The following is a 144,179-nucleotide window of genomic DNA, read 5'->3' on the forward strand; positions in this document are numbered from 1 at the left end:
AGGGTATTTTGCACAGTCTGCAAGTCTATTCAATATTCACTGTATCACTGCCACCATTTCACAACTTTGCTGAAATAAAGTCTTCAATCCCCTTTGAAACAAATTCCGTTGACTTCAAGCTTGCCTGCCAAGCCTGCGCCGGGGAAGAGGGGAAGCAGTAGCGCGCGGGGAGGGGGAAACGACCGGAAAAGGAGGAAAAAGTGAAGCATAAAACAGACGCCACTTTTGTGGCTTCCACGAGGGAAACCACGTGGTGCGACGTCATTCCCCGCGCTTTCGCGTGGTTTCTACGTAGAAACCCCAAAATTACCGTTCTTCGGGTGTCTGTAAAGACACGATAAAAGATCCATTTCTAAGATCTTTAAAGGTGGGATCCCCGATCTTTAAAGGTGGGAAGGCCGATGTAGTGGCCAACTATAGACCGGTGTCTCTGTTGCCATCCTTTTCTAAAATATTTGAAAAGGTTATATATAAGCATTTGTTAGGCCATTTTAAGTTTTGTCTGTATGACTCGCAACATGGTTTCATGCCTAAACGATCAGTCGAGACCAACTTGGTTTCTTTTCTTGATTATGCAGCCCCGTATTTACATAGACAGGGTCAAGTCGATAGCGTCTATTTTGACTGTACCAAAGCATTTGATTTAGTGAATCATTCTCTCCTTACTCGTAAACTACACCGCTACGGTGTTTCTGTGCTGTATTGTCAGTGGTTCAGTAGCTACTTAGAAGGCAGACTGAATACAGTAAAGGTTGGTGGAGCATTTTCGAATAATTATCCTGCCTGTTCAGAAGTGCCTCAAGGATCTACATTGGGACCGCTACTTTTTAATATTTTTATAAACGAAATCGATGATGTCGTGGAAACCGCTGCAATACTTAAGATCGCCGACGACTTGAAACTGTTTATTGCTGTTTCTGATATTACTGATTGTGTGTCTCTTCAACGTGATGTTAACGCCATTTCACGCTGGTGTTCGGATAACGGGCTTGTACTAAATGCTAGCAAAACAAAAATGATGACACTAACCAACAAGGTGAACCCTATTGTTTTTACCTACACTTTGTTAGGGGACGAATTGTGCAGAGTGCCTGTTGTTAAAGACCTTGGTGTCTGGATTGATTGCCGTCTGTCCTTTAATGAACACGTCGGAAATATTGTTAAAAAAGCCTATCGTATTCTTGGCCTGATCTGTAGAACAACTTCAGATTTAAGTGACCCTGTTTGTCTACAAGTGCTTTTTAGTAGTCTTTTACTGCCTGTCATTGACTTCGGATCTGTTGCTTGGAATTGTATTGGTCGTTCTAATGTGTCTCGTCTAGACTCGGTCTTGAGGAGGTATTTGATTATCGCCTACCGGAAGTTCCCCTCTTATGTCACAACGTTTCCCTCTGGGTCTTTTTTGAGCGATCGCCGATCGAGCCGTGATATTATTTTTTTATATAAATGTATTCACAACCTTTTGGATGCTCATTCTATACTTGATCTTGTGTGTTTTCATGTACCCGCGCGCACTGTCCGACACATGCACTTGTTTTATGTAGACAACATACGTGCGAGCCAGTCGCCCACCCGCCGCATTCAGTTATACTTGAACTCGATTACTTCTGAAATTGACTTATTTTATCCTTCTTTTAAACATTTCAGACGGGAGGTTCTCAGTAACCTCAACTTGTAATTAGGGTGCACTGCAGTTCTAGGCTTTTGCTGTTTGCAGACACCACAATAAAGTATGTATATATGTAAGAGTGTACTTGTTTATTCGGAGCAGGGCGCGAGCGATGATCTTCGTCGTCGTTGTTCCTACATGTGACAATGTGGATTCCAACATGGCCGCAGCAAACATGGAGTGCATAGAGGTTGCAAGAAAGAAATATTCAGGATTCATTACACATTAGCGCTTTAGTTACGCCCAAACTAACTGGAGTTCGCGATACGCCGAACTAAAACGTGGGCATCAAGCTCGACGTCATAACACTTCGTGAAAGGCACGCATTGGATTACACCTGCAATACCCACGCATGTATGTGAAGTTCCCGGGTTCGAACTCCAGTGTCGGCTGTGCTGTCTGGGGTTTTTCTCGTGTTCTCCTGAATCGCTTCCAGACATATGTAAGTGCAGTTCCCTTACAAGTCTGCCCAGGACGCACATTGCCCACGGTCGCAAGCTGTGACGTGTCCCACCTCTGTGAGGCCGACAACGGTGAGCCATTTCAGAATCACCACCACCAGCTGATCGCTTCTGTCGTACGTATACGCACGCATGTATCTGCACGGGATGAAGCTCCGCAGTGTGAACGAAGCAGTATAGCGTACGCTACATGGGCAACATATCCTACCACAGAATTCACAAACCTGTACGCTGGGTTACCGGAAGTTAAGACCACACGGACGAACAAGAATCGCCCGACTGGTGGTGCACGCTGACACTCATGTGTTCAGCTTCATTGCCTTAGGAATATCTCTCTTCTAAGGTAAACAACATCGTCAGCGTTCTTCGTCGCCTCTCTGGAATGTCGTGGGGCCCTACGTGTGCTGACCTTAGGTTTGTCCACTGCTCACTTGTACTTGGAACGCTGCGCTACAGCCTCCCCATCTTACATGGACTAAGCAGAGCTAGTGAACGGGAGCTCCTCAACCTCCAGGCCCGCATCCTTCGCGTCTGCCTGGGCGTCCCTAAGACGACAGAGACCGTCTCCGTTCTCGCAGAGGCGAGGGAATCACTGATGCCCACCTTGCGTGACAATGAGACCCTCCGCATCTACACAAGGTATCTGACACGTCACCCACACCACTACTTGGCAGATATCGCCATGGAGTGCCCATGGTCCGCTTTCGGGTCCTGCGTTCTGCGACTGAGGACGTCTATTCCCTCGCCCTCCAACATGCCGTCCCGTCCCCCTCCCATGAGGACCCTCGCTACTCCTCCCGTCTACTCCACCATCCCTGGCGCCCTCAAAAAAGGCGACCACCCTCCAGTCGCTTTGCTCCAACTCGTGCTGGAACACCTTAATAACGTACACTCCCATGAATAGCGGTCTACACGGACGCGTCGGTCTCCGCGGGCGCCTCAACTTTAGCCGTTGTTGTGCGTTCAGAAAATTACGAACTAGCGCTCAAGCTTCCTCGCGAGGCATCATCCACCGAAGCAGAGCTCGCCGCCATCAATGAAGCCCTGAAACTTATATCAACGAGGCCCACAAACAACTGGACTGTGCTTACGGACAGCAAGGCGCGCTGCAAATATTATCTTTTCCTTGCTCCTAGATCGTCACAGACATCTGCTCCCTAGCCCTCACGACATACAGCCGTCTCACCGCATCCGGCCACAGCGTGTGGCTTCAATGGGTCCCCAGCCACATCGGCCTGCCGGGAAATACCCGCGCTGACGCTGCGGCGAGAGGCGCGCACGGGGCCGCCACCACCACAATGAGCACCACCATTCCTCTCACTCCATCAGCCTGCCTGATACAGATCCGTCGGCAGACGTCTCGCAGCACACTCGCGTTTAGCTCAAACGCTGTAGCGGCAAACACATTCCTCCATGGAACTCACCCTCTTCCAGCGGCTGTCGCGACAGGAGGAGTCGATCCTCTGTCGCCTACGCCTCGATGTTGCCCTGACCCCGCTGCTCCTCTCTAAGATGGATAGACGGACGTCCCCGATGTGTCCCTGCTGTGAGGCAGTCGCCGACATACGCCGTCTAGTGTTGCGGTCCAAGCGGTACGCCGGCCCCCGAGCTGTCCTCGCCACAAGTCTCACTTCCCTAGCCCACAGGGAACTTTCCCTGGCGACGCTGCTGGGACCTGTCCGGCACTCCAGACAGTGGGCAGTCACCCGAGCCCTCCTGTGCTACCTGAAGGACACTGGGCTGCTCAGCAGCCTTTGAGTCTTGAGCCACCCCATCAGCCACCCCACCTTGAGAGCCTTTGAGCCACCCCATCGTCCCCTGCCACTTTCTCTTTTCCTTTTCTGCTTCTTTTTTCTCTTTATTTCTTTCTTCTTTTTCTCTTTTGGGAATAGCAAGTCGGCCTTGGCCTGTCTGACCTTTCCCCCTTTCTTTATCTTTAATAAACATATCCCCCCTTATGAAGCAAATTTTAGTTCCTCCTACTCCTAAAGGTTAAAATCAAACCAAGAAGTACAGTACAAGCCAACTAACTGCAGCAAGTTTGATCTGATAGTTAACATATGAATACAGATGGACAAAACCAGTTAATCAGTTTTAAAAAAATACATAATCAAAAGGATTATGGGAGGGAGCTTTACTTAATAAAATAATAAGAGGCAATATAATAAGAATCAACAAATAATAAAAAGCCACAGGACACTGGACAGGTATATTCCTCACGCTAACAGCAAACAGGATATTGAATGATAAACCAGTGGGACCAATAACATTCCATCCACTTTTCAGCATGTGCACCTGTTCACTGGCAGGTTGCCGCTTCAACCAATGAAAAATGTCACATCGGGTGTTCCATCAATTTGTGTTTGTTTTTGTACCATACAACAAAAACAAACTGATTGTGTGAGCAAAGAGCCTTGCATTTGGTCATCAGGTCTCTGAGGCGTCCTACTCTATATAGGCACGGCTGTACCAACAACTTCTCGCTGTGTATTACTTGTGTCTGTGTGATGAAAAGGTAGACACCCTCGAAACAGGAAGATCCACATTCAGCTCACCTCAGTTTCTAACATGAGAGCTGGGTACTCAGAAAGTATCTCGGCCACTGAGAGGCACTGCGATGCATTGTTGCCTCCATCCTTTTGCTCAAACAGGCTTCTTCTCGTGGTATGAGTCCTTGCTATGGCATCCGAGATACGGCTCATGTTCCTCTCCCCAGGGCTTTTCCGCATCTCCTTGATCATGAATAGCTGATGAGCATTTATTGTTTCAGCATCCTGAGATTGGCAGTGTAAAGTCACCTGCAAAACCAGAAATCAATTTCACCATTTGACACCAATGATACCTTGGGCAATGCTGTCCGCTGTGCAAAGCTCAATAAACAGTTGGCATCTGCACTACGCTGCAAAGCATACAATTCTATGTCTCATTAGATAATGTATATCGGAACAGGTGGACAATTGAAGGCTACAGTCTTTCGGAGACAGCTTCTGGGAGCTGAGCAGCCCTGCGTCTCTTCTTGTCGCTTTCTCTTCCCAAACTTTTCACGCTGGGCCTGCACCATTTGGACTTCATTTAAAAACTTCCGCTGGTTCTTTGTTCTACTTTTGAGCTGCCACCACCATGAGTTCTGAAAATGAACAAGTACATATAAGTAGTCCTACAGTAAACTGGCACCAAGCCAAACTAGCACTGACGCTTAAAAGTAAGGAACCCCAGAATAAAAGCTACCGATGCTTTGAACAGGAAACTGATTTCCGAAGTGTAAGAACAGCCTCCCATTCAAAATATTGCCAGCTTCCATCTTGACGCCCATAGTATTTTGACCAGTTGACACATTGAGATTCGACGTAGCTTAGTTCATGCTACGCCTACTCGGGCAGCAAGTATAGAATATAATACTTACAAAGCCAGGTCCATTGATATCTCGAAGAACAGGGTAGAAAAACATCAGCAGTCGTGCCGCTTCATAATACAGATTCCTCTCTCCAGGGTACCTGAGAGCAACAAGTGGGCGCACTGTTATATTAGTGCCATACTAGCATGTATGCACTAGTGTTGGAGACATGAGGCCTGAGGTCAGTTATAAATTCTTGCAAAACATAGCAAAATAAATTGGAACTCTGATTGGTGGGCAATTACTTACTGACCAATATGGACTCAATCAAGTTATGAGAGGAGCATTTAGGTAAAATTGGGACAATAGACTTGTTCCCTTCCTTGAAAAGATGAGCTGATTTAAACCAGGTTGTTTCACGAGAGTCATATGACTGGTAATCCGCGCACACAGACAGGGAACGGGACGGACGCACGTGAAAGGGACGGATGTACCTGAGCTACCTAAACTAACTAACTAAGTCTGGGGTGCACTCATTGCATAACTGTTTTCGGCATGTCATTGCATTCGCGCGGTTTTCAAGAAAAAGGCACTTACAAGGTGTACCGGCATACATCCATGTGGAGACACCTGACGACTTTCGTTCGAAGTTCATCCGGGATGGCACCAGCCTTAACACTTTTCAATCGCTCCTGCAGGTCCAGTGGTGGTGTGGGAAAAGTATACTCCCCCGTGGCACCAGGACACGCTGCGTCGGCACTGTAGAAAAGAAGGAAAAGTAGCTAAGGTTTATAACATGCATGTAGCCAAAGCGCAATTGAGTGGTACAGAACAAACTACGTACCACCCGCACCGCGCGGGCGGAACACATTTTCAAGATAGGGCACGCTCATATCTAACCCTGCGAACGAGGCTTAGACGGAAGTGCAGCTGGTGCAGCAACGGTTGTTTCGCCTGCCGCATGGCTTCTGCCATTGCGCACCGACCTAATCAACGTCTTCGCCGTTTGTTAGTCTAACTAACCTAACCTCAAGTAGAAATTTACAAACAACAGCGTAATTCATTACTGGCGCACGCGCGAGTTCCGGTTGGCCTCGTTCCCAGGGCCAAGATGGCGGGTTGCCCTATCTTGAATGGTTTTGCACACACTTGTATACCTGCATACCTGTATACACACTGCATGCACACGTGTATACCTCTGCTATCCGAAAATGTAGCGTGCCCATTGAGAGTGGCCGGCGAGTGGATTCTCGAAGATTTGACGCGTGCTCTGACACGGGTAAATTCAGTCACGTTTTCTAGTCGGAAATATTTAATACGGCTTCTTCATAAGCACGAACTCCTATAAAAGTGGAAAGTCGGCAGTGGACCAGATAACAGAAAAATAAATATCAAACTGTTATATTACAAAGCAAAACGTCGCTAAATATATAGGACAAAATCGCTAAAGTGTTGCTTGGGCCGTTGCGGGCTGCCGATTTGATAAAACTGACAATTTAAAAAAAAAGCACATGACGACGTGACATTATAGAAAACGTACAGCGACTTGCAGACGAGGGAGGGAGGTCTGACGCACAAACGGTTGACGTAAATAGAACGGAAAAAACGAGTGCGCGAAACAAATTATCGTCCTAACCATAATAGACACGGTGAATTGCTGTGTTACGACTTACGCAACGACATTGACGGTCACCCCAACTCCTTCCGCAACAGGACCATCGCGTGATGGCGAGGCTGCTTTCTTGGAAATCAGCTTCATCTTATCGTTGTCTGTCACTGTGCTGTCATCTCCAAAGTCGAGATATTCTTCAAATCCCTTATCGTAGACCTGGTTTAATACAGATAGCTTTGGTCACAGACATGTGAAATCAAAACAAACCGACTTACTTGGATCTGCAAGTTGTCATCCACCAGATAGCTCAGATCCGTTTCCAAAAGGGCTACTAAGATGTCGATCCTTCGCCGTTTGTCCCCAACAAATATTACTCGTTTCTTTTCGCCGAAAACTGCGAGACGTGACGCCGCCATCCCCTCGGATCCACGAAACGTGTGGAAGTGACTCCAGTGCGGTGCGATGCTTGGTTTATGTAGGTCAGAACTTGAGGACAGTAGGAGAAGTACCAACCAACCACTGGCACTGACATATGTGTCCTTTGTAGAGTCTCGTGTCAAAGAAAGGTAGTATGACTCATGGGGGTTATGGGAATCGGGGAAGACGGTCAGGCAAAATGGGGGCACAAAAGGCGGGAGGCCTCAGAAAAATGGCCAGTCAGCAATTGATCCGGCCTCCTCATTTCTTGCAGTCTATGTAAACGACTTTATTGGGGTTAGGGGAAACATGGAGGATGTTAGCGTCGTTATTCTGCTCGTTATTTTCTGCACTAATTGTGTTTTTTTTCTTTTTTAGGTGAACAATACGAGTAGTGAGACTATGCAAAAGTATATTTTAAGCTGAAAATTTACGTGTTGGGTGGAATGGATAGTTGGAACCAAACATCAAAATATGCTTCCTTTTTTTTCTTTCTCTTTTCTTTCTTTTTTTTCAGTGTGCGCAAGTGAAATTCCTTGTATGTATTTGGGGTCCAGGAAAAAAATATACCCAGAAACAAATGTCCCCGAAAGAAATGTCCCCAGTGGCGAGCGGCTTCGATGTCCCCCGTTTTTAGTCTCTTGGAATGAATGGTTGTTTTTCTCAATATCGGGGCATACTCCGAACCGCTAAAAAATATATTCGCGTATCTAAAGATGATTTTGCAAACCATAAGATTTAATTATGTCTTCAGTCTTCAAACAAGCAGTTAGATAAACAAAATTAAATTAGTTAAAAAAGAAGGCTTCACGTGCATTTGTGCAACATTTTCTGACTTATTTTGTCCTATTCTGGTACACACAAGACATCTCACGCGTTGTCAGTGTAAGCCATCAACAACATCTTGCTCAAAAAGAGGAAGAAAAACAAAGTTGCGGGGGTTTTCAGCAAACGCGTTTTCGTTGAAACTCATTTAAAAAAGAAATAAATGAATAAACGTTTCATCAAATGTGCGTGTCGTCCGCGTCCGGCAAAGGAACTGACAAAAGCTAGCCAGACTAACCTAAGCCCTTGAATGACCTAACCTAACTTAACTCGGTGGTGGTGGTGGTGGTGGTGATAGGGCTTGCCATTGACGGCCTCACGTATGAAGTTCTCGGTGAAATGGGTCTATTGAGAAAAAAGCGGCTCCATCACCGCCCTCCAGCCCTCATCCGAACATACAGGGTGGTTCAAGATAAACTTCCCCAATTCAACACGTACGGAGAAAATAAAGGTTGCATGCCGGACAACAAAATTTTCGGCGATGATGCACAGGTACCTCAAAAATTGTTCAAACCACTTTCATGTTCGAGATACGGAAGACTATTAAACACCGGGAACCGCATTAAAATTTGTCTTTTAGCGATATTGTATTGAGTAACAAGTTCGGTTCTTTGCCTTCTCTGACCTTGAATTTCTCTCTCCCTACTGCTTTTATTTTTGCCGTTTCAAGTAATACTCAGCAGTCAACACCTCGCGTCATTTCCATTACATCCATTTCGGAACGCCAGTCTGTCTACATTGGTAAGCGAGAATGTCGGAATGTCCATCCAAATCGAATCCACAGCCAACACATTCAGCCATGACTTCATTTTCTACAGATTCTTTTCCCCCTCTCCGTATGGTCAAGCGTGTGCAGTCAGGGGACTTTATAGCTCACTGGATTTGAGACTTTGCAGCCATGTTGTGACTGCGGTCACGGTTGCGAGAAGTGGCGCAGTTGCTTGTTACCCTGTGTGATTGATTTGCCGGCGAACTCTCGAAAGTTGAACAAAGGCCGACAGATTTTGAAGATGTACACTTGCTCAAGTTGTGCGTACTTCTCCCCTGTCTATCGCTCTGTTATGTACCACATCGCACTGGTGCATTCGAACGAAAAGGGCTTTAGCGTGACATGCGGACTCAACGGTTGCAGGAATACGTTCACGAAGTACGACACGTACCGCAAACACGTGCAGAGAAAGCACAGGGGTGTGGTGCCGCAAATGAGAAGAAGTGCAGCGTCCACTGTCGAAAACAGCGCTGACGTCGACGGAGGCGTACCCGACGAAGGTGAAATGGATGCGGGACCGCCACCGCCGAGTGCGGGGGACCACGAATCTCACGATTCTAGGTCTTACATGAGTGACGTGCTCAACAAAATGAAGAGGCATCAAGCGCTGTTCAGCTTGAAATTGACGGAGGGCCACACGCTTCCTCATAGTGTTTGTTACGGAATTTTCAAGGACGTCAAGGTGCTCTTTGAACTTCTCCTAGAAGCCTGCAGGACTTACTTGGACTTGCTTGTCTCCAGTGAAGGCGTCGCTGTGACTTCTGAACATGACCTGTGGTCAATTTTTTCGAATGACATGGTGGACATGTCGTGGGATGTGATTGAGTCAGAGCACGCGCGACTGAATTATGTGAAGCAGCACTTCCCTTTTGTAGAGCCATGAGAAGTCACCTTGGATGCAAGCTACCAAGCACGATCACGTAGACCAGTATTTTACTATGAGCCTATTGAAGACATGCTGAGAAACCTTGTCTCAGCTGACCTGGGAAGCCGTCTCATCACAAGGCAACAGCAGAGTGCTACATGTGTTCCCCCAAATCAAGTGTTTACAGACGTGTGCGACGGAAGCTTCGTTAAATCTCGTGTACTGATCGATGAAAGTGCTGCTGCCACAATACTGCTCTTGTTGTACACTGATGAGCTGGAGGTAGTCAATCCCCTTGGTGGTGCCAGTGGAGTACATAAAGTTATCGTTGTATATGCCAGCTTGCTGAACTTACACCCCAAATATAGGTCAAGGCTAAGCTCAATCTACCTTGTCCTTGTGACGAAGTACCCACTTGTAAAGCAGTATGGCCTCCATAAAATCCTGGAACCGCTGATCACAGATCTGAATTCCCTGCAGTCCAATGGAATTCAAGTCACACTAAATGGGTCAAGTGTTCGTTTCAGAGCTCTTGTTGTTGGGTTCAGCGGTGACAACCTCTCCATGAACAGGCTGGGGGGATTCTCTTGTGGTTTTGTTTCTGGCCGAATATGTCCGTATTGTCTGGCAAGCATAAGAAGCTGTCGTCACTTAGAGAAGAAAGCCAGCGCACACTGAGAACTGCTGAAGTGCATAACAGTCATGTTGCAGCTGTCGAGTTGAGCCCAGACAATTTCAGGCTCTATGGTGTGAAAGAACGCTCGTGCCTCCTTGCATTGGACGAGTTTGATGTAACAAGTCAACTTCTTCCAGACTTGATGCATGATGTTCTGGAAGGCGTTATTAATGTCGTCCTTAAAGCTGTGTTAAACTCACTGTTGTCTTCAAAAGTGCTCTCCAGAGCTGACTTGAATGTGGTGGAACAGTTTCACTATGAACGCCATGACAAGGAGAACAAGCCCCTTGCTATACCCCTCATGAACACCAACAAATTTCGGAACACCAAGGGTACAGCCAGCCAAAAACTTTGCCTCTTCCGTCTAATTCCTCAGTTTTTTGCAGACAAAGTCCCAGAGGGAAACTCAGACTGGGAAGTGTGTCTCCAGTATCGCGAGATTGTGAATATTTTGTTGTCCGACAAAATACCTGGGGACTGTGTGAACTATCTTGAAGTGCAGATAGCATCATTCCTTAGGGCATTTGTTCATACATACACGGAAGAGGAAATCACACCAAAATTACACTACCTCGTCCACTATCCCCGTTATATATCGCTGTTTGGACCCCCACGAAACTTCTGGTCTATGAGGTTTGAAGCCAAGCATGCTAAACTCAAGACAATCGCAGTGCGGGCAAGAAGCTTCCTCAATGTTGGAAAGACAATAGCCACGAGAGTGCAACTGGGACAGTGTTATGATGCCCTCTGCACTGAGATCAGTAACCCCTTAAGTGTTCCTATCGTTAAGGATGTGCAATGGGAGAGTCTGCCCACTTTGATCAAAGACAGTTTTCCTGTGACACCACTGCCTGAAGAGAGAATTCAAAAAAACAAGAAGTGCCACCATTGATTCGTGCATGTACAATGAGGGGGACATTCTTTGCACCAAATTAAAAAAATGGAGCTCCTGTTTTTGGACAGATAATATGGGTCATAATTTTCAGATGGTCACTCCTTATGTTTCTTAGAGTCATGCACACGTCTGGTTTCTTACGCCATATGCAGTCGTACCAGGTGGAGTTTACAGACTGTAGTGTACAACTCTCCCCTGGAGAAGAATACAGCTACCACCCGTTAGACCTGTACACGCGTGGGCGGGGGTATGAGATCATACCGCAGTTTGAGTTGTTTGAACCATTATAGGAATATAGTCTCGTGTATGTTCGCTGTTCAGTCACTGTTCCAACTTTTTGCGTACACTTAGTTTATTGTGTATGTTTCTGATTTTGTTAAGTCTCATTTTGTCGGTGCTGTTCAGAGAACATTGATCATTGTTTCAGTTGATATTTCACTTGCTTCATTTTTTCAAACTGTGCGTGCATGTCGTATTTTGGTTTCTTCGTTTTCCGGTTCAGTCCTATATTTTCTTTCGAAACACACTTTCCATACAAGCTATAGTAATGGTAATGACTAGAGCCCGGATTCCTAGGCAAACGCTTATTTTTTTCTTGTGGTTGTAATAGTGCCTTTTCAATACAGGAGCATGAATTGGGTGCTGGAGGTCCTCCTGTATAGTTCTTATAGTGCATATAAATACGCCATATACATATATACATACGCCAAAGTAGGCACTAACGCCTAAATGCCTATTTAGGCGTTAGTGCCTACTTTGGCGTATGTGCCTAAAACACCGATTAAACATCGAAAAATGCCTATAATGGCCCTTACGAAGTGACGATAGTCCGTTGTGCAAGTGAAATTGACATCGGTCACCTCGCACGACATTTTGAAACCATCGATATCTTAAAGGTACTGGAATGTAAGCTGGGAATTGAAAATCGGTTACTCAGTACAGTCACTTAGTCGCACAGCCTTTCTCTCCTTTCCAGAATTGTGTTGTTATTGCGTGGGTCGCTATAATAAAATATAGGCACGTTTCGTAATGGTTCTGTCAAAATCTAGAACTCAGTGCTATTGCGTGCTTACATCTAAAAGAGCTTTTTAATTTCCTTATCTCTTCTTTTTACTGTAAGTTTTTTTTGTGTGTGCAACGAATTTGACACACGGTAAAATGCTGGAGAGGGGATGTGACGTACGAAGGTAGGTAAAATCCATACGGTTTGACAACCTTGGGATGCTACCCTCTTTTCGTGCAATCGGTTCCAACAAGTCACACGAGCGAAGAATGATGCCCCGTCCAGTGTGAGGAGACATGATCCCCCCTGTTGCGAGCCTTGTGGTCATGCTGAAAACGAATTCTAGAAAGTGGGTCTTAAAAAATTCGAGGACTAAGAAAATTGCGACTATAGCTTTCGATGCTCGAAGCTCAGTTTTGGATTTCGTGCAGCAGAAAGATTAGCGAAACAGTCACAACTCCTATTTACGGTATTGTTCTTGCGGATGGAACTGATTTATTCACTTTGTTTTTAATCCACTTGGTATTTACTGATTTATTCACTTTGTTTTTAATCCACTTGTTATTTACTGATTTATTCACTTTCAGTGCTACAGATAAAAAAAGGCGACAATTTATAGTGCCTATAATGCCATTATCGGTGCATAAATCTGAATTTTTAGGGCCTTTTATAGGAGCTAAAACAAAGCTTGTTCTTGCCTAAAAATCCGGGCTCTAGTAATGACGTATCTGGGATGTGACTTATTCCAGGTTTCACCTATTCCCAAATGCACATTGAATAATGAGTAGTGTTAAGTTCTGTGTTTGTTAATATTATTGTCTTCACAATATGTATATGATTTTGTGCTTTTCTAAGTGGCCCCAGCCTGCAGCATTATGGCGCGTATGGTATGCTTTTATTTTTTGTTTATCACAAGGGTCTCGGCCTTGCTCTTTGATAACAAAACCGCACCTGTGACGACACGCTAATGGGTTGTGTCGCAGTTGGGACTTAGACTAAGGGAATCGCAAGGACGTCTCGCTCACGCGAAGGTTGACTTCCTTTGTATATTAGGAAGAGTGTCTGGGGACAGGCTAATCCGCTGTTTCCTTGTGGTTTAGGGATTGCCACTAATGTACTTGCTTTTAGTTATGACAATTGTGTTTACGGCTAAGTGTCTTTTAAGCAAGCTCTTCCGGAGTACATTTTATTGGCTGCATGGATTTTTGATGTGCCCAATCAGGGTATTGGGAAAGTGCAGTCATCAATTGTGATTCGTTGGAAACGTTTGGGCTGTACACTGATGGTTGTAAATAAAAGGGCCCGGACAAACAATGGAAGGAAGACTGGACAGCGGAAGGCTACACCTGAGTTTGGGGAAGAGACAATCAGTCTCGACCTGAGGTAACGTGTACTATGTATATACTGTAATTAAACAGTTATTGTTGCTAGTATACCCTGGAATGGTTTCTGCTCGCTCCGTGACGGACTCGCGTCATCCCACCACCACCACCCCTTCACGACAACTTCTACCAGGGCGCCTTCGTTTCTTCAACGGTGAAAGCCCGGGCAGAAAGTTGACTAGTAGCATACCTGGTTTCTCGTAACATTACTATACCCAAATTAAAATCCTGAAAATGAAGAACCATGCAGACATACTATCTGGTGGTGTTCAGAGGACATTTCTTTGTTGCGTAACAGTATGAGCACTTGAGCTGAATGCATCAAAACATGAAAGCTTACCATAAGCATTGTATAGATTTTCATTGGCTGTACGCAATCTTTTGGCCAATTGGTTTTGTACATGTTTGGGTAATATTGCCTGCAGTAAATGCGAAAAAAAGAAGACACTTGCATAATGGAATAATGTGTCGGACTAAGCATCCGTCGTGTGATTAGTGTTGGTAACAAATGATGCAACACAAACATCTGAAACTACTTTGGTTTGTCAATCTCTCTGTCACTTTCTCTATGTCACCTCTCTACAGGTAGAGCGAACGGTTTTGGCAAACACATGAATTCAGTCATGTCTTGGTTATCCGGACACCTCCGTGCCAGTCCCCTGTCATCCGAATGAGTTTCGAGATAACCGAATCGAGTGAAACTGTGGCACGCTATGGAACACTCGCAGCCAAGTGCTGAACCTTGCTTATGTAAAGCAGTTTCGTTAATGATGCCAAACTGAAGGCAAAGCCACTTGCAGTGGAATGTTGTAGATCACAGTTTGGATAGCCGACCAAATATTAGCCACTATTATGGCTTTCTGGAGAGCACTCCTACGGCCTTTCTATTTGGGTCTAAAAGGAATGACCTTTGAGAAAAAGAGGCTAAAAAGTAGAACAGGAGGCTTCCAGGAGGGATGACTAGAGTCACTCAAAATAACAAGCCTCTGGAATTGCCACCAAATGCTGCGGACAGAGGCTGTTGACAAGTTTCCAGGATAAGTGAATCAGAATAACACTGGTTTTGGACGATTGGTTCTGAACAAAAAGCAATGGTAGCAAGTTCATTCCCATTAACAAGTCCGAACAACTAGTATTCTGGATAACAGACATGGCTATGGCTGCCGTCGAAAAAAAACTGACAGCTATAGGACTTGAATCTGCACCTCTTGATTACCGGACCTGACTACCAGCTATTTTCTTTCGTTGTGGCAAATTGTAAACCAGCCAGAAATACAGTCAATGTGCTAGGCTGTTCACTGTGAATTGGCTAAACAAGGTTAATAACATGTGACAAAACTTTAAGAACGCTCAAGCTTCGCCAGGCTCTGGTTGCGCAACCCGAGTTGCAGGAGTTGCAGAGCCGATCGCTTCGCGATTTCTCCTGCACCTCTAGCAGCTGCAACATGTCAATCACACGGCTCCGCCTTGCAAGCACGACCGATCAGGAAGACTTCGATGCGTCAGTTATTGCAGCGGCGGTACGCTAGACGGAAGTCATCACTGACCAGTGGAAATTATGCAAAATTATCAAACCCGCAAGGGATTGAAGCCGTAACGAGCGGAAATCGCTGTGTGATTGGACGAAAATGATGACAATGATGTTTTTTCGCGCCATCTGGCGAGCTCGGTAACAACTACGTCATTCTGTTCCGTTGTCTAGGATGTCTTGTCTCATCGCAATCGGACTGCGGGGTTTCGTAACCAATCCGACCTCATTCAATCACACGCGGTACTGACGCTATACACGACGACGATGTTACACGAGTCCATAATTTTTACATGAAGTGCACTCCATTGCTTGAAACAGGCATTTCGCCCCCAACCGTTCAACGAAAATGGAAAAGAAGGGGGAGTAAAATCGCCACTGAGGGTGTTACTTTGCAAATCCAGGGAGTAGAAGGTTAAGGATGGAGTAACCAACTGGGAGGTGGAGTCACGAGGGAGTAAAAGTCGCCGGTTACTCCCTCGTTACTCCTTTTTTTTTTGGAGTGTAGTATAAGGCTACGTTCACGATACCGCATGCTATGTGAGGATTCAAGAACTGGGCTCACAGCGCAAGTTTCACGCGTATTTGTTTTATTGTGGAAGAATATTTGTAGAAAGTATTTCTAAATTAATAAACATTCTGAGGAAGGTACTGTGGCGCACAGCGTTTTTTTTTTCTTTTTGCAGACGTTTATTCTTAGCTACAGTAACAGACAACGTTGCTTAAGTGACAGTTGCTTAAGCCTGTAGCGAGCCCGTAATGAAAATGACATTCGCTTCTTTGGAGTGCATTTCATAAGAATGACGCTAAATTAACCGGTGCGACGGGGATATTGGTACGTGTGACGGGATTTAATTTGGAGTTGCTCCACTTCTTTAAACTAAATCCATGCGGGATACTTTCTAATCAGTCCGGTATAGGTTACCAAAGCATTGAAGCTTTACCGCATTGTGTCAGCAAAGAGAACTATGGAATGCTGCCAAGAGATATCGCGGTAAGAAAATAGGTTGGGTTGCAGTATAAGTACGGGTCAGACACTGCATGAGCAAATACCTGTTTCCTATCGTGGTCGCAGATAGCAATGAAATGTATGAGGGGGCAGAGGACAGTATATGTTAACCTCGAGACCGAGCTCTGGCGTTCAGTGTGGGGAGGTACCGTCTACGTTTACACTACAGTGAGTTCATAGATGTTCTATTTTTCACGCTGTTCCTTCTTCACTGAATACTGTTCTTACACTCTCTAAACCTTGCGTTGGACGGTGATTCGAATGAAAAGAGTAAACGGGTTTGTACTAATTGCTATCTGCATGTGGGTTAAAGTGCGTGTGGGGTGCAGCTCTTTGTCGGGATTCGGAACTACAGGATTTTGGAATTAGTGAAAGCGTTTGAAAGACAAGTATTTCGTGCAAGTGAAAGCACTTCATCTATTGGATCTAAAAATATAAGAATTTTAAAATTGTGTGGAGTTGTGTGGTCTAGAACCATTTTTGATATGCATTTGAACAACATAATCTGAACCTCTTCTAGCTGATTGCGCCTAGCTGTGTGTCGGGTTCCACAGGGGGGGGGGGGGGGGACACCACCACTGCCATGTATTTTTATGCTCTTTGAACGAACCTTGCGTAATCTCGCAAAATTTTACGTGTGTCTCCCGGAGTTTGGGGTATTTGGGGTTTGGGGTGATCAAGAAAGGATATTGCCTATCACATGTGACCAGAACAAGACGGTGATTTTGTTGGGTTCCGACAGGTTGCGTTTTACTGGATGGATAAAGCACACAAAAGACGCCATGAGGAGAGACAGCTGTGTATTTTCGCGTGAACAGACAAGCTTTAGCTGTTACTTTTTTGACCCCTATCGTGGGAGTATCCCCACTCGTGGTTGACGTGAGAGGCATAGACGATTGTGTCGAAGGTGAAGAGAGAGAAAAAAACCGCATTAGGGTAGCTACGAATATCGCGGGTGGCGCCACCTTGCCTATGCCTCGTGGTCGTTAGCACACCGGGATGCGGGTTTCTATGTTTCCTCTGCAGTCTACGGGCAGTCTGCAATGATGATTCTGTTTCAAAGTGTATAGATTTGTGTAGCTTCCCTTTCTTTTCTGAGTAGCCCGTCCTGGAGTATAGCCAGTCCCGAGTGGCTTGAGACTACCATCTCCATTTTTTCTATTTTTTATATATAATTGGGCGTTTACGTCGCGAGACATCTGAGATCATGAGCGACGCCACAGCGGTCGGTCTGTGGATTGCTTTTGCCCACCTGAGAGTTCTTTAACGTGCGATGAAAGCTCATCACACAGCACCCCGTATTTAACGTCCCTCGCGGAAGACGGCATGTCTAAGCAACTTGTACCCTGCCACCAAGTTGCTGGCGTCCTCGGCCGGGTTCGAACCCATTTTTTTTTACAAATCAATCAATCATTGAAATTAACTGCCATTGAACATGCGCGCGAGCAACTCCGCAGAGAACATTAGATCCCATGTTCGCTGACAGCTTGGCACGATTGGTGGTGCAACCCAATGTTCGATCCAGAGCCGTTTATTAGGAAAGTTTGGCCATTGGGATGTTTCTGTTTCAATGAACGTCATTTTACGTCACAAGTCGGGTGGCGTCATTTTGGAGCGGACGTACAGCCTTGAAATATACACGTCCCGCCGTGGTTCGTCTTTACCCAAGCAGCACAATGTAGTGAAAGTCGAATGCAATAGGGGTGGACGGTATGTGTCTTGTCAATGTTCCTTAGTTTCAAGAGTCTGTTCAAGGTCACCGTCCACCCCTATTGCACTCGACTCTCAGTACATTGTGCTGCTTGGGTAATTCCGGCGAAGTGGCAGGAGTTCAAACTCAAATTCCAAAAACAAATGTGTTGCTCTGTGACAGTTTGAACAGGCCGACAAACATTACGTGTAACATGCATCACGGCGCAATTATTTTTGATAACGTACGTCGGGTTCTGATACGGAGATTCGCTTCAAAACGCTTGCTGACACATTGCAAAAGCATTACACACTTCGTACGAGCAGGCTACTTGATAACTGAGAGGCTGGTTGTAGCTTGCCATCAGCAACCAAACGATTACGGACACACGCACACAGTTCTCCGAATCTGATATCCAGTGGACTTTTCCCTGTCTCTGATAGCCGTTAGCCGTGGTTATTTTACTGGATTGCAACGCACGCGGCGTTTGATTGCGACACGTATTCCTTTCAATTTGGGATCCTTTCAATTGGGTTTTGGGTACCTTTTAGGGTATAAACGTCTTATCCAAGGGCGCATACCTGTTGAGGTAGAAACACTATACCTCCTTCGATGTACCGTAACTTTATACCTACCTTAATGTATATGGTATGCACCCCAAGGTATGAACATATATCCCCTAGAAGGTATATTTTTAAACCGTGGGTAATCTTGGAAAATGAGAATACTCGATTAATTTCAGCGCTATATCAGAGTGGCACATTCCTAATCCATCTCGTAGCAAAATCAGAATAATGTAATATTGAGTGACATGTGCATTAATAACAACTTCCTCGAGAAGAACAGAGAGGAAGAAAGTACCTGGACGCGCTCGCGCGACAAAGTCATATTCAGAAAGTGCAGGTGTATACCGGAAAGGAGAGTTCGTGCAGATTACTCGCCATTCAAAAAGCAACGTGCGAGGATTTGATACTTGGTGGAAAACAGATACTGAAATAGTACGCCGTGTGTGTGTGGCGGGGGGGGGGGGGGTGATGCAGGGGGAAGGTGCGTCAAGCCTCCTCTGAAGAGGCGGCTCGATGCACCAAGAGGAGAGAAAAGAGGGGAGGTTGAAAGAGGGAGAGGAGAGATGACGGTGATACAGGAGAGAGAGAGGCGTGCTAACCCTCTTGCTCTAGGACGTGGGTAGTCCCAGACGAGCACCACCACAGAAAATATGCGAGCGTCCCTTGGTATTCCTCAACGGGATACTCCCTGTACCACGGTAACCGCCAATATTATTGGCGAAGCTACCTCATGAATACGCCGTGACTTCGCAAAATGTGGGGCAGCCTTCACCCGATGAGCAAATATATGAGTGAGAACGCGTAGATTTGGTCAGTTCAAGAACAAATAGCATGCTGCTATAAATCGCTCCTCCTATTAATTAAGATGCAACTGCATTACTGACTGTGTTTCTTCATTCAATTACCGCTTAATTGAGATTATACTGTATCCACCACAAATTAGTCTGTTAGCACATGATCTTAGCTAAAGATATACAAAATGCGGAAGATGTAAACGTAGGAGACAAGTACCTTATTGTGCCCTCAACTGCCGTGGAAGGTATAGGCTCGGGGGACTTATACCTTCACGTACGTGTTGACCATATGGTGTAGTATACCTCTTCTATCCAGGAGTCGAAACCGGAACTGAACCGTAGCCGAAAACCGCAAAAAACGTAATTTTTTGCTGAACCAAATCTGAACCGAATCGTAAAAATTTTTTCTCTCCCCTTGAACGAACCGGAACTGAACCCAAAAAAATTGATACGGTAACTGGTTCAGCAGACTGTAGAAACGCCTATACATTCCCACTCGACTGTCGCCCACCAGGTCCTTGCATCGCTCGGAATCTTGCCGAATTCACAGAGCGGATATAACAAATTGAAAAACCAAGAACCATGAACCTCCTACAGCCTCCCCTCCAAAAGGTTCACGACATCCCTGTACATTTTTGTGACTCGAGGTGTAAGAAAAAAAAAGAAATATATACATATTTGTAAGTCAAACGTCGCCTTGCCAGTACTGGACAGCTGTTTCGGCCTGGCATGGCGACGTTTGACTTACAAACATATGCTATACGTGCAGCCAAAGAGCTCCTGCTAATTTTTCCCCCTTATATATATATATATATATATATATATAGGGTGAGGTAAAATGATTATCAAACGGCCACGAAGTTTTACAGAAGTTCAAAAAAAGACGCGGAAACATATTTTAGGGAAGTTACAAACACTAGTTTATTGCATAGGGAGACGTTAAAAAGGATAAGGGGTCGACGTTTCGACAGTGGCACTGTCTTCGTCAGGACAAAAGATGCGTAGCTGGTTACACATTACTTAAATAGGTTTGGTACATGACGTCATAATTGGTACGGGCACGCCACAGGCGTTTGTCAATGAGTCAGATTCGGGAATATTCCAGAAGGTCAAGTCCGGGTGGTGATGTCATTCGCCGTAGGTCACTGTCCGCTTTGGGGAAAATTCTGGGCATGATGAGCGCTGCTTCAAACTTCGCTGAAAAAAAAAAAACAGAAGGAAAGAAACAAAACAGAAAGGAAACGAAAAGGAAGAAAGTGTAGCTCATCTAGGCGGCCAGATTTCTTACCGTTGAAAGTGCTCCCAGATCTTCGTTAATGGTTGATTGGAATTTGTAAATGAGATAAGATTCGCGTTGTTCCCTGCACCGATCTGAGCTAAAATTTGACTGGAGAGGAAAAAGTGATTTTCCTGGTTGCTTGAAATGGCGAGAGACCGGGAGGTTTGGCTTTTTTGTAACGTCAGATCAGTGGTTGTTGAACCTGATCCGAAATGATGTTTTAGTCTGACCAACGTATTGTCCTTGGCACATGCCGCACTGAATGGCATAAATGACATTAGATGAATTACAGTCGAAGTCACCATTAATTTTGACGGAGAAATTGGAATTAGTACTTTTAAGCACTTGGGTGCTTTGCATTAATTTGCATATTTGACACCTGCGACCATCGCATGGGTGACAGCCGTTCCCTGGATGCGCTGCTTTGCTAACCTTGGAGCTAACTAGATTATCGTGCAGGTTGCGCGAGCGCTTGTAGGTTACCCACGGTGGCTGAGGAAAAATTTGTCCCATGCGCTCCGATTGGAGAAGGATACTATGGTGACGGTTTAGTATATTGTTAACGCTTGGAATATTGCTGCTAAATATTAAGATGAGGTTGACGAAACCATTATCTAACACGCGTTTGTGGTCTTGGAACAGGGCTTTGCGATCTGCTTTGCAGGCATTGTTTAGAGCGTCGTCAACTAGGCTAGGTGCAAATTGACGACCGATGAATGTTTCCCTAAGTTGAGCTAGATTTCTGTCCAAGTCATCGTCACTGGAACAGATGCGCCTGTATCGAAGTGCTTGGCTGTAAGGGATGGCAAGCTTAGTATGACGCGGGTGACAACTCTTAAATGCTAGATACTGTTGAGAGTCCGTAGGTTTACGGAACAGGTTTGTGGACAAGACCCCGTTGGTTAACTTTACTTGGACATCGAGAAAGTTAACAGTTAGAGGGGAATAAGAATGCGTGAACTTGATGGCCGGATGTGCTTTGTTAAAGTCGATGATAAATGTGATTAGGTCATCTTCTGAGTGTGGCCACACCATGAAGATGTCGTCGAGGAACCGCTTGTAAAGCGTGGGCTTCTTTAGGCGCTTACACAGAAATTCCTCCTCTAGAGCTCCCATAAAAATATTTGCATAGTTAGGTGCCATTTTTGTACCCATAGCCGTGCCATGAACTTGCAAGTAGTGCTTACCGTCAAATTCGAAGTTGTTATTTTTCAGAATAAGATTGAGAAATGTGCATAGGACACAAGGATCGTATGCGGTATCAGAATATTTTGAAAATGCCCTTTCGGCTGCAGCAATGCCATCTTCGTGGGGGATGTTAGTATATAGCGAGGAAACGTCTAGCGTGACTAGCAAACTGGAAGAAGGAGGCTGACATTCACTTAAAACTTGAAGAAAGTGATTGGTGTCCTTAATGTAGGATGGTAGTTTAGGAGGTATATCTTTAAGAAGGTGGTCAACAAAGCTTGAAATGTTCTCGGTAGCTGTACCGTTGCATGAAACTATTGGGCGCCCTGGATTTCCAGGTTTATGAATTTTAGGGAGCATATAGAACCTGCCCGCTGCGGGGTCTTTGGGGAGTAGATAATCGTATAGGGTGGAATCTATCTTTTTACTTGCTTTTAGATCTTTTAGACTGCGGATAATATGAGCCGTAATTTCCTCTGCCATTAACCTTAAATGCCTTCCGCCATTAACCTTAAACCCACCTTTCCCCTAAAATCTGCACATCAGAATAAGTGGAACGAGATCCTCAACAATGCTTCGGCCGCGATAATCAAAGTGCTTATATCCCATTGTGAGGACGCCATAGCCCAATCATCCCAGCAGGTGAAAACTATCGATGGTAAATCTGTCTTAACAGACAACCACCAGTTAGAATTAGCACAATACGCAAAAGAAAGGGAAGAGGCAATTCGCAATGCTAAGCGGAGGAAGCTAGTCAGGGACAACGTTAATACTCCAGCTACGCTTGAACCCAGTGTGTCACCTCAGGACTGTGGTCATATAAGTAATGCAGGTACAACTAATACTCCATCGCAAAATCATCATCTGCTTGCTAGAAAAACAGGTCCCATCCCAGCAGCCTCATCTGCAGAGATGCTACCTCAGAAGTCCCATAACGTCGTTAATTTATCGTCCCACGAACTTACCGATTCGGAAATCTCACTACTCAGCCGTGGCCTCTCATTCTGCCCCACTAACAACAAGCTAGATGAATACCAACTTTATCTGGACTTAGATAATTTCGCCCGCCGTCTACGCCTGAAGGAATACTTTCATGACAAACCTAAGTCAGATTCCAACCCATTTAAACCGCTTTCCAACTTTACGCCAGAGGCTAACCGTGAAAAGGCTCTGGACATGTACATCCGTGCAGTTCAAAAAGATATCATTAACGCTTACAATAAATCATACAACAGCAAATCGAAGCCAACTCTAACACCGGCTGAGCAGCGCAGCCTTTCTGAACTTCGGGACCGCAGTGACATAGTCATTAAAAAAGCTGTTAAAGGTGGTGCAATCGTAGTAATGGACAAAGAAAACTACATTAACGAAGGTATCCGGCAATTATCGTGCGCATCGTTCTACAAACTCCTCGAGGCTGACCCTACAGAGGAAATTACGGCTTATATTATCCGCAGTCTAAAAGATCTAAAAGCAAGTAAAAAGACAGATTCCACCCTATTCGATTATCTACTCCCCAAAGACCCCGCAGCGGGCAGGTTTTATATGCTCCCTAAAATCCATAAACCTGGAAATCCAGGGCGCCCAATAGTTTCATGCAACGGTACAGCTACCGAGAACATTTCAAGCTTTGTTGACCACCTTCTTAAAGATATACCTCCTAAACTACCATCCTACATTAAGGACTCCAATCACTTTCTTAAAGTTCTAAGTGAATGTCAGCCTCCTTCTTCCAGTTTGCTAGTCACGCTAGACGTTTCCTCTCTATATACTAACATCCCCCACGAGGATGGCATTGCTGCAGCTGAAAGGGCATTTTCAAAATATTCTGATACCTCATACGATCCTTGTGTCCTATGCACATTTCTCAATCTTATTCTGAAAAATAACAACTTCGAATTTGACGGTAAGCACTACTTGCAAGTTCATGGCACGGCTATGGGTACAAAAATGGCACCTAACTATGCAAATATATTTATGGGAGCTCTAGAGGAAGAATTTCTGTCTAAGCGCCTGAAGAAGCCCACGCTTTACAAGCGGTTCCTCGACGACATCTTCATGGTGTGGCCACACTCAGAAGATGACCTAATCACATTTATCAGTGACTTTAACAAAGCACATCCGGCCATCAAGTTCACCCATTCTTATTCCCCTTTAACTGTTACCTTTCTCGATGTCCAAGTAAAGTTAACCAACGGGGCCTTGTCCACAAACCTGTTCCGTAAACCTACGGACTCTCAACAGTATCTAGCATTTAACAGTTGTCACCCGCGTCATACTAAACTTGCCATCCCTTACAGCCAAGCACTTCGATACAGGCGAATCTGTTCCACTGACGATGACTTGGACAGAAATCTAGCTCAACTTAGGTCAACATTCATCGGTCGTCAATTTCCACCTAGCTTAGTTGACGACGCTCTAAACAAAGCCCGCAAAGCAGATCGCAAATCCCTGTTCGAAAACCACAAACGCGTGTTAGATAATGGTTCCGTAAACCTCATCTTAACATTTAGCAGCAATATTCCAAGCGTTAACAATATATTAAACCGTCATCATAGTATCCTTCTCCAATCAGAGCGCATGGGACAAATTTTCCCTCAGCCACCGCGGGTAACCTACAGGCGTGGGCGCAACCTGCGCGATATATATATATATATATATATATACAAAAGAGCAACAAAAGAGCTAAATGTGGCCATGAGGCTGATAAGGGGCTTGAGAATGACGTGGTCGGTTGGGGGAATTCCCGCCACCTGGCGGTTGTCAATTGGGGAAATTCCAGAGCGCTTTTGTGTCAGGTCCAGGAGTGGGGTCATCGTCCTTGTGGGTCAGTGGGGATTTTGATCTGGCTGAAACGAGAAAAGGCAACAGGGTCTTATCTAGGTTGTTAAACTTCTTATTGTTGACAGCATGCCAGGGTCCTCGTTAATGGGCGATCGGAATACGTAAGTTAGGTAAGATTCCCGTTGTTCCCGGGAGCGGTCGGAGATAAAGTTTGTCTGGAGAATAAAAACTGAGGCTTCGTTGATTGAATGTTCTGGTTGTTTGAAATGGCGAGAGACTGGAAGATTAGGTTTCTTGGTAACATCCGATCGGTGATTGTTGAATCTAATTCGGAAAGAAGTTTTTGTCTGACCCACGTATTGGGCCCGGCATGTGTTGCATTGGATTACATAGATAACGTTGCATGAGTAACAGTCTACGTCTGCGTTGATCTTGACGGTAAAGTTGGAATTCGTACTTCTGACCGTTTGTGCAGTCTGCATTAACTTGCAAATCTGGCATCTCCTGCCATTACATGGATGACAGCCCGCCGGAGGACTAGTGGGTTCGCCTACTTTGGAGCGGAACAAGCTACCTTGTAAGTTACGTGTACGTCTGTAAGCGACACGTGGTGGATTAGGAAATATGTTTTTCGTGCGTTCTGACTGGAGAAGGATACTGTGGTGGCGGCTAAGTATGTTGTTAATGTTTGGGATATTTCCGGCGAATGTTACCCGCTTGGAAAATACTTGGAAAAAGCCGCCTCGGCTGCAGCTATGCCATCGGAAAAAGCCGAGAAAGTTTTTTACAAGTACTCTGATTCTTCTTGTGATCCATCTGTCGTATCTACTCTACTAGAACTGATCCTAAAGAACAACAACTTTGAATTTAACGATGGCCACTACTTACAGGTCAACGGCACCGCTATGGGCACTAAAATGGCACCAAACTATGCACATCTATTCATGGGTTCACTAGAAGAAGCATTCTTGAGCACGAGTGAGGACAAACCCACTTTATACAAGCGCTACCTTGATGACATATTTATGATCTGGCCACATTCGGAAGACAGCCTATTGGAATTTATAAGCGATTTGAATGAGTTCCATACTTCTATTAACTTCACTCACACGTATTCTCCCGTCACTGTTAGCTTTCTTGATGTTCAAATTAAGCTAACCAATGGAGTTTTAACGTCTGATCTGTTTCGTAAACCCACAGACTCTCAGCAGTGCTTGTCATTCCATAGTTGTCATCCTCGCCACACGAAACTGGCCATTCCCTACAGTCAAGCTCTTCGGTATCGGAGAATCTGCTCGAATGACGACGATCTGGACAGAAATTTAGAACAGCTGCAACAAACCTTTGTCTGTCGTCAGTATCCACCCGATCTAGTTCAAGATGCTCTCAACAGAGCTCGCAAGGCAAACCGTCTAAGCTTACTCGAGAAAAGACAAAACAAATCAGAAAGTAATGCTGTGAACTTAACTGTAACATTCGCCGGAAATATCCCAAACATTAACAACATACTTAGCCGCCACCACAGTATCCTTCTCCAGTCAGAACGCACGAAAAACATATTTCCTAATCCACCACGAGTCGCTTACAGACGTACACGTAACTTACAAGATAGCTTGGTCCGCTCCAAAGTAGGCGAACCCACTAGCCCTCCGGCGGGCTGTCATCCATGTAATGGCAGGAGATGCCAGATTTGCAAGTTAATGCAGACCGCACAAACGGTCAGAAGTACGAATTCCAACTTTACCGTCAAGATCAACGCAGACGTAGACTGTTACTCATGCAACGTTATCTATGTAATCCAATGCAACACATGCCGGACCCAATACGTGGGTCAGACAAAAACTTCTTTCCGAATTAGATTCAACAATCACCGATCGGATGTTACCAAGAAACCTAATCTTCCAGTCTCTCGCCATTTCAAACAACCAGAACATTCAATCAACGAAGCCTCAGTTTTTATTCTCCAGTCAAACTTTATCTCCGACCGCTCCCGGGAACAACGGGAATCTTACCTAACTTACAAATTCCGATCGGCCATTAACGAGGACCCTGGCATGCTGTCAACAATAAGAAGTTTAACAACCTAGATTTGACACTGTTGCCTTTTCTCGTTTCAGCCAGATCAAAATCCCCACTGACCCACAAGGACGATGACCCCACTCCTGGACCTGACACAAAAGCGCTCTGGAATTTCCCCAATTGACAACCGCCAGGTGGCGGGAATTTCCCCCAACCGACCACGTCATTCTCAAGCCCCTTATCAGCCTCGTGGCCACATTTAGCTCTTTTGTCCCGAAGAAGGCGGAGCTTCCGCAGGAACGTAGACATCCTCCCTAACTTTTATAATTTTTAAGTTTTCATAAACCCCTTTTTTGTTACTTCCCCTACTTTCGTCTTCTGTCTCCCATTTGATAGATAGGGGGAAAAGACACCAGAGACTGAAGTAGGGGGTGGGGGAAAGTTATTTATTAAGCTGGCATTTAAACTAAGGGCCTGGGGAACTCTACGTTTCGGCGGAAGCTCCGCCTTCTTCGGGACTAAGACGAAAATCTATGTACAAGGTATTTTAAAAGGTGACAAAAGTGTCGTCACAGCCGGTACAATTACACTGCGAGGCAGTCGTCAGTGAGTTATGTTCTGGAAGGTTCCGAAAGGTTCCTCAGTCATCGGCCGGGGAGATTACGTCTCAAAACCTTGGACTTCCAGAAAGGTCTGGGGTCGCGCTCGTTGAAAACCTGTTGTCCGAGGTGTTTTTAGCGTCATTGTGTCCAGCTGTAAAGAAAGGAAGAAAAGAGGCAGCGGCCACTCCGAGGACACACAGAAAAAAAGTTATCCGGATATGCTTCTTACAGTGATAGCACCTTTATCCCCATTTATTAGAGATTAGAATTTGTAGATCAAGTACGATTCGCGTTGCTCTCTGCAGCGATCGGATGTGAAATTTGACTCTAGAATAAAAACTGCGACGTTACTAATGGAATGACCGGGTCGACTAAAATGGCGGGAAACCGGGAGGCTACCTTTTTTCGAAACATCTGATCGAAACAAAAATCGAACTTTTGCCAACTGAATCGGGCCAACGAAGCGCCAACTCAGCGTGAACGGAACGGTATCGAAGCTTGCAACCGCATGGAGCAGAATGTCCACGTTGAGGTTGTCATGGTGAAGCGTCCGCCTAGCGTTTACCACCGCTTGTTGCACGCGATGTAGCAATGCTTATTGTAGTAAACTGCTGTACGCATTGTTTAGTAACATAAATGATATTTTAGCGGTTCTTGAAAAAGTACGGTGCTAATAACATCTAGAAATCAGTGTTTACAAGAAATTTTGAGATACGAAGAGAATGTTGGCTAATGAGTGCTTCTAGCAATGCTCACTAAAGAAATATAAGACTGCATTTTTATTACCGTTATCTGCTCACACATTTCCGATTTGGCATGTGCCACAAATACCATTTTGATGTTTCATTTAGTCACCTTCGCTTTGCACACACCTTGCCACCTCCTGGCAAAGGATATATTTTAAGTTGATGTCCTTATACTGAACAAGTTTAATGTTCCAAAGGGGTGGCCTCCTCGAAACCTGCGATATCCACGTCGAAGTCCGCGCGTGTCCTTCTAGGAGGCAGGGCGTAGAGGGCAACCCCCCCCCCCCAAAAAAAAAAGCGGTCACAGGCATGATTACAGGTGACTTTGTCACGTGCTTGTGGCATTTCCTGTGAAGCGTGTTTACATTGGCGCACACGGTTCCGTCGGGTGGTGTCACTTCCTCTCCTCAGACTAAATATCTACCCTTGGCAGAAACCGGCTCATCGGTCCGTCGTCTATTGTTCGCTTAGTAGGTCACCGTTCCTTTCAAGTTCTGCTGTTATTCAGTTGGCAAAAGTGCTCCATGCGGTTGCCGCCTTACAGTTGATAGCACTCCTTTATCCCCATTTATTAGAGATCAGAATTTGTAGATCAAGTACGATTCGCGTTGCTCTCTGCAGCTATTGGATGTGAAATTTGACTCTAAAATAAAAAGTGCGACGTTACTAATGGAATGACCGGGTCGACTAAAATGGCGGGAAACCGGGAGGCTACCTTTTTTCGAAACATCTGATCGGTGGTTATTGAATCGAATCCTAAATGAATTTTTACTTTGACCTACATATTGTGTGGAGCATGTCGTACATTGAATGATGTAAATAATGTTACTGGAGTTACAGTCAAAGTCGCCATTGATTTTAAGGGAGAAGTCGGAGTTTGTACTCTTGACCGTTGCCGTGCTTTGCATGGATTTGCATATTTGGCATCTTTTACCATTGCATGGATGGCATCCCGCCGTGGGTGTTAATGGTTTCGGAACTTTGGAGTTGACTAGTCTATCTTGAAGGTTGCGGTCACGTCTGTAGGTAACTCGTGGCTCCTCGGCAAATATTTGTCGTGTCCGTTCAGATTGCAGAAGGATGCTATGGTGGCGGTGGAGGATACTGTTAATATTACCCGCGCCTGCACCAAAGGTGAGAACAAGGTTTGCGCGGTCGCCCTTGGGTTCGTCGTTGCGTTTACCGAATAAGTTCCTCCGGTCTGTTTGTCGTGCTTTCGACAGGGCGTATTTTACTAGACTGGGTGGAAAATTACGATTAACGAAGGTCTGCTCTAATTCCGCGAGGTTTTTGTTTAGAACATCGTCGTCCGAGCAGATCCTCCTGTATCGGAGTGCCTGGCTATAAGGAATGGCAAGTTTAGTATGGCGCGGGTGGCAGCTGTTAAAGGAAAGGTACTGCTGAGCATCAGTTGGCTTTCGGTACAGGTCAGTGGAGAAACCCTTCTCGGTTAAGGTTACTTTTACATGTAGGAAATTAACAGTCGTTGCCGAGAAGGAGTGGGTGAACTTGATGGCGGGGTGTACCAGGCTGAAATCGCTAATGAATCCTGTGAGATCTTCCTCGGAATGTGGCCAAACCATGAATCTGTCGTCCAGGAAGCGTTTGTATAGACTAGGTTTTTTGTCGCGCACGGCTAGAAATTTTTCCTCTAGTGCACCCATGAAAATATTTGCGTACGTTGGTGCCATCTTAGTTCCCATAGCTGTGCCGTTTATTTGTAGATAGTGGCGGCCGTCAAATTCGAAGTTATTATTTTTGAGGATCAAGTTGAGTAGCGTTGGTGATACAGATGGGGCAACCGCGCGATCGGAGTACTTCAGATACGCTGCCTCCGCTGCTAGCACGCCGTCCTCATGTGGGATGTTAGTGTAAAGGGAGGTCACGTCAAGCGTTACAAGCAACCTTGCATTGGGTGGTTCACATGTGCTAAGTATTTCGAGGAAATGGTTGGTGTCCTTAATATATGAGGGTAATCTGGGAGGTATATCTTTAAGGAGGTGGTCAACGAAGCTAGAAATTTTCTCCGTGGTGGTGCCGATTGAGGAAACTATAGGTCGCCCTGGGTTTCCTGGTTTATGGATTTTCGGTAGCATGTAGAACCTGCCTGGTTTAGGGTTGGGGGGGGCTAGAAATTCATATAGGCAGGAGTCGATTATTTCACGCGCTTTTAGGGATTTTAGGGTTTGAGTGATTTCGGCAGCTATCTTATTTGTTGGATCACTGTCAAGCGGCTCATAGAACGTGTTACAGCCCAGTTGTCGGAAGCCCTCGTTAGGGTAGTCCTCTTTGTTACCTTAACGAGGGCTTCCGACAACTGGGCTGTAACACGTTCTATGAGCCGTTTGACAGTGATCCAACAAATAAGATAGCTGCCGAAATCACCCAAACCCTAAAATCCCTAAAAGCGCGTGAAATAATCGACTCCTGCCTATATGAATTTCTAGCCCCGCACAACCCTAAACCGGGCAGGTTCTACATGCTACCGAAAATCCATAAACCAGGAAACCCAGGGCGACCTATAGTTTCCTGAATCGGCACCGCCACTTTGTTGACCACCTCCTTAAAGATATACCTCCCCGATTACCCTCATATATTAAGGACACCAACCATTTCCTCGAAATACTTAGCAAATGTGAACCACCCAATGCAAGCTTGCTTGTAACGCTTGACGTGACCTCCCTTTACACTAACATCCCACATGAGGACGGCGTGCTAGCAGCGGAGGCAGCGTATCTGAAGTACTCCGATCGCGCGGTTGCCCCATCTGTATCACCAACGCTACTCAACTTGATCCTCAAAAATAATAACTTCGAATTTGACGGCCGCCACTATCTACAAATAAACGGCACAGCTATGGGAACTAAGATGGCACCAACGTACGCAAATATTTTCATGGGTGCACTAGAGGAAAAATTTCTAGCCGTGCGCGACAAAAAACCTAGTCTATACAAACGCTTCCTGGACGACAGATTCATGGTTTGGCCACATTCCGAGGAAGATCTCACAGGATTCATTAGCGATTTCAGCCTGGTACACCCCGCCATCAAGTTCACCCACTCCTTCTCGGCAACGACTGTTAATTTCCTACATGTAAAAGTAACCTTAACCGAGAAGGGTTTCTCCACTGACCTGTACCGAAAGCCAACTGATGCTCAGCAGTACCTTTCCTTTAACAGCTGCCACCCGCGCCATACTAAACTTGCCATTCCTTATAGCCAGGCACTCCGATACAGGAGGATCTGCTCGGACGACGATGTTCTAAACAAAAACCTCGCGGAATTAGAGCAGACCTTCCTTAATCGTAATTTTCCACCCGGTCTAGTAAAAGACGCCCTGTCCAAAGCACGACAAACAGACCGGAGGAACTTATTCGGTAAACGCCACGACGAACCCAAGGGCGACCGCGCAAACCTTGTTCTCACCTTTGGTGCAGGCGCGGGTAATATTAACAGTATCCTCCACCGCCACCATAGCATCCTTCTGCAATCTGAACGGACACGACAAATATTTGCCGAGGAGCCACGAGTTACCTACAGACGTGCCTGCAACCTTCAAGATAGACTAGTCAACTCCAAAGTTCCCAAACCATTAACACCCACGGCGGGATGCCATCCATGCAATGGTAAACGATGCCAAATATGCAAATCCATGCAAAGCACGGCAACGGTCAAGAGTACAAACTCCGACTTCTCCCTTAAAATCAATGGCGACTTTGACTGTAACTCCAATAACATTATTTACATAATTCAATATACAACATGCTCCGCACAATATGTAGGTCAAAGTAAAAATTCATTTAGGATTCGATTCAATAACCACCGATCAGATGTTTCGAAAAAAGGTAGCCTCCCGGTTTCCCGCCATTTTAGTCGACCCGGTCATTCCATTAGTAACGTCGCACTTTTTATTTTAGAGTCAAATTTCACATCCAATAGCTGCAGAGAGCAACGCGAATCGTACTTGATCTACAAATTCTGATCTCTAATAAATGGGGATAAAGGAGTGCTATCAACTGTAAGGCGGCAACCGCATGGAGCACTTTTGCCAACTGAATAACAGCAGAACTTGAAAGGAACAGTGACCTACTAAGCGAACAATAGACGACGGACCGATGAGCCGGTTTCTGCCAAGGGTAGATATTTAGTCTGAGGAGAGGAAGTGACACCACCCGACGGAACCGTGTGCGCCAATGAAAACACGCTTCACAGGAAATGCCACAAGCACGTGACAAAGTCACCTGTAATCATGCCTGTGACCGCTTTTTTGGGGTGGGTGGGGGGGGGGGGCTTTGCCCTCTACGCCCTGCCTCCTAGAAGGACACGCGCGGACTTCGACGTGGATATCGCAGGTTTCAAAGAGGCCACCCCTTTGGAACATTAAACTTGTTCAGTATAAGGACATCAACTTAAAATATATCCTTTGCCAGGAGGTGGCAAGTTGTGTGCAAAGCGAAGGTGACTAAATGAAACATCAAAATGGTATTTGTGGCACATGCCAAATCGGAAATGTGTGAGCAGATAACGGTAATAAAAATGTAGTCTTATATTTCTTTAGTGAGCATTGCTAGAAGCACTCATTAGCCAACATTATCTTCGTATCTCAAAATTTCTTGTAAACACTGATTTCTAGATGTTATTAGCACCGTACTTTTTCAAGAACCGCTAAAATATCATTTATGTTACTAAACAATGCGTACAGCAGTTTACTACAATAAGCATTGCTACATCGCGTGCAACAAGCGGTGGTAAACGCTAGGCGGACGCTTCACCATGACAACCTCAACGTGGACATTCTGCTCCATGCGGTTGCAAGCTTCGATACCGTTCCGTTCACGCTGAGTTGGCGCTCCGTTGGCCCGATTCAGTTGGCAAAAGTTGCTCCATGCGGTTGCCGCCTAAGAAGCATATCCGGATAACTTTTTTTCTGTGTGTCCTGGGAGTGGCCGCTGCCTCTTTTCTTCTTTTCTTTACAGCTGGACACAATGACGCTAAAAACACCCCGGACAACAGGTTTTCAACCAGTGCGACCCCAGACCTTTCTGGAACTCCAAGGTTTTGACACGTAATCTCCCCGGCCGATGACTCAGGAACCTTTCGGAACCTTCCAGGACATGACTCACTGACGACTGTCTGGCAGTGGAATTGTACCGGCTGTGACGACACTTTTGTAACCTTTTAAAAGACCATGTACACGGATTGTACATAGATAGATAGATTGTAGATAGATAGTTTAAATGCCAGCTTAATAAATAACTTTCCCCCACTCCCTACTTCAGTCTCTGGTGTCTTTTTTCCCCTATCTATATACAACATCCTGGTCGTTCGAACCTCCATTTTGTAGCGTATATATATATATATATATATATATGCTGATGATTCAAGGGGGTACGGATGGGCACGTAAGTATATAAGCCCAGAAAATGTAAAGAAGGGATTCAGAAGCCTTGAGGGAGAGTTAAAAAATGTATTACAACTAATTACGGGAGAGAACTAAGCTTTATTTACATGTTACAGGGGTCGACGTTTCGGCGACAGCGTCGCCTTCCACAGGACTAAGGGGGATTGTAGTGGGTAATCGCTTATAGATGGGCGGGAAGTGTTACGAGAGAGGAGGAATCCGCACGTGGAACAGGTGCTGGTCTTGGGGGCTTTTCCAGGTGCTTTGTCCTTGGTCGTCACTGGGGAGTGGGGATCTGTAAAGGTACAAGGAAGAGGCGGCAGAAAGAACGGAAGTGGGTCGAAGTGCTCAAATCTGATCATGAGCTCAGGCTGCGGACTGTGGACAATATGCCCGGGTCTTCGTTTATTATGCATTGGAATTTATGGATTAAATAAGACTCACGTTGTTGTCTGCTACGGTTGGATGTGAAACTTGACTGTAAAATGAATACAGTTATGTCATTGAAGGAATGGCCGGGTTCGCGAAAGTGGCGGGAGACCAGGAGATTTGGTTTCTTTGTCACATCTGATTTATGATTGTTGAATCGAATTCTGAAACTTGTTTTAGTTTGGCCAATGTGCTGTGCCTTACAAAAATTGCACTGTAATAAATATACGACGTTAGAGGGGTTGCAGTCGTGGTTGCCACTTATCTTTATATGGAAATTACAATTTGTACTGTGTACTGTATCCACGTCTGCATCAGGTTACAAATTTGACATCTACGTCACATGCAAGGGTGGCAGCCTTTGACTGTATGTTCCGGTTTGTTAATCTTAGCCTGTACCAAGTGATCCTGAATGTTCTGCGCACGACGGTATCTAATACGGGGCGGTGTAGGGAATATTTCCTTCAGACGTTCCGACTGGGATAGAAGGGGCTGGTGCCGTTGTAAGATGTTTTTAAGGTCAGGTATATTAGCGTTAAAGGTTAGAGTGAGGTTGACACATTCCCCAGCTTTAGGGTGCTTTGATTTTTTCAGGAGATCCGTGCGGTTCATATGGCGGGCTTTACTGAGTGCATTTTTCACTAGGTCTGGCGGGAATTGTCGATTAACTAAAGTTTCTTCAAGGCTGTCAAGGTTAGCATCTAATTCGTCATCGCGGGATCCGATTCTTCTGTAGCGTATGGCATGACTGTAAGGGGTGGCTAATTTAGTATGTCGTGGATGACAACTGTTGAATGACAGGTACTGCTGGGAGTCTGTTGGTTTACGGTACAAGTTTGTTTCTATGGAGTTGTTACAAATCTTAACACGAACGTCCAGAAAGTTTATGGCCTCTTTAGAATAAGTGTGGGTAAATTTTATAGTCGGGTGGACGTTATTAAAATTATGTATGAACGACAAAAGGCTTTCCTCAGAATGGGGCCACAACATGAATATGTCATCGAGGTAGCGTTTGTAGACAAGGGGTTTGAGCAAACGTATTTCTAGGAAGCGTTCTTCAAGATAGCCCATGAACGTATTAGCATAGTTGGGGGCCATTTTTGTTCCCATAGCTGTACCACTAATTTGGAGATAATGCTTGTTGTCGAATTCAATATTGTTGCACGTAAGTATCAGCGAGATCAGAGTTTCTAGGAGAGCTGAGTGAGGCGGGGGGGGGGGTATATGTTTATTCACACAAAGGAGAAGGCGGGCGGGCGGGAAGGAGTGAGGCGGGTTATCGGACAATTTGTTAAAAACGTCTATTACTGCACGGGTGCCATCATCGTGTGGAAAGTTAGTGAACAGCGAGGTGACGTCCAATGTAACTAACAGAGAAGCCGCGGGGACCTTGGTATCGGAAATTATTTGAAGGAAGTGGTTAGTATCCTTAATGTACGATGGTAATTTGGGAGGGATATCCTTTAGGAGGAAATCGACGAAGGTGGAAATCTTTTCCGTTGCTGTGCCATTGGATGATATTATGGGGTGTCCGGGATTTCCTGGTTTATGAATTTTTTGAAGCATGTAAAACCTACCGGGTTTCGGGTCTCGTGGGGAAAGGTAGTCGAGCAGGGTGTCATCAAGTTTCTTTTCTGATTTAAGTTTCCTTAGTGTTTTAGTAATTTTGCTGTGAATATCAGCGGTGGGGTCGCTATCCATGGCCCTGTAGAATGTTTCGCAGCTAAGTTGTCGAATGCCTTCTGTGAGGTAAAATTCTTTGTCCATAACTACTATTGCTCCTCCTTTGTCGGCTCTTTTGATGACAATGTCGTTACGTTGTTTTCATTCAAAGAGGCTATTTTCTTCGGCTCTACTGAGGTTTGACTTCCTTTTTCGCCCTCTAGCATTTTCATATCCCTGTACGACATCCCTTTTGACGGCTTTGACATACATATTTAAGGCTTTGTCGCGATTAGAATCAGCGGTGAAATCGGATGGGGCTCCAAACGCACTTCTTGTTGTGCTGGGTTTGCCGTGGAAATATTCTTTGTGACGCAGTCGACGGGCAAAGTTATCAAGGTCTAGGTGCAGTTGATATTCGTTATACGGAACGTTATTGGGGCAGACGGATAATCCTCGACTAAGAAGAGAGAGTTCGTCATCAGTGAGACTGACACAGGATAGGTTAACGACGTTCTTTGTGTTAGATTCAGAGGATGTACCATCGCTTCGACCAATGGACGTTGGGGTCACCGAGGTGACAGATGATTCTGGATCAGGGGTCGCTTTGACATTATCCCGCGCCATCTTCTGTTTTGTTACAGCGAGCTCTGTTTGCCTCCTTCGAACAAAATCATCTAACTCTTTTTTGTGGTGGTGGGAAAGCGGAGTTTCAGCACCAGTAGCTTCAAGTTCTTCAGAGAGTGTGGTTAGAGTACCGCGGTAATGTGGAATGAGAATGTCGGTAAGACGGAGACTAGCCTCGCGTAGCACGTTTTCCCAAGTTGTGTGATCATTAGAGCTAAGGGGGAATGTTGGAGTGACTCGAATTTCAAGGCCTTTGGGGAAGGTTTCACTTGCTTTATAGGTTTCTAGGGCGTCGAGGTGAGATTCGTACCTTGCTAATTTATCTGACAATTTTCTAGGTTTGAAGAATGAGAGAGTGCTAGCTTGTGATGTATCAATTGGTGCAGACTCACCGCCGGTCAGTCAATCCCTCCGAATTCCGTTCCCTCGTTGCGCTGTAGGTTTCGTCCGAACTGTCGCTGCTTCTTGTAGTGTTGGCCAGTTGGGATCCGGGACTGTTGGTCCCGGACGACGGTTTGGGAGGCGTCTCAGGGACACTGCGAGACGACACTGAAGACGGCGGGTCATCATCCCCACTTCAGCGAAGCTGGGGTGGAGACCATCGGCAGCCAGGACCAGGGTGGGGGGCTGTCGCTCGAAGGCATGGTCCAAATAGAAGAGGTCATCGCTGCGGCGACAAAGGTCTCTTAGCAGCTTGTTGAACGCGTACGCTCTGCCGTTGCAGAGAAACTCCATCCGTCTGTCAAAAGAATTGCGTCTGGGATTGTGTGATCTCGGGAGAACAAGGCTACAGATCACCTGTTCTATTCCGCCTCTTGATTGGATGTGGTGGACAAGGGCCTCGTAACGAAGGAGGGTCTGCTGTGGGTCAGAATGCGGCATGTCGTTCGTCCCACAATCAAGAACGACAATTTGCACGCTGGCCGGCAACAGGTCGATCTCCGCCACAAAGTCCGAGATCTGGCCACCGCTTAGGGTTACACACATCGGCGCTGTCCTGGACCTACACTCTTAACTCGGTACCCTTTATTGTAACTTTTAGCAATGTGTAACATTTATATAGACGTAGATTTCCAAATATCGTAGAGGTTACACGTTCGATACCTCTATTTAGAGGTTAAACACGACTTGTAACGTGACACTGGAGGAGCAATAGAGGTTACGTGTTCAACGGAAATCCAATCGTCGTAACTTATAAATGTACCCTTTATAGGAACGTTGTAACTTCTAAACGAATTCCGCGTTTGAATTTCCTTCGTTTGTTTTTCTTGTTTCTTTGCAAGGTAACCTGTATAAAAGGTACTGCTCAAAAGTCACTGTGTTCTCGTTCAAGCCGCACATTCAATCATTCAGTTCGAGAGTGTCGGATCAGTGCGTTACGTTATTATGTCTCTGCGTCTGTGCGAACTGCGGATCGTGTTCTGAATTGTGAAGAATGCAAAAGGGTCAAGTGACGGAACTTTATCAGGGTATTTCTACGGTATGTTCACTACAAAGTTTACGTGGTTACGTTTTTGCTGGACAATCTAGGAACACTAATCACAGCACAGTCAGTCTCTCTAACACGGTTCAACGGTTCAACACAGTGTGTACGTGTGTGTCTTACGTCCGTTATTTGCTTAGTCCTTTGTCATCCTTCTGTTTGACTTCTTCGTGTGCTTCTGATAAACCATAGCCGGTCGCTGATGTGTCATTCTGACATATCAGAAAGGAATAGAAATGTTTTCGGCGTACTGGAGAGGAAGTTGCAACAACGTGAGGACTGCAAAGAGTATACCTCTTTGAAACTGAATGTCGTTCACCACAGCTGAAGTGTTGGTATCGTGACGTCCTCGCGCTCTTGCCTCAGCTGTAGTTCCAGGTTTGCCAATTAAATAATACATATGCTCCAGTTGCAATTATTTGTTTCTTTCATTTGTTGTGCATGTGAATCTGTACATGTAGTGATAACTCACTCTTCGTCACTGGAAGCCCTTAGATGAAGCTACTATATATGTTCCGAATGACAGTATGCGTTCTGCACAGATGAGAGGTCATTTTGAGCACCATTTGTTCTGTAGCGTCTGTGAAGAGGCGAGCGTCTTAGAGACAGCCATGCCTGGCGAAACTGTAACTTTTATGTCGGTGTGGCGGTTAGGAGACAGTAACCTCTAATTATAGGTGATCTGTGTAACGTTTATAGAGGGTATTGACCATAGCTTACAAGGTAACTTCTGAAATAGAGGGTAAAATTTTTGACATTTTTACCCTTTACTACAAGGTACCAGGTTTAGAGTGTAGGGTCAAAATGGGAATACAAGTGTTTGGTTTGCGAATCGCCAACTACAGCTATGATTGGAGAAAAAAAAAAGATACTTTCGCACGGGCTTCCTTGGTCCTCTTCGGTCGGTGGCAATCGTTGAGAGATATGCTGATTATTCAGGGGGGTACGGATGGACACATAAGTATATAACCACAGAAAATGTAAAGAAGGGATTCAGAAGCCTTGAGGGAGAGTTAAAAACTTTATTACAACTAATTACGGGAGAGAACTAAGGTCTATTTACAAGTTACAGGGGTTGACGTTTCGGCGACAGCGTCGCCTTCCACAGGACTAAGGGGGATTGTAGTGGGTAATCACTTATAGAAGCGCGGGAAGTGTTACGGGAGAGGTAAGTGCTAGGGAGAGATAAATCAGATGTGACAAAGAAACCAAATCTCCCCGTCTCCCGCCACTTTCGCGAACCCGGCCATTCCTTCAATCACATAACTGTATTCATTTTACAGTCAAGTTTCACATCCAACCGTAGCAGACAACAACGTGAGTCTTATTTAATCCATAAATTCCAATGCATAATAAACGAAGACCCGGGCATATTGTCCACAGTCCGCAGCCTGAGCTCATGATCAGATTTGAGCACATCGACCCACTTCCGTTTTTTCTGCCGCCTCTTCCTTTTACCTCATCCCTACTCCCCAGTGACGACCAAGGACAAAGCTCCTGGAAAAACCCCCAAGACCAGCACCTGTTCCACGTGCGGATTCCTCCTCTCCCGTAACACTTCCCGCCCTTCTATAAGCGATTACGCACTACAAGCCCCATTAGTCCTGTGGAAGGCGACGCTGTGGCCGAAACGTCGACCCCTGTAACATGTAAATAAACCTTAGTTCTCTCCCGTAATTAGTTGTAATAAATTCTTTAACTCTCCCTCAAGGCTTCTGAATCCCTTCTTTACATTTTCTGTGCTTTTATATATATATATATATATATATATATATACATATATTTCTTATCGAAGGCATTGAAGCTTTACCGCAATGTTTCTGCGAAAAGAACTATGGAGTGCTGCCAAGAGATATCGCGGTAAGAAAATAGGTTGGGTTGCAGGATAAGTACGGGTCAGACACTACATGAGCAAATACCTGTTTCCTATCGTGGTCGCAGATAGCAATGAAATGTATGAGGGGGCAGAGGACAGTATATGTTAACCTCGAGACCGAGCTGTGGCGTTCACCTGTGGGGAGATACCATCTACGTTTATACTAAAGTGAGTTCATAGATGTTTTATTTTTCACGCTATTCCTTCTTCACAGAATACTGTTCTTACACTCTCTAAACTTTGCATTGGACGGTGATTCGAATGAAACGGGTTTGTACTAATTGCTATCTGCATGTGGGTTAAAGTACGTGTGGGGTGTAGCTCTTTGTCGGGATTCGGAACCACAGGATTTTAGAATTAGTGAAAGAGTTTGAAAGACAAATATTTCGTGCAAGTGGAAGCACGTCATATATTGGATCTAAAAATATAAGCATTTTAAAATTCCGTGGAGTTGTGTGGTCTAGAACCATTTTTGATATGCATTTGAATAACATAATCTGAAGCTCTTCTAGCTGATTGCGCCTAGCTGTGTGTCGGGTTCCACAGGGGGGGGGGGGGGTGACACCACCACTGCCATGTATTTTTATGCTCTTTGAAGAAACCTTGCGTAATCTCGCAAAATTTTACGGATGTCTCCCGAAGTTTGGGGTATTTGGGGCTTGGGGTGATCGAGAAAGGATATTGCCTATCACATGTGACCAGAACAAGCGGTGATTTTGTTGGGTTCCGACAGGTTGCGTTTTACTGGATGGATAAAGCACACAAAAGACGCCATGAGGAGAGGCAGCTGTGTAGTTTCGCGTGAACAGACAAGCTTCAGCTGTTACTTTTTTAACCCTATCGTGGGAGTATCCCCACTCGTGGCTGACCTGAGAGGCAAAGACTATTGTGTCGAAGCTGAAAAGAGAGAAAAAAACGCAATAGGGTAGCCATGAATATCGCGGGTGGCGCCACCTTGCCTATGCCTCGTGGTTGTGAGCACACCGTGATGCGTGTTTCTATGTTTCCTTTGCAGTCTATGGGCAGTCTGCAATGATGATTCCGTTTCAAAGTGTATAGATTTGTGTAGTTTCCCTTTCTTTTCTGAGTAGCGCGTGCTGGAGTAGCCAGTCCCGAGTGGCTTGAGACTAACATCACCATTTTTTCTTTTACAAATCAATCAATCAATCAATCATTGAAATTAACTGCCATTGAACATGCGCGCGAGCAACTCCTCATTGAACATTAGATTCCATGTTCTCTGACAGCTTGGCACACTTGGTGGTGCAACCCAATGTTCGATCCAGAGCCGTTTATTAGGAAAGTTTGGCCATTGGGATATTTCTGTTTCAAGGAACGTCATTACGTCACAAGTCGGGTGGCGCCATTTTGGAGTGGACGTACAGCCTTGAAATATCCACGTCCCGCCGTGGTTCGCCTTTGCCCAAGCAGCACAATGTAGTGAAAGTCGAATGCAATAGGGGTGGACGATATGTGTCTTGTCAATGTTCCTTAGTTTCAAGAGCCTGTTCAAGGTCTTCCACCTACCCGTCCACCCCTATTGCACTCGACTCTCAGTACATTGTGCTGCTTGGGTAATTCCGGCGTGTATTATATATACAGGGTGTTTCAAAAAACGTGTCATTCGGACTTTATAAAAAAAACGGGGCGACGGAAAAATACGGGGTAAAAGGCACTTGTGTAGCAACTGAATTTGCCATTTTGCAAAAATATTTTCATTTGATTTTAATTAAAATAAATTGAATTTCTTTAGTTGAACTCTAAAATTTCCCAAGTCAACCTAACGTTTTTTTATAGAATTAGAGAGCCCGTAGCGAACTTAGTCAGATCCACCAAGAAATCCTCTCGATATTGCAAATGGAACTGCCCAAAAAAAGTCCCGAAATTGAGGCTTCAAAGTTTCGGGTATCCAACGGCGCACCAAATCAGACTCAAGGATTAGTGGAGAGGAGGACATGCTCCTGCCCCCATGAAAGATAGAAGGTCGAAAAAAAAAACAGCCCCAGCAGCACAATGTACTGAAAGTCGAGTGCAATAGGGGTGGACGGTATGTGTCTTATCGATGTTCCTTAGTTTCACGAGTCTGTTCAAGGCCTTCCACCTACCCGTCCACCCCTATTGCACCCGACTTTCAGTACACTTTGCTGCTTGGGAGGGCGGGAAATAAGAGGCGGAATCCTTTTTGTTTGCCGCTTATCAACGTATGGTGGAATGTCACCCGCCTTGTTATCTGCGCGTCTTGTGCTGCACGCTGGTCCGGTGATAAACTGTTCTAGCTTCATGGGGGCAGGAGCACGTCCTGCCCTCCGCGCATCTTTGCGACTAATTTGGTGCGCTGTTGAATATCCCAAACTCTGAAGCCTCAACTTCTGGACCTTTTTGGGACAGTTCCCTTTGCAATATCGAACGGATTTCTGGGTGGTTCTGACTAAGTTCGCTATGGGCTCTCTAATTCTGTAAAAAAAACGTTAGGTTGACTTGGGAAATTTTTGAGTTCAATTAAAGAAATTCAATTTCTTTTGATTAAAATCAAATGAAAATATTTTTTCAAGGTGGCAAGTTCAGTTGCCACACAAATGCCGTTTACCCCGTATTTTTCCGTCGCGCCGTTTTTTTTATAAAGTCCGAATGACACGTTTTTTGAAACACCCTGTATATATACTACACAACGGCTACACCTTGCATTGTTGCCTCCGCTGCTTCCTTTTATTCAGCGTCGCAGTGTGAAGGCGGCTTAAATTTTACATTACCTACCTTTAACCTACCGTGTAATATCGCTCTTTAAATTTTAATAGTTCACAGTGACATCCACAAGTAACGCGGACAACTAGCGACACGGGAAAGAGGTTGGCATGTGGTCCAGAGCATGGTGCAGAGCGGTAGTGGTACACTGATTAGCATAGCAGACGTAAACCGGTTCGAACCAATTAATATCGTTCCAAACCGTTATTTTGGTTGTGCTGAACCCGAACCCGAGCCGCACCGATAACGTTGAACCGGAACTTGAACCGAACCCCCCAAAATAGCGGTTTCGAGCCCTGCTTCTATCCCTTTTCTCTCGGCTGTCTCGCGACGTAAACCCCCATTTATAATACATAGGAAGGGAGTTGCCTCAGGACAGAAGCCGCTCTTCTGTCCTGAGGCAACTCCCTTCCTACATCTCTACCGGTTCGCTGGATTTCTACCCATCTACAATTATAATACATGCATTTTATTCTAACAGTGTACGCTATAGTCAAGCCTGACTGCCTTTTTGTTCCTCCTCCCTCCGTTAAGCTTTCAAAGGTGTACTTTGTTCGCGAGCTATTCTGAGAAAGGGCGGTCGCGATCCGAGTAGATTAACACGTAAGGTGTGTCAGCCCCTTTGAGTGAGGAGATGCTGCACGTGCCGCAGGCCGGGACTTCGAATAATTTCGTCCACCTGGCGTTCTTTTGATTGGGCCGGAAATATCGGATCGCCTTGACAATGCATTCTTCCTGTTACTTACATATGTTCTACCCATTTCCCTAATTAAAACCATATTTATCCCGACATTGCGAGGATTGTGTTGTGAAAAGAATAGAACCGTTAAAGGAATATTCCATCTTTTTGATGAACGTTAACGCTTATTTTAAAAGCTAACTCAGATATTAACTCTTTTAGTCTCGACCATAGACACATATGCCCGTATTCACCAGTCTCACTTAGCCACTGGTTTAGTGACGTCTGGTTTGAGTTGATCACGTGATCTCTCCTGCTCTGCAGCCCTTTGACCACAACGTATGCGGATTATTCACAGTGTCAGGAGGTGGTTGAGGGGAGGGAGAAATTAGCAGACGACGGAAAAGCCGCAAAGAAGAAGCTCCCGTTTTTTTTTTTTTTTGTTTCTGTGTTGTTATGAGGTTGATAAAGAAAAGTTAAGACGGCGCTACAGGTGGTTGCGGGATGATGTGTTTGTAGCTGGCGGTTAAGCCTGCTTTTGTGTTTGTTAATATGATCGCTAAAACAATGTACAAAGAGCGCGTTTGCCATGTTATTGAAGAGGCAGGGGCACGTATCTCGTGGAGGCGATCGTTGTACTTTTGTCAGTGTTCGGTGGTCGATTGTGGTTGTGAATAATAACTGCACCTCCGTGGACCATCGCTTGGTTATCGTTTGTTGTGCAGCCTGTGTGGTGAATTGCAACGATCAAGATAGCCTTTGGAACGCTGGGCATGTCAGCAGCGTGTTTTCACGCTTTCAAGTCTGGTGTCATGTGCGCAGCGTGTGTGTAGGCGCATCATCACAGTAGGCTGCCTGTAAGTAAACAGCAATAACATTGATGCAAGGGTGGCCATATCCTGCATCGGACTCCCACACGCATAACTTTTATAGTGTTATAGTTTCAAGAAATTGACGTGGTACTCTACAAGGTGTCACAAATCTGCAACGCGGTAAAGCATCGCTTCGCTGGCTGCGTTTGCTCGAGCGCACGACGGAAAACGAACTGTGCAGTCCTGTCTGCATCCGGGTCCTGTGTGTGTGTGTGTGTTAGCGCTGTTTTCGTTATGTTACCCAGGGTGCCCCTGCCTGTGAGTTGTGTGGAAGTTGCCAGTGTCGTGACCTCCTGTCGTTCTATCAGTGCGGTGCTATGGTTAATTGTGACCTCCTTTATCTGCGTATCTCTGCATATAACATTCTTGTACAAATCATCAAGCACTGAACTGATTTATTCTGTTCAGCTAACAAAGACTGGCTGTGCTGTGACTGTCACTTGCTGGAACTTAATATAATGGGAATGTACACACTTGTCCTACGGTCATATATTGAGCGCATTTGACAGCACAGACGTCATATCTGCAAAAATGAAAGGGCACACTTGAGTGTCATTACAATAGATCCGAGCCATTCAGAGTTTGTTGTTTATTGAGACCACATACACAAAATGCAAACAATCTTCTCTTTGCTGTTAGATAGGATCAAATATCTCAAAGTGTTATTTATCTCAATAATGGTGTTTCAATGGTGGAGCAAATGTACAATGGACAAATACAAAATGGAAATACAGACAAATGGAAATACAGGATTTTATATATTTCTTCCACATTTTCTGTTATCTTTTGAGACACTTTGGCAGTTGTAACCTTGCAAAAGCTTACATATTCATTCAGCTGTGTCAGCACAAAGCTACACAACCAGACAGTGTATTCGTGTAGTGAACGCGATGTACTGCATCATCAAGGACAAAGTCTGGGAGCAGAAATGTAGGACATTGCTTAATATGCAGAAAAATAACATATATGTTTTTGCATGGCTGACCACCCAACTTCAATAGCCAGTGATGAACATGCGATGTCTTCAGGTGGTGTATTCTGGAAATTAATAGGTGACGTATGGGGAAGGGGGGATGGTTTGCAAGTTAACAGCACCCAACAGCAACAACAGTTTCAGATTTTGGGCAAACACATCTATGTTGGCACACATGAAGGGCATATAGTTATTTCATTACACTTTATTGAACCTTATGTACCCAAAACGGCGCACTACAAAAAAAAAAAAAAGTGGGAGGGGGCAGGGTTACAAAAAGAAACAGAGGTAGATGTAGTGCAAAACTCCTCTTTAGAAGAAAGGAAAAATTCCGCACACACAACCACAATATTCCTGAAGCAATGGTTTCTTCTCTTACAATGACATGTTTTTCATGCATTTAAGCAGGGTTAGCCACGTTCCAGCCACATATCTGTACGACAATTAGTTTTCTTCACGTATTGCATTGAAGAACTGCTTTCCTGAAACAAACTAAATAAGATGGCGTAACATATGTCACACGCATTTTGGGCCGGTTATGCAGTAAAACTAGTATGCTTGAGGCGCCACATATTCTCCTGGTGATGGTGTGAAGGAAGGAAGTTTCAATCTTTCGAAATGTAAATGAGTGCCGTGGTGTCTTGCATTGTAACAGCATCTAGGCACTCTTTCCTGTGGGCTTTCGAGTGACAGATTCATACGTATTAGAATCATTTGTAATGATGCTGATAACAACACTCTTAATTACATCAGAATTTTGTGATGGTAGTATGCCCATGTTGCGTTCATCCTTCATTCACTGGTGTGCATTTACGGGTGGATTGTGAGTCAAGGCAGAGGTGAGCTAGTACGAAATTGGAGTACCTGTTCCTATCAGGTAATATACAGGACATGTCAAAAAGGAAGAACCGTGGGCACTTAGCACGTACCTGTACTGGTGTAAGGAGAACGAAGTTGCAACATAATTGAAAGTACAGTGAAGTGCAGTGTATATTAGAAGTGGCCATTGGTTTGGTTCATGCAGTATTACTACATTACTACAATTTCTACTATTCTATGCTTATTGCTCGAACTCCGCTATTTAGAACACATTGAAGACAGACACAGCAGAACGAAATTACGGGCATTTGGGCATTCACGATAACTCGAGGCATGGTTGCAATGTTGATGTAAATGCAGATGCATAGAATAAATCTTTGGATCTGATTACACAGGGACGTGTTTTTCTCTTCCTAAGATTTGCCTTACAGCATATGAGACTACACAACAAGTGCACAGATCACACCAGTGTAAAACTGGAGTGTCGTTGACATCATCCGTGTCGCCACCATGTCATGACATCTGTGTCATGACAACTGTCAACAATGCATAGCATGTGAGATTTGCCAGGAAATCTTGCAAAAAATGAGCATGCCTTTGTTCGCAGATGACGTGATCTGTCACACATCTGCAGTCACATTATAATGATACCCATGATTTAGCATAGACGATACAAATGTCAATCTGCCACGTGGTGACTGTCCTCAGCATAGCTGCGTTTCAGACACATCAATGTACTTGTGCGCCGCAGTACAAGGTGGAAAAACAGCATTTTCAATAACAACAGGTCCCTGTGATCTACATATATTTCACGGTACTGGTAATTGTGTTACTGGTACTCTTTGCACCGGCTCAGACACATCCTACATTTCCTTTCATCACAGTTCCCTTTTTCATGATTTCAATTTGTTCGTTAAGAGGGCATACCAGCTCTCCGTCCCAATGTATTTCCTATGGAACGGTTTTTATGCTTTCTCTCGGTAACCGCCGCGCAGATTTTGACGCGGGTGCTTTCATCATAAAGAGGAAGACCAGATGAAACTATTTACGCTACAGGATTTCTCATATATGTCGTATGTATTTTACGGCGACGTCACGAATGCGAAAAAATACACAATTTTTCTCCTCCCTCTTTGAACAGGTTTTATTAAACTTCTGTAGCCATTTCGAAAAAAAAACTTTCCATTTACTTTCTCTGGAATTATTTCAGGAATCGATAGACATCAAATTTATATGTCTACCACTTTCCGTTTTTATAAAAAAGCACGAAAAGTGAGTACGGATAAATACCGTCTCAAAGCCCCGTAAACCGCGTCATTCTGTGTCGCCCTCTAGCCGTAGCACAGGAAAACCGCGCGGAACATTTTGACCGTATCCATCCGCCGACCATGCGGCGCGCACGCGCACTGTAGTGATCCCTCTCTCCTCTTTACTTTCATGAACAGCGGACTTAGAGCATGGCCTTGGAGACCAGAACAAAAGCTTACTTAGCTGCTCGTAAAGGGATTATCGTCAGCCAGCATTGACGGGGGGGGGGGGGGAGTTGGGTAGACGAGCCAGCGTTGTCGCGGCCCGTGTAAGAAACCACTGAGACCAATAAACCTCTTATTTTTTCGGTGCGCTTATAGAGAAGTGAGATGAGTTTATTAGCTTGACATGAAACGTCAATTTGCTCGATTTTGCCGTTTCGGGTTTGTGCTTACTCAGTCAACTGAACTGTCTCATAAGGCTAACGAGAATCTCTCGTATTTACGGTTAGTGGAAGGCCGACTTCACAAACATTCCAGTAACGTTCAACAGGACTGCCCTGTAATGTTCGTAATGTTGAAACAGCCAGCAAGCGGATTACACACAGATAAATGTTTCTTAAGATAACGGTACTTAGAACTGCAGCTTTATTGGTTGTTTCTCTTTCTTTCTTTTATTGATCGATTTATTTTTATTTTTATCTTTATTATTTTCTTTTTTTTCATGAACGCTCCACGTGAACCAATAAGAAAAATCGATCAAGCGGCCGCTGCACAATTATTTCCGCCCACGCAATGAGCAAGTCTTTTCCGGAACCTAAATTCACGTTCGCGTAGCAAGGAAAACCAACGACAGCGACGGGGGAGGGGGATATATTTATTAGGCGAAAAGGAAAAAAAACTGGCTAAAGGTCAGCCAAACGGGACGTCGGCTTGCTATTCCAAAAATACATAAATAAAAAATAAAATTAAGAAATAGGAGATAAATGAAACGGACGCGACGGAACAGCACGTTAGTTAGTTGATTATTAGGTTAGTAAAAGTTCGGTGTTTGCATTTTCATGTTCAGGTTAGTCTAAGTGGGCTTTGGCAGTTTCCGCGCAGAAACAGCCAGATAACATTTATTTACAGTAGTTCATTTTGCAACGGGGACTTCGATCACGTTATTTTGAGATACGGCCAATTTTTCGAAACCGCTTCCCTAGAATTTCCATCTTTCGACAATCCTTGCTAGTTGCACGTTGGATGACCCAAAACCTGTACCCGTCTGTCTTTGCACGGCGCACAAAGGGAGGCCTTCTGAGGAAGATAAGGAAAAGCTCCGTGTCACTGGGGATTCTCCGCTGAACTAGTGTCTACGCTGAACGAAAGGTCTGGTGTAATGGGAAGTACCCTGTGAAAACCAAGGAGTGTCTAAAAATATAGTACTGATGTTTCCGGGTAATAATCAGAGCGTTATGAGACGGAAATCGTGCTCCGAAATTAAAATTTAATTTTAATAATCAACAATTTTTTTCTGGTTTATTTTTAACATAGTTCATCACAATGAATCACTCACGAGATGGCCATGATGCGATAAGACGGCTTATTTCATGCTTGAAGACTATTGTTCCATTGATGCAAACTTGAAGAGCCACGGGAAGGTGCAGAGTATTTATCCAAACGGGAACACAGGAACTGCTACATTCCCTTCTGAACACCGCGCGGGACATGGTAACTTGGTACCTTTTTGAAATACAAGGATAATAACGTCTAGCCATATGCTTCCACCAAAGATGTAAGCGGCACGTCCTCAACAGATGGAATATAAATTGCATAATATCCGTACATTGAAGATACCCTCTTCGAGATAATACACACTACAAAATGACAAAGCAATTCTTCAACTACTCTTCAAAAAAAGAAATAAAAAAATGAATATCTGTACAGCACCGAAAAGAACGTAGGGCGTAAAATATTGAAGAAGAAAATGCCCCAAAAGTTTAGCCACGACAGACCACGAACACATGCAGATTATGCTTCAAAGCTATAATAGGGCACAAAAATACATAAAGCACGTTCCTCTTTATGTAAATCAAATTTCCTGACAACACTACTTTTGATGCCAAGCCGCCCTCTTCCTTTTGTTTATGACGATATGTCGACATCGTGACAGCCATTCGCGGGACTATTTTTCCCGGAATCGGCGTTGCAGTGATCACCTGCCGCTGTACCACTTTGCACCGAAACGTCCGTGCACCGAAACGTCCGTACACCGAAATGTCCGTGCACCGAAACGTCCGTGCACCAAAACGTCCGTGCACCGAAATGTCCGTACACCGAAACGTCCGTGCACCGAAATGTCCGTACACCGAAACGTCCGTGCACCGAAATGTCCGCACCGAAATGTCCGCACCGAAATTTTGCAACGGGAACTTCGATCACGTTATTTTGAGATACGGCCAATTTTTCGAGACCGGTTCCCTAGATTTTCCATCTTTCGACAATCCTTGCTAGTTGCACGTTGGATGACCCAAAACCTGTACCCGTCTGTCTTTGAACGGCACACAAAGGGAGGCCTTCTGAGGAAGATAAGGAAAAGCTCCGGGTCACTGGGGATTCTCCGCTGAACTAGTGTCTACGCTGAATGAAAGGTCTGGTGTAAATGTAATGTGAAGTACCCTGTGAAAACCAAGGAGTGTCTAAAAGTATAGTACTGAAGTTTCCGTGTAATAATCAGCGCAATTATGAGACGGAAATCGTGCTCCGAGACCTCGTCGCGCGTCAAGGTCCTTTGATTTTATCTTGTTCATTTATACATAAAGATGGAGTTCAAGGGGTTTTAGGAGCTTCCTCCTTCTCTTCTTTTTTTTTTTGAATAGCTGTTGCTAAATGCAATGCATTTATTTAGGCTGATTGAGCCTATCAAAAGGCCGAAAATCATGACGCCGAACTATCAGAAGGCCGACAGCCAAAATACCAAAAAATCATAACGCCGAGCTGTCAGAAGGCTGAAAATGGAAAGGCCAAAGAGACACCGGGTGAGCACTTCAGTGAATGACAACTGAATGGGATGGTGTAGATTATGAAAAGGTTTCGTGGCTATTGTACTAGAAATCAAATAACTGGAATGCATAGCATTTGGTGCTCGCAAATAGACTAGCAAGCGAATATGAAAAACAATAATCTACAATATGTTTACTACGAAAAGAAAGTGTGTGGTGGGTAAAGTGAGGATAATTGTGCATTAAAAGCCCCTGGAAAATAGATGCAAGTAAGAACTGAAATCTAGACAGCCGATGAAATACATCACAGCCGACCGAATGTTATCGTTCGCTTTGCGGATTTGTTGAAATTGGGAGACATAGGGTGCTTTTTTCTTTTTTTATGTGTGAATAATGAATAGTTAAATCTACATTCCATTCAACAAGCAACATAAAATGGATATACATAGTCTGCTGCATTAGTTCGCTAGCGATATCGTTCGCTGGATTCTATAGTATTTTTCTACTGTCAGTCCGACACAGGTGTTACAGTTGTCCTTACGTCTTTTTTCTGGGCCGATGTTTATGGGTTATAAAAGCTCTGCACCCACTTATTCAGGTGTTTCATTGCGGTTTGATTGCATTGAAAATACGGTTCATCAACATAGAAAGTATGAGACAACAAGTACAACATCATTGTCTGACCGCCACCAACAACAAAACAGAATTATATATGAAGATACTAGTATTCCGGTTGAGTTGGGAACTACGTCCGACGATGTCCACGTTCAACGAGCGTGAAGTCAGAGCCTAAGGATAGTTGGCATTTGCGTTTCATTTCATTGATACGAATAGAGAAGGTAATGTGTCATTAAGGTGTCACACAAGGCCGAATTATCAAAAGACTGAATCTCAAAAGGCCGAAAAATCAAAACATCGAACAATCATAAGGCCGAAAATCAGAAGGCCGGAAAATCAAAACACCGAAAAATTACAAGGCCTAAAAATCAAAACACCGAATTATCGAAACGCCGACAAGTGAGAAACCCAGGATGCGAGAACTGGTATTCCAACTGCGATAAAAAAATTAGCTCTAGATGAAATGGAATAAACTTGTTGGGAATTAATACAGTAAATAAATATTTTCACCGAACATCGTATTAATAAAGTACTTTCGATAACTTAGGGGAAAACAAAAAGGAAAAGTAGAGATATGAACCACTGTGTCATTGTGTGTTTATTGTACACGGTGGCAATGAGGTTCGGGATACCAAATGTAGAGAAACACCATCTCCTCTACAATTCATTCAGTGGGTGATACAAGTCATTCACTGGCATTCACATACCACACACTTTCTTTTTGTAGTAAACATGTTATAATTATTGCTAGAAGCCTGCGCCTGTGGCCGGCCTTCCATTTGATGCCAATACACGCTAGATTAGGTTGGCAATACCAGGTTATAGTTTATTGTTTGTTTGTTTTTTAATGGAAAGAGCAATTCCCTTTCAGTGGTCATTCACAGGGATGCTTACACTAGGTCTTCTGTTTCTTTGGCCGTTTTATTTCGGTGTTCGGTTCGGTGTTCTGATCTTCGGCCTTTGGTTTTCGGCCTTCTGAAACTTCGGCGTTATGATTTTTCGGCCTTTTGGCTTTCGGCCTTATGATAGTTCGGCGTTCTGATTTTTCGGCCTTTTGATAGGCTTCCCTGTAGTACTCCCCTTTATAAAAGAACGCGGCTAACATATCTGCCAGAAATAAGTAGAAGGTAGCAGGACCTTGGAAAATCACCAGTGATGAATCACCTCGTGTCATAGTCAATATTTATTTGTTGTTGGAGAACGGGCTAAAGGTCAATCAAACGGGACGTCGGCTTGCTATTCCAAAAATACATAAATAAATAAATAAAATTAAGAAATAGGAGATAAATGAAACGGACGCGACGGAACAGCACGTTAGTTAGTTGATCATTAGGTTAGTAAAAGTTCGGTGTTTGCATTTTCATGTTCAGGTTAGTCTTAGTGCGCTTTGGCATTTTTCGCGCAGAAATAGCCAGATAACATTTATTTACAGTACCGTATTTTCCTGTGTATAACGCGCACTCGTGTATTACGCGCACCCCTAAAAATGAGCCGAATTTGAAAAAAACTTCCACGTATAACAAGCACCGGTGCATAACGCGCGCCGCAATGTAGCTACAAGCTTCTGTACTGCCACCAGTATACAGAATAAACCAAAGCGGTGTATAATATATGCATACGCAGAAATGGCCAGATAACATTTATTTACAGTAGTTTATTTTGCAACGGGGACTTCGATCACGATATTTTGAGATACGGCCAATTTTTCGAGACCGGTTCCCTGGATTTTCCATCTTTCGACAATCCTTGCTAGTTGCACGTTGGATGACCCAAAATCTGTACCCGGGATCCGGACGTTTCGGTGCACGGACATTTCGGTGCACGGACATTTCGGTGCACGGACGTTTCGGTGCAGGGACATTTTGGTGCAAAACGTTGCTGAGGGGTCCCGGAAAGATGGTCCCCGGAACGGCTGTCACAATGTCGACATATCATAATAAAACAAAGGGAAGAGGGCGGTTGGCATCGGAAGTGGTGTTGTCAAGAAGTTTGGTTCACATAGAGAAGAACGTGCTTTATGTTTTTTGTGTGCAATATTAGAGATTTAAGACCTGCTCTGCATGTGTTCGTGGTCTGTCGTGGCGTTTAAACTTTTGGGGCATTTTCTTTTTTAATATTTTGCGCCCCATGTTCTGGTCGGTGCTGTACAGATATTCATTTTTTTTTACTAGAGCATTTGACTAGACGTTATTCCCCTTGTATTCCTACATAATCTTTCCTCGGTGATTGCCGCGTATGTTCAAGACCTAAACAACCACATAATATTACCGTGGTGCCCCAATAAAGGCTGTTAGACTCGCTAGCCATAAACTGGTCGTCTTTTCAACAGTAAAAACAGGGCTTTCATGGGTCATGCACTTACGCTTCATAGGTATGTCGAAGAGGCGGTTGTGGAAAGTATTGCTAAAGTAAGATGTGATAGTCATAAATTTAATTTTAATAATCAACAATTTTTTGCTGGTTTATTTTTAACATAGTTCATCACAATGAATCACTCACGGGATGGCCATGATGCGATAAGACGGCTTATTTCATGCTTGAAGACTTTTGTTCCATTGATGCAAACTTGAAGAGCCACGGGAAGGTGCAGAGTATTTATCCAAACGGGAACACAGGAACTGCTATATTCCCTTCTGAACACCGCGCGGGACATGGTAACTTGGTAACTTTTTGAAATACAAGGGGAATAACGTCTAGCCATATGCTTCCACCAAAGATGTAAGCGGCACGTCCTCAACAGATGGAATTCAAATTGCATAATATCCGTACCTTGAAGATACCCTCTTCGAGATAATACACACTACAAAATGACAAAGCAATTCTTCAACTACTCTTCAAAAAAGAAATAAAAAAATGAATATCTGTACAGCACCGAAAAGAACGTGGGGCGTAAAATATTGAAGAAGAAAATGCCCCAAAAGTTTAGCCACGACAGACCACGAACACATGCAGATTATGCTTCAAAGCTATAATAGGGCACAAAAAATACATAAACCACGTTCCTCTTTATGTAAATCAAATTTCCTGACAACACTACTTTTGACGCCAAGCCGCCCTCTTCCTTTTGTTTATGACGATATGTCGACATCGTGACAGCCATTCGCGGGACTATTTTTCCGGAATCGGCGTTGCAGTGATCACCTGCCGCTGTACCACTTTGCACCGAAACGTCCGTGCACCGAAATGTCCGTGCACCGAAACGTCCGTGCACCGAAATGTCCGTACACCGAAACGTCCGTGCACCGATGTGTCCGCACCGAAATTTTGCAACGGGGACTTCGATCACGTTATTTTGAGATACGGCAAATTTTTCGAGACCGGTTCCCTAGATTTTCCATCTTTCGACAATCCTTGCTAGTTGCACGTTGGATGACCCAAAACCTGTACCCGTCTGTCTTTGCACGGCGCACAAAGGGAGGCCTTCTGAGGAAGATAAGGAAAAGCTCCGGGTCACTGGAGATTCTCCGCTGAACTAGTGTCTACGCTGAACGAAAGGTCTGGTGTAATGGGAAGTACCCTGTGAAAACCAAGGAGTGTCTAAAAATACAGTACTGAAGTTTCCGGGTAATAATCAGAGCGTTATGAGACGGAAATCGTGCTCCGAGACCTCGTCGCGCGTCAAGTTCCTTTCATTTTATCTTGTGCATTTATACATAAGGATGGAGTTCAAGGAGTTATTCCGAAATCCTAAGCTGTTTGGAGAAGGCGTTTGATCGAAGACCGCTTGGTCGCAAGCCGTTCGGTCGAAAGCCGGTTGATCGACGCCGTCTGTTCGAAAGACGTTTTTTCGAAGGGAGTTCGAAGCTCGCAGCGTGTCCTTAGCACCTCTTTTTCTGTAACTTTTGATTCGAACATACGGAGCATGAGGCATTCAGTGTATTCTCCTTTTTTGTTTGTTTCTTGCTTTTTTTTTTCTGCTAAAGAGGGGAGACCACTGGTCGTTTCCAGAAAGGTTTTATTGGTTATTCACGAACAGCATAGCCTTCTGGCTTTTTACTCTCTCCCAGCCGAAAGGAAATCAAATTTAATAAAATTGAATTGAATTGAATAGAACAATGCGGAAGTATCCCGCGTAACTGTAGGACACATACCGAAGAAAATGTCTTCAAGTTGGGAGCAGCCAATAATCTGTGCTTCTTCTGGGCACCCTTTTCGTTGCTGGGATCCGAAATGGGATAGTGATATGTGCACGAAAGGCACTCGAAGTCTGAATGCTAAGAAGGAAATTTCGCCATAGTATAAAATACAGATATTGTATTAACAGCCATATAAAACTTTAGATCAATCTTGTTTATAGTATTCATCTGCTCCAAACGAGGCAATAAAAAACTCAATCAAACGACCGCTGCCGTTTCGATCAAACGGTGTTCGATCACATGACTTTCGACCAAATGTCCCGCGTTCGATCAAACGGCTTTCGTTCTTGCGTAGACGATTTCTCCGGGGGCATTTTTCTCTGGGGACGGTTCTTAATGGGGACATTTTTTCCGGGGATGAAAATCTGGCATCTCGGGCGAGCTTTGATTATATGAAACGACTTCTCCGTGATCATTCCTTCATTTGGCAACTAGCGCTCATATTCATCTCTGGAAACCCCAATTTTGTAATTGCATCTGTGTTGCCCTTCAAGAATAGTGATTTTCCTAAAATACACATAAATTTGGCTCACATGGTGTCCAGTTCTTCAGCTTTTCCACGACCGAATTTCACGTTTTCAAGTTTAGATTGAATTAACTGAGACCTCAGCATCCAACACAACGAAATCTGGAGTAAAAATTTACGCTTCAGAAATTATTCTAAAAAAAGAAAAGAAGGCATATATTATCCTGTCCCACATAATAAGGAGGCCGAACTGTACCCTTTTGCCACACTCAAACAAGAACCTGTTATGTTGTCAGGTGACCATAGTTATTATTTTTCTACAATGTGTCCTTTTATTTTTTGTCGAATCATTCCTCTTGGCGTTCAGAAAAAAAAAGACTGTGTTGGGAATATCGCGACTCCCGCTGCAAGGCCTTGCCGCTCGACCTTCCCATATCTTTTTGGATTGGTTTCCGTGTGTCGACCCCAAGCCTTTATCGCCCTTCACCTCCTTTGTACGGTTCTGCAAACTGGTACACCAGAAGAAAGGGAGTCCCCTGTCACTGGGGTTGTCAACTGACATCATTTTTCTCAGCGGGTATAAGGTGAAAGAAAAAGAAGGGAGAACGTGGAGGAAAGGAGCCTTCCAAATATGTTACTGAAGTTTTCGGGTAATAATAAGAAGTCTGTTCTACGACGGAAATTTTGAAAAGTCTTTTGCACAAACGCCTTGTAAATGAATTCAGATATTTGATAATGCTTACTTACCAGAAATATACATATCAAAATGTCATTTCTGCATGAATAATAGAGTTATTATCAAGGTAAATTGCATGTTGTAAAAACATTTTTGGGACCCCTCATATAGGACCCCGGTTAGCGAATGCTGCCCTGTTGTACATTTCTCTCACACAAAATATGGACTTTGTCGCAGGCAATGCTATGTACCTCGTAGCTTTAATGAGCTCCCCTTCGACAGTCTTTCTTTGGAATCGAAATACAAACTAAAAAAAGCGCTACGGCAACTTTATCATAGGATGTAGTACCTTTATATGTCCATGTACTGTCAAACTGTATGCCGCTGACTGCTTCAGGCCCAGTGCCACAAGCTTTTCCGCATAGACGGGCCTGTTTTATTATATTTGTAGTTTGCTTTCTTGAGTAAAATTATTATTATTATTATTTATTATTATTATTATTATTATTATTATGTAAGCGAGTGCAGAAAAAAAAAAAGGAATACCGTTTCGAGCAGATTTTCCAGACTGGCATTGTAAGCGCTGTGTGTAGGCAATGTTTATAGCCTAATTTACGGCCGCTGGTAGATCCAATTGAGAGCCTCCGAGATACCGGCATCCGTACTATCCGATCACACTTGTACGTCGGCATACAGTAAGTATGCACTAGTAAAGCAATACGAAGAGCAACTAAAAATTCCATAATCAGTCAGTACAGGCGGTAGTGATTTGTGAAAACAATAATTGTAGCATGCATATATAAGAACAAAAAAATAAAAATAAAGTACCCATGTAGCAATAGGAGACAAGCAAAAAGACGTGAATGTCTCGAATCGAACTGCGGACCTTTCGTGGCAAAGTCCGACACTTTACCACTCGACAAACAGCGCAGAGGGCGCGGGCCGCCTTAAACTCGCGAGGTCAACCATGCACAATGGGGATTATTTCGTGAGTCGGAGGCGAACGGCGTGATAAGGACGGCGAGCGTGGCGCCATCTAGAATCGGGAAAATCTTGAATCGGAGTTGCTCCCCGACTGGTATGGCCTCTTAAGTGTAACAAATAGCATTTGCGGTATTCAATCACTCTTCATGTCCAATGTACAGCAGTAATTTCAATTGTTCAGAGTTGGTACTTCCTGTGCAGTAAGAGTGTCAGCTAGTGGTTCTGCTTTTCATGCAAAACTGCCCAATAGAATTCCGATCTGTTGCACTATCAATGCATTGGAGTTGTGTCTCCATGCACAATGTAGTAATTATTCCTTTTTTCCATAGCATGTGGCATGGGACAAACGTCGTTAGCAGATGATAAATGAGACCATAAAAGCAAGTAGCTGTCACCTTGAATATTTTCTAATATTACGGTACATCATCATTGCAGAAATGTTGGTTGTTGGCATATTTGCCCTCCCCTTTTGGTGTGGCGTGCTGGAAGCGAGCACACATTTTAACTACACATGTACTTACATGTGCGTCCTTATAAAATATTGAGACCTTCACTTCTCTGTCGATTTTCTCCTGAACCGGCAAGGTGAAATCTGCTCGGAAAACGCAGCATCTGCACACTCCTGACAGTGGTGTCGACATCATGACTACATGGGCTGCTTGACACTCTAGCGTTGTGTTTATAAGCCCCCGTGAAGGCTCTCATTTGTCCATACAAATTCATGGACACAAAACACTGCTCGCAATATTTCCTTGTATGCCTCTGCGGGATATTTCTACCTGTACTTTTATTGAATAACCAAGTCTGATATCCTAAAGACACGGTTTTTTGTCAAAATTTCTCCCAGTCGACATATACAGCAGCACTCTGCATTGAAGCCGATGAGCATAGCCACATCTCACCAGCACAAAATTGTGCTGAGAAACATGCTCATAGCGATTTCCAAAAAAAACATGAGTGCTTTCATAATGACAGAACACAATAGTGCTTTCCTATGGGGCTTGCATCTTTCTGGGCAAGCAAATCAAGCTTCCAAGGGGATCTAGAGCTTCTTCCGTACGGTGCCCTTTCCAGAGTCAGATCTGAAATATTGTACCTTTTTAATGCACTGGGACATCCAACATATAACTCCAGGTACCCTCTCAATGCTACTATTTTGGAGTGTCACTCATAGCATTTCAAAGGCGAGCTACGTGCTTTATATTTATTTTATTTATTTATTTTATTTTGGTTATACGTTGAGGGACCACAAGGGTCATTACACAACGGGGCGTGACATAACTACGACTTGCTGTTATAGGAGAAATAATGCACACAGCTAATAATCATGTATCACCCTGAAAAGAATTAAATAAAAACAAAAAGATAATTAAAAATGCGTGCACATATCTAACAACTCTACACATGTATACACACTATATATCTGTACATCTATCAATATCTATATCTATACACACATGTATATAATGTATACACACTACATGTTTATACTGCAACCTGTATGCATAACGGCAAAAGGTGGGAGGAAGACTGGACCGAGTCATTACGAACATACTAGCCTATGAGATGACTTGTGAGGGCGGCTTTGAACTTCTGTGGATCGTGGACCAGGATTATGTTCGAGGGAAGAGCATTCCAAAGTTTGGCTGTGCGAGGAATGAAAGAATGAAGGGAGTAGTTATGGTGACAATTGACCACGCCCACCTTGTACAGGTGATCAACCCTCTGGGAGATAAATGTAGCCCTGGTAAGCATGTCTGAATTAATGGAATTGTTATGAAAGATACTATGAAAAAGTGATAATGCAGCGATGGTAAGACGTGCTTCAAGAGAAGGAAAGCAGAGCTGGTCTTTCATACTCGTGATGGTGGACTCGGGACTGAAATTATTACACATGTACCTGACCGCTCTGTTCTGGACAGCTTCTAACGCTTCAGTGTAGGTGATTTGGTAAGGGTCCGATATAGGAGAAGCATATTCAAGTTTTGGACCTACAAGCGAAGTATATGTAAGTTTCTAACGGCACTAGAACTATGACGTAAATTACGGCGCAAAAACCCCAGGGAACTGTTAGCAGTTGAGACGAGGTGGGAAATGTGTCTGGCCCAAGAGATGTCGTGAGAAAGGTACACGCCCAGATATTTGTAGGAGGAAACGCGTTGCAGTGCACTTGGTCCAAGTCGATAGCTGTACTTCATCGTTTTGCAGCGTCCGAACGACAGGACCTTGCTTTTGTCTATGTTAATCGGTAACTGCCATGTTGTACACCACTTCGAAAATTTGTCAATGTCGTCCTGAAGGGCCGAGTAATCTAGAGAATCAGAGATAGTACGGTAAACTACGCAGTCATCGGCAAACAGTCGTATTCGTGATAATATTCCTGACGGTAAATCATTAATCAAAATTAAAAACAAGAGCGGACCGATAACAGAGCCCTGAGGGATCCCCGAGGATACCGATGACGGTGAAGAAGATATCCCGTTAGCAACGACGAATTGTACCCTATTGGTTAGAAAGTTGCGAATCCAGGTAAACGTTAAAGGGTCTAGATTGAGTTTCGATAATTTAAATAAAAGTGTATGATGTGGCACCCGGTCCTTCGCAAAATCAAGGAAGACTGCGTCAACCTGGTTTCCCGTATCAACTGACGAAATAATGTCATGGGTTAGACCCGAAAGTTGTGTCTCACACGATAAGCCTTTCCGGAAATCATGTTGATAAATATAGAAGAAATTATTTTCCTCAAGAAAGATAATAATATTCTTGACAATGATATGCTCTAGGAGTTTGCAGGCGACGCAAGTTAGGGATATCGGTCTATACTTAGTTGGGGAGTGCTTGTCGCCACATATGTGTATTGGGACAATCTTTCCCACTCACCAGTCACTATGGATATCGCCGCTTTCAAGAGACTGGCGAAAAATCAGAGTAAGAAACTTCGCCGACTCCAGTTTAGTGTTTTTTCAGAACTTTTGAGTTGATGTTATCAATGCCGCATGAAGATGAAAGCTTACAGTTGTCGATTAATTTAACGATACCCTCGTATGTGATGCAAAATGACGGCATTAGCGGGATATCAGGGGAATAAATGGAGGAAGATATAGTGAAGGATGGTATGGGGGGGGGGTATTGACAATCCAGGGAATGTAGCTTGTCTCTAAATAGAATCCATTTTTGCTCAACAGTACGATCAGAGAAGCTACTAGCGTACTCTTCAAAATACATGGATAGTTCTGTGTTGATGGCAGCAAAGTTAGCGGACCCGTAGATTTTTATGACTTTTTTCACCCTTTGAGGCCGGTTGGTTACAATGGCCAGGTCGAAAGTTTAAAAAAATTATGGTCACTTGGACCGTCAAAACAACTTGGAGTAGACAACATGTTAGGTATGTTCGACAAAACAAGGTCTAGTGTGTTGGAGGAAGAACTCGAAGCTCTTGTGGGCACCTTAACGAGTTGTTCCGAATTGTAGTCTGAACATAAGTTAACAAAATCGCGTGCTAAAGGTGGGACGTTAACGTTATGTATATTGTCAGCCCAATCAATCTGAGGAAAATTCAAATTACCCATGAGGACCATAGAGGAAGATGGATACATAGTACAAATTGTCCTAAGGTGATCTCCTAACTTTGTTACAAATTCACACAAGGTCGGTGGGCGGTAACAATCACCAAGTAATAGACCACAGTTTAGATATGAAAGATGAGCCCAAACTATTTCTAAATCACAACGTACGTGAACAGGTACTAATGGAAGGCCATCTTTAAAAGCAAGCAGCACGCCTCCTCCCCTCCGCCCCACTCGGTCATGGCGAATAAAAGTAAAATTAGGAACTATTTCGTGATCAAGTATGCTATTGTTCAGCCATGTCTCTGTGTGGGCTATCATGTCAGCATTGCAATTATTCACTAAGCAGCACAAGCTGTCCTTTTATTAACAACACTTCGTATGTTTCCCGACAAGACACATATGTTTTTCAAGGGTTGTCAGGTAGTACGATCGCTACAGGTTTTCGCTCGGCTCACGGAGCGTGTAACCGTACGTAGAGAAGACGCTGAATCCGAGCTAGTGGATTTAGGGTTAAGAAGCTTCTCTGAGGTTGAATCTTCTCTGAGGTTGAATCATTCCGGATGTACACTTCGTTGTTGATAATTAACTTGTCATAGTTCAGTCGAACTTTACGACCGTTCTTTCGGTCTTAGAGGCGCTGGCCCAAGGATTCTTCCTAACAGCACGGATACGTTTGGGAAAGTCCTCGCTAACTGAATACTGAGTACATTTCAGTCTGAAGCATGACCTCATGACTTCTGATTTCTCAGAAGAGTTATAAAACTTCAATATCGTTGGTCTCGGCTTGTCACTGCGGACGGAGTTGAGCCTATGTATGCGTTCGATTGAGTTGACTTGAACTTTTAAGATGTCTCCAAAGATAGAATCTCTAACTTAGATAGCAAGTCGTCTTGAGACTCAGATTCCTTTTCCTCAATACCGTATATGATTAGGTTATTCCGACGGGAACGACCCTCGAGATCATCTATTTTCTGCGATAAGGACGTCATGTTCTGCTCCAAAAGTGTAATACGCGAGAAGGAATCCTGGACGGCAGCTTTCACTGTTTCCAGATTTTTTACTTGGGATTCGATCTCCTCGACTTTTTTGGTAAGATCACAAAGAGAAGCTTCCGTTTCTGGCTAAGCTGTATAGATTGTAAGAGTTTCCTATCGGAATACTGGTTGGCCAGTATTTGAGCTAACATCTGTTCCGAAGTATGCCCCGGATACTTCTCAACGTCCCCAGATAACATAAGTAAATCTAGAAACATGTCAAGGCATGCAAGAGGCAGGGCAAGAACACTCTGTGGCAACGGCAGGACAACAAGAAAAAGGCCATCGCTCTTGTAGGAATAAGTACATGAGTTGCTGAGACCGACCTGCAGGGCAAAACGGAAAGGTGTATCAGAGACCATGCTTTGTTGCGTGCCGTGCCCACAACTGAGATGATGCCGCAGTTGAAATCCGTTAAGTAGACTTGGGAGCATCACGTGGGCGGATGACGTAGCCGATGGAATATACATGAGGCAGCGTTGAAATTTTCATCCACCTGAAGCGGAGAAACTGGCTGTGGAATCCAAAGTGGGACGCGGTCCAAATCGGTTGCCGTCGCTAACAGCGCGCTGTTGATAACCAGATAATCAAGGTGATACGTGAGCAGGCCTAAGGAAAGCATCTGCAGTGCAAAACGGAAAGGTTTTTGTCGATAGGAAAAATTTGTGCCTTTACGAGCTGGGTAACATGTACCATATCCCGCTGTATAGCTATGAGGCACATGGAGGTATAACTGCTCAACGAGCGTAAAAATGCGGGGTAGTTGGTAACTGTACATAATGATAAACTGAACGCAGCCAGGGACACGGACGAGGAAGTGCACAAACGAACTGCTGACTCTCAACTAACAGAAGTTTACTTGCAACACACATTTAAATCCAAAAACAAGACACAAGGAATGTGACAACACCTTATCACAATATCAAACTATATAACTGCTCCAAGGAACCCCCCTCCCTCTTGTGACCTCCATTTTGTTTAGAAGACTGATGCATTTTTAACAAGAAAAACTTAACAGTGATCTAGGAACACAAAGGTCGTTCACAAGTACGGGCGATCACTGTAGTGTGCAGCAAGTCGTTAAATGTATCAATCAGAACCAGCAACGGCAACACAGCACGAACTATTGTTAGTGATGTATAACAGAGGCACTAGGGGCTGTATTAAAAGTACCACGCATAACAAGCGTCGTTTTAGGTACTGGAGGGAACGGCTGTTTGTGCACGACTGTCAGCTTTGGATGAGAAAGTGACTTGCGTCTAGCTACCAATGTTGACATCACTGACTTTAACGATGTTGGTCCTATATTAGGAGAGCGGATTTCAAAATTCCACTATATACCGATCATTTACTTTTCACTCAGCGGTGGGTTTATTACTTCACTTACTTCGCTCATGGGTTCTTTTTTTGCTTAATTTGAGCAATTTCGACTTGAAAACTAGGCAACAGCGTCCAGCAAAAACTATTTTTGGGTTGCTTCTCGAAAGGCTCATTCACAGCTGCTCCACGGTAGACCGGCTTTAAACTACCCTCACCCCTAGTTTAAATCAGTCCTACGCCAATACATGGGAGTTAAGACCATCGCTAGGCCGCCGGGTTTACGTCGTGTGAACGGCGAACGAAGTGAGACGTTGAGGGCAAATATCGATTGGAGTGCAACAAGATTTGCCTTACAAACGCTTCTAGTAGCTTTAAAAGTCAAAACTTACCTGCATTTCGCCGAAAAATTTCCGGCGAAGCGTAGATTAGGCCTATGCGTTGTGCATACACACTCCATGGAGGCCGCCATGGGTGTCACGGTAGCCGGGTTAGACCAGCGGGGTGGTTATTCGTGATTGGCGGACGAAGTACTCACGTGATCAACTTAAACCAGACGTCACTAAACCAGTGGCTAAGTGGGACTGGTGAATACGAGCAATAGAGTAGGATTTATATGCGGAAGCTTATCGGTGACAACTTGTAAGAGCGTTCGGTAACGCGACACGGACACCTAGGCACAAAAACTACGTTAAAGAACCTAACACAGTACTGGTATGACAGTATGACAGTATGGTTTTCCCGTCGTATTGAATCCTTATACAGCGGAATTTAATCCTTATATCGAAGAATTTACTCCTCATGCTACCACTTTTAATCCTTGTTTCGCTGGATTGAATCCTTATGCCGCCACTTTTAATCCCTATACCGTGGGATTTAATCCTTGTTCTCTTAAATTTAACCCTGGTGCTACCAATTTTAATCCTTATGCCGCGGAATTTAATCCTAAATTCTCGGGTTATCTTTTCACTACTCTTTTCACTACAATGCGACAGTGCTGGACCACCTGTGATTTATGACCTATTTTGACTATTTCCTCGTTTACAGCCATACACTCACTTTTGTGACTACCCCTGCTCAGTGCACTACTATGTGATAGTATGGGACTACCTGCATAATATATGACTTGTTATGAGTATTTGCTTGTTTACAGCTACAAATTGACTTTTTATGAGTATGTCTACTCTATGCACTACTATGGGATGGTATAGGACTACCTGCACGATTTATGACCCGTTTTGACTATTTCGTCTTTTACAGCCATAAGTTGACTTTTTTGTGAATATGCCTACCCTATGCACCACGGCCGTGCTATGCACTACGATGGGATAGTATGGGACTACCTGCATGATTTATGAACTGGTATGACTATTTCCTTGTTTACATGTATAAATTCATTTTTATGATTATGCCTACTGTATGCACTACCATGGGATAGTATAGGACTACCTGCATGGTTTATGACCAGATATGACCATTTCCTTGTTTATGGGTATAAATTGACTTTTTATGACCATACTACTCTATGCGCTACTATGGGATCGTATGGGACTACCTACATGATTTATTACCTCATATGACCTTTTTCTTGTTTATGACTATAAAATGACTTTTTTGTGACTATGACTACGCTATGCACTCGTATGGTATGGTATAGAACTACCTGCATGATTTATGACCTGATATGACTATTTCCTTGTTTATGGCGATAAATTGACTTTTTATGACTATACCTACTTCACGCACTACTATGGGATGGGATGGGACGACCTACATGATTTATGACCTGATATGACTATTTTCTTGTTTATGGCTATAAAATGACTTTTTGTGACTATGCCTAGGCTATGCACTCTTATGGTATGGTATAGAGCTACCTGCATGATTTATGACCTGATATGACTATTTCCTTGTTTATGACAATAAATTGACTTTTTGTGACTATACCTACTTTATGCACTACTATGGGATGGTATGGGACTACCTGCACGACTTGTGGCCTCATATAACCATTGCCTTGTTTCTGGGTATAAATTGACTTTTCTATGACTGATTTCTCTATGCACTACTATGGGAAAGTATGAGACTACCAGCATGATTTATAGCCAGTTATGAATATATCCTTTTTTAGGCCTATAAATTGACTTTTTATGACCAGGACTACTCTATGCACCACAATGGGATGGTATAGGACGATGTGTATGCCTTATGACCTGTTATGACTATTTTCTTGTTTCTGGCTTCCTCCATGCACTACTGTTTGGTAATATGGGACTACCTGCATTGTTTATGAACAGTTATGACTATTTCCTAGTTTGCAGCAATAAATTGACTATCGCTGCTAAATGCACTACTGTGCCATAGTATGGGAGCACCTGCATGATCTATAACCTGTTATGGCTATTTTCTTGTTTGTAGCTACAAATTGATTTTTATGCATATAGCTATTCTTTGCACAACAAAGGGATATTATAAGACTACCTACATAATCTATGACCTGATATGACAATTCCCTGGTTTACAGCTACAAATGACCTTTTTGTGACTACGACTACAGTATGCACTAGAACGGAATACAACAACAGTGACAACTTTATTTTAAGATGATGAATGAGGAGTTTCATGGCCAGAAGCGATACTCTACCCTATTGCTGGTGGTGACGTGGGGTATGGAATAATGGGCCCCTTCACAGTAAGCATCGAAGTCCCATTGTGTCCAGAAAGGTCAAAAGAGCTTTGATCGCAGAGCGTTGGTGGGCTGGATCCGGCCAGGAATAGCACGAGACTATCCTGCACGATTTATGACATGTTATGACTCTTCCATGTTCGCAGCATCAAATGAACTTTGGGTTGAGCGATGGGATAATATAAGGCTACGTTCACGATACCGCATGCTATGTAAGGATTCAAGAACTGGGCTCACGTCATTTTAACACAGAAGGCCTGGGACGCGAAAAAAGATCAATGAAGCGATAGATTGTATGGAACCATGAAGAGCATTGTAAAAAACTGATTACCAGGATGTCGTACTGTGATATGCATGTCATTGCTGACCAACTTACATTTGGAAACAGGCGAGAAAAAGAAGGGGGCTTTTTGATGAATGTCTTATTTCAATTGTTCCTGTTCCTAGGAAACTCGAAGGTAGTGTTGTGTTTGTCTATTTGTATGTCCCAGCTTCAAAGCAACTACTTTCCAGGTAGTTCGCGTTAGTTCCAGGTAGTCTCATACTATCTCATAGTGGTGCACGTAGTAGTCAAAATCATAAAAAGTTCATTTATAGGCGTAAACAAGGAAGTACTGATCACATGTTTTATAGTATGCAGGTAGTCCCATAATACCCCACCGCAGTGCATTGAGTAATCCTAGTCATAGAAAGTCAAATTATAGCGTCAAAGAAGGAACAACAACAACTTTATTTTTCGCTTTGGAGAGTGGGGAGGAAAGAATAGGGAGGAGCAAAGAAGGAAATAGTCGATGCAGTCAATAAATCATGCAGGTAGTCGCATCACATCTCATTGTAGTGCATAGAGCAGTAGCATAGCAGTGCGTAGCAGCAGTCACAAAAGTCAGTTTATAGTTATAAACAAGAAAATAGTCATAATAGCTCATACATCATGCAGGTAGTCCCATACGATCCTATGGCAGTGCATATGGTAGGCACAGCCACAAAAAAGTCAATTTATGGCTGTAAATGACGAAATAGTCATATCAGGTCATAGATCATGCCTGTAGTCCCATCCCATCCCATAGTAGTGCATAGAGTAGGCATAGTCATAAAACGTCAATTTGTAGCCGTAACCAAGGAAATACTCATAACAAGTCATAAATTATGCAGGTAGTCCCATACTATGACATAGTAGTGCACTGAGCAGGGTAGTCACAAAAAGTCAGTGTATGGCTGTAAAGGACGAAATAGTCATATCAGGTCATAGATCATGCCTGTAGTCCCATCCAGTCCCATAGTAGTGCATAGAGTAGGCATAGTCATAAAAAGTCAATTTGTAGCCGTAACCAAGGAAATACTCATAACAAGTCATAAATTATGCAGGTAGTCCCATACTATCACATAGTAGTGCACTGAGCAGGGTAGTCACAAAAAGTCAGTGTATGGCTGTAAACGAGGAAATAGTCAAAATAGGTCATAAATCATACAGGTCGTCCCGCATTGTCGCATTGTAGTGAAAAGAGTGAAAAGATAACCCGAGACTTTAGGATTAAATTTTACGGCATAAGGATTAAAATTGGTAGTACCATGATTAAATTTAACTGAACAAGGATTAAATCCCACAGTATAAGGATTAAAAGTAGCGGCATAAGGATTAAATCCAGCGAAACAAGGATTAAAAGTGGCGGCATGAGGATTATGTTCCACGGTATATAGATTAAATTCCGCGGTATAAGGATTAAATACGACGGGAAAACCTGTAGTATCTGATGCCCACAGGGTGAGCAATTTAGTTGCTGCCCTTTTCAGCTCTTGTTTTTCTTGTTCAAGTGTTTGTGTGCAGCCCTCAGTTATACAGTGTAATGACTGCCTTCCTTTGAAGGAAGTTGATGAGGATGATGTTCGACGCACAATTAAGAAACTTAAACCGAAAACTACGTCAGGAGTTTACAGTATTCCCAGCTTCATCGTCAAGGGTTGTGAGGATTTACTGTTATCGAGTCTTACACATATTTTCAATATTTCATTGTGTTTCGGACACTATCGCATCACCTGGAAATCAGCAATTGTTGTACCTGTCAGTCTTCAAGTCTGGCGATCCTTGTATTGTTAACAATTATCGTCCAGTTTCTTTACTTTGTGCGTTCTCGAAAGTATGAGATTATTCTCTATAAACGTTTCTATAACTACTTTTGTAGAAAAATTTGCCTTGAGCAATGTGGATTTATGAGAAATCGATCTGTGGAATCGAACATGTGTACATTTGTGAGCTATACGGTCCCGTTCATTTGTAACCGTGAGGAAGTGGACACAATTTATTTCGACTTTACCAAGGCGTTTGATAAAGCTAATCATGCGTTACTTCTTTCGAAATTACAACTGTATGGTATGTGTGAAGAGTACTGCACGTTATTGAAGAGCTATGTTTCGAACCGAGGTAACATTGTACTAGTTGGCACTGCGTCATCTGATTCATTCATTTCTGTATATGGCGTAGTATCCTCAGGGTAGTAACCTCAGGTACCGCTCTTGTTTTTAGTGTTTATCAATGACCTTGTAAATGCTGTTGAGCGGTCTCGTGTACTCTTATTTGTGGACGATGTAAAAATATTTCGTTTCGTTATGGAGGATTGTTTATTGCTGCAAGAGGATGCAGCAGAAATTAAGGACTGGTGTAAAGTTAACGCCTTGTGCCTGAATGTGTCCAAGACTAAAATTGTATCGTTCACACGGAAGAAGACCCGAATACCACAATTCAATAATCTTCTTGATAACTTGTCTATAAAGAGAGATAAGGTTATCCGTGATCTTGGTGTCTTTTTCGATAGTGCATTGAAGTTCAATCACCATGTTTCGTATGTGTAGTCTGCCAGTATGAGATCTCTGGGGTTTATTTCTCGTATCCCTAAGGGATTCAAGAATATGTATTCACTTCTTAGTGTGTATTATAGGCTTGTGAGAAGCAAACTGGAGTTTTCTTCTGCGGTTTGGACCAGCTTATCGAAATCATCGTCGGGCCATTTGGAAACCATACAAAAGAGACTTGTCAGAATTGCCAGACATCAGAATTGACAGATTTGTGAGTCGGATGTGGTACTTCAGCTATAACAATATTATATCTAAGCTGAGCATGATGCCACTATGTAATAGATGACAGCTGCGTGCGATGTTATTTTTTCACAAGCTTGTTCATGCAACAATGAATGCTCCCGCACATTTGTCTGAGGTTTGCTTTTACGCCCCTCCAAGGCTGACTAGGTTTCTTTCTACATTTTACCCTGGTTTCCCTAATATATCCTCTTCGATTGTTCGAATGCAGTGTTTTTACAATGACTTCCAAAATAATAATGTTGATATTTTTTCTGATTTGAAGGTTTTTAAAGCTGTCGTCTGTTCTTGGCTGTGTGTCTAATGTTGCCAAGCGCATTTTTGGTTTATATGTATTATTTACTGTATTGGTGTTGCATATCAGTTAGAGTGCACCTCCGTGTAGGCTTCAGCTGTTGGTGGGCACTGAAAAAAAATATATAAATATATAAATGTTGTCGCATTTAAAAGGGAGCAGCATGTAACATATAGAAACCGCGATCATCATAGTATCATCGTACCTCGCTCGCAGCTCTTTCGCTTCTTCTACAGGTTTTCCCGTCGTATTTATTCCTTATACCGCGGAAATTAATCCTTATACTGTGGAATTTAATCCTCATGCCGCCACTTTTAATCCTTTTCGCTGAATTTAATCCTGGTGCCGCCACTTTTAATCCTTATAGCGTGGGATTTAATCCTTCTTCTGTTAAATTTAATCCTCGTGCTACCAATTTTAATCCTTATGCCGTGGAATACAATCCTAAATTCTCGGGTTAACTTTTCACGGTTTCACGATTAACTCATACACGACGACCTGTATGATTTATGACCTATTTTGACTATTTCCTCGTTTACAGCCATACACTCACTTTTGTGACTACCCCTGCTCAGTGCACTACTATGTGATAGTATGGGACTACCTGCATAATTTATGACTTGTTATGAGTATTTCCTTGTTTTCGGCTATAAATTGACTTTTTATGACTATGCGTACTCTGTACAGTACTATCGGATGTTATGGAACTGCCTGTATGATTTATGACTATTTCCTTGTTTACGGCTATAAAATGACTTTTCATGACTATGCCTACTCTATGCACTACTGTGGGATGGTAGAGGACTACCCACATGATTTATGACCTGATATGACTATTTCCTTGTTTACGGCTTTAAATTTACATTTTTGACTATGCCTACTCTATGCACTACTATGGTATGATATGAGACTACCTGCAAGAGTTCTGACCTGATATGTCTATTTCCTTGTTCGTGGCTATAAATTGACTTTGTTATGACTATCACGGTTCAGTGCACTCCAACGTGATAGTATGGGACTACGTGCGCGATTTATGACCTGTTTTGACTATTTCCTTGTTTACGGGTATAAATTGACTTTTTATCACTATGACTGCTCTATGCACAACTATGAGATGGTACGGGACTACCTGCACCATTTATGACCTGTTTTGTCTATTTCCTCACTTACAGCCATAAACTGACTTTGCCTATGTGACTTTGTGACTATGCATACTCTATGCACTACCATGGGAGAGTGGGACTACCTGCATGATTTATAACTTGGTATGACTATTTCCTTGTTTATGGCTGTAAATTGACATTTTATGACTATACCTACTCTAATCGCTACTATCGGATGGTATGTGACTACCTGAGGAGTTATGACCTTATGAAATAAACTTTTTGTGACCATCACTGTTCAATGCACTATTATGTGATAGTATGAGACTACTTGCATGATTTATGACCTGTTTGAATTGTTTCCTTGTTTAAGGGCATAAATTGACCTTTTTATGACTATGCCTGCTCCATGCAGTACAATGGGATGGTATGGGACTGCCTGCAGGATTTATGGCCTAATATGACGAGTGCCTTGTTTACGAATATAATTTAACTTTTCTATGGCTATGACTACTCTGTGCAGTACTATGGGATAGTATGGGACTACCGGCACGATTTATAGCCAGTTATGGGTATTTCCTTGTTTAGGCGTATCAATTGACTTTTTATGAGGATGACTAGTCTATGCACCGCAATGGGATGGTATGAGACTACATGTATGCTTTATGAACAGTTATGACTATTTCATTGTTGTTATGACTATCGAAAATGGCAATCGAAAAACGTCTGAGTGAAACTTGTTATTTTGTTATGTTAAGTCGGAGTTCTCTACTTTTTTGTCCAGGTAGGAAACGGAACACTCGTTTCAAAGAACGTAAGCGGGACCTAAGGAGCGCGACGCACGCCACATAGTTTAAGACGGAGCTTACTGAACATTGTTGGGACGCGGGACATTGTTTCGACTTCGACAACGCGGTGACCTTGGCTCGAGAATAAAGATGGGGACCCAGAAAGCTTCTAGAGTCTTGTCACATGCGTCGTGGCCCCTCGGTTTGTAACAGAAACCGTTGCCCCTTCCCAAACAATACCCCCATGTTGTGGAATCTCTAATTCCGTTTGGCACTGATGATGTACGTCGCATGACCGACGAAACGTCTTGTTATTTTGTTATGTTAAGTCGGAGTTCTCGACTTTTTTTGTCCCATTATGGCGTCTCCCTGCTTTTGGAGTATTTCTTCATCCAATATATTTTTGACGAAAAATCGGATGTATCGGATAAACTGCGATTTTTGCAACGTTCACACGGCGGCCTTACGGCTTTTCCTCTTTACTTTCTCATTTGTCACTTCTCCGTCTTCCACGCCTACTTTTCCGGTCTCAGTCACTCTTGCACAAGTTTCTTTCCTAGCATAGTCTCTGCGATGACTGCTCCCAAAGAGTCCGAAATCGGTGCCGTTCATTCTTTAGACTTTTTAATCCTCCTATAGACTCCGAATATCGGAAAAGTTGAAAACTCCGATAAACAGCCTCCGAATTTTCCAAAATGAAAGCTCCGAAAATTCGGAACCCTAATTATCAATAATGGCATGGGGCGCACTTTACGTTATAAGACTGCCCTAACAAGCACTGAGATGGAAAACAACCTGGGCGCGATGTAGGCAACTGATCTCAACTGAACGTTAGCAGTCATATAAACCCAGAATTTAAAAAAATGATTAGATAAAATTGATTGACTAGATAAGACTGGTTAACTAAATATTTAACGAAACGGAGTGCTGGTTCCTCAAACCTAGGGTCTGAAACTAAAACCTTAATCACCAGAACGACTTTCTTTAAGACGAGGCTCGCATTGATGTTTGAGCATCATAAACGCCGCATTTAATGCCCATGGGCATTGCCTGCGGGGTTATGCGCCATTTAACAACGTCTTGCCAAAATAACCAAAGAAAAAGCAACAAAATGATTTGCAAACAGCACGGCTTGAAAGCAAAGACGTGGGAACGAGCTTCGGAACAGGTTCATCCCGAAGCCGCTATGCGCTGAAAGTGGCGCAACGATCGAGATGCACGAGTCGTATACCCTACCCATGTGGGTGTTGTTTCCAATGCAGCCCACAATAGACGCATTATCTCCGATGAATAGAAGGAATAGCCATTGTGTAGGGTACACCACTAGAGGGCGCTACGAGCGATCCTTCACCACTAGGGCCCTCTGCTGTCTGATGTTTTCTTGACTACTCCAAAGCATTTGATAAGGTCCCACATAATAAATTCATTTCTAAATTGTCTGCTATAGGGGTACCATCCAACATCATTAGGTGGATCCAAAGATACTTATCCAGTCGTAGGCAATTTGTGGACATAAGTGGAACACTATCGGGCCTTCTAGAAGTCAAATCGGGTCTTCCCCAAGGGTCAGTCTTAGTCCCATTATTGTTCTTACTGTACATTAATGATCTACCGGATTTCGTGGGCCCCCAGGTTTCAATCCGAATGTTTGCGGATGATTGTATATTGTTTCTTCCTGTGTCATCCATTGAGGATCAGGAGCACTTATTAGTTTACTTAGAGTGTCAGAGTGGTGTTCCCATTGGAACATGGTTGTTAATCTTGAAAAGGCCGTTTTTATGAGCATAACGGCAAGAAAGAATCCTTTCGTGTTCACATATAACATAGGTGATACTGCCATAACAAAAGTAAGTCAATATAAGTATCTCGGCGTAACCATTACAGATAAATTATCCTGGTCCAAACATATCGCAAATATATGCACAGTGGCCCGTATGAAGCTGGGATTATTGCGAAGAAAGCCTCACTGTACTAGTAAGGACCTTAAGATCGCACCTTATAAATCTATTATTCGACCATCGGTTGAATACGCTGCCGTGGTATGAGATCCCAATACATAGAAAGACATAGGTGAACTCGAAAAGATTCAGCGCCTTGCAGCGATATTCATTTTTAATAGATACCACAGGCGTAGCTCGCCAACACAAATGCTTCGCGATGCCGGTTTAGAATCTCTAGCTCATAGAAGGAAATGCGAGCGGTTAAAATTTCTCTATATGTTGTACACCCGTAGACTAGGGCTCAACCCTGACCAGTATGTATCCAGCATACAGTCTAGAAGTGCCCGACACCGTCATGAATACAGTTTAATGCCAATATATGCTTGTACAAGTAGATTTAAAAATTCATTTTTTGTCCGCAGTATAGAAGATTGGAATAATATTCCTCAGGTTGCATTTACATCACTAGAAAGTTTTCTTTCCTGTCTCGATCATATGTAGCACTTGTCTTGTCAAGCACTTGTGATCTAGTGAAGTGCAAAGCGCTGCTATTCTATTTTTGCATTATCTGATAACCTCGATATTGCTTGTTGTGATAGATACTCGTTTGCATTTCGTTCTGTGTAGTGTCAGAGACCACTCCTGCTCGGACTCCAACGGAGTCTGCAGTATTTCATAAATAAATAAATAAAAATAAAATAAAAATGATGTCATTGCTTCTTCGGAGAGCATGGTGAGAGATAACGAGAGGCATGGGATGGCGATGCGAAATAGAGCGCCCTCGTGCAAGGCTGTGGTGGCGCTGCGGGCAATAGGGCAGCCGCTCTCGGTGGCGGCTCCAGCGACTTATAATCATTGGGATTATCATTACGATAGGTATGGCGAGGGAAGAACAAATGCAAAGGGCGATTGCCAACGAGCAACAGATACGGTCTCGAGAACATCGTGTCCTATTTTTTTCGTTCCATCGAAAAAACAAAACTTTTACACACTGAACACTAAGTTACTGTTTGGGACACGGTTTTCTAAAGTCTCCAGCCCCAGAGCCATATATTAAAAGGGAGTCTGGCCGTTAATGGGTCATGCCTATACACGAAGCTCCACCCGCTTTTTCAGCTTTCCGACGAACGAAGTCTTCAAAATATGGGGCGCTATCAATCAGCCTATCCTTACTATTTGCCACTTATCCAACATGGGCAGCGCCATTTTGGGTGGCAAGTGGATTGGATGGGATTGAAGTGGATACCTCCCGCAAGTTGCAAGAGTAGTGGGTTGTTGGTGTAAATTTGATGAGCGCCATCTAGAGAGCGTAAGGCACGTTGGCAGTTGTCGTCCGCTTTCGTCGTTGTACCGCTGCCGGCAGAACCACCTGCTGGGACACATTCTGTTGTCGGTATGATTTTTAAACAAATCTACATTAACAGTTGGAATACAAGAGGCAAGAATGTTTATATCCATGAAAGCCAGCAATTAAATATCAGATTGTACAACACAGCACCGTTTTTGTTATGATTTCGTTGTGATCGCCGTGTTCACTAGGTCTAACACCGGCGACAAAACGTATTCTTTTCAGTTAGATATCGACGGATGAGCATCAGTTGAAACTGATTTCGGAGAAATGTATGTTAGGATGTACATTTGCAGCTTAAAATCAGGGTAGTCTGTGAAAATTTTTGGTCACGAAATTCCCCCTTCTCTGTGTTTGTTTTCGTCGCCATTTTGGGTGGCAGCATGGTGTCATGGCGACCCCTTTGGTAAAAAGCAAACCAATCAGAGGAGCGAAACTGTGATTGAGAGGTCGAGCCTCTTTTTGTGGCTCCTCCCAATGGCCAGACTCCCTTTTAATATACGGCTGTGTCCAGTCCACCAGCCCATGGCCGAGCAGTCCTCTATCGGCGATGTCGCGCACGAGGGAACTATACCATTATAATCTCCGAGGTAAGTCCACGCAGCGCCACCTATCAGGAGAGAGTACCATCGGATACTCAGTGTCGCCTGCTAGGGAAAGCAGTTGGGCGCGGCCTCCCGTCGGGGAGGTTATTGGTATAATTCCTTCCCGCGCGACATCGCCGAAAGGGGTTCGCTCCTCCACAGGCTAGAGACTTTAGACAACCGTGTCGGAATGAGCGCTTCGTAAACTAATCAAATTGTAAAATGACTCATCCAGACCGATAAGACATCATAATCGTCACTCCGTCCATGTTCAGAAGCGCTAGCATGTCGCCAGGGCTTCTCTCGTTCCCCGGCCGCTACCATCATCAGCTCTCACCAACTCCCCATAGAGTCCATAGTATAGCTAAATTCACACAACACTGGGCACACGACCAATGAGAGTGCAGCGATTGCTCCCTCAATCCTCCAATCAGAAGTCTTTCCGTCCGTCTCGCAGCCCGACCGGTTCTGGCTGTTGCTGACTTCTGCTTTCCATACTGGCCTGTACCGGCTACCCCTCACCTCTAGTCTACTAGCTTTCATGCACGTCGTAAAGTTATTCCGTGATTCCCAAACAACTGTGAAAAGTGTCGTAATGAACAGAAATTTATTTATACTGACACAAATACATGCACTGAGCGTACTGAGTCCATTGCGTGGCGCTTCCTAGCACACTGGAACAAAGTTCAAACTTACAAAACGCGCATATCGACACAGCTTATTCCCAGCAACGAACAACTGTCACATACTTGCGCACAATCGCTTGATCATCATGTCCTTGCCTGCTACACGTCAAACATAAAATGCTGCTTCATGAATCGTATTTTCTTGTCACCGCTATGCAGATCTGACGGCGCTCGAACATGTTCATCGAGCCAGAATTCACGACAACACTTCAGTTTGAAATTCGATTGGCTGTTCGTAGACCGATGCTTGTGGCGAGAAACAGTACAACACGATCAAAGACACCATAATACACGGATAAAACGGCGATCGGCGAACGCACTTGCCTCCCAACGAAAGACACCGCCAACGCGGCGCCCACCGTTCAGATTTCAAATGAAACCGCCGAAGGAGAACCAGAACGCAGCGGGCAGGCGAGGAAGCGCGAAGTGCCGTTTTCAAATTCTGGCAACCAATCCGGACACGCTTGTGGCGTCCGACCAATAGAGAGGCACGGATTGCTCCGTGCGCAGTAACACGCATTTTGATACAGATTTTGCGAGAGCTGTGGGGGCTGCCATCATCGCCGCGCTCTCGTCAAAATGGCAGCGGCACGTCGAAATGCAGGCCAAAACAAGATTGACATTGCTTAATGGAGGAGCACCAGCTACCCGTGACCTAGTGGTTGGGATGATGGATTTTTTCTCTTTCTTTATTTTTCTGCCAACAAATCCCCCCCCCCCCCACACACACACGCGGAGACTGGGAGGTGACGCAGGTTCGGTTCCTGTCACCGGCTGTGCTGTCTGAGGTTTTCCTTGGCTTTTCAGAATACTTTCCAGACGAGTGTCGGCACAGTTACCCCTGAAGTGGACCCAGCACGCGTACTAACCCCCCTGTCCCCCACTCCTTCATACTGTCCTCTCTCCATCTGTCCACGTCTGTACGCCGCTCATAGTCACAGTTGCTTCACGGCGCTAACACGGAAGTAAAAAGAAAATCGAGGATCACGTCCATTGTGCCTATTGTGAAAAACGGAGACCATCCATGAGCAGGGTTCAACACTTGTATGCGTGACAGCAAAGTTAACATGCGCAGAAAAAAAAGCTATGGTGAAATCACTCAACGAGAGAACAGCACACTGGGTGATTTGTTATTTATGGCGTAACGGGGTCACGGCGACAGCTGATACAAAATACAACACACAGGCGGTTGTCGTTTGTATGTTGTCTTAATATGTTGTACTAGTTCTTGCCATTATCTCGTTTATCCTCTCAACACATCGTTAAGACACACCATATGCACAAGGGGAACGTGACAATGATTCGCATCCTTCAGCACCACGACGACTAGGATTACGAGTGAAGTCACAGAGGCAGGACGCCCCTCCCCCCCTCTCCCGTCCCCAGTCAGATAGATCCGCCCCTGTGTCCACCTGAGGGTTCTCTAACGTGCCCCGAAATCTTAGCAGATGGGACACCCTCTTCAACGTCCCTCGCTGGAGACGGCGTGTCTATGGTACTTTTACGTTGTCACCAAGGTTTCTCCGCCCCCCTCCGGAATCGAACCCGCGATCCTGGTGTCAGCTGGCCTACACGCTACTAACTACGGTCAAAGAATATCCAAAGAGTTGTGGAAAGCAGAAATGTATTTCAAAAAATTTTAAAATAGCGTTAATAACTTACCAGCATTCAAAGGTCTGCATCATCGTACGGGCGCTACCCCGGTGCAAAGCTGGCAGCCTGGCTGCTACCATCATCAGTTCGTGACAGCAGTTTAGTGATCATGGACGCAGGGCTGGGCGGTTCAGGCACAGAACGACACTGCTCCAGCAACGGACATAGCTACTTTCGCATCAGAACAAATAAATGAAAGAACATCCGCGAGCACGCGTAAGGTTCCTCTAGACGTGACAGTGGAAGAAAACATGCACAGAGAAAATGCTCCTGACTCCACGGAGCAAGTACCTAACTAGGCCTAACCGAAACATCAGAAAAGCCCGGATAAAGTGGTAAAGACACGAGCAAACCACAGCATGACTGGCACAATAAGGCAGTTATTCCGCAACTTCGGAACGCGACTTCGAAGCTAATTGTGCCACATTTCTTTCTGTTAAAAACCCCAGACTCCTGTCCTCTACCTCTGTGTTACCGTCCCAGAATTGCACACTAAGAATGTTAAATAGGGTGTTATATGCTCTCTGTTTCGAATGCTATTTAGAGATTATCTGACCACAGGGTGTTTTCAGCTGAAAACTCAGATACAGCGCCTTGTAAGAACGGGTTATCAGGATAGCCAGATTTCCAACGTCTTGTTCTCTAGACTCTTCGGGGTTCCTAGTCATACAGAGCGTAGAGGAAGTTTACAAACCTATTCCTGTGGTGGTCCCCTTGCTCCACGCAGTCTCACGCAACTCAAAAGCTGTTGCCACTAAGTTCAATGTACAGTTAATTTTCTCTAATGATTTTGGGGTGAATCCTTTGACGCCGTTCATTGGGCAGACGCCCATGTGTAAAAATCATAGAGCACCTGTTCTTCCCTGTCAACAAAAATATTGTCTATGCCATTGCAATGGGGTGCGGGTTTAGGTACGTGGGCCAAACATCACGCTGCGTGAATGATCGCCTCAGAGATCCCGCCTAAAATCACGCCAGAGACCATGCCTTGTCCTAAAAACGAAGAGCAGGCATGCACTACTTGTCTGCTTCCACGGCGATAATTAGAACATGACATTAGGCACTCCTGTGTCCTTGCATTGTTGCGCATTGTTCTCTTGAACTTTCCTTCGGGCCAAGTTCTGTTTAGGCATTGTACGGCTAGTTGAGTTGAGCCCCGCGAGTGCTCGTTGATGTTGTTCTTTCCTCACACGAGAGTGTTTGTGTGCCTCGTTTGAGCAGTGTTTCGTTACCTGCATTGGCGCCGCTATGTTGACGAGAGTGCAGACACAGTGATCAGGGAAGGCGGCATGAACGAACCCTCGCATGACGATGAAGACAAAGTGAAGAGTATAAACTGGGAGAGTAAGTTTAAAGTAAGAAATTTTCAGTGAGACCCGTGCAATCACGTCACGCGCAACCTTTGAGCACCTCGGAGCCTCGTGACCAGGGAAAACATAAGATTGCTTGACACATATCCGACTGCGGGCCGAATGAGGCAGCAGCGCATGTCCCCCTCAAAATTAACCTTTTGCACAGCGCTTCTGCGCATGCTCTGTGACCCTGACGGCACCGAAGATGGTTTCCTAGATATTCAATACGTCAAAAAACGTCTGCTCAAAGGGGAAGGCAGTTTCATTCCTCCTTCCACGATTATTTCTCAGAACTATTGACTGAGTGCTCTGAGAAAAGCTGACACGGCAAGTAATCAAAGATGCTGAAGTTTTAAGTTGCCTTCCATTTGAAACTGACCGAGGTGTAAACATAGATGTGAATGCAATTAATGGGTGTATAAATCATCACTGAGGGCAGTACGAGGCAAGTTCTTCTTTCTAGTCTGATCTAATGAGTGGACAAATTACCTGGATGTCATTTTGACAACCAAACTTTTGCGTTCAGGTAAACCACAGTGATGCGTGAAATCGAGTCCCATGCCCTGACAGAGGAACGATGGTGGATGTCGTCTAACGTCCAGCTTACAATGGTCGTAATCACAAGTATCGTTTCGGCTTGGATCCTACAAGATACACGTGTGAGTAAACAGGGCGAAGCTACTGACGAACTGGGATGGACTCGCAGAGAACTAGAATTGGCTTCTGTCAAGCGAGAACAGACTAGTAGCAAACTACAGCAGCAAGGGATTGAACTGGAGGAGATGCGTAACGAACTCAAGCGCACTAATGAAAAGCTAGAGCGAGCTACTATTGAACTGAAGGAGACTACTGGCGAACTGGGACGGACTCGCAGCGAACTACAATTGGCTTCTGCCAAACAAGAAGAGACTAGTAGCAAACTACAGCAGCAAGGGATTGAACTGGAGGAGAGGCGTAACGAACTCAAGCGCACTAATGATAAGCTAGAGCGAGCTACTATTGAGCTGAAGGAGACTACTGGTGAACTGCAGCACACACATATAGCACTCAAGTTCACCGCTACAGAACTGGAACGGACCCGTGGCGAACTGCAGCGGACTACTGATCAACTGCGTCAGGCTACTGGAGATATGGTGAGGCACGATAGCACACAGGAGAAGCAACTGCAGCACGATATTAGCCTGCTATCTAAAAACATTACTAACCTTCTCTATATCATTGTAATAGGCGTCCTATTGTGGATACTATTGATGGTGGTGTGTAGAATGGGGAATACTTAGCGATGACGCTCTACAAATGCTGCTAATTACGAAAAATTGAGTTTTCTGTTTCGAAGTGTCAGTCAACTAATTCGAAATTTAAGCAAACGACAAAGATGCGAGAAACATCGCTGAATTTTACAAATCGACGCAGTATCTTTTTTTTTTCGTTTTGCTTTCTAGAATACATTTGGAATTATTAGGAATAATGCTTTTGATCATTGCTTGTTGTTACTTTGTTGCTATTCCTTCCTTGCCAAAATAGCACTATACAGGGTGGTCTACCAGCCATTACAGAAACTCATAGTAAGAGACACGCGGTCAAGGGATTTTTTTCTGCCAATAACTTTTGCCACATATTGGTGACATTTTTGCTTCATTTCAATTTGCGAAAAGTTAATTTCTTGAACTCCTAAAATTCCCAATGCAACCTAACGTTTTCTTTGCGGAAATGGGTTTCCCGTGGTCATTTTTGTTCAGTATAGCACATAATCCCACTTGAAATGCAACGGCAAATGCCGAAATAAATTCGCCGAAAATACGCGGAAATGGACCAGCGGCATGGCCGAGTGGGCTAAGGCGTCTGCTCGTTGGTGGTAACCAAGGTCGTGCTGTAGACTGGGAGGTGGTGGGTTCGAATCCTACCGCCGGCTGTGCTGTCTGAGGTTTTCCCTGGGTTTTCCGAAGACTTTCCAGACGAATGTCGGCACAGTTCCCCCTGAAGTCTGCCCAGGACGCATACTAATCCCCCTGTCCCCCACTCCTTCCTGCTGTCCTCTCTCCGTCTGTCCACATCTGTACGCCGCTCATAGCCACAGTTGCTTCGCGGCGCTAACACGCAATCAAAAAAAAAAAAAAACGCGGAAATGGACTCCTGGCTCTGCCTCTGTTTTGACGGCTCGTAGTTTGACCTTAAAGCTGCGAAGAAAGGAGGTTAAATTGACACGCCACATGAGGGGGAAAGGGTTACAAGCTTTACCCACGGAACAACCACGTGCGGTGAGTGCCGGAATCAGACCTATCTTATCACAAATGAGATCACACAATCGATGGCTTGTAACCCTTTCCCCCCTTGTGTGGCGTGTCAATGTAACCTCCTTTCTTCGCAGCTTCGCGCTCAAATTGCTAGCCGTCAAAAAAGAGGTGGAGCCAAGGGCTTATTTCCACGGATTTTCGGCGAATTTATTTCGGAAATTGCCATTGCATTAGGAGTGGGGTTATGTGCTGTACTGAGTGAAATGACAACGGGGAACCAATTTCCGCAAAGAAAACGTGAGGTTGCCTTGGGATATTTCGAAGTTCAATTCAATTCAAGAAATTATTTCCGTCAATTGAAATGAAATAAAAATGTTACCAATATGTGGCAAAAGTTATTGGCTGAAAAAATTTCTTGACCGCATGTCTCTCCGGGGCCTACGTTATTTACTATGAATTTCTATCATTGTTTGTGGACCACCCTGTATATGCTTTGGTGCTCCATGTTTCAGAAATACTGTCCACTTAATGTACTTAATCTGGTACTTTTCCAATAAAAATGCGTATAATTCAGTTCACTTCAATTCTAAGATTTCCAATAACATCTGGCTTTATCTGCTAGACGCCCTATGGACTGAAAGCAACTACGTGTTACAAAATAAAATAATCGTGCATTTGACGTGCGTTTATCACGTGCTGCAGGGTTCTTTGTTTGTAATAATAATAATAATAATAGTGCATTTCATTTAGGGTGTATGTATACGGCAATATATCTTAAAGGGTCTCTGACCAGAAGCTGGAAAGACTTTTCCGGATTAGCTACCGATAGAATACACAAAAGCTACTTCACATACGAAAATGCATGCCTGAACACCTCGTACACAGTAGATTCAAAAACACCCTTTCTGGGTAAAAAAGGTGTTTTTAAGCAAATACACCCTTTTTAATTCCACAAAGATAACCAAAGGCCGCAAAAAGGGAGCTAAAAAAGGTGTATGAGAAAATACACTCTTTATTACACCAAGTGCTGTATCAAAAAGGGTGTTTTTATGCGTTTACACCTGTCTTTACACCCCTCAAGTAACACTGGTGTCGAAAAAGGTGTTTACGTTATATACACCCTTTCTATACACTGGTGTTGAAAACGGTGTTTTCATTCGTGAGAGAAAAATTACATTGGCTTGACAGCTCCGCTCATTAGGTAATCACATTATAGACGATAGCTTGAGTTGAAAACACAATATTTGGCAGGGAGGGATGTCAGGAAGCTCGCTGATATCTTGACTCGTTACAGGCGTACGTGTTAATTGCAAAGACACATGTTCGTCACCGTTACAGACGAGTTTTATCGCACTAAGCTTTGCGAATATACTCCAACGAACTGCATTTCAGTATATGATCAATCTGGTACGCCAATTTAGGCTACCGAGAGTGCTCGGGCTCATTACAGGCGTCGTCTGAAGATGGCAGCATCGTAACGCCGCTCATTTCACGAGCACGGACGGCGTTACGATGTTGCGATCTTCACCTCTTCCCTTACATATGTCCAACTGTTTTGTTTTCATTTTATTTGAATTGTTCTTTTTTTTTTCTTACTCACAGTGTTGCTAGGACGATGAGGGTTGCCAGTGACGCGCTGCGCTCCAGTTTAGGCTCTGCTGTGGAACCACGGCTGGAACTGTGCCGTCGCTAGGGTGGTTGTTGCCATACAAGCAAAAACGTCGGACTGCATGGCTCGGCATGCTGCCGCGGGAGCTTACGCCCTTTCGAAAGGGTGTAAGAGTGTTAAACACCCTCCTAAAAGGGTGTTTAAACAATTGTTTTTTGCGCAATACACCTTTTTGAAAGGGTGTTACAGTTGATGCGGTGTAAAAAAGGGTGCCAGCCATAGGACAAAAAGGTGTAAGCGGTTTATACCCAAAAGGGTGTTTTTGAATTTACTGTGTAGTTTTCGTAAATTTGAATTTTAAACATCGCGGTTCACGCCGACGCTGGCACACCTAACGTCAAACCAAGAAAACGTACGCATATATAGAAAATTCATCTGGTCATCCCACTGGGATGACGTCATTCGCCCATGCGATCAGCGCGCAGAATGCCGTCACGTGATCGAGCACTAGAACAGCAACTTGCAGCAAGAACCAACATTTTTACACCGATATACTGTTGTCATAATGTCTGGAAATAAAAAAATATGTATATACTTCGAAATCTGCGACCTGTTTTATAACTGCGATAATCCAATTAGCGACTACCGTCGAAAGAGGAACTAGCTACGAGCTTCGACCTATGGCGACTTTCGTGATCCAGCCCGCTGTTTCACAGCGCTAGTGTAGTGTGTGTATTTCCAAGTTTTCTTTATTTATATCTTTTGGAACAACGACCAATTTATCAAGGTACACAGACTTCATTGGACATGCCTCGGTTGTGTCGCCAAAGCGAGATTTGTCGGCGGGCATTCAGTTCCGTACGATACTGCAAGTTCAAACGCAGCGGCAGTTATGGTTGGCAGCGGATTTTGCCAATCGTATTTGAAGAAAGCAGACTATGAGACGGACCCCTCAGTTTGAGTACAAAGAACCTCCGTCTACAGCAGTCCGCAGTGCTTTCTTTGAATCTATCTTCCAAGACTATTGCATCCGGACGCGACGAGGTTAGTGTCTTCTGTATAATTTATACAGTGATTACTCTCTTTGTGAGAATTACGTTGTCGCATGCAGATGTGAGGAGACCATTTACGCAACAGAGAAAGATAAGGATGAAAGTAAATTGAAGTTTACGCACTAAATCAAAAGATATACTGTACAATTCCGAGTGTTGTTCAGAATGCAGCCATGCCATTGCAGTAAGCAACACCTATAGTACTTAAAATGAAGCTGTGTATTCCGCATCTAGGTTTAACATTTTAATTGTCACGGCAGTGTGCACCAATGTAGTTCATGACTTCCTTGACACAAGATGTGGAACCAAATGTTGAAAATAGAAGGCAGGGATCACGTACAACTTTTCATAGGTTTGTTTTCCTTATAATATGCAGCATACTGCACATAGTAAAGAAGGGCTCTGGATCCTAAACAAACGCAGTTAAAATCCTTAGTTTCCCCCAAGCTGTACTATTGTTGTCTAATCCGGGGAAACACCACAGAGGGCAACTACGATAAAATTGCAGTGCACACACAAAAAAAAGAAAGCCTGGTGTACGACAACTATGTCTACAGGTGCAATGCGCTGGACCTTCATTGCAAAGAGGCCCACCAGGGGTGCCACTACAATCCATCATTCCATCCAGCCCCTCATCTCCTTCAAGACGTGCGAAATTGCCTTGCAAATTCAGGATCTTTTAGCACCATCCCAAACACTTCCCATTAGTAGTAGGAGGGCGGTCAGAAACTACGGGGGAGGGGGGGGGGGCGAAACTACGGCACCCCTGCCCCTGAGCCCTGCGCGTATTTTCCCACGCGCGGCGCGTGTGCGGAGGGTTGTCCATGTGCTTATCGGCGGGGGAGGGCTGCGTGCGCGCTTACCCTCTCACATTTTTCAGCCTGGGCCGACTTCCCTGAGAATTTTTTTCCGATACAACAGGTATGCAGTAGGCTGTTTACATGCAAAGGATAGCCATACACACAAGTACAAGTGAAAATATATTTATTAAAGTCATTAGTGTCAGAAATTATGTTATGACTCTGTGTGAAGGAGAAAAACCCAGCCAAGAAACCTGATGCAGAAGAAACACAATACACGTAACAAAGAATATACTTATTAGAGGTACGATACAATAGCATTGAATAGGTATCACAGATCAAACACGATATTTTTTATTAACTGTAATCATACACACAAGTTTTCAATTAATCAGAATTAAAATGTAGTAGCACATTTTAATGAAGATGTTCTTGATCAATACGATTACATTCAAAATTACAAGTTTTATTATAAAAGCCCTCAGGCGTGAGAACCTGATAGATATAAGTAATTTTGAGCACAATATGGAAGCTAAGTTTAATATTTAAATATGACACAAATGTAATTAACCAATTTCTATTGAAGTGAATAGCGCAGACATAAGCCAATAATTCGAATCAACACATACCATTAATAGAGATGTTTGTGGAAGACAGGACAGCGATCAGGGATGATGACACGACGTTTATTCGCCGAGAGCAAGAGAAGGAATGAACGGGCTGTGGTCGCGCGGTAGCGACCACGAATGGTGACGCGAGCGATGACGTAATGAGCTGTCGTCTTCTTTGGGATATTCAACAGCTTGCCACCCGCGGTGACGAGTCTGTTGCGTGATTTGATGGTGGTTGGGCTGTACCGGACTCGATCTTGTACAGACGCTGAATCGGCCTTCTAAGCAGAGCCTTATTGGACGTTCTCAGAATGCAAGCTCGGACCTTCCCATCTGAGGAACTTGGGAGGGTGCTCTCGATGACCCCCAGATTCCATTGAAGCCTGCTCCGGTTGGGATCTTCAATTAGCACGACGTCACCGGGCTTGAGATCTGACCCTTTTAAATGCCGTGAATGATATGCTGAGCGCAGTTCTGCGAGGTACTCTTTGCGCCATCGGATCCATAGCGCCCGAAGGTGTTCTTGGCGTCTGTTCCACATGCGCGTCAGGAGCTCTACCGATAGGGCAGTGTCATGGAGAATGTCCATAGAGGGAAGTGCCGATGAGTTGGATTGTGCTGTCAGACGTCTGCCTGTTAACATATCCGCTGGCGTAAGAGGAATCGATTCATTCGTTTCGGTGTAAACGAAGGTGATGGGCCTCGAGTTAATTACCGCTTCCACTTCGGTGAGCAAGGTCTCCATTGCCACGAACCCTATTACCTGCCTTGAGAGGGTCTTCCTGATGGCTGATTTGACCGAATGTACTAGGCGCTCATAAAAGCCACCCCACCAGGGAGCTCGTTCTGCAATGAATTTCCAGCGTATTCCCCTGGAGGAGGAGGAGTCTTGAACCAACAGGTCCCTCACGGATCGAAATACGTCACGAAGTTCTTTAGATACACTTTTAAACGACTTTGCGTTGTCACTGTACACGGTGTGGCAGAGTCCCCTGCGTGCTGAGAATCTGCGGAATGCTTGCAAAAATGTAGCAGCGGACATATCCTCGCACAGTTCCAGACGTACCGCTCTCGTTACGGCGCACGTAAACAAGGCGATGTATGCCTTTGCGTAAGACTTCCTGCGTTGTTTTATGGTGATTGGTCCAGCAAAATCGACACCTATTACTTGGAACGGATGAGATACGGACGAACGATCCGCTGGAATTTGTGCTTCGTTTTGATCCTCATGTCTAGCGTCGTTTTCCTTGCAGGCCACACAATCCTTTAAAATGTGTTTAACTTGCTGGCGCGAACGAATGACCCAAAACCTTTCTCGTAACTGCACAAGCGTGTCGCGCACACCGCTATGCAGCACTTGACGATGTGCCGCCAAGATCAGCAGTTTGGCGTAGTAAGAGTTAGCCGGGATTAATATCGGGTGGCGCGCGGCGTAAGATTGGTCACTTGCGCGCATTCGTCCCCCAACCCTTAATCTACTGTCGTCGTCCAGGAAAGGAGTCGAATCCCTCCTTGTCCTCGAGCGTTAGTAGCTGCTGTCGGAGACGAAGTGTCGTGAGGCTGAGGGGTGTGAGCTGTAGCGCCGCTGCGCCTGGCAGTTAAGAATGCCTTGGCTTGAAAGTAAGGGTGCCGATGCGGTTGGTATATTCGAGCTGCCTGGAATATTCCTGCTCGAATTGGTCCTCGGTAGAAAAGAGGTTCAAGTGAACTGTCAACGCCCGTGAGCATATCGGTAAGGCTCTTCAGACGTTCCATGCGTTCTTCGATATATTGGTCACCTGAGAGCGTAGAACCTTTCGCTTCTTCATCAGCTGAGCTTTCTCCATCGTCGTGCGGTATCCGTTTCTCTCTCACCCTGTAGCTGTGCCGTAGCCTTCCGTCTTCTTTCAGTTCCTTCGTCGTCAATCCTGGTCACGGCACCAGATTGTGGAAGACAGGACAGCGATCAGGGATGATGACACGACGTTTATTCGCCGAGAGCATGAGAAGGAATGAACGAGCTGTGGTCGCGCGGTAGCGACCACGAATGGTGACGCGAGCGATGATGTAATGAGCTGTCGTCTTCTTTGGGATATTCGACAATCCTAACTGACGTATTCTCCAACATGTAGGGAAATAATAGCCACACCATATCAAAACGAGAAACGATCAACACATTTAATCAAAGAAGATATTCTTAATCAGTATGATTATAAACAAAATTATAAGTTGTGTTATAAAAAGTCTAATATTCCTATACGTGAGAACCATCAGTGCAATAGCAGGAAATTCTGATACTTGTATGTAATTAACTGTGAACAGCAGTGAGCCTGGAAGGCTATGGGACACGAACACAAGAGGAAATAAAATCTATACCACTACAAAGAAGACATTCCTAATCAAAACAACATAGCAATCTATCATTCAGAAAATCAGAAGAAAAAATCAAACTCATCAGAAAATAGACATGTTAAAAATGAACTTCACCACATAGCACGCTCCTAGCCAACAAACAGAACTAATGATATCTGCCCTGATTTGTTGAAGACGGGTGCCAATAGATGTATGGAACACCATGGAACACGAACGACAAAGAATGACACGAACACAAAAGGAAATAAAATCTATACCACTACAAAGAAGATATTCCTAATCAAAACAACAGAGTAATCTACCATTCAGAAAATCAGAAGAAAAATCAAACTCATCAGAAAATAGACATGTTAAAAATGAACTTCACCACATAGCACGCTCCTAGCCAACAACCAGATCTGATGATATCTGCCCTGATTTGTTGAAGACGGGAGGCGTACGCCTGTTTTGTGACAGTTATGAACATTTTCGAGCGCAATAGGGAAGATAAGTTGATTATTCCAACATTACACAATTAATCAATTTCTTATTAAGTAAACAGCATAGACATACAGAAATAATGGGAAACAAAACAATCAACAGCTAGCATTAATAGAGCCAAAACAATACACAATCCAACATGTAAACAACAGACACATGCAGGAAAATAATTGAAAAAGAATCTATCAAAACGAGAAACATGCACGGAGCTAGCACTGAATAGCAGAGAAACACTTTGAACGGCACACCATCCAAACGTAAATAATAGCACACACGCAAGGAAATAATGAGAAACACGATCAACAGCTAATAGAGAACCAAAACCCATCACATAAACAAGAGGTACACAAAGAATAAATAATTGAAAAATAATCTATCAGAACGAGAAACATGCACGGAGCTAGCACTGAATAGCAGAGAAACACTCTAAACGGCACATCTGCCAACGTGTAAACAACAGACAGGAAAAATCTATACCACTACAAAGAAGTTATTCTTAATCAAAACAACAGAGGAGAATAATCTATCATTTTAACTATCATAAAATCATCCTCGTGACATAATCTAATCGAACACTATACAATTTTCATTCTAAGAGACACTACAAGCTTTACTTTGCTTTATGAATCCAACACAGAAAATAGATATGTTAAAAAATGAACTTCACCACATAGCACGCTCCTAGCCAACAACCAGATCTAATGATATCTGCTCTGATTTGTTGAAGACGGGTGCCGATAGATGTATGGAAGACCACAGAACACGAACGACAAGAACACAAGATGAAATAAAATCTATACCACTACAAAGAAGATATTCTTAATCAATATGATTACAATCAAATTACAAGTTGTATTATAAAAACTCTAATATTCCTATACATGAGAACCATCATTGCAATAGCGTGAATACCTGTCATAATATTTCGAGCGCAATAGGGAATCTCAGTTTCATATTCCAACATTACTCAACTTTTAATTAATCCATTTCTTATTAAGTGAACAGCATAAACGTAAGGAAATAATGAGAAATAACACAATCAACAGTTACAATTAATAGAGAGCCAAACCTGCGCACCATCCAACACATAGATAAATAATAGCTAATTAATCTATCAAAAGGCGAAATATTACAATATAGCATAGACTTAACGCTGAAGAACAGAGGAACACGCGGCGACACGTAAACAACATCAGAGGAAAATAATCTACCATTGAACCATCATAAAATCGACCAATATACAACTTTCATTCTAACAAATACTACGAACCTTGATGGAGGTATCCAAGACATAGAAAATATGCACTGTTTTCATCTCGGTTTTCACTCTTTTCCTCAAAGACGGGAGACTTTATGTCTCTGTCTATATGACCAGAGCACCGCGCATGCTTTATCACTCAAAGGGTTGGGGGCTATATTCCTTCGTCCAGCAAACAGGGCGTTCTAGAGGTCAGATAAGAGAGTTCAAAGGCGACATATTTTATTGTGCAGCGCAAATAGATGTCGATATCACACGCGGGGATCACTATCTTTTCGCAGCCTTCCCTTGAAACAGAAATCTTTCGTCAAAGTGGTTGACAAGTCGAATAAGTTTGTACAGATGCGATATTGTTATTGAACATGTAGAGAAAGTCCAAAATATTAAATGGTAGCAACAATACTCAATCAAAAACGAGAAACAAATTTTCAATCAATTTTTATAATATCTTGCAACAGAAAGTTCTATATAGATGAACCACACAGAAAAATCAAATGTGAAACACAACTGAGAAATATGAGGCATTCTCAACTCGGAGATTATGTTTACTTACCTCAATCGAGTGAACAATTGAAACAAATACAACACAATTAATACATCATGCATACATAATGTCCAACTCATAGAATATTAGTCGAACCTGAAACAAAACAATAATTAATTCAGACAAATCATTTCTAAGCAAGCAGAGTGAATACACCATAGAATCTTTACAGAAACTTGGAAAAAGTTACGAATATTTTCCGAACGAAATTTACTTAAAACTCGAAGAGAGGGTCACCTGCGTCGACGAACCCGTTTCAGGAAAAAGCAACACGCTCGCGTGCGGTACCGCGTTAACGCGTTGGGCGCAGAATCGAGTTCGATTTCGGGTATGGCATTGGGGAAACGCGGCCCGGCGTGTTGCCCAAACGTCTTCGAGGACGGGGGTGACCCTTTCTTGGAGTTTTAAGTAAATTTCGCTCGGAAAATATTCGTAACTTTTAATATCCACGACATAAAGAATTCGCAATATGTTATAGTGTATACAGAAAAATATCATGCAAGTTAGGTATGCGAGTGAGTAAGATTCATAGAGTGTTGAAATTTCGTCAGGGTACGGTCTTTGGTCCGTACATTGAAATGAACATGTCTTTCTGTATGGCTACAGAAAATCTCGAGTATATTTTGTGAATTGGATCTAGGTTTATGTGTGACCTGCGCTGATCTGGTTATTATAATTAATATAACATATCTTCCATTGTGTTTATGCATAACGCTCATCTTCATTGTATCTTGGTTAAGCACTTTTTCCTGATGGCGGTTGTGTGATCCGCTTCTCACAAAATCTGATTGCCACTTGGAAATTATTTCATATACGTTTGTGTGCCGTGTTACGAAGGCTACGCGATTAGAAATGTAGACTGGGCCTGCACGTCATGCTCGTGAAATCTTTCGTTTGCATTGTGGCATCTGATAATAGATTCGCTTTTTCGCGAAGGCTTCGTATTATCTCCCAGGCACTGAACCCAAATGCGATTGTAAAAGTCGATGACATTGTGTCGCGAACGCTTTGACTTATCCCGCCGCAATCAGTTATCTTGCCTTATTTCCCGTTTTGCCCTGTCTTGGACGGCTCATTTTTCCTATCCAGACATATAAACTGTGTTGACAAAAATATGTATTTATTTTTTATTTATTTGATTCGCACTCCAATCGGGTTGCTTGTCAAAGACGCCTTTTCTTCTTCTTTTACTACGTCTGGGCTAGTGCAACTGATTGAGAAATATACATGCACTGTGTAATTTAATTTTGAAATATCATAAGTTTTCACAGGAGATTAGTAATCCTTTTTGTAATCATAGACTGATGTATCATGTCTCTAAATTTCAATGACCGATCCTTCTCCGGCAATTCTATCCTTCGGGTGTTGAACTTGTACAGAGTGTGGTCAGGTCTCATTGCATATGAGAATTATTACACAAATTGTGGAATATTCGTTTCCTTAGCGATCACTGTTCTCAGTCTAGCCATGCTAAATGCAAGGTGTTTTTCATTGTGATGCCTAGAATTCATTATAATGATGACAAAGATTACATTTATTGTTTCAGTTATACACTTGTTTATTTCTATAAATTACAGTTCTATTCCAAACTCTGAAGTTTTCGTTTGTTGTCTTCATTGATGAATTCCGAAGACATTAAATAGTTTATTCTGATTATTGGGCGCTTGAATCCAGCGTTGATTAACGCAGGCGATATGTTGTCGCCGTGTTTGTATTGCTTCAACAACTTGCACTTTGTCGCGATGAACTTGCACAATCTCTTATTGATGTTTCCTTTCTTTGTATGAAGACTCTTGAATGGCGTACAAGAGAGTATTAGATGAAAATCGTCCGGTGGTCCACCACAATTGATATGTTTGTTGAGCTTCAACAGGTGATAATACATCAGACCTTGCACGACAATATTGGACTTCTGCTCATTCGACATCACTGACTGGTAGAATAAAATAACTGCGTTGCCGTGGTAGTGGAACATATCATGTGATAAGGTTTTATGTACTTCCCATCTCAGATATGTGTAATTTCAACAAATCCGTAATGAATCGTGCGATATAGACCGCTTGTATATGATAATTTGATCCCACTGCTTTCGTGATGAACGCAAAGCCCATTGCAATGATTACAATAACATCTGGTCTAGTGTATTTATATTCTTCGTTAGCAAACCTCAAAAACTCCGCTATCAATCCCAGTGGCCCTTCCGACGTTGATGTGCAGATATTGTAGATTCGGCATATAAATTCTTGCACCTTCAGTTCTGTAGTTTGTATCTCCAAATACGACCATGTCTAGAACGTATTGAAATGCAGTGATAATGAAATCGTTTCGCGGCTCCTCCTTTTCGAAGCAGTCTTTTTATCACATCTTCCCATGACTTATGGTATCGAGAACAAAATCTGTCCATCTTTTCAATGTAGAGAAATTGTCTCTTCTGTCTTCAAGTGCATGTCTACACTTTATTAAAAGCATATCTATGTTTATTTTACTGATTAAAGTTTTATTATCTGGTTTAGAATGCTAAATCTCCACATGCCATGAGAATTATGGAAATTGATTTACAAAAAGATGTGATGAGTAAGAAAAAAATGTGCGCTTTCAATGATTCTTGTACAAGGCCATACTAGAGCCCGTCCCTCCCTAACATGATGTTGGTGTTGGAAGTCGTCGAGTTTCATCACACTTTATCGCTTGAATCCATTAGTTGATCATGTTTATTCATTGAAAATGACAAGTTTCTGTACAGAATCTATGGTGTATTCACGCTGCTTGCTTAGAAAAGATTTGTCTGAATTAATTATTGGTTTGTTTCAGGTTCGACTAATATTCTATGAGTTGGACATTGTGTATGCATGATGTATTAATTGTGTTGTATTTGTTTCAATTGTTCACTCGATTGAGGTAAGTAAAAATATTCTCCGAGTTGGGAATGTCTCATATTTCTGAGTTGTGTTTCAAATTTGATTTTTCTGTGTGGTTCATTTATATAGAACTTTCTGTTGCAAGATATTATAAAAATTGATGTAATTAAATTTGTTTCTCGTTTTTGATTGAGTATTGTTGCCACCATTTAATAATTCGGACTTTCTCTACATGTTCAATAACAATATCGCATCTGTACAAACTTATTCGACTTGTCAACCACTTTGATGAAAGATTTCCGTTTCAAGGAAAGGATGCGAAAAGATAGTGATCCCCACGAGTGGTATCGACATCTGTTTGCGCTGCACAATAAAATATATCGCCTTTGAACTCTCTTATCTGACCTCTAGAACGCCCTGTTTGCTGGACGAAGGAATATAGCCCCCAACCCTTTGAGCTATAAAGCATGCGCGGTGCTCTGGTCATATCGATAGAGACATAAAGGCTCCCGTCGAAGAGATCCGCATTTTCGTTACCCTGTATGCCCACGTGGCTTGGCACCCAGCAAAGGGTTAAACGATAGCCCCTGTTAGTTATTGTATTAGCTAGACGTCGTGCTCGCTGCACAAGAATTTTTTTTTGTTTTTCGGACTGAACATATTGCCTGCAAAGAGCTGAGGGAATCTGTATAGATCACTGATGACACAATGCAATGTTCTAAAATGTAGTTGAGTGTTATGATGATCGCATAAACCTCTGCACTGAATATCAACAAGACCTTGTGTAAACGGTGAGTTATTGTGACTGTCCCAGTTACCATGGCGCAAGATGCACCAGCATTAGTCTTCGATCCGTCCGTGTAAAACGCCACGTGCTTTCCAAAGCTTTCTCTTAAACCCTCGAACTCCTGCTGCAGCACAGCCGTGGAAGTATCGCTTTTTCTGTACTTGGTCAATGAAGAGTTGGAATGTGGTGGTGGTTGCCATGGAGGCAGGCTCCCACCAGATTGCAAGAGCGGAGTGTTGTAGTGGGTAAAATCATAAAGTTCAACTTCTCGTAAAACTCGCATGCTAAGAGGAGGAACGACTGAAGACTTGTTTAAAAACAGTTGTTCAAAATGCGTCCTTGTAACGCATGAGAGCGCCGCATGTTGTGGATAAGTACGAATCTTCAGTGCGTACATGACACCAAGATAAGCTCGTCGCCTTCCTAGAGACTACTCATTACATTCCACGTATAAGCTTTGAACGGGTGACGTTCGGAACGCTCCGAGGACCAGTCGCAAGCCCTTATGATGTATAGGATCTAAGCACTTTATGGCAGATTGGCGTGCCGATCCATAAACTGCACATCCGTAGTCCAGCCTGGACCGAACTGTAGACATGTCGATCTTGTACAATGTTTCTCTGTCTGCCCCCCAAGACCTGTGAGACAGAACTTTTAAAAGGTTCAAAGATTTCACACATTTAGCCTTCAATATTTTTATGTGGGGAAGGAAAGTAAGCTTTTTGTCAAAGACTAGACCTAGAAATTTACATTCTGTCCCTGCAACAAGATCACTGCCGTTCATTTTAAGTGATGGCCCAGGAGACATTCCTCGAACTCTTGAAAATGGTACACATGTGGTCTTGTCTGGGGAGAATTTAAAGCCATTTTCACTGGACCATTTAGTTAGCCTGTTAATTGTGAGCTGCAGCTGTCTTTCGCACATGGCTAGGTTGCAGGAGGAATAAGATATTTGGACATCATCAACATAGAGCGAGTACTTGACGGAGGTGGGTATAACCTTAGCGATAGAGTTCATTTTAAGAATAAATTCGAGAATACGTCAGTTAGGTTCTCTATTATATTATGTGTTGATTCGAATTATTGCCTTATGTCTGTGCTATTCACTGCAATAGAAATTGATTAATTAAATTTGTGTCATATTGGAATATTAAACTTAGCTTCCATATTGTGCTCGAAATTACTTACATCTATCAGGTTCTCAAGTCTCAGGCTTTTATAATAAAACTTGTAATTTTGATTGTAATCGTATTGATCAAGAACATCTTCTTTGATTAAATGTGCTACTGCATTTTACTTCTGATTCATTGAAAACTTGTGTGTATGATTACAGTTAATAAAAATATTGTGTTGGATCTGTGATACCTATTCAATGCTATTGTATCATACCTGTAATAAGTATATTCTTTGTTACGTGTATTGCGTTTCTTCTGCATCAGGTTTCCTGGCTGGGTTTTTCTCCTTCACACAGAGTCATAACATAATTTCTGACGCTAATGACTTTAATAAATATATTTTCACTTGTACTTTTGTGTATGGCTATCCTTTGCATGTAAACAGCCTACTGCACACCTGTTGTATCGGAAAAAATTTCTCAGGGATGTCGGCCCAGGTGGAAAAATGACGAAAGAAGTCGGCCCAGGCTGAAAAATGTGAGATGGTAAACGCGCACGCAGCCCTTCAGCAACGCGCCACCAACCGGTAAGAGCCTCCACTCGAGCGCCGCCCGCCGGGTGCGGGAAAAAATACGCGAACCAAGTCGGCCAAGGCTCAAAAATGTCGAAAGAAGTCGGCCTAGGCTGAAAAATGTGAGAGGGTAAGCGCGCACGCAGCCCTCCCCCGCCGATAAGCACATGGACAACCCTCCGCACACGCGCCGCGCGTGGAAAAATACGCGCAGGGCTCAGGGGCAGGGGTGCCGTAGTTTCGCCCCCCCGTAGTTTCTGACCGCCCTCCTACTACTGCCATTACGGTATGAAATCAATCACTGTACAACCTTACAAGGTTCCACTGCTACGGACCAACTACGGAAATCAACATGAACATTATTTTTCATCTGATTGGAAATGGCCCTCCTGTGTCCAGTTTCAAAACAGAGTTACACAAACTTGTTGAAGTCTTATTAGAGACAGGCCACTATGTTATGTTTTTTTTGTGTGTGTGACAATGTGCACAGGTCGGTGCAATTGTGTATTTTATTTATGTGGTTGTGATCTGCTGTGGTAATGTCAAACGTCGCTGGCGTTTTACGTCATACACATAGGAAAACCACTGCATAATAGCTAGAGTTTTGCGCTGATCGCACGAGTTGAGGGCGGCAATAGTTCGCGGCTCCGCAGAGACGAAACATTTCAGTTGTAACTTGGAGGCACCATGTAGGTTCGTTATCCATACAAACAAAGACATTGACCAGGTTCTTGTCAGAGACGCTTTAATCGCAAGGCACTTTCTGTGCGCTGCCTTTTCCATGATATTATGTTCTGTTACAAGATCACACATAGTCTTGTGGACAGATCTCCCCTAGTAAGGCAATGGCATTGTGACTCCCACCACTGTCATCGGGCACACCAATATTTTGTATACTTTCCACTGCACACCACTTAACCCCGTCTAACGAATTCAGCGAGCCACAACTGCCGTCAATTCCCATGTCGACCTCTTTGACTCCCGTACCAGTTCCATGAGGGTATTTCGAGGGAATTCAGTGGACACCACTTGGCACACAGTCCATTTACGCACAAATACACATACAAGCGCGCAGTCGTACCATTCTGTATTACTTTTTCTTTGTTACTTTTTTCAACATTGCTGGAAAGCAATTTTATTTGGCGCGTGATATCCTCTCCTGTTTTGTTTTTATGTATGACTTTCATTCATGTGTGACTCAGCTTCGTGTGTATGTCCTACATGTTTGACTGCTGCAGTGCGGTAGATGGGTAGTCTGTTGATACAGTGGGAAGACATAAGATGTGTGCATGGTGGAGACAGACGTCTGCATCAGCAGCCCGTGGATCAGTCTACTGCTAGCAGAGATAGTGTATCTGAAAGAGCATGCGATAGGAACTGCACCTGGTGTGTAGGTGTTACCCTACCGAAAACGTTGGCAGAGGCAACCAAGATGTTTCAATAGGTCAGTTCATCCGTTGTGCGTGCAGTGAACCGTCCTGTGTTATTTACTTTGTCCTTGTCCCATGTGCGCTCTTATTAAGTCTTCCCAATGTTTGACTGGAACACCATGTGCATGCACATGTTTTTCTTTTCTATATTTTCTTCGTGTGCCAACACTAAGGCCCTGTGCAGTTCTTTGGCACGTAAATATATATTATTATTAAATATTATTATTATCATTGTTATTATCATCGAAACAACTGCTCCGAGCGAAGCGCCACTACTGCTCAGCATACCGCCACAACACACATTGGATTCTTCGTATATTTGTTATTTCTGTTTCTGACCTGTTTAATTATCAGCAAGGGATAGCACGCGTTCAGAGTGTTTCGTGTAACACGGCTCCCTCTTTTCGAAATAGATAAAAGTGGCGAGCTTGTGCGATTGGTATAATACAAAGAACAAGCTCTCACTCTGACCGACCCGTCGGTTCCCGGTGTGTCTTGTTGCATTTGGGCGGCTGGTCATCAATCGCTTGTCGAAGAAAGATAGAACGGGATAAAAGATCCAATGGGGTCGCGTGCCTGAGGGAAAAGATCCAAAGTGAAAACAGATCCAAGCTTGAAAGAAGATCCAGGCGAGTATCACTTTGCTGTTTCAAGAGGGCATGATACCGTTATGCAATGGATCCCAGCTCACGTAGGCATTCCAGGAAATGAAGCTGCCGATACTTTGGCTGTAATGACACACCTGAAAACGAGCAAGGCCCCTGTATACTTCACGGCGTCGAACGCCGAGAGAATGCTTCGTAAAATACTTCACGATGCCTGCTTACGTATATGGTTGGTTGATGCGGAGCCCAGCTTGCTAGCCAGAGTCGACCCGAATTTACGCTTCTGCCTTCCGAGTCGCACGCCGCGTGCCACTGAAGCATTTGTGCACCGCCTTCGACTAGACCTCCCTTTCAGCCGTACCCTGTTGTTCAAGATAGGGAAGGTAAACTCGCCGAACTGCATCACTTGTGATGAGGTGGAGAACACTAAACATATATTAATCAACTGCTCCAGATACAGTGTCCAACGTAATACCCTGAGAGCTGTGAGGTATCTGGCATTCGAGCCCAGCCGTTGACTCATCTTCACACCGCGTCTTCGCACGGCGAGTTCGAGGCTTTCGCGTCTCATATTCCCACCCTTGTTTATCTTTCCTGGCGGGCTTTGTCTAGAGGCAGTGCGCACTTGGTACTCGTACAATAAACAGCTCTCTTGTAGCGGCAGCTCGGCCCGTGCTCTGGTTCCTCTACGGAGTGTAAAGCACAACATGGTGTCAGGAGTGGGATTCGTGGGTCTACTCTTCGTATAGCGTGGATCTCTACAACTGTGCAAACTCCAAACCCTTAAACGTGAAGTATGGCAACGCCCGTGACGACGGCGTCGTCAAGATAGCACCTCCACACTCGTTCTCCTACAAACCCAACGAGTGGCTGCATGGAAGCGAAGATTTCTTTGATTTCTCTCAGCTTCCGGATTGCGAGGACAGAAAGAGACCAACTTGGTGGACACGCTCGTCTACGTGATGGGACAACAAGCCGAAGACATCCTTCAAACGTTCAAGCTCAAAGCCGAGGAATCAACCAACATCGGAAAGGTACTGGAAACATTCGAAGAGTATTTCGTACCTAGACGAAACATGATTTACGAGCGAGCCCTGTTCAACACTCGAGTCCAAAAGGAAGCTGAATCCGTGGAAGATTTTGTGAGTGCACTCCACGTCTCATCGGAAACTTGCGACCATGGCGAGCTAAAAGAAGATCTCATCCGAGACCATCTAGTAGTAGGAGTCATTGATCGCAAGCTGTCAGCATCAACCGACAGCATGAAGCGGTTCCAAAGCAGCAGGCTCACCTTCGACCGGGTCTCGAAAAAGACCGCAACATCGATCGCATTATTAAACACTCAGGGAGGTAACAGATCAACACGAAGAAAAGTAGTATGGGATGGACTCTCATAGTGCACAACGCTACAAGGCTTCTGGACGCCATTAATTAGCAATTAGAGCTAATTGGGACCCCCCACATTAATCAGCACCCTCCAGGGAGCCACCACACTAATTGGGGAACATCTACCACGTGTCCAGTCCACCTGAGCGTTGTGCTCTACGAGTGTCCATAAAAAATAAAAAAAATAGGTAGAGATAGTGTGGAGAGAAGGAGTTTAATTGAAGATCAACGACGGCCATCTTGAAGAAAGCGGTCCGGAACGGCCGCTGACCGTCGCTGAGCGACGGAGCACAGAGGCAGGTTGCAAAGCATCGCAGCTATGACCACCAGTTCCGGACATCCTGTGACGTCAGCTGTGACGTCATCATGGCATGTCTGGGCAAGTTAGGACAGCTCCGGACATGCAAGGAGAAAAATACTCGTAATGCAGAGGCTGGGAAAGTAAGAGTATGCAAACCATCAATAGCTAACAAGAAAATAGAATTAGTTACACAACAAATGATCCCACCACAACAGGAGCGCAGAACGATGCGACTGCTCTATCCGACAGCCAGGCAGAGAACTGACTCGTAATGGTTTTTTTCTCCTGTATCAAGCCCCGCAGCTGCATCCCCTAGCGGGTACTTTCTCAACTAATCTCATAACCAAATTATTAAGAATCACGCCAGCGCTACTGCTGTTTCCAAGGCAGAAGAAGACAGGAAAATGGCGGGGATGCCCGGACATCAGCAACCAGCACCCGACGTGCCCTGGCACGAAAATCGCAAACAAAGCGGGAACAAAGTTGACGAAAGCATTAGTTACACAACAAATCACCTCACCACAGCAGGAGCGCTGACCGATGCGACTGCTCTCCGCGACAGCCAGCCAGAAACTGAGCGAGCGCGGGGAGCGCACGTCTGCTTTCCGCGACAGCCAGAGAGAAACTGACTGAGGCGACGCGCCGCGGCAGCTACGCATGCGCGCTCCTAGCGCCCTCTGGGGCGACCACCTCCGATAGGCTAAGAGACAAGAGCATTCCTGCGCCCCCTGCTGGCCGTTCTCATTGGTCGAGACGTCATCCTATTGTCTCAGGGCTACACTGTTTTTTTCCACTAATGCTCCATTGGACAAGGTCAATCTACAATGAAGCCATGGCATGACGTCATCATGCACCTGCGTGGCTCAAGGACGCGTGCGCTCTAGACAGGGGACCTATTATTTATTGAGTCACTATTCCAAGATTATTTCCTTTATTCTTCTATAACGATTGAATAGGAAACTATTACAGAAGAGCACCATGCATGAAAGCTGATCGTAGGAATTCCAAAGTCTTACTAAATGAGACTTGCAAAAGAGCAAAATATCCTAACACGTAACTCCATCAACGGCAAATAAGAGGACTAGGCACTCAACAAATCAACACAGAGTACGGGTAACAAGGAGCGCAGAACGATGCGTCTACTCCGTCCGACAGCCAGGCATGGAACTGAGTCGTAATGCTTTTTCTCCTCTATAAAGTCGTGCATCTATCCCTCTTGCGGTTGATTTCTGAACTAATTTAATCGCGAAATTATTAAGAATAGCACTATTCCCATTCAGGGCAGCACTATCGTCAAGACAACAATATTCCTTGTCAAAAAAGAAAAAATACAAAGCGCCAAGAAAGGAAAGCATGCATGTCGGGGCATGTCAGAACACGTCAGGACAAATTGCACGACTGCTGGGCAACAGAGGAAAACAAACACTTGAACAGAGTGAAAAAACACTCACCATCATTTTTCACGTTCACAGCATTCCCCCATTGTAAATCCGCTCGTCACAAAATCCACCTACATCGTCGAACACCATTCACCAGTGACGAACCACACATCCGCACCCCATCAGAGGCAGACAGAACCCCACCGAAGCTACGCTCTTCCACTGACAGCCAACGCAATTACCAGGAGCAGAATTTGCGTGTCCAGACCCGTCAGTGTTCAAGAGAGAAGTGAATCCTTGCGCCCCCTGCAGGCCGTTCTCATTGGTCGTGACGTCATCCTATTGTCTCAGGGCTACACTGTTTTTTTCCACTAATGCTCCTCTAGACAAGGTCAACCTGAAACAATACTGTTGCGGTATGACGTCATCATGCAGGTGCGTGGCTCAAGGACGCGTATGCTCTAGACAGGGGACCTGTTATTTATTGAATCACTATCCCTAGGTTATTTCCTTTATTCAACTATAATGATTGCATAGGGAACTATTGCAGAAAAACACCATAGATAAGAGGAGATTGTAGCATTTCATTCCCAAAGTCTTACTGTACAGGGAAAAAATAATGGTTCAGCAAGACATGTCCATCCCAGCCAAGAGCCTTGCACCTAACTGAATAATGACGCTTTGTTCCTCCTGAATAAAGTCACACACCTGTCCCCCTCGCGGTTACTCTCTGAACTAAATGAATCGCAAAATTATTAAGAATAGCAGTATTCCCATTCAAGGCAGCACTATCGTCATCATCAAGAATATTCCTTGTACAAAAAGAAAAAAACTACATGTAGAAGGAAAGCATGTCAGAACAGGCCCAGGCATGTCAGCGCATGTTTGTCAGACAACAAGGGGGGACAGCGGAAAGAAACAAAGAAGAAAACCAGCATCAAACTATTTCTAAGCACGCGCACTCCTCTTATTCAAAAACAGTGCTCATCATAAATCCGTCCTTATAGCCTTAGTTGCTCATGCGCCATAAAAACCCGAATCATAATCATAAATTCGTCCAGGACAATACACACCATTTTTGTATTGCTACACTTTTTTCCAGTAACGGTCAATGCATTGCTACAGACTGCGTGACGTCATCACATCCTGTCTGAAGAAGAAGACAGCCGCAAAGACTCCTATTATTTATTGAATCACAAGATTATTTCCTTTGTCCTACTCTTAATGAGATTCATTCATTCTCTCATTAAAATTCAACAAAAAAGCACCCTGCATATTAACGATTTTCACCCCAAAGGCTCATCATGGTCATTAGAATTACAGTAAACTACCACTGCTCCTTAAAATAATAAGTGAGTCCACTCCACATCACCTCCAGGCTTATGTAATACATGACCCTTTCTATGCTCATACATTCGTTGTCTGAGGCTACACCTGCGAGCAAAAAGGCGCGGAAGCCGGGGGGCAAAGTTCCATTCGCGCATCGCGAGCAAAAAGGCGGGAAAGCCGGGGAGCAAAGTTCCATTCGCGCACGCCAAAGCACAAGACACAGAACGCCTTTACGGGAACATGATGGCATTACCACCATATTAATGATTTTCTACCTTGCATCGCAGTTTAGAAGAACTACTACAAAACTATTTTTTTCTATATTATAATTTTCTATGGAAACTATAATTGCCCTATTACTTGGATCGCTATTAATGCAGCGCTCCATTTTTTTTTCTCTTCCCATTTCAGCCTTGTCATGCAGTGAAGCAGACTCACATCCAAAATAATTAATTTACACTGAGGGTGCCGTGCTTCAGGAATTCCTATCCTGCGCTCAGATGCAAGCATTTCTTCACGGATACCTTTAACAGCTGACTTCCTCAACATACCGAGCTCCTAACAACATCTAACAAACAATCAGAGAAACCCTCTTCTCAGCTGCACCATGCGACTTTCTTCTGCGTAAAATCGGTGATTTGAGGAAGAGAGCAGCGAAAAATTGTGCGCACTTGTGCTTGACTTAAAAAACCTGAAGCATATGCTAATAAACTAAGAAAAAGACACTCATGTCTGGTATCTGATCGTGCCACATACGCAGACGCATTGCCCTTGCGTAAAGAAAGCACAGGAGAGAGATACACAAATGTCCTTAGGTGATCAGGGAAAAGGCTTAAGACCTCAGGTCACCACACATCGTCACGCGGCTAGCACAACATGACACCAACAAGATACTAGCAGCGGGAAGAACTGCAACACTGCTAAACAAGTCCAGACATGCCATGATGACGTTACAAATCAGGGAAAAAGCACACGCATGCACGCAAAGAGGACAACGCATTAAACACACGGAGCGCTCAGGAATAATCGTAGCGTTACCGCACATCGCTACGAAGCTCAACGTCTAACACAAGACGGCAGCAACAAGGTATTAGCGAAGGGTAAAAATTGCAACACTACTGAACAAGTCCAGAGCACTGATCTCTATGTATAAAGGCTGGATAGCGGATGGGTGAGGGTATCGCGGGAAAGGGTACGACAACCGGCCGCCATATTGCGGTGCTCAAAAGAGCGATTACAGCCCACAGGAATGCGTGTAAGCTGTGACAAGTTTTGCTGTTTGTGAGCGCTTCCCTTGCTGCTTCGCTAAAATTTTGCCGGGGATCGCTGCAGAAATCCCTCCTGATTGGGTTCCTTACGTTTTTTGTGTGAAATCCCGTCACATACCTGTTATTTCCTGTCTATTTTGTACTCGTGTGAGCGCGCGTCGTTCCAATCTTGCACTTTGAACTACGATTATGTGATTTGCTGGTTTTGTGTGGTGTTTTATTTGTTGTGTTACCTTTCCTTTGTCGTCCGTCAGCGTGTGCAGCATGTTGCTTCTCGTGTTTCTCCCATTTCCTTTCTGCTCGGGGGTGTGGAACGCCAGGGAGCAGTATTCTCAGAATTGACTCTTGGCATTCAGCAATGTTTGGAACGTTTGTTTATGAAACCACCTTAATATGCTTTGCACAGGAAGTTTAGATATTACTAGTCATGACACGAAATGTCGAACGGCACTAAAGCACTTCCAAAGGACTAGAATGAGATTAAGTATGTGATATAAAGGCTGTATGACGGTAAAAACATATTGACTAGAAATATGTGCACTGGGGAGGGAAATGGCGGTAAAGACAGTTCAAAATGACTAGAGGTAGAGTGAATTAGTCATAAAAAGGCTAAGTAGCAAGGTCTTGTGGTGAAAGCTCCAACATTGAAGTATCACAAGTCCAGTTGCAAAAGTAAGTTTGGAGCAGTCAATCAGGTAAGTGAGTAGTGTGCATTACTGGTTGTTGAATACGATCAACCTTGACAATTTCTTTCGCAGATGAGGCCTGGCTGTCACCTTCTCTGTATATTCCTTGGCAAGGTGGTACAGTCTGATCCTGCTGTAGCACTGGGAAACTTCTTTGATAAGACGGATCACATGGTTTTCATTTGGGCTGCATTCGAACATATGTTGTTGCAAACTGGGGAAGATGGTGGGCAGCAGTGATGTTGATGAGATATGTCGCAAGACTGCTCTCGTTAGAAGCTCCCCAACCTCAGCATGCGGAGGTAAAGATCCATCGGAAACGTTAAGCATCTGCCTAACCAGCTTCTCGGCAATTTTGCAGATGGTGACAACACTGTCGGATGGCATGATAAGCCCACCACGCGACTTTCGGAGCAGTAGTGCACTTTGGGAAGCAACATCAGTCAAGGCGTCAATGCAGTCTGCACACGAGATCTTTTTTGTAACTGTCTTGACCACATAGCCTGCTATATACCCCACGACGTCCTCCACAAAGGCCGTCAGTCGTTCTAAGTCTGGACCTACCCCATAATCGTGGTCCTTGAGCTGCTCCGTGTCAGTGACACCAAAATAACGTGATGTATGGACATCGATCTCATCAGTGGAGGCCGCTGCTGCTGCTGTAGAGGCTACGGTAAGTATATGAGTGGAGTCCAGCACTGTGCAGTTTCCTCTTCCAGGTTGAATCTCATGGTGTATGAGGAGCCTTTTGTAGGCAGCCATGAAGTGCCCTGCTGTTGGATTGTTTGACCACCCACCTCGGCCACGGAGTGCACAGAAAAACAGCTCGAGGTGGTCTTGCGAGAGCTTGTATGTGAGTAGGTATTTCAGGAGAGGAGTGTCACCTGACAGTAGGCATTCACAAAGGCTCTCGAGGCTTGACATGTTCACAAGAAAGCCCAAGAATCCTGTTTTGCGTGGGGACTCTAGGAGTGGCCTCCCACTGCAGTCTTTCAGACCAGCGATGTACCCACGTATCTCAGCAAAAAATGTCATCCAGAGGTGTCTGGTTGCGTGCCGTAATGGAGCCTTGAAGTTCTTAGCCAATGGGTTGCGGGAGTTCATTATGTCAAAGAGGCGGTCAAACTTTCTCAAGAATGTCACCGTTGCCTCGCACTCTTTAAACATCGGAATGTGCAGGTCCTTATCACAGAATTCCAAGGCGTCGGCGACACTCGAACTTAATGTCTGAGCTGCAAGGTTGACTTTCATTTTTTGACTTGTCCAGTCAATGTGCGCTGCCTTGAGCTTGTTGCCTCCACGAAGACCTTCGGATTTCTGCTGCTTGTGTAGGCACACAAGGTAGCTCCACTTGATCATCTTCCCATCGCCATCCTGTAACGTGTCCATGGTAGCCAATGCGTTTCGGATGAGTTTCAGCATATGGCAAGCGTCCAGGATGACATGGACCCTCCATGAAGCATCAGAAGGGTGCTGGAACCACGGTCTGATATTAGGGATTCTCATGTTGGCTCCAAGCTCCTGAAACATCGTGAGGTTAGAGCATAAACCGTCACTGACAATCGTTGCTATGAGGACACCAGTGTCGTGCAACTTCTGAAGGCAGAGGCTGACTAGGTTAGCATTTTCCTCTCCACTAAGGCTGTTGATAAGAAAGTATGCACATGGCACTTTCCAACTGCCATCCATTGCAACCACGAGGAACACAAGAGCTTGCGTCGCTGGCTCGTGGCTGTCGTCGTTGACTCCTGTGCCAAGGTCTACAAAGCCTTGGAATGAATGTCCTGTAAACTGTATCTGCTTCTTGATACTCATCTCATCAAGCATGAGGGAACACAGGACACGCTTCGAAAGCTTCTGCTGCTCATCTATCTTTGCTTGAAGAGCATCAAATGCCTCCTGCGTAAATCCTGGTTCACCATGGATGGAGCTGTACCATGTCCTCATTGTTGATTGATGATGTAGTGCCATGTTCAAAGTACGCCTGACATACTCATATGCCTTGGCTGAATAGAACTGCAGGGTGAGTGCAAATTGGCGAAGTGTCTCTGGGTACTTTTCCCTGCTTACTTTACCTCCCTTATTTTTCATTGTACGCGGCACGAGATCAAGCTGTACATCGGAGAGCGAGCCACGGAGCATGTCACTGCACTGTGCTGACACAAGAGATTTGTCCCGAAGGTCACTCATTATGCCTTCCACAGTGAGCACCTTCTTTTGCAGTCTTGTAGCTTTTTCACGTGTGCACTTTAACTTTTTCTTCACTTCACTCTTTCTAGAGCCTCAAGTGTTACGTTGGCCTTTCGCTTGAGTGTGCGTGGACTGTCTCGTACCACATAGCTGTGGTCTGCAGCAGGGTCATGTGGTCGTGTAGCCGGTTGTGATGACGTCCCTGGCTGTGCAACCTCGTTGACTTCCTCCGACTCCACATTGCATCTAATTGGGGGGACCCTCCTTGGTTGCACGGTCTGTGTGAAAATGTAAGGACAGATATTGCAAAATGTTTGTGTTCGTCAGTTATCCTAAGCAGGGAGAATAAAGAGTAGACGTTGAGGTTGAAAAATTATTTATTGTCTGAGTAAACATTCTGGAACGTACCAAAAAGATGTGTGGCTGGTGTGCTAGTATATCTCACAAATGAGTTATGTTGGGCAAAATTTTCATGCAGTACCTTTTTCAAATGCAAATTTGCAATACAAATTTTCATGCATCTTAGTATTGTCCTATGCAATATGAAGTGGCTTTTAACTGCATGTGAATGCATAATTCAGGAGTGTATTTGTATATTGGACTAGCTGCTGCATAAGGTACCCTTCATGCAATACTGATTCTAGTCAGCAACCATCGCTTGAAACTCTTAACTAGGGAGCATGATTCATAGAGGCCAGATTTTCATGCAAATACATACTTTCAACCATGCATGCTTCTTGTACACTGCTTAATGTAAGATACTGTTGCCCCAGCAAATTTGTTAAATGTTTTAAATGCATGCAAGTGCATTGCTAGAGGTGCATGTATCGAGCAAGTATAATGAATTTTTCATGCGTGTTCAACCAGCTTTTAGTGCATATAAATCCAGCCTCTACATATGATGCATGCATTATTACTTTTTGGAGGTGCTCTGGGAAGTCGAACTTGGTGGGCACAGCGTCAGGCCTCAAACGAACGATCTGCCCCGTTCTGTCTAAGCAGCTGTCTTCAAAATGTTTGCTGCAGACCACTGATGTCTTCGACGGCATCCAGTCCTTTCGCCTGACGTTTACCACCCACTTTTTTAAAAGGTCCGGGCGGCTGTGAGGGAACCTGCATTAAACCATTTATGCCATGAATTGCGGCAGGGATGACAAGGCTGATGCAGGCAAGCAATTGGGCGATACCGTCATCGCCAAACTCAACGGTAGATCCCACACCTGACAAGTGTGCTTCAACACCTGCTGCGTGCTGAGACCATGCAGAGAACTGCATGAAGTCTGTACTATCACAATGACTCTATCCAGATAAAGTACTCCTTAAAGTTTAACGTTTAGATCTTGAAGTACGAGTCACAAAGTTCCGCGCACATGCTCAACGGCTACGTTTTGTCGCCCCGCTCGTGGACTAATAAATCACACATATTTATAGAACTACGTCACTTACTTGTGAAATGTCGTTCCCGGTGCCTTGCCAGTACGGGCAGTACATCCATAGCCACAGCAGGCGGGCATGACACGATAAAAATGTTACGCAAAGGCGCATGCAGAATATGCAGGTGTAGTCGCGAATGGCAATGTTTTGAGCTTCCCAAGATGGCGGCCGGTGACCGTACGGTTGCACCCTCAATCCGCTATCCAGCCTATCACTATAGAGATCAGTGGTCCAGACATGCGACATCACATATAAAACACTGCTCATCGGGGAAAATGCCTAAGCCCGCAGCGGATCATCATAGAGCATACACAACTTAATTTTTCTATTTCGCGTAAACTAAACGCGGTCTGCTTGGAAAACGACGTACAAATTTTCTTAAGGAGCAGAGAAATATAGAAATTTCTACTCCGTGCTCAGATACCAGCATTTCTGCTCAAAAACCTGCAAAATTAAGCACTGCTTACTTCGTCAAGATATCGAACACCCAACAAAATCAAACAAACAACCCCACTTCCACTGGTAGAACACTATTTAGCTTTTACGCAGGAGGCTTTCTTCTACATAAAAGTAGAGAAAATAAGAAAAAGAGCAGCGAAACATTACACGCACTTTTGCTCGCATAGCTATAAGAGAAAAAATAAATAAAATAACGACGCACACGCTAATAAACTGTGACAAAGACACCCATTTCTGCTATCAGATAATTATTGCATAATGCAAAATACTGATTTGCATTGTCCCTGCGTGAAGAAAGCACAGGACAGGGATACACAATTTATCTTAAGCGAGCAGGGAAAGTCACTTCTACTCGGACAGCTTAATACCATAAAGTCTGAATTTTTGCAAAGAAAATAAAGCGTGAACAGCGCTTCGAAGGTGACAGACACATACTAACAAACAAACAAACAAACAAACACTTCTATTCATTTCTATTGAACTTAAACGGAACTTATCACTTAAACGGAAGCAGAGCTGAAATTGTTGTACCCTGGCGTTAAATCTTTTCATTCCAGCGCCAGCAGAATGTATTCAGAAAACGCTTCGGGTGTGTAAGGTCAGCCCAAGGTGTGTTGATGGGAGCGCACTGCTCTGTTGGGTCTCTAAATATTCTTGCAAAATATATGGGTGCAAGAAAATAAAAGGAAAACGAAGAAGACAATTCACTCCTGTATGATGATCGCTGCGTAGAAGCACGGCACCGTTTTCTTCGTGGAGGTATAGCGAACGTGCATTCCTTTCTTTCTTTTTTGGTTCGCGTCGGTCGAGTGGCGATATCCTCATACATTCGGAACGAGGACCTATCGCTTTGCGATCGCATACAAGAGAGCCATCTTTTGACGATGGTAGGATAATTATTGACCTGAGGAATGATGTGGATTTATGTGGTTGTGAGAATAGACTTTGTGTTTGTGAGTGTGTGTCTGTGTGCGCGCGCGCTTTTCTGAACCAGGGATCCCACTTGACAAGTAAGTTATTTGTGTGTGCCTTTTCATGTGGCACGAGTGATACATTTATGTACTATTGCGTGGAATAGTGGTTTAAAAAATAAGGGTAGCAGCGCTTGCATTCTTATCTGTAGGATAGACCGAGAGCGTTTTTATTGGAATTGCGTCGCGAACCTGGTGAAGTCTTTGTTTTGGGCAGGCTATTTTATGAGAGCCGGTCCTGTTGCATTGCATTTGATACGCTTTCCTGAAGCAGTGTGCTTTGTTCTTGTAGTGTGGTTTACGCCTTTTTCAATAGGAATGAATAGAAGTGTTTGTTTGTTTGTTAGTATGTGTCTGTCACCTTCGAAGCGCTGTTCAAGCTTTATTTTCTTTGCAAAAATTCAGACTTTATGGCATTAAGCTGTCCGAGTAGAAGTGACTTTCCCTGCTCGCTTAAGATAAATTGTGTATCCCTGTCCTGTGCTTTCTTCACGCAGGGACAATGCAAATCAGTATTTGGCATTATGCAATAATTATCTGATAGCAGAAATGGGTGTCTTTGTCACAGTTTATTAGCGTGTGCGTCGTTATTTTATTTATTTTCTCTCTTATAGCTATGCGAGCAAAAGTGCGTGTAATGTTTCGCTGCTTTTTTTCTTATTTTCTCTACTTTTATGTAGAAGAAAGCTGCGTAAAAGCTGAATAGTGTTCTACCAGTGGAAGTGGGGTTGTTTGTTTGATTTTGTTGGGTGTTCGATATCTTGACGAAGTAAGCAGTGCTTAATTTTGCAGGTTTTTGAGCAGAAATGCTGGTATCTGAGCACGTAGTAGAAATTTCTATATTTCTCTGCTCCTTAAGAAAATTTGTACGTCGTTTTCCAAGCAGACCGCGTTTAGTTTACGCGAAATAGAAAAATGAAGTTGTGTATGCTCTATGATGATCCGCCGCGGGCTTAGGCATTTTCCCCGATGAGCAGTGTTTTGTATGCGATGTCGCATGTCTGGACTTGTTCAGTAGTGTTGCAATTTTTACCCTTCGCTAATATCTTGTTGCTGCCGTCTTGTGTTAGACGTTGAGCTTCGTAGCGATGTGCGGTAACGCTACGATTATTCCTGAGCGCTCAGTGTGTTTAATGCGTTGTCCTCTTTGCGTGCATGCGTGTGCTTTTTTCCTGATTTGTAACGTCATCATGGCATGTCTGGACTTGTTTAGCAGTGTTGCAGTTCTTCCCGCTGCTAGTATCTTGTTGCTGTCATGTTGTGCTAGCCGCGTGACGATGTGTGGTGACCTGAGGTCTTAAGCCTTTTCCCTGCTCACCTAATGAAATGTGTGTATCCCTCTCCTGTGCTTTCTTTACGCAAGGGCAATGCGTCTGCGTATGTGGCACGATCAGATACCAGACATGAGTGTCTTTTTCTTAGTTTATTAGCATATGCTTCAGGTTTTTTAGGTCAAGCCCAAGTGCGCGCAATTTTTCGCTGCTCTCTTCCTCAAATCACCGATTTTACGCAGAAGAAAGTCGCATGGTACAACTGAGAAGAGGGTTTCTCTGATTGTTTATTAGATGTTGTTAGGAGCTCGGTATGTTGAGGAAGTCAGCTGTTAAAGGTATCCGTGAAGAAATGCTTGCATCTGAGCGCAGGATGGGAATTCCTGAAGCACGGCACCCTCAGTCTAAATTAATTATTTTGGATGTGAGTCTGCTTCACTGCATGACAAGGCTGAAATGGGAAGAGAGAAAAAATTGGAGCGCTCTATTAATAGCGATCCAAGTAACAGTAGTGTTGCAATTTTTACCCTTCGCTAATATCTTGTTGCTGTCGTCTTGTGTTAGAGGTTGATCTTCGTAGCGATGTGCGGTAACGCTACGATTATTCCTGAGCGCTCCGTGTGTTTAATGCGTTGTCCTCTGTGTGTGCATGCGTGTGCTATTTTTTTCCTGATTTGTGACGTCATCGTGGCATGTCTGGACTTGTTTAGCAGTGTTGCAGTTCTTCCCGCTGCTAGTATCTTGATGGTGTCATGTTGTGCTAGCCACGTGGCGATGTGTGGTGACCTGAGGTCTTAAGCCTTTTCCCTGCTCACCTAAGGAAATTTGTGTATCCCTCTCCTGTGCTTTCTTTACGCAAGGGCAATGCGTCTGCGTATGTGGCACTATCACATACCAGACATGAGTGTCTTTTTCTTAGTTTATTAGCATATGCTTCAGGTTTTTTAAGTCAAGCACAAGTGCGCGCAATTTTTCGCTGCTCTCTTCCTCAAATCACCGATTTTACGCAGAAGAAAGTCGCATGGTGCAGCTGAGAAGAGGGTTTCTCTGATTGTTTGTTAGATGTTGTTAGGAGCTCGGTATGTTGAGGAAGTCAGCTGTTAAAGGTATCCGTGAAGAAATGCTTGCATCTGAGCGCAGGATAGGAATTCCTGAAGCACGGTACCCTTAGTGTAAATTAATTATTTTGGATGTGAGTCTGCTTCACTGCATGACAAGGCTGAAATGGGAAGAGAGAAAAAATTGGAGCGCTTCATTAATAGCGATCCAAGTAACAGTAGTGTTGCAATTTTTACCCTTCGCTAATATCTTGTTGCTGTCGTCTTGTGTTAGACGTTGATCTTCGTAGCGATCTGCGGTAACGCTACGATTATTCCTGAGCGCTCCGTGTGTTTAATGCGTTGTCCTCTGTCTGTGCATGCGTGTGCTTTTTTTTCCTGATTTGTGACGTCATCGTGGCATGTCTGGACTTGTTTAGCAGTGTTGCAGTTCTTCCCGCTGCTAGTATCTTGTTGGTGTCATGTTGTGCTAGCCGCGTGGCAATGTGTGATGACCTGAGGTCTTAAGCCTTTTCCCTGCTCACCTAAGGAAATTTGTGTATCCCTCTCATGTGCTTTCTTTACGCAAGGGCAATGCGTCTGTGTATGTGGCACTATCAGATACCAGACATGAGTGTCTTTTTCTTGGTTTATTGGCATATGCTTCAGGTTTTTTAAGTCAAGCACAAGTGCGTGCAATTTTTCGCTGCTCTCTTCCTCAGATCACCGATTTTACGCAGAAGAAACTCGCATGGTACAGCTGAGAAGAGGGTTTCTCTGATTGTTTGTTAGATGTTGTTAGGAGCTCGGTATGTTGAGGAAGTCAGCTGTTAAAGGTATTCGTGAAGAAATGCTTGCATCTGAGCGCAGGATAGGAATTCCTGAAGCACGGCACCCTCAGTGTGAATTAATTATTTTGGATGTGAGTCTGCTTCCCTGCATGACAAGGCTGAAATGGGAAGAGAGAAAAAATTGGAGCGCTCTATTAATAGCGATCCAAGTAACAGTAGTGTTGCAATTTTTACCCTTCGCTAATATCTTGTTGCTGTCGTCTTGTGTTAGAGGTTGATCTTCGTAGCGATGTGCGGTAACGCTACGATTATTCCTGAGCGCTCCGTGTGTTTAATGCGTTGTCCTCTGTGTGTGCATGCGTGTGCTATTTTTTTCCTGATTTGTGACGTCATCGTGGCATGTCTGGACTTGTTTAGCAGTGTTGCAGTTCTTCCCGCTGCTAGTATCTTGATGGTGTCATGTTGTGCTAGCCACGTGGCGATGTGTGGTGACCTGAGGTCTTAAGCCTTTTCCCTGCTCACCTAAGGAAATTTGTGTATCCCTCTCCTGTGCTTTCTTTACGCAAGGGCAATGCGTCTGCGTATGTGGCACTATCACATACCAGACATGAGTGTCTTTTTCTTAGTTTATTAGCATATGCTTCAGGTTTTTTAAGTCAAGCACAAGTGCGCGCAATTTTTCGCTGCTCTCTTCCTCAAATCACCGATTTTACGCAGAAGAAAGTCGCATGGTGCAGCTGAGAAGAGGGTTTCTCTGATTGTTTGTTAGATGTTGTTAGGAGCTCGGTATGTTGAGGAAGTCAGCTGTTAAAGGTATCCGTGAAGAAATGCTTGCATCTGAGCGCAGGATAGGAATTCCTGAAGCACGGTACCCTTAGTGTAAATTAATTATTTTGGATGTGAGTCTGCTTCACTGCATGACAAGGCTGAAATGGGAAGAGAGAAAAAATTGGAGCGCTTCATTAATAGCGATCCAAGTAACAGTAGTGTTGCAATTTTTACCCTTCGCTAATATCTTGTTGCTGTCGTCTTGTGTTAGACGTTGATCTTCGTAGCGATCTGCGGTAACGCTACGATTATTCCTGAGCGCTCCGTGTGTTTAATGCGTTGTCCTCTGTCTGTGCATGCGTGTGCTTTTTTTTCCTGATTTGTGACGTCATCGTGGCATGTCTGGACTTGTTTAGCAGTGTTGCAGTTCTTCCCGCTGCTAGTATCTTGTTGGTGTCATGTTGTGCTAGCCGCGTGGCAATGTGTGATGACCTGAGGTCTTAAGCCTTTTCCCTGCTCACCTAAGGAAATTTGTGTATCCCTCTCCTGTGCTTTCTTTACGCAAGGGCAATGCGTCTGTGTATGTGGCACTATCAGATACCAGACATGAGTGTCTTTTTCTTGGTTTATTGGCATATGCTTCAGGTTTTTTAAGTCAAGCACAAGTGCGTGCAATTTTTCGCTGCTCTCTTCCTCAGATCACCGATTTTACGCAGAAGAAACTCGCATGGTACAGCTGAGAAGAGGGTTTCTCTGATTGTTTGTTAGATGTTGTTAGGAGCTCGGTATGTTGAGGAAGTCAGCTGTTAAAGGTATTCGTGAAGAAATGCTTGCATCTGAGCGCAGGATAGGAATTCCTGAAGCACGGCACCCTCAGTGTAAATTAATTATTTTGGATGTGAGTCTGCTTCCCTGCATGACAAGGCTGAAATGGGAAGAGAGAAAAAATTGGAGCGCTTCATTAATAGCGATCCAAGTAATAGGGCAATTATAGTTTCCATAGAAAGTAGAATTTTAATGGGTTCGTAAAATTATAGTTTTGTAGTAGTAGTTTTTCTAAACTGCGATGCAAGGTAAAAAATCATTAATATGGTGGTAATGCCATCATATTCTCGTAAAGGCGTTCTGTCTTGTGCTTTGGCGTGCGCGAATGGAACTTTGCTCCCCGGCTTTCCCGCCTTTTTGCTCGCAATGCTCGAATGGAACTTTGCCCCCGGCTTCCGCGCCTTTTTGCTCGCAGGTGTAGCCTCAGGCAACGAATGCATGAGCATAGAAAGGGTCATGTATTACATAAGCCTGGAGGTGATGTTGAGTGGACTCACTTATTATTTTGAAGAGCAGTGGTAGTTTAATGTAATTCTAATGACCATGATGAGCCTTTGGGGTGAAAATCGTTAATATGCACGGTGCTTTTTTGTTGAATTTTAATGCGAGACTGCACGTCATTAAGAGTAGGACAAAGGAAATAATCTTGCGATTCAATAAATAATAGGAGTCTTTGCCGCTGTCTTCTTCTTCAGACAGGATGTGATGACGTCACGCAGTCTGTAGCAATGCTTTGACCGTTACTGGAAAAAAGTGTAGCAATAGAAAAATGGTGTGTATTGCCCTGGACTGATTTATGATGAGCACTGTTTTTGAATAAGAGGAATGCGTGTGCTTAGAAATAGTTTGATTCTGGTTGTCTTCTTTGTTTCTTTTCGCTTTTTTCCCCCTTGTTGTCTGACAAACATGCGCTGACATGCCTGGGCCTGTTCTGACATGCTTTCCTTCTAGATGTAGTTTTTTCTTTTTGTACAAGGAATATTTTTGACGATGACGATAGTGCTGCCTTGAATGGGAGTAGAGCTATTCTTAATAATTTTGCGATTCATTTAGTTCAGAAATCAACTGCAAGAGGGATAGATGAATGACTTTATAGAGGAGAAAAAGCATTACAACTCAGTTCCGTGCCTGGCTCTTGGCTGGGATTGATATGTCTTGCTGAACTATTTTTCCCCTGTACAGTAAGACTTTGGGAATGAAATGCTACAATCTCCTCTTGTCTATGGTGTTTTTCTACAATAGTTCCCTATGCAGTCATTATAGTAGAATAAAGGAAATAATCTAGGGATAGTGATTCAATAAATAATAGGTCCCCTGTCTACAGCGTAAGCGTCCTTGAGCCACGCACCTACATGATGACGTCATACCGTGAGACTATTGTTCCAGGTTGACCTTGTCTAGAGGAGCATTAGTGGAAAAAAACAGTGTAGCCCTCAGACAATAGGATGACGTCACGACCAATGAGAACGGCCTGCAGGGGGCGCAAGGATTCATTTCTCTCTTGGACACTGACGGGTCTGGACCCGCAAATTCTGCTCCTGGTAATTGCGTTGGCTGTCAGTGGAAGAGCGTAGCTTCGGTGGGGTTCTGTCTGCCTCTGATGGGGTGCGGATGTGTGGTTCGTCACTTGTGATTGGTGTTCGACGATGCAGGTGGACTTTGTGACGAGCGGATTTCCAATGGGGGAATGCTGTGAACGTGAAAAATTATGGTGAGTGTCTTTTCACTCTGTTCAAGTGTTTGTTTTCCTCTGTTGCCCAGCAGTTGTGCAATTTGTCCGGACGTGTTCTGACATGCCCCGATATGCATGCTTTCCTTTGTTGACGCTTTGTATTTTTTCTTTTTTGACAAGGAACATTGTTGTCTTGACGATAGTGCTGCCCTGAGTTCTGCGCTCCTTGTTACCCCTACTCTGTGTTGATTTGTTGAGTGCCTAGTCCTCTTATTTGCCGTTGATAGAGTTACGTGTTAGGATATTTTGTTCTTTTGCAAGTCTCATTTAGTAAGATTTTGGAATTCCTACGGTCAGCTTTCATGCATGGTGCTCTTCTGCAATAGTATCCTATTCAATCGTTATAGAAGAATAAAGGAAATAATCTTGGGATAGTCATTCAATAAATAATAGGTCCCCTGTCTAGAGCACACACGTCCTTGAGCCACGCAGGTGCATGATGACGCCATACCATGGCTTCACTGCAGATTGACCTTGTCTAGAGGAGCATTAGTGGAAAAAACAGTGTAGCCCTGAGACAATAGGATGATGTCACGACCAATGAGAACGGCCAACAGGGGGCACATGAATGCTCTTCTCTCTTAGCCTCACGACCAATGAGAACTTTATACAGGAGAAAAAAACCATTACGAGTCAGTTCTCTGCCTGGCTGTCGGATAGAGCAGTCGCATCGTTCTGCGCTCCTGTTGTGGTGGGATCATTTGTTGTGTAACTAATTCTATTTTCTTGTTAGCTATTGATGGTTTGCATACTCTTGCTTTCCCAGTCTCTGTATTACAAGTGTTTTTCTTCTTGCATGTCCAGAGCTGTCCTAACCTGCCCAGACATGTCATGATGACGTCACAGCTGACGTCACAGGATGTCCGGAACTGGTGGTCATAGCTGCGATGCTTTGCTACCTGCCTCTGTGCTCCGTCGGCCAGCGACGGTCAGCGCCCGTTCCGGACCGCTTTCTTCAAGATGGTGTCGTTGATCTTCAACTAAACTCCTTCTCTCCACTCTATCTCTACCTATTGCGAGGAGGAAGATCACCGATCCCAATCATCCCCATCGTTCTGATCATCGCGCGAGACCGCGCCCAATTCAGTCTGGTCTCGGCCTCCATCCTTTCCGGCTGCTTATAAAGAACCTTACCTTCATTGGCTACACCTGTCTCGCTTTTCTACCTAACAACTTGGTGGAGGTGCGGTCTCGCGCGATGATCAGAGCGATGGGGATGATTGGGATCGGTGATCTTCCTCCTCACACTATTTTTTTATTGTTTTATGGACTCTCGTAGTGTACAACGCTCGGGTGGTCTGGACACGAGTTAGACGTTCCCCAGTTACTGTTGTGGCTCCCTTGAGGGTGCTGATTAATGTGGGGGGTCCCAATTAGCTCTAATTGCTAATTAAACGTGTCCAGAAGCCTTGTAGCGCTGTGCACTATGAGAGTCCATCCCATACTACTAAGAAACACCCTCAAAAATCTTCAGAGAGCTCAGAAAACTTCAGAAGCAAGACATGCCGTTGGTGCGGCAGAGATCCACATCCGAGACAGCAGTGTCCTGCGAAAACTGCAATCTGCAACAAGTGCAAAAAGAAAGGACATTTCGCACTCGTGTGCAAATCCTCCTCAACAGTGCACGCAATTAAAGCACAGCAGGACGTTGGCTTCGTAGGCATCACTGGAGGAGATCGCAGGACAAGATGGGACATATCAGTGCTCCTAAATGGTGGGCCACACCTTATAAAAATAGACATGGGAGCAGATGAAACCGTTATATCTTATGAAACGTTCTGCCAGCACCGTAAGCCAGGCATCACACTTACAAAGCCCAAAAGACAGCTTCACGGTCCCGACGGCAAACCACTCCAAATCTAAGGAACGATCGATTGTGACCTCGAGCTAAATGGCAAAAAGGAAACACAGGTGATCTACGTGATGAAGGGACTTAGGAAGTCCTTACTTGGCAAACCAGCAATAGAAAAGTTTTGTTTGTTCCCACAAGTGAACAACGTGGCTTCTACCCCTCGTGTCGAGGGTACCGAGACAGTCCACCTCTATAATCCGCGTAAGAACTTCCCTCAGCAGTTCAAAGGACTCGGTAACCTCAAGGAGGAATGTACTCTTGTTCTCAAACAAGGTGCGAAACCGTATGCTGTCGTTTCTCCGCCCCGCGTGCCGCTTCCTGTCTTCAAAAAGACACGGAAAGAATTAGAACGAATGCAGAAACTTGGAGTTATCTCACCAAGAGATGAGGCAACGGAATGATGTGCTCCAATGGTGGTGGGCCCGAAACCGTCAGGAAACATCCGTATCTGTGTTGACTTATCAGAACTCAATCAACATGTGCACCGCCAATGGCACCCCATATCCTCAGTTTAGCAGACACTAGGACAGCTCTCAGGTGCAAAAATATTCTCGCGGCTGGATGCTAACTCTAGTAGTATGGGATGGACTCTCATAGTGCACAACGCTACAAGGCTTCTGGACGCCATTAATTAGCAATTAGAGCTAATTGGGACCCCCCACGTTAATCAGCACCCTCCAGGGAGCCACCACACTAATTGGGGAACGTCTATCTCGTGTCCAGACCACCCTGAGCGTTGTGCACTACGAGAGTCTATAAAAAATAAAAAATAGGCAGAAAATAAAATAGAAAGATAGAAATAGAGTGGAGCGAAACAATTTATTCGAAAATCGACGATGCCGCGGCGAAGAAGCCGCTCCGCAACACCCGAGTGACCAGCGCTCGCCATGTTGGTAGTTGGCACCCAGCAGTTGCAGAGATCGACGACAGGTGGCCACTTAGTTGCGTTGCGCCATCATCATAGCTCTAGACGAGAAAGACAGAGAACAAAATACTAGCGGCAGGTAAAAATGGCAGCACTGCTAAACAAGTCTAGGCATGGGAGAGAAAAGGTCTAACCGCTACTGCTAAAGCAGCACGGAGAAAACAGTACACATCGGGGAAAAAGGCTTACGGGGGGCGATCGCTTAGGCCTAACCACAGCGTCACAACACTATGCAGCTAACACAAGGCGGGAACCACTGGGCACACATCGCTAAACATGCGTCAACACGAACAAAAGGCTTGCTCACCGCAAAACAAGTCTAAAGATGCGAGAAAAGTCTTAAAGGTCAGCTATGCCGATATCCCAAATAGTCGAAACGGTTGTGATATTCTGAAAGCCCACATCCAGCTCTCCCCAAAATGCACCTTCATTCTCTCAGTTCGGTACAGTACCATGTAAAAAAAATAGATAATTCATTCCGAAACACATATGGGCGCAGCCATTTTTATGACGTAGATGCACCCGAACGGGCATTGTGACGTGTACGCGCCTTCGTACTTGCCAGTGGATTTCAGCTACAGCTTCTCGTGGCTTCACGTATCTGTGCTTGAAGATGGCGGACAGCGGGGTTCCACCGTTCCGCGATAAGTAAACAGTGCAGCAGCTGAGAACTCGTTCGCGAACCAACCTCTGTGCGATGTTGTGACTGGAATTTGTCGTTTGTGTTTTGTGAGCATGTACAATTTGTATCAAGTCTCGTCTGCGTTAGCCCCTTTACAGCACTTGCCCATTGTAGAGACTGACGTTTCGACAGCCGTGTTAGCAAGAAAATGCCGACATCGTTTTATTCCTGCAGGAAAAAAAATTGTACTATGTATTTGAGAAACCGCATACTAGTATGGGACAAGTTTTACGTACGATTTATCAATGTGCAACAGCGTCGACGATGGTATGTAACGACGAGAGACGTAAAACGAAATACAAATCACATTTTAAACTTTTTGTGGGATTCTGTGCATTTTCCAGAAGCTATCTTTGAATCACACCCCCACGCTGCGTTGTGTGGCACGCTACAAACTACTGCATTTATGTCTAACATCTGGATATTGTTTGTAATGAACACCGTCGCACAAAAACATGCACACGAAAGCTCCAGTAGCCATGTGGTTGCACACTATGCAGACGCAAAAGAAGTACCAGAGCACATATTGCCACTTAGAAATTGTGTTTTTAGAAATGTGGTGTCTGAAGAGTTAGAGCATAGCATATATACTAGAAATCAGGTGCACCTTATCCTTCTGTAGAGTGCTCTTTCAATTCACAACTCAGCCCATGGGGTGTAAAAGCGTTAGAGGCAATTATGCGACTTGTCGTCCCAGGTGACATCACTGGCCATCCTCGGAATTAATTCTGTGCTCAGGAATTATTGTACAAATCACTTTGTATGTAGGACATGATAAGCAATACGTAAGTTGCAACCTTGTATGCAGCATTCTCAATGGCCTCTTACCTTTACAGTTTGAGACACGTTACCAAACCATTTAAAAAGGGCACACTTACAGGGGCCGTGTAATTTGAGTTTTTAATTTATAAAAATATGAGTATACAATATGTAATATGAAATTTATATAAAATAAAAATAACATTTATAAAACGAATTTATAAAAAAATAAATGAAAAGGCTTCATGGAAGCAATCCATTAGCATACCCATTGCACATGAAGCACAATTATATATGCTTGGACGTCATCGAATTAATCTTCTGAACCATATGTGTGGCTGCATACGAAATTTTTTATGCGCATGCTCTACCTTCCTATTCCTACATGTGCACACGAACAACAGTGAATATATGTGAAGTGGCAAAAAGCAATGCTAGACTCTACCATCATTGTGCCCCTTTAACTTTTCCACATTTATCTCTGGTCAACAGGGAATATCTCACTAGAAAAGAAGACATTTGTGCATTGTTTGGCAAGCAAATAAATATATTTATGATGTGATATGTACTACTATGCACAGTTCATGAATGGAACATGCTACCTCATTGCATTCCCTCCATGTGAACACTAGCACAGGCAGCTTTTTAGGTCGCTCTTTTCGTGTTTTTCTATTGTCTATTTTTGTTTTCTGTTTTTGCGATAGCAAGCATGGCCATAGTGAAACACAAGCAGCCAAGGACAGGATGAGACATCTGCAATGCGACTGCTAGCTCTCAACTGATATATTTATTAGCAGTCTCTGGAATATATACATATATGCTGCTAAGCAAATGTCAAGTTAACCAATAGAATAACAGACAAGAAAAAGGGTTATATATCTTCCCCTCTCCTCATTCTATTTCACAGGCAGCCCTAGTATCATTTGGAGTGTGTCAGTGTGTTCCCTTTGAGATAACGTATCTCAGACAGAAGCAAATCCAACAGCAGACTGCTTACACGTGCAACTGTCTTGTATTTCTCTAACCACTTGTTATTTAACCGCTGCCTTGAGCTGTGTGTTCTGTAAATTTATGCAGCATCCAGAATCCCTGCAATGTGTTGCCATGTTTCTCGAGGGCATCAAAAGTCTGTCCTTGGCTGCCTGTGTTTCATTATATCTCTCAGATACAAACTACCCCATTTCAACACAGTAGAAAACAGAGATTTGTAAATAGCATCTGTTGATTGCACTGTACATACCCCTCATATAAAGGATCATAGTGGATACTACATCTCGTGCGATAATGTCAGGAACACAAAAAAGCTAGATTTGAAACCACTCTTACGTCGTAGTAGTAGTATTTGTGTAAAGCTACGCAATTCCTGTCCTGCAAATAATTTAAACGATATGTTTCATCTGCCACCGTGATGATCCCCTGAAAAGTAATTCACACTTGGCAGGAACTATCGGTTCTGAAACCTATCCCTGACATGTGTAGCCATTAGGGAGGAAACCCAAGGGCTGCGGTAGAAAAGACAAACACACACGGGCTATGTTCTCAATGTGTGTCAGCTGCTCTGGCTACTAAGAAGAACATGTTCCAAGTTAATATAACATGGCTTGACATCATACGCCGGCGAAAGCTAACCAATAAAATTAGTAGTTAAATGTACAATACGTAAACACTTTCCATAACATGACAGTTCCCTTTCTGCATTTATGCGCTACCATTCAACCCACATAAACAGTGTACTGAATTTTTTTATAGCATTACATGTCGTTTGACAGAACTTGAACAAGATTACATAGCACACGATAGAAGTAGAGTGAACATAATGTGCAGAAAAAATGGCTAGGAAGCAAGTGAGCTGGTGAAGATGATGCATTTGTAAAATCCCGAGACTAGGGAACACAAAGGGACGTGTTTGTGTTTGTCCCTTCGTGTTCCCTAGTCTTGGGGTTTTACATCATGCATAATGTGCAGCCTTCCATTCACGCTTGATGGCCGTGGCAGTAATGCATGAAGGCCACTGCTAAGTTGTGTTGAGAAACACCACTTTATGTTTGCCATGTCTAAATGAAACGTACCTGACCTGATCCAAATTAACCGTTCTGAGTCTGGAACACACAAAGAGAAAAACGCAACACACGCCACAACATTAACAGATAGACAAATGAGTTGTGGCGAGCTCCACCTTGGGACAAAGTCAACAAGTAATTCACCAAAAGTCAATGAGCGCCTGAAATGTGACATCTCTGACTGGTAGCAGGACGGTCCACGTTCAATTCCTGGTGCTAGCATTGACTGGCTTTTTCATGAATTATTTGTTGGAGTTTCGATGTACTTGAGAACCATTCGTCAACCATTGTATCCTCATGAGGTGATGAGGGTTTGTCATCTCAAAGAGACTCCCTTTCTGCCATGTGTCCTTATGGATGCTCATCACTGCAGAAAAAAGAAAGAAAAAGCATTTAATGACAAGAAATGGATAGTCGTATTTACTGTATAATGATTGTGCACAACAGAAAGAAGACTTTCGCATAGAAGGCTGTACTTCTTGAGGTCTAACGTCAAGTTACAAAATTCCAGAATATATGACATGTTGTAAGGCAGAGAATAAGTAGAGTTATTGAGTTGTCGAGTTGAGTTGAGGGGGAGTTGTACCCCCTTTTTATTTTATTATATATGATTGTGTAATTATTTTTATGTCTGTAGCAACCCTCGCTCTCTACATTACAACATGTTTTATATATTCTGGGAGTTTGTAACTTCATGCTAGACATTAACAAGAGCAGCCTTGTGCAAGAAAGTCTTGTCCCATTAAAATTTAGATGCTCTGAACAGTCTTCTTTCTGTTGTGAATCTCTATCGCAGCATACCTGCACATTGCTGTTCTACGTACTGTGACTTTGCAGTAAGAGTATGGACTTTGGGTAAAAAGACTACACAACACTGCTCAGGTATTTTTGCCTATCAAACAGTATGTATGTATGTATGCAGTATGCACACAGTATTTGTGCACCAGACCCACTAAAAATATAGTGAATGTGGCATTGCCCACGGTAATGCACCAAGTTCAACACAATTATTGTAGAATCCAGGTATTTTAGCTTACATGTCAAGCCAGTACCACATCCAGTGTGAAGTTGTGACAAATAAATAGTTTAGATTTTTCTAAGCTCTCAGAACACAGACAGTGAATTAATAAGAGTAGACAATGTTAACATGAATTCTGGGCTATTCTTCAATTAAAGGTTCACAGATAGCAAAGGCACCTTCCTCAATGGACGTTGATGACACTGAAAATTCTAAAACGTTATCAGAGGCGACATCAGCTTCTGTGTGTCAAAGGACTGTATGCCCAACAGTTTTCCAACTAACTGTAACAAAAATGTGCAAAGGACAAATTAACTGTTCTAATGCAACGTACCTTCTATATCAGACAGTGAAGCTTGTAACAGCCCATCCACAGGAACCAGTGTCCAGACAGCAAAAGTGCTTGAACTGGGAGATAGCAGCTAATCGGTATGGCGACCTTTGTTTTCCACCCTGAAAGCACAGCTTGTAACTTTGAGGGCAGATTTAAAAGTGGTGTCAAGATGTCTGCATGCGAGTGCACATGAAAAGTTGAACATAGGTGAATACTCAAATTATAACATCACACTGTCGTACCTGTTGGTGGAGGTAGACTGCAACTAACGTGCCAGCAATTTCTTCATGCACCAGATGCAAGCCAGATCATGCTTCATTTCCGCCTTCAGCGTGCACCTGTGACAATTCAGAAGTTAGATTATCAATACTATTGTGTTGTTAATCGTGGTTAGATCAGAGTAAGCGCAGTAGTACAGCTGCACAATCGATTCATTAGGCTTGCTATTTTTTGTATCTGAACCTCGACTTACCTTTTTTGCTCTCGTTTTTTGTCTTGATCCTCCGTGGCACGTTTAAAATGTTGTGCGTCGGGCACCTCAGATTTTCATCCGACAATTTCGTGCCGATATTCCAAATTGCCTCAGGAGTCGCGCGTAACCTATGATAACATTCGTTGACGAAATCCTTGCAGTGGAAATTAGCAGGCACCACTGTCAGCCAAGAGCTTCGCACTGCTTGGTCTTTTGGCAGCTTATAAAAGGTAACACTTGAATGCTCCCATGAATTGTTCTAACAGCGTAGCACGTAGCACCGTCGCATCTTCGACAACTTCGCCGTGGCATATCGCTCCAGCCCATAAAAGGCAAGGTCAGAACAAGGAAGTGCACTTTCCAAACGACGCCGTGCCAAAAAAAAATATTCACATGCTTCGTTTCCGGCTTAGCAATAACATAACAGCTGTTCGCTTATGTACGATGCACAGAGGACGAAACGAAAGAAGCCAAGCAGCCAAGCCAAGAGTCCATGCCAAGCCAAAGACAGATAAACCGAGAGCAGTGACGTCGGTGCGCCCGTGCGCAGGGTTTGCCGACGGTCTGACGGCCGGGCGTGGGAACTAAAAAACTGTTTTCTAAAAAACTACGAACAGTTGGAGCAAGATATTTCGCACACATATTCAGTGTTAGGTAATGAACACACAGCGCGAGTATCGCTTAGTTCTGCGGCACTTCAAAATCGGCATATCTGACCTTTAACACGAGCGCGATCAAATCACTCGTTGGTCACCGCTAAACACGGCAAACATGCGAGAAAAGGAGCGCGTTAAATCACTCACCTTTTCCCACGCGGCGACTGCCAGGCAGAAACTGAGCGAGCGCGGAGCATACGTCTGCTCTCTGCGACAGCCAGCCAGAAACTGAGGGAGCGCGGGGAGCGCGCGTCTGCTTTCCGCGACAGCCAGAGAGAAACTGACTGAGGCGACGCGCCGCGCCGCGGCAGCTATGGATGCGCGCGCGCCCTCTGCTCCACCCGACCGCGCATGCGCGCGCTCGCGCTCCTAGCGCCCTCTGCGCCGCCCGCGGGTGTTTTCGGTTTCGGCTCTCTGCTGCGCGCGCGCTCCTAGCGGCGACGGGTGGCTTCTGAGTTTCGGTTTCACTCTCCTTGCTTTGCGCGCACGTTTATCTGTATAAAGGCAGCGCGCACCGCGCTCTTGTCATCACTACGTGAAGATGTTCAGCTACTGCTCTTTACAAAATTGTTCCCGCACCCACGCTTCTTGGGAAGAAGTGGCGAAGGAATGTTTCAACAGCGAAAGTCCCCGCAACGAGCTCGTCATCACTGCTTTTCGCTACGTGATAGACATGGTAGGCTTTGGCAATATAGGAGATATCTCGCCGGGGCCGCTGCAGGCCGTGGCCGTGGGCTACGCCCGTTACAAGGACGCCTGCACAACGGTTCTGGACGGACCCCTGGGACTGATGACCGAATTTGTGAGCTTGGCCAACGCAGAATTCAACTACATCGCTGCAGACATCGTGGACCTTCTCGCTCGTGCCATCGCTCATATTAAGCACGCCCTACGGAAGCAGCGACATTTGCAAGCAGCCTACATCGCCAACCTTGTCATTGATTTATTGAAATACCGATTGGTTATTGACATGCAATGCATTAAACAGTGCGAATAACTTTCACGAGCGTGTTTTCTTTCACTGAAACATGTTTATTGAACACATACAAAAGAGTTGGTCGATAGATTCTTTTCGTACACCTATTCCGCTACCACACTGCCATGATGACCCGTACTTTTCCTGTCTGCGAGAGAGAGAGAGAGAGAAGCATGTCTCGACTAGAACTTTTATTCTCGATTACATGCGCGTGCAGCTCTTTGTTCCGTGGTTACTCGATGCCTGACGACGACGCTCTCGGGCTCTCTTCCGGGTTTTCCGTTGCTGCACAAAGAAAGAGCACTATCGTAATCCTATACGCGTCAAAACATAACAAAGCTTACCGTATTCGCAGCTTCCGTAAGGGAAGAATTGTACGGCATCCACGAGATAGCGCTTGTCGTCATAGGGGACCAAGCTCTTCTTGAGTCTCGAAATGGTGTACATCGTTTGCTTTATACTCTGGATGGTGCACTGCTTCTGAGAGACTGTCTTTTCATTGAACAGAGAATCTCGGTACACTTCGTGCAATAAATGTTTCCTCACCACGTCTTTCTTAACTCCTTTCGCTCTCGCGATCTGCTTGTGTGACCCAGCCAAGAGAATGCTGTACATTTTCGCTCGGATGGCTACGCCTTCCTGAATAACACCACCTCCCGTCTCGTCTTTGAAGTACCCCATCTGATTCGCGTGCTCGTCGTTGAAAAGCGGGTGGTCTGGCAGATAGGAAGACAGATCTAACTCACTCTCAATCTTTATGAGCTGCTCTTCCAGGCTTTCACATGTGAGAGAAAAAATTATGCTGTCCGTGTCGCTATAGATCAATTGCACTGGACACGTCAAGCGAGAAAAGAGCGACTCGTAGATGAAGCTGTACATTCGGATTTTGGATATTTCTAGAATGGCGAAGCCCACGTAAAGGGGGTGCGTGCATTTGATGCGGCGCTGTTTCATCTCGTACAAGATGCACTTGTCACTCAGACTGAGAAAATGCTGACAGTCGACGGAGCTAGCTTTTCTGAGCGCGGTTTCTTTGTCGTAGGCTATAGCGTACCTTTTCATGCGTCTCACATTTTGTATCGTCTTACCGAACGTACTATTCGACATGGTTTTGTACAGAAGTCGCTCGAATTTTGATGACGCGGCATTCCTCAACGCGACGTTCCTCTGCACGAAGGTTGGCACAAAGTTGTCTTCGCGGAACGAGAAGATGCTGTGAACACGATTTATTTTCATGCCTAACCTCACGTATAGAACGAGCAATGCATAATGAACGACGTAGCGTTCTTTGTCGTAGCACGTCAGCAACAGTTTCTTGGTGGGAGGGGCGTTCAGCAACAACGCATCTTTCAGGTGTCGCTGGTAGGGGAACAGTTCGTCGTCATCCACGCACCTGTGGAATGTTGAGAAAATTGATCTCGCTCCACCTCGAAGGATCGACCCACTCAAAGCCCCCTGTTGGGAGATGAAAAGTCATCGCGTAGGGGTACAAACTGTTCACGTCGAGGTACTGGATAAAAGTATTTTCTTGCTGGGGATCGTAATCGTCGCATCCCTCGTGATTAGCCCGACAGTATCTGTGAAAGCTGTTACAAATGCCTCCCCTGATTCCCTTCTCGATCGTTTCGTACATCTCTTGGTCGCTTATGAGCTCGAGTTTGACATTGGTGAGCTTCAAAGCGCTACTCCACGCTTAACTGGCGAGGAACACGGTGCGTAAGATATCTATCCCATCCGTCTCTAGCGCAATCTTTCTGAAATACAGCACGACGTCGCACAGCTGACAGGTGTCGAGCGTGACGTAGAGACGCGTGTAATCTCCTAGGTTCTTACATTCGAACAATTCGAAAATCTCGAGAGCGTACTGATAGTCCTCGTTCGTGATCTCTTCATCGTTCAGGTCACTTTTGAAAGCTTCCTTTGGCGGTAGTGCGGGCAAATTGTACGCTTCGAAACTCTCGACGAATGTGTACGGGTAAATGCCTCTCCTGAGAAGGCGTCGGAAACGGTCACCAAACATTTGACGGGTACAATGAAACGCGCTCTCGCCACCGCTGGCGAGGAGGGTTTCCACCAGGTTCGACAAGGACAGGTTGAAAAACTGCGTGGTATCGCGGAAATGGAGCTCGCCAATATTGAAGCCTCGTATTTTTTCTGTGGTAGACGCTAAGATCCACGGCTCGCCCATATTTAGAACGTACATGTGGCGGAGAAGGGGGCTCAAATCGTATTGCAGGTTGCGCACGCACACGACGAGTTCTTTGGTGTTACGACACGTAAGGTTACACGTATCACACAGCGTCGCAACAAAATTCGAGGAACCGGGGTCTACGAAACGAGTGTGGTCGTGATGCGACACCTTCCGCGTATGTCTGTTAAATTCGCACCCGCAAAATTCGCAATGTGTCGCGCTCGCGTGCCGAAAGTGGTCTTCCATACTCATGACCAACGGTGAGGGAAGACGGTTCAGCCTATCGATTTGTTCGCTAAATCCCTTCAGTGCGAGCAAGCATTTTTCTGCCGCGTTAGGTCCCAAATAGCCATCTACGCTCATTATTTTCCCATCACAACTTCTCACTAGCACGATGCTATACGAGCTCATCCTGTGCACACTCGAGGCGTCCTTAACGAGTGCATCCTTTTCCAGTATGCTTTCCGTGTCCAACACCGCGAAATTGGGATATGGATGCATGTACTGTATCTTGGTGAAGGAGACGCTCTCCCCCGCATTTGGCATTTCGAGAATTACTTCGTTTACGTCTCGATACCGACGTTCGTGCTGCTCCAACGCCTCTCTCGTCCCGTAACCGCTCGTGCATTTCTCGCAATAAAAGTAGTCGCTTCGTCCCATGAAAGTGCTAAAATTTCTGATTCCATAGAAATGCTCCTTAACCTCGAGCAAGTGGACATTATCTTTATAGAGCGTGCAGGGAACCCGTCCTGTTGTTATCGAACTCGTCTGCTCGTCGAACACGTAGATGTACACGGAAATTTTGTTTTTTTCTCTCCCACAGGGAAATGTCTTCGTAAGTGACTGGGAAGGAGGGTGGCCAGTACGTTACGCGCGTCTCCGGATTCGAAGGATTCATGTTCTTGCGGTATCTAAAATAATCGTTTGGGTTATTTCTCAACGGATGCAAGAGTGCCAGCACGCTATACTTGAAACACTCGTTTTCGTGATTCGGTGGAAGTTTGACGTTTGTGAGAGTCTTTCGTTTTCTTTTTAGCAGCTCGGGAAGCTCGATCGTGCACCCAATCCGCTTTGGTTTCAAACGCGTTAGTTTTAAGTCGACACATTGGACGTCGTTCGAGGTGAAACCAGACCCTTCTCTCGCATAGTTTTGTACGCGTTGCGAGGACTCTGCGATGGCAGCATCTATCGCGCCTTCAATTTCTTGACGGTTATGAACCACTCTCATGTGAAGGTTCACGTGAAGGAGATGAGAAGTCAACCCGTCGGCTCCGTCCTTCACCATCAGCGCCTTCGAGCACAGACAAAATTTGAAAGGCATGGGATAAGCTTCGAGGACGCGCGTGATTACTGGAGCTATGCTCGGTAGATAGAGTCGCAAATCGTCGACGTTGTCGTCGTGCGGGGAACAGAGGAGCGTGTACCTAGTAGCTGTTCCGTCAAATGCCTCATCTGTGACAAAGAAAGGAAGTTATTGTCTCTCCGTGACGGAGGGATGATTCTCTACGACGTGTTCTCGTAATTCAACGATTCTACGACCCTGGACAGGCTCAGCTTCGTTTCGGAATTCTGGGCTTGCATCTGGTGATTCATCTCTAGCTCTACCAGACAGAGGAATGCAATCTGCATACGACTGATCCCCTTCCCACATGAGCAATTCGTCTGCATTGTCGTGCCCATCTAGGGGTTCGTCGTCGTCGTCCGTTTCAGGTATTACGAAAGGCGGACTACTGACTCTGTCGTCGTCGTCATCTGAAAGGACGACTGGGCTGTTACCGAGATTCTCTATTCTAGCTTCGAGCTATCTTTCTACGGCCACGAGCATGGCATCGATGAGGTCGTACTGACATACGAGACAGCGTGGCACTGCGGTCAAACAAAATCAGTACGAGATTGCCCCTCACGAAACAATGCTCACTTTTCCCTTCAGTTGAGGAACGCTTGAGATTGATGATGAGAGAGGATGGGATGAGTCCCTGTGTTCAGTGTCATGCGGTGTCAGCGGCTATTGGTTCCTGAAAAACAATGTCATACATAGAATACACTCTCACAGCAGAGACGGTCAACTTACATTTTGCTCCACGAAACGCCTCGTGTCGTGGATGGATGCCCCTCGTGGGCTTTCGATCAATCGACGTAGAACCAGCGCACCTTTTATAGTCGCTACACCGCTCTCCTCCTCCTCGCATTGCGACGGTGTCGTCTGTACTTTGACCACCCTGCCTTCCGTCTTTCGCGCCTTTTTGCCATGTCGCATATGACAATGATACCATAGACGTTGAATAAAACATTACACTAATTTCTAGCTAACACTCTGGGACGACTTGTACATGACGACGAGAAGACCCAGAGTGGGATTCGAACCCAGGATCCTTCTACACTGGGGGCGACACACTAACCACCAGTCTAATTCGTACTGCGTGACGTTTTTTGTATTGCAGGGTTCGTGTCTACACACGTCACAACATGTTCAAACACGTCCAAACATGTTCAAACACGTTCAATGACGTCATAGAGAGGGAGAGAGGAAGTAGTGTGTCCAGGGACGACTTCGACGGTTCGCCGCCCAAGTCCGAACACGTTCAAACACGTCTTAACATGTCCAAGCATGTTCAGACACGTTCAATGACGTCATAGAGAGAAAGAGGGAGGAACGAGTGTGTCCAGGGACGACTTGGACGGTTCGCCGCCCGTGTCGAAACATGTTCAAACACGTCTTAACATATCCAAACACGTTCAATGATGTCATAGAAAGGGAGAGGAAAAGCTTTACTATAAATGACGAAGCGAACGTGCGATCGTCATTCTCGTGCCATCATGATCAGCTTGGTAGATCCTCGTAAGTAATACCCATGACGTCATCATCGTCGAAATGTTTGAAGAGTTTCGTTTCCAGTGTACAACACTTTTGCTGCGCGTGAAGTCGGTTTTTTCCCGCCTCACATATTTCGGGAGATTGGCAGCGCCCGCTTCTTCTGCACCAATTGCGGTGGATTGTGGTCCAAAGGTACGCTTCCTCATTCTTTTTTTTAATACGTTCTATAATCAGCCACATTTTTTCAGAGCAAAAGCATTGGACGGACCGACTGATTCGACTGTTTCTCGGCTGTCGGACGGTACCGTTCGACGTACGTTGCGAAGGACTTCGACTATTGAAGGAAGATGGAGAAGATGGCCCATCAGTGTCACTCTGTGACTGAAGAAGATTGTACGTGTGTGTTTGAGATATAAAAACACGCGTTTCTCACACTCCTTTTGTTGCAGATTACGAATGGCTACTGACTGGAGATCTACCGCTGGTCCTAACCTTCAAACCTCCTCCGAAGAACTTCTTTTTGCGAATCGGCGATCAACTGACTACCTGTCGCTGCGGTGGACTCTGGTCGAGAAACCCCAGCCATTGGTTAGACTCGAGCCTTCGTCTGTAGTTGGGCTGTCTTCCCGGCTACGAAACCAAAGCTGGAGCCTAATTCATGTGTAACGAGAAATAAAAAAAGGTTGTCTACTCTCATTCCGTCTCAGTCATGACGCCCGAGCAGAGGTTCGCAACCTTTGTGCAAACGCGAATGTATTGGAACTTGCTGCGATTACCCGATTATATTCACGGCGATAGCTGCGAGGGAGACTTTCGCTCGATTCTCAAGACGATACCCTTACGTCTGTTCACCGTCAGTGGGAAGATTGCAAAGAAAATGAAGCGTTTCGTAGATTACAAGCTCGAGCTGGTGGAGAAGTATAGACGAGGAGAGACAGTCGACCCGTGTCTCATCAACGCGGGTTTCAACCGTCCTATCGTCCGTCGCTACTGGCTTCTCCACACATCCCTCGACGTCACGGTGACCGGCGACGACAAGCGTCGGGTCAGCACGTTGGAAGATCGTCTCGCAAGCGTCTTGTGTATGTCGTGAAAAAATAAATAGACTATTTTTACGAAACGAGTTCGCTCACGGGGAGACGTTTTATTGTTTCATCATTCTCTTCGAGGTTACAGGAAAACATGGATACACAATTTTTCAAGCTGTAGCGTTTCGACATGCGCGTGGCTACGTAGATACAAAAAAAAACGCAGTAAGGCGAAAAGGGTGATTGAATACACTTGTCGTTATACTCGTCCACTACAGGTAAAGCCCTTCGAAGGTTTGCTTCGATGGGGGGAAGTCCGTAGCTGTCGAAAAACACGTCATACCCGTCGTAGTTCTTCAGGTAGAGCACCCAGTGCTGTCTGCGCCTTCTTCGCTCTTCGGTATTGATGATTAAATAGCCGGGCTTGCGTAAAACGAAGGCTTCGTCGGAATGGCAAATGCTTCTCAGCATGGAGGAAGCGAGGGGGTTCAGGGACACGAGTTCCAAGATGTCGCTCTCGTACATCTTTTCTATGGGAAGGTGACCGTACGGTCCTTGTCGACGCACATGAGCTTGGGACACTCGGAAATCAAGAGGATGGTGACCGCGTGTGGAAGGGCTTTAGCGAAGCGTAATTGCAGGCGAACGTTTCCTTTTCGCCACTCATTCAACTTCGAAGGAGAAGAACACTTGTCCACGTCCAAGTTGAAGTAGAGAAGGAACCCGTTCGTTTTAAATCGCTCGTAGCTATACTTGAAATGTTTCTCTCCCAGTTCTTGCAAGAAGTTAAAGTAGGGAATTTTGACGAGGTCGTTCTGAAAGTCGTACTCGGCTCGCACTTGCTGGCCGTCCACGGAGAGCATCGAATGAGACAGGTCGTAATGGCGGAATTTGTAGGGGTTCGATTGGATGTCGCCAAGAAAGTCGGACGTGGTGAGCAGGACGACGTATAATTTGGAAGGTACCCTTCGGGGTAAACGTTTTCACAGTGAGCGTCCAAGCTCCCGGCACTCAAGCTCCGCACCTTGGTTTCCAATCCGCGTAACACGTAGATGGCCGGCGTGGTATGAAGCCGCCGCTCGTATTCCAAAAACAGGGAAGGTGCCAGCGTCACCTTTTTCAAGTGTAACGTCATTTCTTTAATGTCCACCTCGTAATTGTACGTTTTCTTGTCTTTGGGGACCGATACGAGTTTAAATTCGTCGTTGTTTAACAGGAAAACGACGCGAATTTCGACGTCAGGTACCATCAGGCGCGGCTGTTGAAACAGGTCGGTATTGATCTGATCGACCAGGTTAAATTATTATCCACCCTTCGTCGCTTCGTAACGTTGTTTCGGACCGCGAGATGAGACGTCGTAATCGTTCTTTAAATGTTCGTCGTCCTCGACATAAAGTCCAGCCGCGTGCACTGTTTCTTGAGCCATGGGCGTGGAATGAAGCACAACGTCCAAAATACTCCTGTAGGCGTACAACTCGTTGGAACTGACGAGCTTGTTGTTCGCATAAACGGTGACCGTCTTAAACATGCCGCTCAACAGCTGGTTTATTTGGAAAACGACATCTTTCTCGTCCATTTCTTCCCCGTCGCCGCGAACAATGCGCGCGGTCAAAGACACGAAGCTACCGTAGAGATCCAAGTGTGCCCTTTGCAAATTTTGAATACAAACCTCGATCACGGAATTGTTTACCCCGTTGACCGGATAAAAATGTTGGTACGAAGTATCTTCCACGCTGTATTGAATGGAAGGGGGTTCCAATATCATCACATCACTCGTTAGACAGATCGGCGTCTGTATTTTTCCTTTCGTTGACGTCATGATGGACAGAGCGCGCGCAGCGGATGTGTGACCTTCACGGCGTATCAAAGATATCTGCAGGTGCGTCGTGTGTCGGCGCCTTTTGTTGTCGTTTGCGGCGTTTCTTCCCACTGTTGTTTCCAGAGCCCTCCATGGAATCCAGCACGTCTCTCCCCGTTGCTGTGGCCGTCTTTTTTACTGCGCGCGATATTCCTTCGCCATCGGCCAAATTCCACGCCAAGCACTTCAACGTTCTCTTGGCGATCGGTTTTATTTGCTGCCAAATGGGAACGATAAACTTGGATATAATGCTCAACACACCGCCCCCTCGTTGGAAAAGGGGTCCCGTGTACACGGGAATTATTTTGGGGGAATAACGGTACATATTTGAAATGCAACGTTAGATTGGTTCTGCCTTTGGACCGCAACGGCAAACGTCTTCCCGTTTCGTCCGCGAGAACGATCGCCACTGAGGGAATTTCGAATTGAGACAGGTTAAAATACTGGATGTTATCTAACGTGTAGGTGACGACGTGCTTGTCTTTCTCGTAATAAAAGGGTAGTATTTTTAATACCGTTTTTTTCCCGCTCCCCACGTACGTGGGTTCCACGATATTCGTGTAGACGATTATGTTATGAAACGGGGGTTCCAGGAGTACCTCGACGGAGCTCGTGGCATCCTCCTCCCCCGTGAACACGGTACGCGATTCGAAGCCCAAAAGCACGGCCAGGTACTCGGAAAGTCTTAAGGTGGAGGTGCCCTCGGAAAGCCGAATTTTACATTTCTGTTCGGTTCCGTCGAAGCTGAAGCGCGCGCGTTCGCCTACGCGCTGGTTAATCGCATCCAGAAGTGCTTGCGGCGTCGCATAATAGTCGGGAGGCAGATGTACTTGCAAAGATCGAGGAATTTTCGTCTTGATCGTGAAAGAAAATTGGCGCGCTACGGGGAGAGAGACGCGTAGCGTTTCTCCGTGTCCCTCGACGGCTGTGAGATGTAGCAGATTGACAAAGGGTTCCGGTACATGCAAGCCTTTTGGCATTTACAGAGAGTAGACGTTTTCCGCGAATTCTAGCGCGGCGACCAGCTTGTGCGTCTGGTTTCCGAATTCAGAGTGACGTCGCCGAAAGCGACGGGTGCGACGTGTTCCAATAAGACGGAGGTGGCTTCGCGTTCGCTCAATTTGGGAGGTTTCACCGCACGACCTGCTTCGCGGAACGCTAGCGAGGCGTCGAGCGCCTGTGCGAGCCGAGGGTCCAATTCCACGGCTTTCACGTCCACGCGTAAGACGAAGTCGTATCGCGATTTATTGTACGTGAAAGAAACGTTGAATTTCGAAAGGGCTTTTCCCAAATCCCTCTCGAGATCCGAGGTGACACGAAAAGTTCTGCCGGCTTCCACCGTGTCCTCGAAAGAAACCTTGATTTTCGCATCTTGTTTTTCGTACCCGATATTTAAAAAATCGTTACTTATGCTGAGCGACTTTCCGACCGACCGTCCATCAGACCGACTTTGTATCGATACGAGAGCTGAAGCGGACTATCGAAAGCTACCGTGAAGGCGTTGAGTTTATTCGAGGGAAACTTATCCATGCTGGCGTTCGAGAGCAGGTGGACGTAGATGTCTGACGTGATTTCCCAATCTTGACCACGTCGCTGCTCGGAACCCAACTGTTGTGTTCTTTGTCGTAACCGAACCAGCGAACCAAGAAGCTCTGACTGTTCACTTGCTTCTTTCTCAGCACTTTCGTTACTGGCCAAGGCTGATTGGCGTCTCGGGTTACAACGAGTAGCTCCTCTGGGTAGAAAGATCCGTCCACTTCCTTACCCCGGTAATCTTCCAGGTGCACGACTGGACGGGAGGTCTCTCTCAGGCGGGAGACGGTGAAAATCTGAGGCGACCAACTCCCTTCCGAGCTCTTATGAAAACCTTTTTTGTGTAGTAGGATCCTCACTTTATCCCCCACTTTGAGCTTCTTTTTCACGGAGGGTACGACGGGCTTCCCACTTATCTTATTGAAAAGCTCCAATTCGTTTTCGGGTGTGTCTTCGGATGGGCTGATGCCCAAAGTCCTGTGTTTGGTGTTGTTGTAGTCGCGCACGATATTGGGCAGTGATATTGGGAAGCGCGAAAACGAAGTGGTATTTTCCGGTTACTCTAAAATAGCGGAATATTCTGTCGCGTAAAGTGCGTATCACTCGTTCAGCCATCGATGCTTTGATTACTGGAGGGAAGGTCGAATACATGTGTACCCTCTTTCGTGAGAGGTACTCCTTGACGGTCTTGTTGTAGAATTCCCCTCCTCTGTCGCAAAAGATGCGTGTAGGTGCGTTACCTCCCCGAAAAACTCTTATCATGGCCCTTTTCATTTCGGAGGGGCGCTTCGTCTTTAGCGGGAGGGTGCGCAGAAAGCGGGAGAGGGAATCGATTGCCACGAGAATGTAGCGGTAGCCACCGTTGAATCTCTTGTATTTTGAAAAGTCGGCGAGGTCCATTTGCCACACGTCGTTGATCTTGAGCGCGATGATGCGTCTCCTATTAAACTTTCTTCTGACCGGATGGTGGACCGTGTAGGCATCCAGCTTTCTGAGAATGGCGAAAGCCTTCTTTTTGCTCAAGTGACGCGCTTTTCAATAGCGTTCCACACCCCCCAAACCACCCGCTGGCTTTTCATATCCCTCCATAAGTCGTCCACGCAATGGAGGCCTACTGCTGCTGCTGTTGAGGCTCGCGAGATTTGGGTAGAGAAATCAGACGCAATAGTTTCGAGACTTTGGGGAACCAGGAAGGTTTCTTTCCCATCTTCCGTTGCAACAAATAATTGACGAGTTCGTAAATGGAGGAGTGTCTGATGGGCTTGCCCGACACGGAGACACAATCCTCGCGATCCCAGGAAAGAACCTTCTTTAATTCCAAGACGACCCTTTCCGCTTCCTCTTCGTCCACCTCTGGAGAGAGGAGCGAATAGTCAAAGTCATTTGTAGTGTCGGACGCCTTGTTTTTATTGTCGTAGGGGTCAAATCCGTACTGCTTGAGTATGCGATACAGTGCTTGCAGTATCAGTTTCACTTTGACGTCGTCGCTCTCCTTCGAGGAAAGAATGTTTCCGATGGAGGAGGAGGAGAAGGTGGTCACTTCAATTCTCTTGGCCATTGACGAAAAGGTTCAACACGGCGGAAAGCAGGAGAGGAACCACCGACGAAAGAACGCCCTGTCCTCGCTGCTGAGACAGCGCTTCAAACGTTGCGGATTCTTGTGAATCTTTTTGTAGGTGAGCCATCGTAAAAAGCGTTTGTGCTTCTTCAAACGCGCGAAGGTATCTGGAGTTAGAGCCACCTTTCTGTTCAATACATTGAGGCAAACTTCGGAGAGGTGTTTCATATCGGACGAGGAAGAACGTCTCAAGACGTCACGACGGCGCGGAGGGGGTAGAGTGGAGAGTACTTTGAGTAAAGTGAGGTGAGGGCGGAGATTCATTTCTGAGCGTAGATATATTGACGTTCGCCCGGAAAGATATTGCTACGCAACCTGTGATCCTCATGCGTATAGTTGTGAAGGTCCACGAGTAAATATGCGTGGGGCGACGACATCGCTTGTTTATATGCGTCCAGCAAATACTCCAATCTTTTTCTGCCAAATAGCTGTTGGCCGAAATGTTCCATCTGGTGCACACTGCGCACGGTGCGCCACAGGACGACGTAACTGGCGTTGTAGGATATTGTTCTAAAATGGCTACTGTCGAAAAAGATGTTTTGAACGAGTAAGAAGATCGACGCGTTGGCGTGGTGAGAACCCCGAATGAAAAGATCGGTTACCTCCTTCAAGGAACCGGCGTCGGTCATGTGATCGTCGACGACAATCAGCGTAGCGCGCGACGTGTCCCACTCTCGCGGTAGCTCCTTGATAAATTTTACAGAGTCCCTGAATTCGTCCTGCAAGCTCGGCGAAGCATATTTCTGCACGTAGAATATTTGTGACGGAGGCTTGTCCACCACGTCGTTCAGGTTCCTCAGCATGCTAGCAACGAAAGTAGATTTGCCGCACATGGAGGGGCCGCTTAAGATACAGCGAAAGGGATGACGGAAACTAAAAGGTTCGGGGGAAGACATGTTGCGTGCGTACACGTTGCACAAAGAGAAAGAAGAGACTGAGACTCGAAGAGAAATGCATCGCTTTTATTTACACGTCGTCGTCGTCGTCCTCTACATCGGAACTGCGTTCCCAATACAGATTATCCAGGCTAAAGTTGGACTTCTTTTTCGCCAGTCTGTCCGCCGCTAAGATGCGGTCGAGCGTCTTCATCTTGTCCTGACACATTTCTTGACGCGCTTGCAACCATTCCAGGCGGTGGACTTGAAAGGCTTCCTCCACGATGTCGCGAATAAATTCGCGAAGTTCGTCGTTTTTTGTCTTTGCCTTGTGACGACGAGAAACGCAGGAGAATAAACCACACATGGCGTTTTCCACGTATCGGTCAGACTGATGACGCGAGCGCGCTGTGCGCTGCCTTTATACAGATAAACGCGCGCGCGCGCAAACAAACGAGAGTGAAACCGAAACTCAGAAGCCACCCGTCGCCGCTAGGAGCGCGCGCGCGCAGCAGAGAGTCGAATCCGAAAACACCCGCGGGCGGCGCAGAGGGCGCTAGGAGCGCGCGCGCGCGCGCATGCGCGGTCGGGTGGGGCAGATGGCGCGCGCGCATCCATAGCTGCCACGGCGCGTCGCCTCAGTCAGTTTCTCTCTGGTTGTCGCGGGAAGCAGACGTGCGCTCCCCGCGCTCGCTCAGTTTCTGGCTGGCTGTCACAGAGAGCAGACCTATGCTCCACGCTCGCTCAGTTTCTGCCTGGCAGTCGCCGCGGGGGAAAAGGTGAGTGATTTGACGCGCTCCTTTTCTCGCATGTTTGCCGTATTTAGCGGTGACCAACGAGTGATTTGACCGCGCTCGTCTTAAGCCTTTTCTCGCATGTTTAGACGCGGTTTCTCGCGGTGAACACGCCTTTTGTTCGTGTTGACGCATGTTTAGCGATGTGTGCCCAGTGGTTCCCGCCTTGTGTTAGCTGCGTAGTGTTGTGACGCTGTGGTTAGGCCTAAGCGATCGCCCCCCCATAAGCCTTTTTCCGCGATGTGTACTGTTTTCTCCGTGCTGTTTTAGCAGTAGCGGTTAGACCTTTTCTCTCCCATGCCTAGACTTGTTTAGCAGTGCTGCCATTTTTACCTGCCGCTATTATTTTGTTCTCTGTCATTCGCGTCTAGAGCTATGATGGTGGCGCCATCTGGTGTGATGCCTTGCAACTAAGTGGCCACCTGTCGTCGATCTCTGCAACTGCTGGGTGCGAACTACCAACATGGCGGGCGCTGGTCACTCGGGTGTTGCGGAGCGGCTTCTTCGCCGCGGCATCGTCGATTTTCGAATAAATTGTGTCTCTCCACTCTATTTCTATCTTTTTATTTTATTTTCTGCCTATTTTTTTATTTTTTATGGACTCTCGTAGTGCACAATGCTCAGGGTGGTCTGGACACGAGATACACGTTCCCCAATTCGTGTGGTGGCTCCCTGGAGGGTGCTGATTAATGTGGGGGTCCCAATTAGCTCTAATTGCTAATTAATGGCGTCCAGAAGCCTTGTAGCGTTGTGCACTATGAGAGTCCATCCCATACTACTAACTCTGGCTTTTGGAAAATTCCTCTTAATCAGAATTGCCGACTACTTACATCACACCGTTCGGGAGATTTTGCTTCAATCGTCTCCCATTCGGCATCAGTTCGGCGCCAGAACAGAAGAGAATGGCGCTTCCAGAACAGAATGGCGAGGATCTTAGAAGGCCTCGAAGGGGTACTCTTTCACATGGATGACGTCCTTAGCTACGGTTGTACAGAAGAGGAACAGTCATTGCAACTGAGGAAAGTGCTACAACGATTGGCCGACGCACAACATACCCTGAATTCCAAAAAGTGTGTTTTTGGAACTTCCAGCATCACTTTCCTAGAACACAGAATAGACGACAATGACATTCGACCGGGTAATGGCATCCTCAAGTCAGTACAGGAGATACCACCGCCATCAAACAAGCGAGAACTCCGACGTTTACTTGGCATGGCAACGTATCTGGCGAGATTCGTGCCTCGTCTGGCTGATATTCTACATCCCTTAAAGGTCAGAGTAGTAGTACTAGGAAGATACTGGTGACCATCGGTCCCCACCGCTCCAGATAGGGAGGTATTTGGAGCAAGATCGTTCGCGCCAAGGAGGAGCGCGCACCAAGTCCGGCCCGCGCGTTTCGCGGCCGCTCGTCGCGTAGAGAGGGGTTTCCTTCTCACATTCAAGCATGCATGAACATGCAAAGTACATAACCACCAACCAAAATGTTATTGCCCGCCCATCTTATTCCCTCTCCGGCCCAGTTCCACATACAATACACCCTGAGTGAGGAAGTCCTCTCCATGGAAGAGTGTTTCATCTCCCCATGCTTCCCCTTAATATAGCGTACTTTCCTTCTCGCGCCCAGACATGCAAGCAACAGACATACACATTTGTACAAGTGAAAATATTTTATTATTCTAAAGTACTAGCAATCAGCATAGAGAGGTGTAAAGTTGAAACGAACAATTTCTGCAGGCAACATTCACATTCTACACACACACACTACAAATTTTATGATATTGTAATATCTGCATTTAAACCAATTGAATATCAAATGAATAGATTCGATAACTCGAGCGGGCAGACAATCACTTCCCCAGAGTAGATAATATTTATTAAAGAACCTTCAGGAACACAACTTTTAATTAAGGGAGGGATTCTTAAATATTTTATTAATCTAAAGTTCTAGCAATCAGCATAGAGAGGTGTAAAGTTGAAACGAACAATTTCTGCAGGCAACATTCACATTCTACACACACACACTACAAATTTTATGATATTGTAATATCTGCATTACACTGCACAATAATAATTAAAATTAAAATTTCTACCATAACAAGTCTGAGCTTCTTCTATGTGACCTCCATCTTCTTGTTGTAAATCAACATAAAAAATTATACATGTAAATAATTAATTATTCCATGCTCAAATCATTTCAATGCTATTAAATACCAGTCTTTTCGATTGAAGAGCACAACAGGGGGGACACACCGCACCATCCAAGAAAGCACTAACAATAGTTAACACTGTCAGAGGGACATCACTAGTACAACTTTTAATTACAGAATCTTTAACTTCGAAGCTTGCTATCAATACGATCTGAGTTTTCTTGTGCATTCAGAATCATTACATGTACACACATTAAATACAATTCCGACTCACATTTAAGCATTGTGCCGAACATTTCCATGAGAAGAACACAGTGACACACATACGCACACACACAAGCTCAGATAAACTTATTTCCTGACCCCAGTCCGCTAGAACCGGTTTCACCTCTCCTTTCACACATCCCTCTTTCACTCTTTCCTCGAAACGCGCGGGAGATCTCCCTCAACCCCAATCGACGATTCCCTCCCAAAGTCAAAATACATACTGGGTGCCATCATCATTAGAGTGAAGGACGATATCAAACCACAAGTAACACCATAAATGCAACGACTGATCTTGCTGTTATATGAAGGCGATATTTTTTTATTATCCTAACTGAACAATATACAATGATCCCAAATACTCTATATGTAAGCATCTTCAGGGTGGCCAATTCGAATTTTGTTGTAACTCACACACCCGTTTTGTTTGTTTGTATGTTTATCAGATCACCTTCACAAATAGGTGTAAGGAAATAATAATTAACTACTTATATTAATCGAAAGCTACCAAATACGAATCTACCAAGTGAAGAGCAAAACGCAGGAACATGTGGATAGTTGGAGAGGTAGAATCAGAGACAGGATCACAGCAACAATTATCATTAGTCAACACTACAAATATTATGCTAAAAAGAGGAGCACAAGTTAAGAACATGTATATAGATGGAGAAAGTATGGAGCACAGAATCGTAGCAACAATTAGCAATAGTCAATGCTTAAAGAATTAATAATAATGATCTACTTATATTCATCGAAGGCTACCAAATACGAATCTACCAAGTGAAGAGCAAAACGCAGGAACATGTGGATAGTTGGAGAAGTAGAATCAGAGACACGATCACAGCAACAATTATCATTAGTCAACACTACAAATATTATGCTAAAAAGAGGAGCACAAGTTAAGAACATGTATATAGATGGAGAAAGTATGGAGCACAGAATCATAGCAACAATTAGCAATAGTCAATGCTTAAAGAATTAATAATAATGATCTACTTATATTCATCGAAGGCTACCAAATACGAATATATCAAGTGAAGAGAAAAAAACAGGAACATATAGACAGATGGAGGATTTATATCAAACACGCAGAATCGTAGCAACCATTATCGTTTGTCATTGCTTGGAGGAATAATAATTCTCAACTTATATTAATCGAAAGCTACCAAATACGAATATGTCAGGTGAAGAGCAAAACACAGGAACATGTAGATATATGGAGAAAGTCTGGAGGAGTAGAATCAAACACACAGAATCGTAGCAACAATTATCAATAGTCAATGTTAGAAATAACATGCTAACAGGGGAACATCGAATAATCATTGAAGGGATAGAATCGCGGCGAGCAGTCATAGAGGTAATTAAAACAATCAATAGTCAATGCTAAAAACTGTCAGAGGGATATTATTAACACAACTTTTAATTAAAGAAGAGTTAACTTTTATGCATGCTGTCATTGCGACCTGACCTAGGGCAAACATCAAGCAACACGAATTTCTATAGCAGGACAGTGTTCATCAATCTGAAAGAGGCTACAAAGCCTACATTCTTTTGCATTCGGGATCATTACATGTGCACAGATTAAACGCAATTTTGACTCACATTCTCGGATTTTGTTGAATATTTCCGTGAAAAGGACAAAATAGCATACACACAGAGACAAGTTCACTGTCCCCCAGTCCCTACAGAACCGGTTTTCCCCGTCTTTTCATTTGTCCCTCTCCATTCTTTTCTGGAAACCTACGGGAGAGGTCCCCCACCGCAACCTACGGTTTCCCCATGGCCGAAATTCCTGTTGCATGGCAAATCAGTGGACTGAAGGATGACATCAACGCACAAGTAACGTCATTGATTTTTCAACAATACAATGTGTAAAAGCAAACGACATGCTTTAATTGAACGTGGAATCCCCAAGTGAAGAAGTTGTAAGACAAAGTAAACATCATCGCTTTTCTTTGCTTTTTCTCTCTGTAGCATTCATTATCACTACAAATTTTAAATATACTCATACCGTTTTTTAACATTATGGATAAACAACCGCTTCACATGTATCGAATCATTATTCTCTCCCTTAATCAGGAGCATAAATTTGAAAATGAAAGAACATATGATAAGCTTATTTTTATTTTTTTGAGAAGTTTCATGGCTTCGAAGACTATTTCAAGGCAACTGCCAAAATGGTACAATGCATAATTGAAAGAATGAGCATGACCTCATTTATCAACATAGAATGTAAGGATCACCGTCCCAAATTTACATCACATGACACAAATGCAACGAAAGCAGGTAAAATGAGAACAACGAACATGACCATTTAGTGATGGGAAGCTCTTTTTTGTATACTTAGACAGTCACAAACAGCCTATGTCAGGAACTGATTTTCTGGCGGGGAAATGACAAACCATATGCATATCTAAGCAACAAACATGCATTTTTCATTGACCTACAAGAACGAGCTGGGCTGGAAATATTCCTACAAAGCCCACGAGTTCTCTCAGGTATTCCTCGATGCATGCAAGCAACCTTTTCTCAGTTGTGAGAAGGCACAGACAAAACCTTTCTAGCTGGCTACAACACAATTGACCATAAGCCCCCCTTCCCGTCAACTATAGAACGTGGAGATGTACGGTCTTTTTACGACTTCAAACGCCCCAAGGATGGAAGTAATTGATGTTGGGGGAGAATCAGTACACAGGATGACGATAAAATTCTCTCCACACACACCTCAAACCAACGCTTTTCTTCTTTACGCATTACTATCATGTTTCGAACTTAACAAAATAACTCAATCGAAAATATTTTTGAGTGTCAAAACAGACCAACCAATGCTATATGAGGACGAACTGTTTACATCAACATATGGACTCAACAAGACAAGCAGGACGAGCGAAAGCTTTGTGAAGCTTCTAAAGCAACTGTGAAAATAAACAATTGCACAGCTGAAAAAAAAAGAAGAAAGAAAGAACGAGTATAGATTATTTTCTGTATACATAGCAAGTCAATGAATGTTCAACTGGAATCTTGTAAACTACTCCACTTCTTTGCCAATCGACCAAACGAATTTGATTACATTAGAAGAAGAAAACATAATTATTAATCATCTTTTCCAAATCGTACGGAGATTCATAGAGATGCTCCCCAAATGCCACAGCCGAGGCCTCTGTTGGAATTAGCGCGCAGACGAAATAGTGTTCTCTCATATATTTCTTGTAAACTGCTCTAACTTTGCCCATCATCCAAAGGAATTTGATTTCATTAGAAGGAGACAATGTAGTAATTTTAGACAAACACCCAGAATGGCTTAATTTAGAACTCGTGAAAATAGATGATTATCATCTATAACGGTCTTTCAAATTCAAAATAGTATGCAGATACACATAAATACCCTAAATATTGCAATTGAATCCGTTTCCCTTTTTTCGTTTACTTTTAGAGAACCAGCATTCAGAGGGAATAGTGTTCCTACACAAAACTATTGTCACATGTTAACATTGTCGTTAAGGCATTTTTCATCCTAGTAATCTGGTGTTGACATTAGAACATTCTCACTTTTTTGTGTGCGAAAACTTGCAACCATATGTAATCTGGATGTCTGAAAGCAACAACAATATAGCGGACGGAAAAAGTGATTTCATGGTCGACATCCAATCTCATTCATGACAATCATTTCAATATAGTGAGCATGTCAAAGGATGTGTAATCACAAAAGGCCTTTGCATCTCAATTGTCTCGCGACGTAACTCCCCAGTTATTATTATTAAACGGCCTGTGGCCAAGTGTTCCAGGTTACGAATACATTTACGAAGAGTGCGATTTTAGCAATATACAAGCTTTACTCATGTGACTGATACGTCGACGACAAGAGGACACGAAGGTTGCGAAGGTCACACTGACATAGAATTTTGTCGATAACCGACGATATGATTAAGAAGAAGCTTGATTAAGAAGATATGATTAAACAGAAGCAAACTTGAAAAGGCAACTGCATTGGAATGATGTGTGTTCGTGAAGACGTTATACCTCCGACGATGAAGAAAGCGATTTCAAAGCAACACTCACGGTTTCAGCGATGCGCCCGAATCCCCGATGCGCAATGCCGGGCACCCACGTGGCAACATGTGAGAGTCACGCACGACGCATCCAAGCCCCCCACAAACGCGCAATCGCAAGCCCAACGCGGTATCCCGGCTGTGTTGCTTGTCTCCTGAAACGTCTTCTTCATCGTCGGAGGTATAACGTAAAGAAAAAAGTAAAAGAGAAAAGAAAAACGGATTCAATTGCAATATTTAGGGTATTTATGTGTATCTGCATACTATTTTGAATTTGAAAGACCGTTATAGATGATAATCATCTATTTTCACGAGTTCTAAATTAAACCATTCTGGGTGTTTGTCTAAAATTACTACATTGTCTCCTTCTAATGAAATCAAATTCGTTTAGATGATGGGCAAAGTTAGAGCAGTTTACAAGAAATATATGTGAGAACACTATTTCGTCTGCGCGCTAATTCCAACAGAGGCCTCGGCTGTGGCATTTGGGGAGCATCTCTATGAATCTCCGTACGATTTGGAAAAGATGATTAATAATTATGTTTTCTTCTTCTAATGTAATCAAATTCGTTTGGTTGATTGGCAAAGAAGTGGAGTAGTTTACAAGATTCCAGTTGAACATTCATTGACTTGCTATGTATACAGAAAATAATCTATACTCGTTCTTTCTTTTTTTTCAGCTGTGGAATTGTTTATTTTCACAGTTGCTTTAGAAGCTTCACAAAGCTTTCGCTCGTCCTGCTTGTCTTGTTGAGTTCATATGTTGATGTAAACAGTTCGTCCTCATATAGCATTGGTTGGTCTGTTTTGACACTCAAAAATATTTTCGATTGAATTATTTTGTTCAGTTCGAAACATGATAGTAATGTGTAAAGAAGAAAAGCGTTGGTTTGAGGTGTGTGTGGAGAG

General features: G+C 44.4%; 1 protein-coding gene and 1 long non-coding RNA gene across 3 annotated transcripts; one reads left to right on the forward strand and one right to left on the reverse strand.

Annotated features, from left to right (window-relative positions):
* Window positions 1-16,471: 16,471 nt before the first annotated feature.
* On the forward strand, window positions 16,472-82,676 carry LOC135372054 (adventurous-gliding motility protein Z-like). 2 transcript variants are annotated; one of them, XM_064605786.1, is made up of 3 exons: window positions 16,472-16,613; window positions 78,758-79,364; window positions 82,068-82,676. In XM_064605786.1, exons 2-3 carry the CDS (start codon window positions 78,771-78,773, stop codon window positions 82,074-82,076), a joined length of 603 nt encoding a protein of 200 aa, XP_064461856.1. In that variant the 5' UTR covers window positions 16,472-16,613; window positions 78,758-78,770; the 3' UTR covers window positions 82,077-82,676. The 2 variants fall into 2 exon arrangements, with proteins under 2 accessions (XP_064461856.1, XP_064461847.1); XM_064605777.1 differs by lacking the exon at window positions 16,472-16,613 and adding an exon at window positions 39,616-39,758.
* Window positions 82,677-122,074: 39,398 nt separating this feature from the next.
* Window positions 122,075-122,487, reverse strand: LOC135372065 (uncharacterized). The gene is made up of 3 exons (XR_010415808.1): window positions 122,467-122,487; window positions 122,237-122,332; window positions 122,075-122,113 (listed from the first exon to the last, which is right to left on the reverse strand). It is a non-coding gene; the product is annotated as an uncharacterized LOC135372065 (long non-coding RNA).
* Window positions 122,488-144,179: the final 21,692 nt, after the last annotated feature.

The sequence above is a fragment of the Ornithodoros turicata genome, chromosome 1 (genome assembly GCF_037126465.1).
Source record: "Ornithodoros turicata isolate Travis chromosome 1, ASM3712646v1, whole genome shotgun sequence".
NCBI classification, from domain to species: domain Eukaryota; kingdom Metazoa; phylum Arthropoda; class Arachnida; order Ixodida; family Argasidae; genus Ornithodoros; species Ornithodoros turicata.

Coding starts and splice junctions, on each gene's coding strand:
- LOC135372054 (XM_064605786.1), top strand. CDS start 78,771: ATGCGTGAAATCGAGTCCCATGCCCTGACAGAGGAACGATGGTGGATG.